Source organism: Cyrtonyx montezumae, unplaced genomic scaffold, assembly GCF_038088225.1.
Source record: "Cyrtonyx montezumae isolate F1298 unplaced genomic scaffold, pur_monq_1.0 scaffold_79, whole genome shotgun sequence".
NCBI lineage: Eukaryota > Metazoa > Chordata > Aves > Galliformes > Odontophoridae > Cyrtonyx > Cyrtonyx montezumae.
The window spans coordinates 2,510-125,997 of NW_027072088.1; the positions used below are offsets into that span (position 1 = coordinate 2,510).

At 44.9% G+C, this 123,488-nt stretch overlaps 1 protein-coding gene across 4 annotated transcripts; it reads right to left on the bottom strand.

Moving 5' to 3' along the window:
• Positions 1–13,111: 13,111 nt before the first annotated feature.
• Positions 13,112–112,689, bottom strand: SMARCD3 (SWI/SNF related, matrix associated, actin dependent regulator of chromatin, subfamily d, member 3). 4 transcript variants are annotated; one of them, XM_065751657.1, is made up of 13 exons: positions 112,500–112,689; positions 76,364–76,581; positions 73,273–73,315; positions 60,802–60,924; positions 48,289–48,411; positions 46,377–46,472; positions 43,911–44,012; positions 42,214–42,375; positions 36,647–36,744; positions 26,857–26,992; positions 16,282–16,404; positions 15,155–15,256; positions 13,112–15,056 (listed from the first exon to the last, which is right to left on the bottom strand). In XM_065751657.1, the coding sequence occupies exons 2-13, from the start codon at positions 76,570–76,572 to the stop codon at positions 15,003–15,005; spliced, it is 1,371 nt and encodes a 456-aa protein (XP_065607729.1). In that variant the 5' UTR covers positions 76,573–76,581; positions 112,500–112,689; the 3' UTR covers positions 13,112–15,002. The 4 variants fall into 4 exon arrangements, with proteins under 4 accessions (XP_065607729.1, XP_065607727.1, XP_065607728.1 ...); XM_065751655.1 differs by lacking the exon at positions 112,500–112,689 and adding an exon at positions 88,686–89,140; XM_065751656.1 differs by lacking the exon at positions 112,500–112,689 and adding an exon at positions 76,694–77,371.
• Between the last annotated feature and the right edge of the window lie 10,799 nt (positions 112,690–123,488).

The window sequence follows — 123,488 nt, forward strand, 5'->3', positions numbered from 1 at the left end:
GGATTAGGACTAAAGTCTGGGGGGAAGTGGCAAGGATTTGGTGCTTGAATTAACTGTGAAAGTGTGAGGACATGGGACTTGAGATCAGCGTGAGGCAGCGAGGGCTCAGGGCTGGGTTTTTATGGTTTTTTTTCTGGGGGATTCGGGGGGGAGTTAAATAGCAAGACTTTGTGACTAACTAACGGAATGAAATAGCAGGGAATCTGGGACTGGAGCTTGGGCTGAAACAGTGAGGACTTGGGGCTGGAGATTGTGGTGAAAGAGGAAGGATTTTGGCCCTGAGTTTGAGGGTGATAGTGAGGGTAAGGGACTGCTGTGTAAGAGGCAAAGAGTGAGGGTTTGGGGCAGGAATCTGGGATGGAATAGGAAGGACAGGGGCTAGACTTTGGGGTGAAAGAGCGACTACTTAGGGCTGGAGTTTCAGGTGAAATGCAGAGGGGTTGGGCTTGGAGTCTGATGTGTAATACCGGTAATTTGGGGCTGAAATTAATTGTGAAAGTGTGAGGATTTGGAGCTGGAGATTGGGTTGAGGCAGCGAGGATATGGGAGCTGTTTTTTGAGACAAGACACTGAGGGTTTCGGTCAGCAGTTTGGAATGAAATAGCGAGGTGTAGAGGCTGGAGTTTGGGGTGAAATAGCCAGGATTCAGGACTGGAACCTGGGGCCAAATAGCCAGGATTCCATTCTGTTGCTCGGGGTGACATAGCATGGATTTGGCACTTGAGTCTGGGGTGAAATTGCAGGATTTAGGGCCCGAGTTTGGGGGTAATAGTGAGAATTTGGGACTTCAGTATGGGAGAAAATAGCGAGGGCTTAGGGGAGGAAGCAGGGTGCAATAGCAAGAACTATGGGCTAGACTTTGGGGGGAAATAGCAAGGATTTAGAGCTGGCATTTGGGGCTCGAGTCTAGTGTGACATAGCGAGCATTTGGGGCTGGAGTTTGGGGGTGAACTACTAAGAGTTAGGGACGGAGGACCGAAGTGAAGCGCTGTAGGCATGAGACTGGAGTTGGAGGTGAAAGCATTAGGGTTAGGGGCCAGACTGGGGAATGAAATGGCGAGGGTTGTGAGCCGGAGCTGGGGTGGTGACAGAAGATTCAGGGGGGAAGTAGAGACTGGGGGCAAAGGAGAGGAGCGGGACGTGCTGGGGAGGGGGCAGCGCCCATTTCAGGGGCAGAAAGGTGCAGATGTGGGGCCGTACCTACAGCAGCGGAGTGTGGCTGACAGCGCGGGAGAAGCAGGCGGTCCATGGGTGCAGTGCCTCGGGCCACTCTCGGGCTTCGCCTTCTGTTGCGGTGCGGCACAGGGATCATGGGACACTGGCTGAATGCGTGCCTCCTGCAGGCAGGGGCTGCGGGGAATAGTGTGAACGGGGGTGGAGTTGCGGGGTTTGGGGGCAGCAGCAGGGAGCAGGGAGGCGTGGGGGGCGCAGGGAGGGATTTGGGGGTTCGGGTGGGGAAAGGGTCGGCTGTGGGGCTGCGAGGCGGTGGGTGTTCCAGGGCTGGGAGGGCAGATGGTGGGCACTCACTCGCTCTTTCTTCATCCTCGTCGCCACCGTCCCGCACCTCGTAGCTCGGCGGAGGAGCGTCAGCACGGCTGTGAGCCTGTTCGGTGCGATCCCGGGATGCGAACACAAACGGAGCTGGAACGGGACAAGGGGGAATGTCGCTGAGCCGGCGGCCCGAGACTTGCCCGCTCGGCCGCACCTCATCCTTGCGCATAGCGCGCAACGGTTCTGAGGCCCGGCTACAATCGAGACGCCCGGGATCGCTGGAGAGAGCGGCTGCAATTCGCGTATGCCGGTTCCGCGCCCATGCGCAAATTTTTTTTTGAGCACTACCTGCAGTACCGAGTTCTCCCCACACGGCGGCAGCACTGAGCAGGGTCGCTCTACTGCGCGTGCGCGCGGCCGGGGAGGGCTCCTGGAGATCATGTGCGGAGCCCATCCAATCGGGTGTCGGCGGCGTGCATAGGGGTGGAACCGGATGAAAATGTCTGTTTCCCGGATCGGAATCGCGATCAGCACATAAGCGGCGAAAAAAAGCGGTGGAATCCTAAACGGGGAGGCGGGAAATATTGTTGTGTTGACGGTCCGAAAACGGGCTTCTCGGCAGCACCTCGGGACCGCAGCAGTGGGAGTATTTTATAGGAGCTTGTGCGCATACGCAGTATCGCCGTTTCGGCGCGCATGCGCGATGCTTTTTTTCCTGTTTTTTTTCTGGGCAGTCTGCAGTAACACTGAGCACCGCCGCTTTCCTGCGCATGCGCAGTGTCGCCGTGTCCGCACTCTTTTTTTTGTACGCAGTACCGGTAGTATTGAGTTCTCCCCGCACAGCGGCAGAACTGAGCAGCATCGCGTTGTTACGCATGCGCAGAGTATCCGTTTACGCGCGCATGCGCAGTACTATTCTTTTTTTTTTCTGGGCAGTGCCTGCAGTACTGACATCTCACCACACGGCGGTAGCACTGAGCACCACCGCGGTGTTGCACATGCGCACTCTCGCCGTTTCTGCACGCATGCGTAGTGCTTTGTTTTTTTGGTTTTTTTTTTTTCTGGGCATTGCCTGCAATACCATGTTCTCCCCACGCGGCGGCAGCACTGAGCACTGCCGCGGTGTTGCGCATGCGCCGTGTCGCCCTATCCGCGCGCATGTGCGTTTCTTTTTTTTGTACGCTGTTCCTGTAGTACCGAGTATTCCCCACTCGACGGCAGCACTGAGCAGGGCCGCCCTGTTACGCATGCGCAGTGTAGCCGTTTTCGCGCGCATGTGCGTTGTTTCTCTTTTTTTTTCCTGGGCAGTGCCTGCAGTATCAAGTTCTCCCCACACGGCGGCAGCACTGAGCAAGCCGCGGTACTGCGCTTGCGCAGTATCGCCGCTTTCGCGCGCATGCTCTGTGGTGCACGGCTCACCAAACCCCCGCTGCTGCAGTTCCAAGCGTCGGCCGCGCGGGGGCAGCGCACACCGCGGAATCCGCTTCTCCCTCTGTGTTCACGAGCGCCCGCACCCCACTCCCTCGTGGTCCATCCTCTCTTCCTTCCCGTGGCAGTGGAACAACACCGAGTCACAAGCACGAGAGGAGGGGAAAACAAACTAACATTCATTTGTTAATTAAACTGAGGAAAACTACGTACAGAGACTCAGCATTCACTCCATTACGGGGACTGGAGTTTGCGGTGAAAGAGTGTAGGTTTGGGACTCAAATTTGGGCTGAAAGAGTGAAGAAGTGGGCCAGTATTTTAGGGTGAAATAAGGAAAATTTAAGGCTGTATCCTGGTATCCAATAATGAGAAGCTGGGATGAGTTTGGAATGAATTAGCTAGATCTGGCATTTGAGCCTGGGCTGGAAATGCAAGGAATTAGGTCTTGAGTGTGAGGGCAGTAAGGAAGACTTTGGACTCCTGTTTGGGAGGAAATAGTGAGAGTTTGCAGCTGCAGTTTGGGGTGAAATAGGGAGGATTTAGGGCACCAGTTTAAGGGGAGAGAGTGAGGGTTTGGGACTGAATTCATAGGTGAAGAGCAAGAATTCAGGACTAAAGAATGGGATGAAACAGCCAAAATTCGGGACTGGTGAAATAGCCAGGATTTGGCCCTTCAGAATGGGGTGAAATTCCAAGGATTTAGGGACAGAGTTTGAGGGTAATTGCGAGGATTAGGAACTACTGCATGGGAGGAAAATAGCGAGGGTTTGGGGCAGGATTTTGGGGTGGAATAGCAAGGATTGGGAATAGAGTCTGGGGGAGAAACAGCAAGGATTTGGTGCTTGAATTAACCGTGAAAGTGTGAGGACATGGGGCTTGAGATCAGCGTGAGGCAGCAAGTGTTCGGGTCTGGGCTTTTGTGTTTTGTTGTTGTTGTTGTTTTTTTTTTTTGTGAGGGGGTGAGGAGTTAAATAGCAAGAATTTGTGACTAACTAATGGACTGAAATAGCAGGGATTCTGGGACTGGAGCTTGGGCTGAAACAGTGAGGAGATTGTGGTGAAAGCACAAGGATTTCAGGCCTGAGTCTGAGGGTGATAGTGAGGATAATGTACTGATGTGTGGAAGAAGAAGCTTAACCAGAAGGAAGTGAGCTTGAAAAAAATAGTGCAACAGGATGTCAAGAACACAGAATCCCTTTATGGAAATAGGCATTATCTCTAGGCATTCCCAGAGCTGCAGTACTCAGTCAGCTGACCAGCATTATCTTGGGACCCATTGAAGCACTCTAGAAACAAGGCAGTAGTGAGAGAAAGGAAATGCATCAGCCCCTCCATCACCAGTTCAGAGAAAGGGAGATAACCCCTTTATCTCCCTTAGAGAGGAACTGAAGGGCATTGAGAAAATGCACATAGCAAATATAGCTACTTCAAACCAGTTCAGGATCCCCCTCAAAAAGCAGAGACCACAGCCCTGAAATGAAAAAGGAATCACTGACCCCTTCCCAGGGACCAAGGCTCACCCAGCACTCCACAGAAGGCAGTCTTCACATAGAGATGCTATCCCTGTGCCTGCCAGTATTCAAATGAGGCTAGGGAAGGGTGGAGGCAGACTCAGCCCCATCTGGTGACCTGCTTCCATGTGTGTTCACAGGGCTGGCTACACCCTTCACCAGGTGCTCAATCACCAGTTCAGGTTGTGACCTAACAGTTCCCATACAGGCATGAAGCAAAATAAATAAATAAATAAATAAAAATAAAAAAGAAAGAAAGAAAGAAACTAATGACCAGCAGGCAACTGGGTCTGCCTGCCTGGCAAGGGGTTGGGGGTGAGTCAATAGATGAGCTACAGTGGTTTGCACATTTTGATTCCAGTCTGTCCTCAAAGACAATAAATGACATTTCTAATAGATACAGGACCACAGATTTCAATATTAACACAGCAAGATGCTGAGATCTGGCTGTGCAGCCTGAACAGCAAATGGTTGAGATTACCGTTGTGAATGGAGTGAGTGCTGTTTGACAAACTGCCAAGGCCAGCTTATGGCTCTCCAGTGAGAAATGTGTGTCACCTGCTCCCTTTGCAATTAAAGACCATCATGAAAATATTTTAGGATTTTATGTCTTCAATGGGTGAACCTGGCACCTGTCTGTATGGCAGCATGTGATCTTTTGGCTCAAATATCAATCCCAAATCCCAGAGAAATAGGGAGGCTGCAGCACATGTACCCTCACGCAGCCCCTGCGCTCCTTGAATCAAAGATGGCTGATGTACTGCAGCATCCAATTTCTGCTGCGGCACAACACGAGATTCCTGAAGTCACAGCAGATCTGTGGAAAAGACCAATCATCTCCAGAATGCAATCCCCATATAACTCACCTGTCTGGCCAGCTTGGAAAACAGATGGGAGGTGGCAATTGATTATCAGTACCTGAACGCTAATATAGAGCCCTGGTAGCAGCTGCTGTCCTAGACACTGCAGACTTAACAGCTACTTGGCAAGCAGTCACATGTCAGTTCACTCCTGTGGAACCCAATGCCCCCTGTGTGCCCCAGAAGTCTTGTAGGGCCCTACAATGAGCTCTAGAGACAGCTGGATGCATCCCAGAGCTATGGAGTGTGCCGTGGCCAGCCCCAGAGCCATCCCCAAGCCCTCTCCCAGCTCCTCAGTGTGCTTTAGGTTCTTCACTGCTTTCCCTATGTACCCTACCAGACTTTGAGGACCTCCCCCCTTTATATTCCACTACACTTGACTAGACTCCAGAGCCTCGTGGGGTTTTGTAGTGCACCACAGAGGCATCCCTGGGTCATCCCATGTACTCAAGGGCACATGAGTGAACTCCCAGAGCCTGTCTGTGATACCGTCAGATGATCTATCAGGATGCATTCTATAAGACACAAGTGGGAGTGTTAGGGAGACCCTCAAGGGTAACTGTGCATGCTGTAAGGGGAAGGGTCCTTTGTTAATCAGTTCTAAGTAAACACCAATGAGTTCAAGAAAATATTTAGCATATATGCATGAAATTCCTGGGAAAGATATGAGTAGGTATGAGCACAACCGATACATGTAATCTGCTGAGGTACCTATGAGCAGAGCTATCCCCTATGTGCCCAGCACTGCAATAAGGGAATACCTCCTTGACACAACTCATTAGTGTGTGAGGTTAATCTACTGACATTATCAGCATCAAGGGAAATGGGACAGAGAACAGAGAGCTACCATCAGAGACAGGTTAGCAGACCATACAAAGAGAAAGGGATACACATGCAGCAAAATGGCAAAAACAGCAGCTAGCAGTTTGTGCAGCAAGAGACACAAACATGCAGAAGCTGAAAAATAAAGAAAAAAAAAATGAAGGCAGACAGGAAACACTAGAAATAGGCAGGAAAAAAAAAAAGATAGAACCAAGAGAGAATAGGACAGGTTGTGGGATAAACGAGCAAATAGAAAAAGCATGCCAAGGAGCTGACAAAGGAATCCATGGGGCAGCATGGAAGAGAGATGTGCAGCTCAGGGCAAAGAGAAGGGAGAATGGAAAAAGCAGAGATGTGATGCAGGACTGACACAGAGGAAGAAAAGAATAAAATGGGACAGGGAGCAGGTTCCACCAGCAACACAGGCCCCCATCAGGGGCAAACCCATTACCCAGAAGGGTATTCCATCCCCATCAGCACCCTCACTGCTGCAGTAGGGGCTCCTTCAACCCCAGCCCACAGTTTCATTCCTTCAGGAACACAGGGCCACCACTTCACAGTACTGTCCCCTCCGCACACACAGACCCCAGCATGGAGCCTGTGGCCCTGGACAGAGTGTGTAGTGGTCTCACACTGATGGGTATGCTAAACACTACCATAGTGCTCTCTTTTTCTCTTCTCAAGAAGACAGGGAGAGAAAATATGATGAAAAACGTCTCAAAGGTTGAGATTAGGACAGGGCAATCACTTGACAATTACAGAGTCAAAATAGAGTCAGTATAGTATAATATATTGCCTACTAATAACAGATTAGAGTAGTAAGATCCAAAAGGAAACTAAAAACAGTACCCACTTTGCCTTTTTCTACTTCTTCCCTCCATGCTGCACAGAGAAATGGGGAACAGATGTTGCAGTCAGTCCATAATGCTTGGTCTTTGCTATTCCTTCCTCTTCACTCTCTTTATCTACTCCTATGTGGGGTCCCTCCCATGGGTTTCCATACTTCCCACAGATGGCAGTTTTTCATGAACTGCTTCAGTATGGGACTGTATCATGGAACTCCAGCATGGATTTCCCCACAGGGGGAAGCTCCCACCAAACCTCCTGCTCCAAGGGTTCCTCTCCAAAGTGCTGATGTTCTAGCCCAGAGTCTGTTCCTGTGGAGGCTGCACCATGGTCCTCTCCACAGGCTTGCAGCATGGAAATCTGCTTTGCTCTGCAGAGGGATGGCCTGGTCTACCATGCACCTCTCCACACACTGCAGGGGACCTTCTTCTCTGGTGCGTGGTGCACCTCTTCTTCTTCATCATTGTTTCTCCCAACATTTCTCACTCCTCTTTCCCAGCTGCTGCTGTGCAGTACTTCTTTCCTTTCTTCAGTGTGCTCTCCCAGAGGTGTGACCAGCATCATTCATTCTTTCAGTCCTGGCCAGCAGCAGATCCCCTTCAGAGCTGCCTGCAACCGGCTCTTACCTAACATGAGGCAGCTTCTGAATTCCCTATAAGGGACACTCCTGCAGCACCCCCTACCAAACTTGGCTGTATAAACTCAATAGAAATGATAGCTGCTCACCCAGCGCGAAAGAAACAGGAGTGTTAGCAAAAGTGCAACTCTATTAACTCCTGCATATCCCAGGAGGGACACTGCCTCTGGGGCACTACAGCACTCAGTCCTGGAGCAGCCTTCTTTTGTCCATCTCCTAGAAGCAGTTGAGAAGTTGCCTCCTGCAGCTACACACTGCAGAGCAGGGAAACTAAGCAAAAGGGTGTGGTTCAGAAGCAGGGAGAAAATAAAAGGATAGCCATTGTGTCAGAGGTAGAAAGCAAGAATCCATGGTGCAGTGAGCAGGGCTGAAATTATTAAAGGGCAGGACAGGAACAGGGATAAGAACAGAGAGACAGGAAGGAGGCCAGCACTGAAGAAAAATCTGTGACAGGGAGCAGGACTGTAAGAGGGAGAAAGTTAAAAAAAGTAACACTGAAGAAGAAAGAGGAGGAGAAAAATACAGGGTTACAGGGTTAGACCAATTTTCCCTCTGGGACTGGTAGAATACCAACCATTCCCATTAGCCATCTTGTGCCGCCTCTGGACAGTCCACTGATGGCAAGCCTTTGTTCTTGCTGGCGATCCACATGGGTCTTAGACTATTATTTGGCAGCACATCCTCTCTTGGGCCAGAAGATGTCTGGCATCCCCTCATATGCAGACTGGACAGAAGGCAGAATTTTCCAATGGTCCTTTAGGAGCAGACTTTACCAATACTGGGTTTTTCCACTTTTGATTTTACTGTGACTTTGGGGAGAAGAAATTGGATAGAAGGAGGTGTGAAGAGGAATAAAACCACAAAAACTCCTGGGGCACTGCTTACTATACCCAGTTGTAGTAACCCTGTACAGGAAGGTTAAGGAGCATGTAACAAGGCACAGCCCTGACTGACAACAAGGATAAGAGGTCTAAACCCTCACAATCATCCATCTTTGCCCATTACCCACCCTGCAATGAAAGTCTTTGTCAGGGCCACAGGGCTGCACTCTCTACTGAGTGTCCATGGACAGGATCACAGAAACACAGAATCACAGAATTGTAGGGGTTGGAAGGGACCTCTAGAGATCACCGAGTCCATCCCCCTCCCAAAGCAGCTCCCTAGACCAGGTTGCACAGGTGGGTCTTGGACATCTCCAGAGGAGACTCCACCACCTCTCTGGGCAGCTCCAGTGCTCCGCCACTGCACTGGGAAGAAGTTCCCATGTACATTTGTGCAGAACTTCCTATGCTTCAGTTTGTGGCCATTTCCCCTCGTCCTATCACCGCACACTGCTGAGAAGAGTCCGGCCTCATCCCTTTGCCACTTGCTCCTTACATATTTATAGACGTGACTCAGATCCCCTCTGAGTCTTCTCAAAGACGAAAAGACCCAGGTCTCACGCCCTTTATCACCTTAGCAGCCCTCTGCTGGACTCTTTTCAGGAGATCCCTGTCCTTTTGTACTGGGGAGCCCAGAACTGGACACAGTACACCAGGTGAAGCCTCATCAGGACAGAGTAGAGAGGTAGGATCCCCTCCCTCGACCTGCTGGCCATGCTCTTTTTAATGCACCCCAGGATCCCATTGGCCTTCTTAGCCACCAGGGCACACTGCTGGCTCACGGTCAACCTGTCATCCACCAGGACACCCAGGTCTCTCTCCTCAGAGCTCCTCTTCAGCAGCTCATCCTCCAACCTGTACTGGTTATTCCTCCCTAGGTGCAAGACTCTACACTTGCTCTGTTAAACCACATCTGGTTCCTTTCTGCCCAGCTCTCAGCCTGTCCAGGTCTCACTGAATGGCAGCACAGCCTTCCAGCATGTCAGCCATTCCTCCCAGCTTTGTATCATCAGCTTTGTATCCACCCTTGCTGAGGGTGGACTCTATCCCCTCATTATGGTAATTGATGAAGATGTTAAATTGGACCCAGCACCAACCCCTGGGGAACACTGCTAAGTGCAGTTCTCCAACTGGACACCCAGCCACCGATCAAAACCCTTTGAGCTTTGCCAGTCAGGCAGTTCAACCCACCTCACCATTCACTCATCTATTTCACACTTGCTCAACTTTGTTATAAGGATGCTGTGGGAGACAGTGTCAAATGCCTTGCAGAAATCAAGGTAGACTACATCCACTGCTCTCCCCTCATCCGCCCAGCCAGTAATGACATCGTAGAAGGCCACCAGATTTGTCAAACACGACCTCCCCCTGGTGAACCCATGCTGACTACTCCTGATATCTCTCCTCTCTTCCAACTGATTGGAGACAGCATCCAGAACAAGCTGTTCCATCACCTTTCCAGGGACAGAGGTGAGGCTGACTGGCTGGTAGTTCCCCAGATCCTCCTTCTTGCCCTTTCTGAAGACCAAAGTGACACTGGCTATCCTCCAGTCTGCAGGCACCTCTCCCATTCTCCAAGACCTCTCAAAGATGATAGAGAGCAGCTCAGCAATCACCTCCACCAACTCCCTCAGCACACATAGATGCACCACATCGGGATGCTCAGGAACTGCTCCAGCATCAGCAATAATTTGGTATGACTTGGCAGTGTCTGCAGACAGCCATATATATATACATATATATACACACATATATATATACAGGCTGTTTTCTTCTCAAATTAAGGTTACTACTTCTACTTCCAATTGCACTAAGTTGCTGAAATAATTCTAGGCCTTACTTTCCTCTTTTACCTTTTCTCTTCTTTCTGCTCTCCACACACTCCATTTCTATATGTTGTTCTATCTTGACAGTCTGTTAGACTACAACACTTTAAACCCAAAACAAAACCTTCATTGACCTGATGAACTGCAGCTTGTTCATCCTGTCAGGTATTTCTAATGTTTGTATGGAGGACATCTGCTGTCTGCTGGCACAGCTTATTCCAGTCTCCTCTCAGCTTCCAAGCTCTAGATCCAGATGCAAATTCTTGTTCACTGATTGCAACTAATAACAGTGGCAAAGTATACATCAAAGGACCAAGCCAGATCACTCCAATATTAAGGATTCCTCATTGACACTTTGACATTTTGCAACTGTCAGCAGATCATCAAACTCATACAGAAGAAAGACCTCAAGGGTAACAATTCTTGCTGTTGACAAGTCCATTTAAAAGCCTGTTTTTGTACATCCTCTTTATGTGAATGTGTACATTCAAGTAAGCAAAACTCCGGAAACTTGAGAACATTAGAGTCTTTATCAGGAGCAGAAAGAAACCAATCATACCAAGCTAACCCTTTTAGCAGAGTCTGAGGTCATCATCTCATGCATCATTTCTTCACCATGGACCGGTGCAAATGGCCCCACACTGCTCAGTAATCTCCAGGTCTCTGAGCAGTTTCTCACTGAAAGTGATCTCTTAGTAGACCTTAGGTACAATTTTCTGTAAAGGAAATGTATGAAAAAACTCCTACAACATTACTTTTACACAAAAAAGGAGTTTTCTTTGTTAAGAGGCTTATGGTAAGTGCAAGAGTTACAAAGAAACAAAGTATTTATTGTTAAAAGCTTTTTCTACCACTCACTCATCATCATACAGCGAAGATACGCTGGCTACAGAGTAGGAGTCTGTCTTCCATCTCCCCTTACACATGTATTTGCTCACTCACAGACTCACAACTGTATTATTTTAATGCAGTACTTTTCTTCATTGAGATTGGAAAAGGAGTTAATCATACAGGATCTGGTAGAACAGATACATCCTATTAAACAACAGAGCAGTTACAGAAAGGAGACCTCTTTTTTCAGGAAAAAAAAAAAAAACCACTGCCATTAAAAGGGTTCTTAACACAAATGGGAAAAAAAGAAAAGAAAAGAAAACATCTCACTAATGTTTTAGAAAAATGTGGAGTCATAGCACTTAATATCAGTATCTTCACCAGCTTCAGCAGAATAAATTCTATACAGTGTGATATAAAAAGCCATCAACTGAAGCCATGCATGCACCAGAACAACCAGTGCTGGTGAGTGGAACAGCAAAATTCCTTTTGATAATAGTGGGAAAAGTTTTGACAATGTATCTCGCAGGTTATATGCAGAACACATGGCTGTGCCCCGCATGCCCACTTCCCAAACTATATACCAGTTAAGAATGACACTCACACCTGATCTCTACATGTATACATATTCACATGCACACAAAACATACAAAACCACATCAGCTGTGCTATTTCCAGCAGTACTCTGCACATTATCCTGTGCTACGTTTTAATGGCACTTCAGTGGCACTCTGCTCCCATTTCTTCCTTTCTTTTACAATTGTGGTATTCTCCTCTCTATCCTGGCATTTTTCTTCCACAATCAAACACTTACTTTTCCATTATCTGTTACGCCAACATTTCAGCTTCAAGATATATTTCCCTTTTATTGTATTACAGAAATTGTTTTAACTCTATCCTAACTTTGTGCTCTATTTTCTAACAATTTACATTATCACCTATAAATTAAATACTTTTGTGCACAGATTTTATTTATTTGTTCTATTTATTTTTGCAGTATGCATATATTTGTATTGTACCATGGTAGAAAACAAAGACACCCAAAAATTGTCTTGCCTTTTTTTTTCCAGCCAAAAAATAGCATCATCTTGAAACTAAGATGAATTTATTATTAAAAATCTGCTGCAATTACATGCCTGCTCAGTACCATTGACTTTCATTTTCACATGCCCAAGGTGCATTTAGTCCAGTTTCTGACAGAATTGTTCCATTGCTTCTCCTCAAATATAATGTCTCATTTTTCCAAAAAATGAAGCCCCAGGCTACACCCCTGGGAAGGATGACAAAGACCCAAACTGCTGAGCCCAGGATAAAAATATCAATATCAAAATGCGTTGTAACCAAAAGGAAGACACCTCACAGCTATTCCTAAGATTCATCATTAGTGAACAGACTTTTTATGTGCAGCAGGAATACGGACAGTAGGACATAAGAATTTAGATTCTGGATTGCCATGTACAGTGGATGACTCATGCACGAGCATGCACATGCACGCTCACACACACACTTCAGTGTAGTACTGGTATTTAACATAGGTTCAACTTCCAGTGGTGCTGTTCTGGCTCTGCTGGGCAGCATCAACACATTGCTTACATTAATTTGTTCTGAAAAACCCATCTAATTAATTAATTCCAAAGAGAGATTCTAAAAGTAGATTGGACTCAGTTATTTTGCCATCTGTGGCCATTCAAATGGCAATTTTCTCAAAACCAAAAGCCCCTGTCAGATGGCATCTATCCCAGCTTCACACCCTTCTCACATCCCCACTTCTCTGAATTTATTATTCCTGGAGTTCGAATGCGTCCCCTGAATGTAGCTGCTCTGTTTACCACATACAGAAAAGATTTTATACACTGGACAGCATGCACACAACTGACACAGCAGTGTCACAAATACGGAAGCACAGTAGCAGATGATCCCCCACTGTTTCCCTTCATATTATTTGCACGTAGTGCAATTAGCAGAGCCTTACAACTGTCTGGCAACCTCTCAGGCCCTAGCCAGACTCAGTTTAAGACTGAAGGATTTCAGGTTTTAGTGTAAAAATGGATTTTTAACTAAACTAAAATATATCCAAACCAAGCCATTCTCAGGAAACTGCCTTGGTCAAGGAGGTACAGCTGTGCTTCTTCTCACACCAATGTTTTTACATGGTGGTACTGCCAACATATGACTGCAATCAAGTGTAAATTTTCTGAGACACCTCTGAACACAATGAACAGAGTGAAAGCTATGGCACTGGTAACATGTAAGCAGACGAACTCAATTAAGCAGTGGGAGGGAAGACTTGTGTCTTCTGTGCCTGGACAGAAGAAACTTTTATGTTCAAATATGAAATAAACTGGCAAAGACAGCAAAAGAAGACATGACTATAGCAAAATTAAATACCCTGAAGAGCCGCCTCCATTCCTTACCACATGTGAACTTTCATTCCAAGAAAGTGAAAGAAAGGAGATGAAGAGGAGCAGCCTAGAAGAGGATTTTGGGTGCTACATCATCAGGACACAGTTATACTTTGGCAGCTGCTTTTTGGACTAGAAATTACGTTGATTCATAAATGACAAGCTAAACTATGCACTACAAAAAGCAGGACAGGGGGAAGGATTTAATGAAGATGTCTCTGCTTCCAAGTCAACATGGTGTAATTCTAATTGTCTGAAATTGTCATGTATTTGCAAAGAAGGTGGTTTCCAAGGGATATTTAAGGCTGATAGTGTTTCATAACAGCATCCTATGTAACCAGCACATAGAGTGAACGGGGGAACTGAATGATCCATAGGAAAAGGCAGTTTACCTATGATTGAAGAAGACCAATCCAGGGACTCTGTTAAGACTGTGAAGTAAAAAAAAAACCAAACTGCCATGTTACATGAAGTTAAGCCTCTTGGATTCTGAACCAACTTAACAATTAGAGAACCTCTTTACAGTCTTCATCTCTAGTGGCACACAAATAAACGTTTAAGCAATCTCCTATTTTACCTATAGGCTTATTGTTAATATCTGCTGTGTTCAAGGCGGGTATCAGCAAAGCACCAGTAAGTTATCTGCATTTTCTCAGACTGCCTCATTTTTTTTGCTTCAACTTCTGCTTTACTAACCCACTGATACTTGAGAATGCTTACGATGATTTCATTCTGGAAAGAATTTTCTTTCCCTCAGTATCGCACACTGATGATAGTTAAGCGATATATAAATCAGTTTCCCTTTCAGTGCAGAGGCAGGGGAAAGAGGGAGTGTTACAGTTTGCAGAATATTTGTCCTGAATACACTTTTTTCTTCCAGAGGAGCTTTTCATTCCAGGAATGAAATTTCTCCTAGTTTGTTATTTTTACATGGCACAATGGCTCCGTGCACTGGAATGAAAATTCTACTCAGGAATATAAAGCATTCCACAGTTATCAATACTATCTTGTCTAATTCTAGAGAAGTTACTATTTGAGACTCTTAGGTAACACAGGATGAGAATTACTTTTATTTCTCTAAATTTGTAGTCTTTTATAACACTCACTCCCCCATCAATACCACCCAAGGCTCTATGCATTACCCATAAGGATTTGCTGCGTAGTGTCTGAACTTTCCATTAGAACTCAATGATGCAAATTGCTGAATGAATCTTTAATCTTCTTTAGCACTGACACCTCTATACAGAGCACAGCAATCTTCTGCTATCTATGGCCTGGAATGGTTTGAGACACCTCCCATGGGTGGTTTTTTCAAGGGTCACTCTAAAGCTGGTGTTCTGACTGGTTTGTTGATGGTACACTCCCATCCAGTCAGGAAGCAGGTCCATGTGTAACAGTGAGCTAAGTAACACCGAAGAGTCCACTTGTTCTGTGGTCATGATGTCAATGTGAAGTTTTGAGCAATACTTATGTGTTGCGCACTCCCAGAGACTGTTCCAGTTCCTGTCGGCGCTGCTGAATCTGAAAGAAAAAGAGAAACTGTACAGTTCGGCAGATTCAATTGTTCAGTGACAGGAAGATTCGTTTATGAGCCATTAGTGTGGCTCACTCCTTCATACCTTGCAGTAGAAATATCTGCTAACAGCCTCTTGAGACCATGGCTCATGATAAAATTCAGCTCTGCGCTCTTCTTCTGGATTTCCAACTACATCAGTCATCACCTGTGACAAAAATAAAAATACTTTTCACTATAGGCTACTCTACCATACAGAGAAATATTTAGATTTACCTGGAGTCAAAATTTATCTACACTGCTACATTAAAAATATTCAAGACTGACCTCTAAGCCCAAGGCAAATGGAAAATGAATGGCATAAGCAGTTACAGCCGATACATGATGATAACATGCAAATTGAGAACAGCTCCTAACCTCTACTCCAGAGCTATGCTAATGAGTAATTCAGCTGCACAAGCTAAGTGCTAGAGATCTCTAACATTTTAACAGCAGGGAGAACACTGAACAACTGTTCTATGTATGCAGCTACAGAAGCTCCACAACACCTTAGTTTGTAAGCTCTTCAAGCTGAAGGTATATTTGAACATCCCTTCATATGCCTATCCCCCTTCTAAATATAAATAATAATCAGAATCTTAACAATAGATCTTTGGAAAAATATTGATTAACAAAGTAAATATTTATATTTGAAAGAATTCATTAAAATAATTTCATGGCTTAATTGATATAACTGGTTTTAAGGTGTCTGATTTAAAGATACAAAGTGTGAAGCTTTGTGAAAAACAAATTCTCACTTTGCTGGCAAACAACTGAATTTCTTTACATTCTGTTTCTAGGAAATTTAAATGCTTAACTCAAAGGCAGCTGATATTTAATCTGCTATTTCTTAAATAAGATTTAATTATGAAAAATAACAAGCACTCAAACTGTGTTATTGCGCTACAGAATCCTCCTAGTAAGTTTCATATACCTTTAATTTTACTGAGTACATCATCATGCCCCTGCACCCCCATCTTACTGTCTAATCACAAAATGCACCTAACTTCTATTCTGGAACTGTAGTACAGCCTAACTGGTCTTTCTCACATACTGTCTGCTCTGGGGTAGCAGCGTTACACTCACTGTTTTCTCTTCAACCAATTTTCTATCCTGAATGTTTTAGCCATACATGCTATACATATTTAACTATAGTTCTTACATTCTTGTTCCACTCTTCAAACCTTAGCTCACCTTAAGATCCCTACTTTGGGACCGGAGAAGGTCTTGGATGTATCCTTTGGGATCTTTGGAGAAACTCAGCATGAAATCACGTTGTATTTTCAGCTGATTTATGGATTCAATTGTCTCATGAATCTAACAGAAAAAAAATAAGCCAGATGTTACTTAATTCCTTGCATGCTTCCACAACCCCGAGGCCAGCCCCATTAGTGTCACTATGGTTCTTGTAATGTGCAAAGGTGATAATTCTACATCAAAGACCCAAGAAGGATCCCACTGCATTTTCCCTTCAAAGTAGGAATTCATCCTCATCTTGAAATTACACCCTAGTTTCACATGTATGTCTGCAATACAAGCATATTCTTCACTTCCTGCATTAAACTGCTGGATAGCACATATATACAATACTGAAGAGCCAAGTCTTGTCGTACTGTGACGGTTTCCTGTGTATAAACAGTCTTTTTGCTGAGTCAGGGATTTTTTTGGATAAGGAACTGTATAAGTATCTTTTTAAACACTTTCCAATTCAAGAAAGCAGTTATTTATCTGATCAATCATTATTACACCTTCAATAATCTGTTGTGACGCTCAAATTTTGTTCTAGTAATTGTCTAATCAAGTCCATGTTAAATAAACCTATATAACAGCCATGACTTCTACTTTTTTTTCTTGCAAGAAAGCCTACTGATCTAGTTTGAATTTGTAAATTTGTCTCTTTAAATTTCCTGTATAAAACTATTTTACCAAAACAGCTAATGTGGCCAGGCTCAGAGGAAGGACCATATTCCTCCACTAATATGGCTATACCACCAAGTCCACTAGTGTAGGCACAACTGCATAGTATGTTAACAGAAGAGAGCTTTGAACTTAAAATATTCCTCATTTGGGAAAATGATGTAGCTCCCATTGGCATGCAACAAGTTTCCTCTAGATGACTCTGTGGCAGCACAGCAACAAATGGTACAAACAGAAATACAGCAGTCAAGGCCTGCTTACCCAGAAGTGAATTCAGTCGCTATACTAATCACAACTTCTGTTCTGCCATAGCAAATGCTCAATAAAAGATAGTAAAGATGTCAAAAATGGGGAATTGCACTGGAAACAATAATCCTCCAGGCTGGAAACTAACTATCTGAGCAGCTGTCCTGATGAAAAGGATCTTTCACCAGAATCCATACGACTGCTGGTGTTGAAACCATCTTTAAAACAGTACATAGGCAACAGCTGCACATAGAGATCAACAGAAACTGGGCATGAATATGTGACACAAATAATCTCTGTTCCACTATATCATACCTTCTCTTCCCTTACTCTGAGAAGCCATTTTTATTTATCCCTTACAAGCCAAATCAGCCATTTACACATGCACCTGTTAGCCAGCTTTTGCTGACCAACAGTCCTCTTGACATGAATCCCTAAGAGCCTGTAGAGCTCACAACTGCTCTAAGTGTGTATAATTCTCATTTAATAAACCAGGATACAATCCTGCCATTCATTTTCTACTGTTGATAATAGTGCAGCAAGCTGCTCTGCAGTAGTGTATATACAGAACCCGTGAAATATGTGATTGTCTTAGCTTTTCCACGTAGAAATTAAGCAATACTTCATGACATCTCTATAAAAATGTATACTCAAACAGCTTATAGGATTCTTGAATACACTAAAAAAGAGCAATGGTGAGCAGGAATTCTGAGTTTATTTATCTCTGTAAATGGTATAGGAAACACTGGACTTCTAAATATTTCTGCATTTTTAAGTTCTCTCAACAGCCAAAAGAGATCATGATAATACAATCAGAGTAGAGATCACAGAATAATTCATCCCATCCTAAAGCAGACATTTGCTATCTGATCAGTTACACCACAGTGACATAGCATAAAAGAGATGTAAAACTGTTCAAGGACTAAATGTAATGCAGAGTATCTATTTGCCCCGATAGTCCCAATACTTTAGCTTCTTTTTCTTCTCCCTCCACAGTAAAGATGCAAGCACCCTGGTCAGCTCAGCTGAAAGTTGTGTCAGTTACCAGTCCAGATGTTCCCAAAGTCCTCAATTCACTCATCTCTGTTCATACTCTGCAGGACTGCTTCCTTCAACCTACACAAGTGTTAACTCTGCCTCCTTCTCTTTCTCAGTGTAAATCAAAAGCAAATTTTTTTCCTTCCCAATTTATTAACACCACTGTTAAAACTTCAGTTTACACCTACCTTTGAGTCTCCTGTACCTCAAAACACGCCATCCTTCATTTAAACTAGCGTATTAATCATTATTTGCTCACTATACATGCTGTATTTCCCTACTTTCCTTGTATCTTACTCCATCTCCTCATATCTCCTGCCTATTAAGGCTCATGTTTCTTACTCCACTAACTTCTCAAGCTATCTTGTATCATCACCACAGTCCTGCATTCATCTTCTTTGCCTAATATTCACACACAGGTAACAAGTTAGATTTTCATATAATCACAGAATCACCAAGGTTGGAAAAGACCTAAAAGATCATCCAGTCCAGCTACCCATCTATCACCAACAGTTCTCACTAAATCATGTTCATCAACAGAATGTCTAAGTGTTCCTTGAACACCTCCAGGGCCAATGACTCCACCACCTCCCTGGGCAGCCCATTCCAGCACCTGACTAATCTTTTGGAGAAGTATTTCCTAGCATCCAGTCTGAATTTCCACTGATGCAACTTAAAGCCATTCCCTCTCATCCTATCACCAGTTATATGAGAGAAGAGGCTGACTCCCAACTCAATACAACCTCCCTTCAGGTAGTTATAGAGAGTGATAAAGTCTCCCTTAAGCTTCCTCTTCTCCAGACTGAGCAATCCCAGCTCCCTCAGCCATTCCTTGTAAGGCCTGTGATTGAGACTCCTCACCAGCTCTGCTGCCCTTCTCTGGACACGCTCCAGGACCACAATGTCCTTCTTGCAGTGAGGCGTTCAAAATTAAACACAGTACTCAAGGTGCAGCCTCACCAGTGCTGAGTACAGGCAGATAATTCCTTCCCTGCTCCTGCTGGCTGCACTATTTCTGACACAAGCTAGGATTGTTGGCCTTGGCCACCTGGGCACACTGCTGGCTCAAGTTCAGCCAAGCATTGACCAATACTCCCCCAGGTCCGTTTCCTCTGCAGTCATCCAGCCACTCTGCCCCAATCCTGTAGTGTTGCCTGGGGTTGTTGTGGCCAAAGGGAAGGATCTGGCATTTGGTCTTGTTGAACCTCATTCCGCTAGCTTCAGTCCAGCAAACCAGCCTGTCCAGATCCCTCTGTCAGGCCTCTCTACCCCCAGGCAGACTGACACTTCCAGCCAACTTGGCATCACCTGCAAACCGACTGAGAGTGCCTTCAATGCCTTTATCCAGGTCATTAACAAAGATACTGAAGAGGACAGGCCTGATTACTGACCTCTGGAGAACACCACTTGTGACTGGTTGCCAGTTGGATTTAACTCCATTTCACCACCACTCCCTGGGCCCTGCCCTCCAGCAGTTCCTTACCCATCAGAGTGTACCTGTCCAAACCACAGGCTGCTAGCTTCTGCAGGAGAATGCTGTGGGAGACAGTGTCAAAGGCTTTGCTGAAATCTAGATAGAGTACATCAACAGCCTTTCTCTCATACATCAGGCAGGTCACTCGACTGTAGAAGGAGAAGAGGGTCAGGCAGGACCTGCTTTTCATGAACCCATGCTGGCTAGATTTGATATTCCAGCTGTTCTGTGTGATCTTCCTCAAGACAATCTGCTCCATAATCTTCCCTGGCACTGAGGTCAGGCTGACAGGCCTGTAGTTCCCCAGATCCTCCTTCAGGCCCTTCTTATAGATGGGAGTCACAATGGCAAGTCTCCAGTCTTCTGGGACCTCACCAGTCAACCAGGAGCACTGATAGAGGATGGAGAGCAGCTTGGCTATCACCTCTGCCAGTTCCCTCAGCACTCTTTGGTGAATCTCATCCAGCCCTATGAACCTCTGCCTAATGTATACAGAATACCCATCTAGATGAGAGAAAAGATTCCTTCTGCCTCTACTCAGCTAGGAGTATTGCACTTAATGGAGCAACCCTACAATAATAAACACAAATCCTGAACACCAGAGCATGGGGACTGAGACTAGTTGCTCTCTATGGGTTATGGGACATATTATGATATGTAGGGAAAGAACATCTTATAATTGCAGAGAACTTGGTATGGCATGTTCAGGGAACAAATCAAAAGTGGGCAAAGAGATGATCCATGACATTTAGGGAAGAACAACTGTAGAAAAACAGATAAAGGGAATCCTCTATAAATGATTTGCTCATTGCTAAGCTTAACCAGCTGACTCCTATGCCTGATCAGAGCTATTTGTCCTACCATGTTATCAGATTCCATTTTTAACCCTTCTCCTGAGTGAGGAAGTCTTCGTTGTGTTTGCATAGGTGGGGAACATATATGCCAGCCACTGCAGCAAAAACACAATCATGGAATGACATATGTTGGATAGGTCCTTGAAGATCATCCAGTTACAACCCCGTTAACACGGATAGGGCTGTAAACCACCAGCTCAGGCTGCCCAGGGCCCCATCCAACTTGGCCTCGAATGCCTCCAGAGATGGAGCATCCAGAACCTCTCAGGGCAACCTGTTCTAGCACCTCACCATCCTCTGAGTAAAATATGATTTGTTAGGCCTGGGTGCCAGTACCTGACACACTGAAGGTGTGCAACTGTATGAGAACTGGCAAAGATTGCCAGTAGGTAAAGTGATCTGGGAGCTACAGGGAAGCTCTAAGGCTGAGGGACCAGGAGTCCCAGCAAGCTGCAGGAGGGACTAGGGGGAGGTTTTGGAGATGTTGTGATGGGTGAGACCCACTTGTGTGTGAGCATGCACCTCTAAGGGTCAGACCACCGCAAAGGAGCAACTGAGGAAGCAAGGGAGTCCCAGCCAACTGCGTATGTGTTGCGCACACACATATACCCAGTTGGCTGGGACTCCCTTGCTTCCTCAGTGCATGCACTGGTTCTTCTGTACATCTGTGCCTCTGTGTGGATGTGTACACTTGTGCGTGTCAGGCTAACTGTACCATCATCTGGAGTGGGGATGCAGCCTTAGGAGCTCATACTGCTAGGTGTCAGCAAATGGGGAGACCTGGATCAAGAGACGGATAGCAGGAAGACACTGTCCAAGGCCAGTTGTACATAGAACTTATCTGAAAATTCACACTAGCTGACTTCCATTCTGCTCAGCTAGAGAGTGACTGTGATGAGAACATTCATGTTCTTTGTGTTCATAAAAGAACTCTTTGTAACTGCCTCCATGATCTGTGTTATCGGTCACGTATATAGCATAGAATTACAGAATCATTAGTGTTGGAAGAGATCTCTGAGATCCCCAAGTCCAAGCCCAATCCATCCCCACTAACCATGTCCCCAAGTGCCACATCTCCATGGTTCTTGAACACCATCAAGACAGTGACTCCACCACTTCCCCAGGCAGCTGTTCCAATGCCTGACCACTCTTTCAGAGAAGAATTTTTTCCAAATATCCAACCAGAACCTCCTCTGGCACACCCTGAGGCCATCACCTCTTGTCCTTACGCTATTACCTGGGAGCAGAGGTCTATCCCTACCTCACTCCAACCTCATTTCAGGAGTTGGAGAGAGATGAGCCTGACTTGAGCCACTCTCCATAAGATCTGTATTCCAGACCCTTCACCAGCATTGCTGCTCTTCTCTGAATGTGCCCCAAGGCCACTGTGTCTTTCTTGAAGTGAGAGACTTGAAACTAAACAGAACTGATTGCTGAAATGCTCTCTGTCATCTTTGAAAGGTCTTGGCAAATGGAAGGGGTGCCTGAAGACTGGAGGACAGCCAATGTCACTCCAGTCTTCAAAGAGGGCAAGAAGGAGGATCCATGAAACTACAGGCCAGTCAGCCTCACCTCTGTCCCTAGAAAGGTTACAGAACAACCTGTTCTGGATGCCATCTCAAAGCAATTGGAAGAGAATAAAGTTATCAGGAGTGGTCAACATGGATTCACCAAGGAGAAATCATTCTTGACCAACCTGTAGCCTTCTATGATCTCATCACTGGCTGGGTAGATGGGGGAGAGCAGTAGATTTTGTGTACTTTAACTTCAGCAAGGCATTTGACAGCATCTCCCACAACAACCTTGTTACGAAACTTAGAACACAAGGGATAGATGAGTGGAGAGTGAGATGGATCAAGAACTGGCTGTCTGGCAGAGCTCAGAAGATTGTCATCAGCAGCGCAGTCTGGTTGTAGGCCTGTAACTAGCAATGTTCCCCAGGGGGAAGTGTTGGGCCAGCCTTATTCAACATCTTCATCAGTGATCAAGATGAAGAGATAGAATGCACCCTCAGGAAGTCTGCTGATGATACAAAGCTGAGAGAATTGGCTGACACATCTCAAGGCTGTGCTACCATTCAACAAGACCTGGAAAGACTAGAGAGTTGGGCAGGGAGGAACCTCACAAGGTTTAACAAGAGCAAGTGCAGAGTCTGGCACCTAGGGAAGAATAACTGCATGTATAAGTACATATTAAGGGATGACATGCTGGAGAGGAGCTCTATAGAGAAGGATCTGGGGATCCTGGTGTACAATACATTGGCCACGAACCAGCAGTGTGCTCTTGTGACCAAGAAGGCTAATGGGATACCAGAGTGCACTAAAAAAGGCATAACCAGCAGGGTGAGGGAGGTAATCCCTCCCCTCTACTCTGCCCTGGTGAGGCCACTTTTAGACTACTGTGTCCAGTTCTGGGCTTCCCAGTTCAAAAAGACAGGGATCTCCAAGAAGGAGTTCAGCAGAGGGTCACAAAGATGGTTAACAGCTTGGAGTATCTCCCAAAGGAGGAGAGGCTGAGAAGGAATCTGATAAATGTTTATAAATATCTAAAAGGAAGAAGGAGTCAAATGGATGAGGCCAGGCTCTTCTCAGTGACATATAGCAATAAAACAAGGAGTAACAGCCTAAAACTTGAACATAGGAAGTTCAGTACTAACATGCGGAATAATTTTTGTAAGGTAAGGGTGACAGAGCACTGGAACAGATTATCCAGAGGTGCTGTGGAGTCTCCTCCTATGCAGATATTCAAGACCTGTCTGGAGTCCTACCTGTGAGACCCATTGTAGGGTACCTGCTTTAGCAGGGGGTTGGACTTGATTTTTTCCTGAGGTCCCTTCCAACCCCTGCAATTCTGTGATTCTTTGTAATCATAGTATCAAGCTAAGGCCTCACCAGTGCCAAGAACAGAGGGATGATCACCTCCCTGCTCCTCCTGACTGCACTGTTTCTGACACAATCCAAGATCCCATTGGCCCTCTTGGCTACCTGGGCATAGTGCTGGCTCATGATCAGCTGGCTGTTAACCAGCACTCCATATCACTTTCCTTTGTGCAGCTTACCAGCCACTCTGCCCCAAAATGTGCAGCAATGCACGAGGTTGTGAACAAAGCACAGAGCCCAATACTGGGTTGAACTTCACCCCATTGGCCTCAGTCCATTGATCCAGCCCATCCTGATCACTTTGTAGGGCCTTCTGAGACTCAGGCAAATTGACAGTTCCTTTGAACTTGGTGTCTGCAGACTTACTGTATGGGAACTGTTGAATCACAGCTTGAACCACTGATTGATCACCTGAGGTGAGCACTGAGTCAGCCATGGGAGCACAGGTGAAAGCAATGCACCTGTGTGACCAGAAGGGGTGGACTCTGGCTCCACCTCTCCCAGACCCCATTTAAGGTCTGACCACCACTGGAGAAGGATCTCTTGTTGGAGATCCCTCCCATGTGGAGTTCCATCAGCAAACCTCGATCTCTGGAGACAAGTGAGGACTTCTTGCATTATTGGGTGTTGCTTTACCATCTAGATAATTCATCTGAAAATATACCATCTATCCTTACCAATAGTTTGGTACTATTCATTTGGGTCATCACCCTACACTTACTGAGGGCGCACTCAATGCTCTTGTGAGATATGACAGATGATTTGTGCCAACCGGGTGAGGAAGGGGGACAGACTCAAGGATGATGCTGTACTAGAGATAACACAGGCATTAATCACAAACGTCCAAACACTCTGTTACAGGATAGAAAGAGAGACAAACAGAACGAAATGTATGTGTGGCCCCCCGATAAGCCAGAGAAAATGTTATATCAGCATACTTTAGCTAGGCCTAATCTTTGAGCAATTAACCTTGCATAACTAACCCAATGTCCGCATGCCTGGAACCAGGGATTAATAAAAGGACATTGAGGAAGACAACTTATCTCCCTCCTCACAAGTCCCAGAGGAAAGAATACGACCCCTAGCAATAGCCCACGCAAGTGCAGAAGGACAAAGAGACGTGGAATGAAGGAAGGAGGAGACTTTGGGGGAATTGAGTGGAACTATGCATAAAAGAAGGGGGGGTCGCTCTTTTTGGTGTGCACCGTTGGTGGAGGGGAGACCCCCCGGCGCACCCAGTGCTGTTTGCTTATTGCTTTTTGCCTTTTGATTGTAATAAAATACTGCAAAATCTCCGATTGGGGATTTATGACACTCTCATCCAGACCATCAGTAAGTACATTTGAGAGGACAGATGCCAACACTGATGCCTGCGGAGCACTGTTCATTACCAGTTGCCAGCTGGATTTAACTCCATTTGCCACTACTCCCAGGGCCTGGCAATCCAGTCAGTTCTTTATCCAGCAAAGAGTGCATCTGTTGAAGCCATGGGCTGCCAGCTTATCCAGCAGAATACTGTGGGAGCTATCCTAGTTTCAGCTGGTAAAGAGTTGATTTTCTTTATAGTGGCTGGTATGATGCTGTGTTTCAGCTTCAGGAGAAAAGCAATGTTGGTAATACACTGCCGTTTCCAGTTGTTGCTAAGCAATGCTGTACAGAGCCAAGCACATTTCAGTTTTTCAGCTTCTTTTACTGCTCTGCCAGCAAGGAGGCTGGGGGACACAAGTAGCTGGGAGAGAACAAAACCAGGATAGCCAATCTAAACTGTTCAAAGAGAAATTGAATACCATGTGACAATGTGAGAAAAAGATAAAGCTTAGGAGAGTTGGCCAGGGGAGACTGGCTAGGCATTCGTTGGCAGGTGGTGAGCTATTGCTTTGTCCATATATGAAATTATTCAATTATTGTCATTACTGGTATTTCTCTTTCCTTTCTGCCATAGTATCTCAACCTGTGAGTTTTGTTTATTTGCTTTTTTTCCCAAGTCTCCCTCCCCATCTCACTGAGTGAGAAAGGAAGATGAGCAAAAGGTGATGTTTATCTGTTTGCCAAGTTAAACCACAACAGAGACAAAGACTTTACTAAAACCTAGGTAGACTACAACAGTTTTTTTCCTCATCCATCAAGGGGATCAGCTGGTCACAGAAAGAGATGAAGCTGCTCAAGCAGGACCTGCCTTTCATGAACCCATGCTGCTAGACCTGATTCCCTGCTTCTCCCACACACACCATGTGAGCTCCCTGAAGATCATCTGCTCCATTACCTTCCCCAGTACCAGGTCAGGCTGACAGGCCTGTAGTTCCCAGATCCTCCTTATGACCCTTCTTGGAGATGGGCATCACATTAGCAAGACCTCTCTGGTTGACCAAGACTGCTGATAAGTGACAGAAAGCAGCCTAGCAATCACCTCTGCCAGCTCCTTCAGCACCCTTGGGTGGGCTCTATCAACTTTCAACAGTTCAGGTGGAGCAGCAGGTCACTAGCTGAATTGTGGGGAATTTATTCAGCTCCTTATCCCTGTATTCCAGCTCAGGGAGGATGAGTACCTTGAGGATAAATGGTCTGATATTAAAAATCTAAGTAAAAAAGGCACTGAGAATCTCAACCAGTCCCTCATCCTAAGTGATAATGTTCCCTGTCACATCCAATTAAGGATGTAGATCCTTTTTGGTCCTCTTCTTGCTGCTGATACATTTGTAAAAACACTCTTATTTTTAACAATAGTGGCCAGATTAAGTCCTTGCTGGCTTTTCACCTAATTTTCTCTCTGCAAATATGTGTATTTGTAGTGTACATGGACACACATGCGTCTGTGTGCACACTTACTGGGAATACTTGCCCAGCTTTGTTGCTGGTTGGATCTGCAGTAACGAAGCTGTGGCAGCCTTGCCTCTCTCAAGCCTTCAGATTCAGCCAAATTCCCTTAACACACACCTTAGAAGACCGTAATTGTCTCATTAGAACATCTCATTTGCTCTGAAGTGTTTTTAGTTATAAACAAGCCATGTTAGTTTCCCACAGAACACAAAAGATCTACTAAGTAGTTCAGAGGGTTCTGAAATCCTATAGACCATAGAGTGGCACACGCTTTATGTCACCTGCCAGGGGATTCATTATACCGACTGTGAAATTCTGCTTCAAACATGCAGACAATATTATCAGGCCCTGATTCAAACCCTAAAATCAAATTCCACTCACTTCACTGTATTTCCATTGTGTGTGACTTATTCAACCCTTGAAAGCATATTCAGAAGAGAAAGCCCTTTCTCATATTACTGTCTTTGATGCATGGCAAAAAGACACATGAAGATAAACTATATGTATATATATGCCAAGTGATACTTTACTCCTGGATCAATACCTTGTTGTCCAATGCTGTAATCTCCTGTTGGTTAGCTGTTGAGAGAAGAAAACTACTCATCTGTCCCTTTAATGGGTCTTCAACTTCTACGTCTATGTCATAACAAGCCGTCTTCTTCTGATCATTGGGGTCAACACTACAGAGAGGATAACAGAATATCATGAGAACTGCAGTAATGAATCAGAGTAAATACCCACCCAACCCAGAATACACTTTTTGTAAAGAACTGCTGCAGATGCTGTGAGAAAAGTTTAAGAACTGGTTACCTTTATATATATGTGTATCCTAGCATATCATTTTATCTTTCATCAGTTAGAATTCAGACTTCTGAGTCAGAGGTTTTGTCCAAACTATCAACTTTAATAGTTACTAACACTCACAGACTCCATTATATTATCTAACATTTTCTGAGAACAGTTATAACTCTGGCCTAGCTAATAATTTCCGGTTGTAAACATTTCAGTATGGTTTCTGTTCCACTGCATCTGTTTGGGGGTAAGCAGAACCATACACTACCATTCTAGATGTGAGCAGGTAACGACACTGGTTATCAGTTCCAATGCTAATAACTGAGTTGGAGGATCATGAGTGGGGGAGCAGTGACTTTCTACTTAAAGTCACTGAAATTGTACAAGATCAGTTAACAGTTCAGTGTTCTTAAGTGCAGGGGGCCTGATGGGATTCATCTCAGAGCACAGAAAGAGTTAGCAGATGTTATAGCTGGACCTCTATCAACAATTTACTAAAGGTCTTAAGATGCTGTGGAGATTCCTGCTAGCTGAAATATAATGTTATAATGATCTACAAGAATGTCAAGAGAGAAGACCTAGAAAACTACAGAATACTGCAATCTAATCTCAGTACACAAAAAAAATATAGAGATTTTTCTGGGTACTATCAAAGGGTACTCAAAGAACAAAGATGTTATTAGACATCGTCAACATGCATTCACACTGGGGAAGGCCTGTCTCAGTAATCTGATCTTATTATCACGGAATCACTAAGGTTGGAAAAGACCTAAAAGATCATCCAGTCCAGCTACCCATCTATCACCAACAGTTCTCACTAAATCATGTTCATCAACAGAATGTCTAAGTGTTCCTTGAACACCTCCAGGGCCAATGACTCCACCACCTCCCTGGGCAGCCCATTCCAGCACCTGACTAATCTTTTGGAGAAGTATTTCCTAGCATCCAGTCTGAATTTCCACTGATGCAACTTAAAGCCATTCCCTCTCATCCTATCACCAGTTATATGAGAGAAGAGGCTGACTCCCAACTCAATACAACCTCCCTTCAGGTAGTTATAGAGAGTGATAAAGTCTCCCTTAAGCTTCCTCTTCTCCAGACTGAGCAATCCCAGCTCCCTCAGCCATTCCTTGTAAGGCCTGTGATTGAGACTCCTCACCAGCTCTGCTGCCCTTCTCTGGACACGCTCCAGGACCACAATGTCCTTCTTGCAGTGAGGCGTTCAAAATTAAACACAGTACTCAAGGTGCAGCCTCACCAGTGCTGAGTACAGGCAGATAATTCCTTCCCTGCTCCTGCTGGCTGCACTATTTCTGACACAAGCTAGGATTGTTGGCCTTCTTGGCCACCTGGGCACACTGCTGGCTAACATTCAGCCTTCTACAATGAGATCACCTGCTTAGTGGGTCAAGGGAAGGTAGGAGATAAAATCTTACTGGATTATAGTAAGGCCTTTGATATGGTCCCTCACAGCATCCTCCTGGACAAACTGTCTAACCATGACCTGAATAAAAACACATTACACTGGCTGGTGAAGTGGCTGAATGGTAGTGCTCAAAAATTTGTCACGATGTGTGGCTACATCTGGCTGGCAGTCAGTCACTAGCAGTGTTCCCCAGGTTGGTCTTGTTCAACACATTTATCAGTGATCTAGATCAGGAGTTGAACACATCCTCAGCAAGTTTGGTGTCAATACTGAACTGTGAAATGCTGTTGACTCTCTTGAAGGACAAGAAGCCTTGTAGAGGGATCTAAGCAGATAGGATAACTGGGCAATTCAGTAAGAATAAATGCCGGTTTCTGCCTCTGGGATGGAGGAATACCAAACAAATGCAGATTTGAAGGCAAGTTCCAGCTCTCTCAGTGTTCCCTCCTAGCACAGCTGTTCTAGACCCTTCATCATCTATATGGATCTTCACTAGATTCTCATGTACTAGAGAGCTGGGAACAAGCCAAAGTACTCCAGATGAGGCATCACCAGGTCTGTGGGAGGGGCGGGGGGGGAGGATTACCTCCCTTGTCCTGCTGGCTACGCTCTTCTTAAGGTACTCTAAGACATCAATGGTCTTCTTGGCTACAAGAGCATATTGAAGTTTCACAGTCAACTTGCTGTTCTCCAGGGCTCCCAGGTCCTTCTCTGCAAAGCTGCTTTCCAGCAAGTCAACCCCCAACCTGTACTGATGCATGTGGTTATTCTTCCCTAAGTGCAGAATCTTGCATACTCTTTTGTTGAACTTCATGAAGTCCTGCAGGGAAAGGCTGAGGATATCTGGCTTGCTTAGTTTGGAAAAGACAGGACGCAGAGGTAATCTCACCGATATCAACAACTTCCTGAGGAGAGGAACCACAGAGGAAGATGCAGATCTCTTGTCCCTGGTAACCAGTGACAGGATTCACAAGAACGATGCAAAGCTGCACCAGGGAGGTTCAGACTAGATGACTGGAAAAATGTCTTCACTGTCAAGCTGGTTAAGGACTGGAATGGGCTTCCCAGTGAGATGACTGATGTCCCATGTCAGTCGTTTGAATAATGCCCTCACTAGTACACTTTAATTTTTGATTAGCTGTAAAGGGGTCAGGCAGTTGGATTCAGTTATTTTTCTGGGTCTCTCCAATTGATCTACTCTAATTTCTTAATTCTAATATAAAGCAGATCACACCTATTTGGATGCCCAATAGATTCCTCAAAAAATATAGCCAGTTATGCCTCCCTGTTACAGAAACATTACTGATGTTTTTTCTCCCCACGTATATTACATTTATCACACATCTATTAACTCCATTCTCTATTACAGTTAAAACCAATTGGCTTCCAGTATTCATGATAGATCTTAGTTGGGTTTTTTTTTGGCACTACATTAGCTACTCACTACACCCTAGCACTGAAGGAGATTTCATTAATAAATGACACACTGGAGATGATAGTTAAACAATCTCATGTGACTTCTGCATGAAAAACTATTTGCATCTCCTCATCTATTTTGTGTTATATTTCTATTTGATACTTCTGTGTGATAAAGTTTTCCAGATATACTCTTTCCACCTGCTCTCCACAATGCACACTGGTAAGGGACGTTCCCTAACCTCTGAAGTTAAAACTGATCAAAACAATGAATTTAATTTAATGATCTAACTTTAAGTGCAAGTCTTTGAAGAAAGGTTTCTTAAGCCTTCCTAATAATTTCTTGGTTTAAATTATTCTCGGACAGGCCTACTTCTGATACATCTGAATGAATATTATTTTTTCATCTTTAACTTGCTAAATGTCAGTGTAATTCTCTGGTTTGCCTTATCCTAACTTCAGGCCTAATTTGTTGAGGCCTGAAGTTTCTTAATTAGAAAACTATTTTTCAACCAAGTAGCTGACAAATCAAACTTCAATCGTTGTCATTTGTAATATAAAAATGCTGGCTTTTGAACACTTTCTGAAGTATCTAGGTTGTGGTGCACCCGCTGCAGGTACTAAAAATAAGTGCAAAAACAAAACAACTAGCTCAGATCTAACTGAATGTTTTAGACTTGTGAGAGCAGAAGTTCTTGCATGGACAGATTTGCATTAGAAATGACACCAGCAGGTAGAGAGAGGTGACAGAAGTCTTGGTGCAAGAAAGACATGTACATCCTGGAGAGAGTCCAGTGACATGCCACGAAGATGAAGTGACTGGAGCACCTACCCTACAAGTAGAAGCTGAGAGAGCTGGGACGATTCAGCCTGGAGAAGATCAAGGGGAACGCATCATATTGGTCCTTTACAGGATCTCAAACATCTGTAGATATCTGAAGAGAGGATGCAAAGAGGATGGAGCCATGCTCTTCTCAGCATGGTGCTCAGTATCAGGACTGAGACAAAAAGCACAAACAGGAACAGAAAAGCTTCTCCCTGAACATCAGGAAACACTTCTTCATTGTGAGGGTAACCAAACGCTGGCACAGATTTCTCACAGAGGTTTTGGACTTTCTCACTTCAGAAGTCCTCAAAAGCCATCTGGACACAGAAGCTATCTGGAAAACCCACATTCAGGGCTCCCTCTGCTTGAGCTGGGAGGGGGTTAGAAGATGACATCCAGGGGTCTCTCTCCCCTAATCTCAACCATCCTGTAATGCTATGGCATTCTACAAGTGAATCAGCAGCAGACGGAAGACTAAGGAAAACTCAAACTAAGGTCTGCTGCTAAGTAGGTCAGGGGATCCAGTGGTAGAAGATGTGAAAAAGGACAAGATGTTCACTATTTGGTTTTGCCTTCATTTCTCCTGTTAAGACGCATCCTCAGGCTTCTCAGACCCCTGAGCCTAGGTTAGAGCTGTGGGAAAAGGGCTACTGAGAAGGATCTTGACAGGCTGCACAAAGACGATGGCAGTTTAACATCAGGCATGTAAAAGGTTCTGCTCATGGGATAGAATAATCTTATGTACTGGTACAGGTGGATATAAACAGAGTAGAAAGCAGCTCCAGAAAGGAAGGAAGCTATTCCCTGTCATGCCACACTTCTGCATCTGGATTTCTGGGCTGTATGGGAACTGCTGAATCACGGCCTGAACCACTGATTGGTCACCTGGGGTGAGCACCGAGTCAGCCATGGGGGCACAGGTGAAGGTGATATACCTGTGTGGTCAGAAGGGGTGGAGCCTGGCTCCACCTCTCCCAAACCCCATTTAAGGGCTGACCACCACCAGGGAAGGATCTCTTGGAGATCCCTCCTACGTGGAGTCCCCTGCAAGCCTTGACATCTTGAAGGTGAGCCATCTTCTCTTTTGTATTATTTGTATCCCATCTATATAGAACTACCCAAAATATACTATCATCTATACTATTTTGTTGTGAAGTACCATCCTTGGGAGTTATTTACCTCACATGGGCACAGGACCAAAAAGACGTGACATTCTGGAATTAAGGCTCACAGTGAGTCACAAGGATGACTGGGAGCTGTAGAACATGCCTACCCAAAGAAGCCACCAGAGTTAAGTTTGTCCAGCCCTGAAGAAGAGTCTTGGGAAACTGACTCCATGGATTACAATTCTTATATAACTCATGATTGTAATTAAAGGGGTGAATAAAAATCTGACAGGTTTGCAATACAAGAATATTGGAGAATGGCACATCGTAGTACACTGAACCCCTACACCTGTACACCAACAGTACATTGCACAGATGTAAGATGGCTTGCTTCTTTGCAGAAATGGAAAATGCTACCTCTAATTTCAGATGACAGAAGCAAAGACTACTGCAACTCAAGAACAGCTTCAGTTCCAGCTTTGGCTCATGTAAGATTTTACTTGTGAGTTTTAAATCTGACGCACTCAGTTCTGCAGAGTTTATAAACCAGCATCTGCTCTATATTTTTAATGGCATCCTCTTTCAGGCTACATACCATTTAAAAGTACTTATTCGGATTAAAAGCTTCCTGTTCATTTCTATTTGATTTCCATTTCATTCTCACTTTTTTTTTATTGCTTTCTTTCTCAAAAAGTGGGGATGATTTGTGTTTGAACAGTAGTTCTAAAATGCTATAATGAGAGTAGAACAGCTCCTGTTCATTCCTGTGTGCATGCTAAATAAAATGAATACTTAATCTAGGTGACCCTCTTGTTCAAGATAGACCTAGAGATTTATCTGAAGAGCACGTATTTAAGACCACTAGCAATTAAAGATTCCAGGTAGTGGCTGACAAATAGTTTCAGTTGTTGACTACATCCACTGATAACAATTTAATGCAGTGGAGCAGGCGAAAGGGTCTGCGAGAGTCTGTTCGAAGCTAAACTGGACAAGGCCATGAGCAATCTGATATAGAAACACAGAAAGACTAGGTTGGAAAGGACCTACAAGATTATCTAGCCCAACCATCCTCCTATCACTATCCTGACCCACTAAGCTACTATATTAAATCCCTTAGCACCTCATCAAAACGCTTCTTGAACAGCACTAGAGACAGTAACTCCACCACTTCCCTAGGCAGGCCATTCCAACATCTGAACACTCTTTCAGAGAAAAAGTTTTTCCTCATATCAATCTAAATCTCCCCGGCACAACTTGCAGCCATTCCCTCTCGTCCTGTCACTAGTTATCTGGGAGAAGAGGCCAACCCCTCCCTCACTCTTGAGGAAGTTGTAGACTGTGATGAGGTCTCCCCTAAGGCTCCTCTTCTCCAGACTAAACAATCCCAGCTCCCTCAGCCGCTCCTCATAAGACTTGCGCTCCAGACCCCTCACCAGTTTTGTTGCCCTTCTCTGAACACGCTCCAGGGCCTCAATGTCCTTCTTGTAGTGAGGGGCCCAAAACTGAACACAGTACTCGAGGTGCGGCCATACCAGAGCTGAGTACAGGGGGATGATCACCTCCCTGCTCCTGCTGGCTACACTATTTCTAATACAGGCCAGGATGCTGTTGGCCTTCTTGGCCACCTGGGCACACTGCCGGCTCACGTTCAGCTGAGCATCAACCAACACCCCCAGGTCCTTTTCCTCTCTACATTCTTCAAGCCATTCTGCCCCAAGCCTATAGCATTGCATGGGGTTATTGTGACCAAAAGGCAGGACCTGGCACTTGGCCTTATTGAACCTCATCCCATTGACCTCAGCCCAGCTGTTCAGCCTATCCAGATCCCTCTGAAGGGCCTCCTACCCTCAGGTAGATCAACAGATCCTCCCAAAACTTGGTGTCATCTTAAAAAAAAAATATTTAGAAATACTTACTGAGGGTTACTGAGGGTACACTCAATCCCCTCATCTAGCTTATTAATAAAGATATTGGGGCCCATCTTGTTTAATACCAACCCCTGGGCTATGACTTGAACCTGCTTGGAGCTGATAGTGGGGAAGTTTCAGATGACCAGTGATCACTTCTACCCTATGCTATTCTGTGATTCCAGTCATCTAAACATTACTTTCTCCCATTAAATTCAGTGCCAAACTTTCAGATTTATATTGTGTTTTTGGTCTTAGGCAAATCAAATATTACAAAAGTATCACCCCTTCTCAGGGAATTAATGCTTCTACTGACAGATTAAGGCTACTACCGACAGCCTTATCTCACTATAGCATAACAGTGTCAAGTTCTAAGTGGTGCACACATTATGTTATGGAATACAACTACACACAGGGTCCTCCTCTTCAGCTTCTAGCTGAAAGAAATTCCCTTGCCCCCAGTATTTCTTTGCTATTGTAGGGTGATGGAGGGTGAATACCCTGAACAAATAGTACCCAAACAACATAATGAAGACAGGCAGCATATTTTTGGATAGATTATCCAGATGGTATAAAGACACCCAATAAAATAGGAAGGGCTTACCTGTCACCAAAGATCGAGGTTTGCCTGGAACTCCACACGGGAGAGATCTCCAACAAGAGATCCCTCCTCAGTGGTGGTCAGACCTTAAATGGGGTCTGGGAGAGGTGGAGCCAGAGTCCACCCCTTCTGACCACACAGGTGCATTGCCTTCACCTGTGCTCCCATGGCTGACTCAGTGCTCACCTCAGGTGATCAATCAGTGGTTCAAGCTGTGATTCAACAGTTCCCATACAGCTATATCTCCAAAAAAAATAACTATCAGTTAGTTCCTTGTCATTTTTTTCCTTGATAATGACTACATGCCACTGAGGACAACAGCTTTTTCTTTTTGCTCCATCAAACAGGTCACTAAGTCATCTTCAGTGACAGTATATACACAGTTATCAACTCATATAGTAGTCAAGCCACTTTTAGACTACTCTGTTTTATACAATCAAATGAACTGACGAACAAGTTTCATTTTTGCAGTCTTCATAACTTTAAAGTTTCTTATCACAGATATTACATAGTTGAAACAAACAAACAAAAAATCAACTTTAAGCATATTCAAGAATATTTGTTGTCATTATTCTGTAAGAAATTAAATTCCAAAGCTCAGTTAATGGTAAAATTTAAATATTCAGAGTTTTGATCAAATCCACAAAGGAACTCAGAGAAGATTGAAATATCCAACATAAAGTTTGCAATCCTCAAGAAATTACTCCCTCCTCCCATGCTGTCACTTAAATATGGAATGTGCTAGATGTACCCTACAAATATTTAAAGCTGTATGTTAACGATGCCAAAAATACGCCTGTTTTGGCAAAGATTCCCGGAAGTTCACTGCCTCTGCTGTAATAACCTTCTCTGAATTTTGGTATTCTTTAGATTAACTCTTCAGAGGATCTCTGAATAACTTGCATTCTTAGAGTAGGACTAGCACACAAACCAGGTGACGCAGTACTAACCAAGCGTGCACAAGTTGGCAACTGTATCTGAAACCATTACACTGTTGCATATTTCACATAATAAACATAGAATCACACAATCTTAAGGGTTGGAATGGACCTCAAGTGATCAAGTCCAACCCCCCTGCCAAAGCAGTTACCTACACCAGGTCGCACAGGTAGGTCTCCAGGCGGGTCTTGAGTATCTCCAGAGAAGGAGACCCCACGACACCCCTGGGCAGCCTGTGCCAGTGCTCCGTCACCCTCACCGTAAAGAAGTTCTTGTGCACATTCGTGCAGAACCTCCTGTGCTGCAGTTTCTGTCCGTTCCCCCTTGTCCTGTCTCCACGCACTGCTGAAAAGAGTCTGGCCTCACCACTTTGTCCCCCACACTTCAGATATTTATAAACCTGGATCAGGACCCCTCTCAGTTTTCTTTTCTCAAGGCTAAACAGACCCAGTTCACTCTGCCTTTCTTCATAGGGGAGATCCTCCAGGCCCTTCCCCATCTTTGTGGCCCTGCACTGGGCTCCTTCCAAGAGATCCCTGTCTATTTTATACTGGGGAGCCCTGAACTGGACAAAGTACTCCAGATGAGGCCTCACCAGGGCAGAGTAGAGGGGGAGGATCACCTCCCTTGACCTGCTGGCCACGCTCTTTTTAATGCACCCCAGGATCCCATTGGCCTTCTCGGCCATGAGGGCACACTGCTGGCTCACGGTCAACCTGTTGTCCACCAGGACACCCAGGTCCCTCTCTACAGAGCTCCTCTTCAGCAGCTCATCCAACAGCCTGTACTGGTGCATGCAATTATTCCTCCCTAGGTGCAAGACTCTACAATGGCTTTTGTTAAACCTCATCTGGTTTCTTACTACCCAGCTCTCCATCCTGACCAGGTCTTGCTGAATGGCAGCACAGCCTTCAGGCATATCAGCCAATCCTCCCAACTTCGTATCATCAGCAAACTTGCTGAGGGTGGTTAGAATGAACGTTGCATGGTTAGAATGAACACCCACAATATTTCAATCCTTTTTTCCTCCTCCCAGTGGATTCAAACTCGTTCCTCTCCCATTAGGAAAGAAATCTGGTCAACTCTTCCATTATTATTTTAGTATTATTTCTGTAGGAGAATGCAGATATAGAAAAGGTGCCACTCCATTGAAGATAACTCAGAATTATATAGACCAAAATGACAAAGAGAATAAACACATCAAGTCCAAGGCAGTCACTAGGGTGTTAGAAAACCTGGTTTCTGGTCCTTGCTACAGTAGCTGTTTCTGTATTTAGGCATATTTTGCACATGACAGTGCTGAGCTGACTGACCAGCTTACCTGATAATGTGGTTTATCACGATAGGGTCTGGTGGCAGCAGCAGGTTAGTTAGTCTCTGAGGAATTTCAGAAAACTTTAGCCGTGGACAGTCAAAAATCTGGAATACAATAAAGTATGTTATCCTTGTCCAAATTCAAATTTGCAGTTAAGAAAGGAAGTAAACCATCAGATCAAAAGTAAGAGGATTCTGCAAGCTATAATTCTGTCTCCTTGAACAGCGTCAGGTTTTGGACACTGTCCCTGTAAACTACTACTGCATTTACAATCTCTTGACACTTTCATTTGTCCCACTGTCAGTTCACATGGATCAGGAAAACAGAATCAACTGTATTAATAATGGGAGAGAAGTGATCACCTCCTCTCTCACTGAGGATCTGTGGAAGCTTATTGTAAAGAAAAATTTTACATGGAAATAAAATGTTAAAAGTAGTATGCTTTTTACCCCAAGGTATGTTTCCTACAACATTTTGCACTAAGGAAAAATACAATAAAAACAGTGCAGAATTTTAAAACTATTAGGTTTGGCTTTCATTTTTTCTTAAGAAAAAAAATGAACTTCTTTCCTATAAAAAAAAAAAAAAGCCACCAAAATTCAGAAATGGTTTTAATTTATTTTAAACAAAAATCTAACCTAGGTTGGAAGGGACTTCAAGGATCATCAAGCTCCAACTCCCATGCCACAGGCAGGGCCACCAGCCTCCAGATCCAGTACCAGACCAAGCTGCCCGAGGCCCCATTCAACCTGGTCTTAAATATCTCCCGGGACGGCACACCCACAGCCTCTCTGGGCAGCCCATCCCACCACCTCAAAGCTCCCTAAAGAACTTCCCCTGCCATCCAATCTCAACCTTCCCCCTTGAGCTTAAAACCATTCCCCTTTGTCCTATCACTGCCTTCCTTTGTAAAGAGGTAATTACCTTCCTATTTATAATTCCCTTATAAACACTGGAAGGCTACAACGAGGTTGCCAGCAGGAGCAGGGAGGTGATCATCCCCCTGTACTCAGCTCTGGTACGGCCGCACCTCGAGTACTGTGTTCAGTTTTGGGCCCCTCACTACAAGAAGGACATTGAGGCCCTGGAGCGTGTTCAGAGAAGGGCAACAAAACTGGTGAGGGGTCTGGAGCGCAAGTCTTATGAGGAGCGGCTGAGGGAGCTGGGATTGTTTAGTCTGGAGAAGAGGAGGCTCAGAGGAGACCTTATTGCACTCTACCACTTCCTGAAGGGGGGTTGTGGTGAGGAGGGGGTAGGCCTCTTCTCCCTGATAAGTAATGACAGGACGAGAGGGAATGGCCACAAGTTGCGCCAGGGAAGATTTAGATTAGACCTCAGGAAGCATTTCTTTTCTGAAAGAGTGGTCAGGCACTGGAATGGCCTGCCCAGGGAGGTGGTTGAGGCACCATCCCTAGCGCTGTTCAAGAAGCGTTTAGATGAGGTGCTAAAGGACTTAATTTAGTAGTTGGGTAGAGATAGTGATAGGAGGATGGTTGGACTAGATGATCTTATAGGTCCTTTCCAACCTTATGAACTTATGAACTTATGAGGTCTCCTGCAGCCCTTCTGTCAATGGTTTGCGGCTGGTTTGACCCGGTACCAATTGAGGCAGGGGATTCACGGGTCCACACCCCAGGGAAATGGAAGGGGGAAAGGGTAAAAGGGAGAAGGGAGATGAGCCTAGGAACAAAACAGCGGCAACGATCTGAGGAGGAAAGCTAATTTACTAAATAAGATATCAGAAAGCAAAGTAACACAATATAATAAAATATAATTGGAATTGAGGCTAATGAATCAAATAAAATGAGTAAGAGAGAGTGTCTGATAAACCGAAGGCCTTACGCTAACGCTGAAGGCGGACGGCTGCAACAAACACCCACTGCTGAGCTCCGTCCCAAAGGGAAGAGAGAGAGTCCTGTGACCACAGACAGTTTTTATCTTTCCCTCTGAGCTGAAACACGTAAAAATGCAAAGCATCACACAGTCCTCTGGGGAATGTAGTTCTTCTCTTCTGAGACAGGTACACCCAGAACTATCGATCATCCACGCAGCTAGAGCATTAACTCTTTAACTCCCAATAAACTACATGATGTTGTGATGTGGAATATCAATAATATAACAAAAATCATAAAACCATGACATCTTCTCTTCTGCAGGCTGAATAAGCCCAGCTCCCTCAGCCTGTCTTCATAGGTGTTTTATGATTTTTGTTATCAGTATTCTACATCATAACATTATGAAGTGCACTGGCAGTTAAAGAGAATTTTCCAGTTCCATGGATTACCAATATTTGCAGGTACCTGGCTCAGAAGAGAACTACACATCCCAGAAGACCTTCACTATTCTCTATTTCAAAGGAAAGATAAAACTGTTTGCAAGTCCCAATAAATCCCTTCTTTTATGCTTCCTTCTGCAGTACATGCTCTCTCGCCATCTTGCCTTCAGCATTAGAGTAAGGCCTTCAAGTTTGGATACATTCATTTTATTTATTAGCCTCAATTCCTATTGCATTATATTGTGTTTTCTTGCATTATGGTATCACTTTCCAGTACATTAACTTTCATTCTCAGATCATTGCTGCTGTTTTGTTTTTAGCCCCATCTCCCTACGCTTTCCCTGAGTGTGGGTCCTTGGGTCCCCCTGCCCCATTAATCACGGAACCAGGCCAAACAAGCCTTAAACCAATGACAACAGTAAAGGTGTTGCAGCCCTCTGAGCATCTGCATGGCCTCCTCTGGACCCTCTCTAACAGCTCTACAACTTCACTGTACAAGGGGGCCCAGACCTGGACACAGTACTCCAGATGGGGCCTCACAAGGGCAGAGCAGATATGGACAAAATAAGCTTAAGAAAGAAAGAAACTAAGTACGTGCTAAGTTCTGGGGGAAAAAATAAATTTGAGATGCATCAACATTTGTAGTTTATGAAAATTTTCTGTGAATAACTGCAGTTATCTTGCCATTACTCTAGAACCACTCCTTACACCCAGAGTTTTCAGAAACATAATTATTAGAGCCTCTATTCCTACTGAGAGTTCTGACACTCTGAACAGGTGAAAATAGTTTCCTCTAAAGTACTCCACTTAAATGGACATTTGTTGGTTTTTTTAAAAAAAGCTCTCTAGACATTAGTATTTGCCTTAAGGTATAAAATTAAATGGGGGCAGTTTGGAAAAATGTTGAGGCCGCCACAAAGGAAAATGGAAATGCCTCTTCTGGGAAAAATATTTCCTTCTGCTAGAAGAGAGATGTTACTTGTAGCACTGTATCCAGAGACAGAAACTGTCTCCATAGCTGCAAAGCCTAAGGATTCAGGCAAGCTTGAAAATAATTGATTATCACCTTGTAAAATCAACACAAGATGTCAATATGCCAGTGCCTCTGATACTGTAACTATAAATTCCTTCATTTTCTAGAGTGGGGGATCTAGGCAGTAGGAATACCTAGCAGTCACTTCTGGCTTCTGAAATACAACCAGAGTGTTTCCAAACATAAAAGGTACTTCAGCTCTAAAACCTGCATAATTTGCTGCATGTTCCTGCAACTAGGAATTCTGCACTTAGTTTCTAAGGAGTGGTGACGTAACCAAAACTGTTGTCTACAACTCTTCATTTCAAATTTGAATTCTGACACTCACAGAGATAACAGCAGAACTCCCACTGGAAATCATCACATACTAAGCTCTAATCTGCTCCTGCCACTAGCGTAACACTCACATCAAACTCTTAACAGGATGCCTAAGGGAAGAGAACCTTAAGACAGAAAAAAGGAGCAGGGACACAAAGAGAGAAAGAAAGGGTGGTGAGACTGGAAATTACGGCTACTTTTCTCAAATATTAACCCTTTTGTCACACTCCTGCACTCCTGCCTCTTCTGACTTACTGGCATTTGTTGTCTCAACTTATATCCACTGTCTCTCAAAGCCTATATGGCTATAGGAATTCTGACCTCCGAAGTTACTGAGTAAGTGGTAATTTTTTACAGTGCACACTATACTGTGTCATTAGATATAACTCCAGACATACAATTATAGGATATAGAAAAGCTGGAAAACCAAATGAGAAGTCAGGTACCTAAATGGAAGTATTAGAGGCACTGCCGCGTTATCTACTGCTCTTCTAATGGATCTGTGCACTTAAAGATACTGCCACCATTTTTTTTCTTCCAGGAGTTACGTGCCTAAGACGATACAGTCTTCAGAAATACCATCAGACTAATTGCCGCTAAAAACAAAAATCTCACCTTGAACTCTTTCATTAGATTTAATAAGATTCACTTTTCCCAAGTACTAATGTAAGTTTTTAAAGTAAGATTAGCTACTTTTTGACAATCTTGCCAGAGACCTAAGGAGAACAGTAACAGTAGAATAGAGAGGGAGGCAAGGAATAAAAAAGTCGGGGGGCAAGGAAATTGGCTGGCCATGAGTGGTAGGAGGAGAGTAAACAGCATCAAGTTGTATCAAGGGAGGCTTAGGGTATTAGAAAAATATATATTGATTGATTGTGAGGATTACGCAGTGCTAGAATGGGCTGCTCAGGGAAGCAGCTGAGTCACCATCCCTGTAGGTATTGAAAAGGCCTACGGATGTGGAGCTTAGGAATATGGTCCAGAAGTAGACTTGGCAGTACTAGGTAAACAGACTTCTTAGGAGCCTTTCCAAACTTAAATGGTTGGACAGGTATACAGTTCAGTGGGTGAGACTAGCCATACTATCAGTTCTTCAAAGAATTAGAGTGATTGGAGTTCAATCCAGATAGTGGACCGTCAACAGAGGCATTGCGCAGGGCTCAGTAATGGGCTAGTTACGCCTAACATTTGCAGAGCAATCTGGACAGACTAGATTGATGGGCCAAGCTCAATCACATGATATTCAACAAGGCCAAATGCCAGCTGTTACACTTTGCTCACAAGCCCCAACTTTACGAACTTTCAAAAATTAATACAAAGCCAGTTAAGGTAACGTTAGCTCAGATAATACCGCTCTTACTAAATAAATGTAATCTGATTTACAGAAAGGGTGGAGATCCCTCCAAGCATCCCTCTTGGTTAATACTAGAGGCTGTTGTGAAAGACAAAAAAAACCAAAACAACTTAGTGTGCAACTTTGAAAACATCATGCAGATCATTGAGAGTATCTTATAATTTGAAGCAGATTTATGAAAAGATAGCTTTTCTAATAGTATCTTTCATGTGTTCTTCCTTTCATAGATGGAGAAAAAGAAGGTACAGAAAAGGCTCTACATACGATCTGGTATTCAGAAGCAGCAGACTTTAGCGCATTACTGAGACATCATCTTACACAAAGGAAAAAAACAACTATAATACAGTGACAAAAATTTTTCTTGATGGAAAGGCTACAACTTTTACACAAGTTGTAAACTACCAGATTCTTGACAATACTGGCAAATGAGAGAGGTGCTTACTTTTATTATTTTATGAGTTGTAAGGACTGTTGAAAACCATTCAGTATTGAAGAGACTGCAAATTATTAAGAGAAAATTCAGAAATTTCATTCCTTCCAAAATTTCTAAGTGGATATTATAGTACTCCTTATTGTGTCAAAAAAGAAGTTACCTGTTGGAAATACTTGTCACAGTTAATGTATTCCTTATCATGGGAATCTTGCAGTTTATTTGTTTTGATGTACTGCCAGAGAGCCTGGATGATGGCCGATCGGGTCTGTGTGTGTATCCCCAGCAAACGGGCTAATCGTGGGTCCAGTTTAAACTGTGGAGGCTGCAACAGAATGAAAAGAGATGGCAATGGAGAGAAAAGTAGACACTTGCACAGACAGCATTTCAGCTTTAATTTTCTGGGAACTCTGTTCCACAGGTAAAGTGCTCTCAATGGTGAAGGTTACATAAATGCAGACTGCTCAGATGTGCACCACCACCACAGAATAACTACTTCTAGTGCTTGATAAGAAAGGGGGACACTGTACATATGCTATCTGTATCATGTGCTTTAGATAATGAGTTGTACGCAGAGTCAGAAAAGAGTTTATTTACTTTTTATGCACAATTTGGCTTTAGGGGATGGAAGATGAAGAATGACCCTGCCTCTGAACTAGAGGAGGTTAGCCAGAAATAAGAGAGCACGATTTCAGGACGATACTTCTGCTATTTCTAATAACCAATCAGCTGCCTCCCACCAACAAAATCTCTTGAAACTGTTTTTTTTCAAGCATGTGCCCACAATTCTGCTGCATATCTGAAAACATACGTGATCACAACTTGTCAGGAGAAGAAATGAATTCCATTGACTTCTGTGGTACACCTCTTCAATTGCCCTGCTTTACATTTTTAATTACATACATTCTTTAGGTACCCTAGATTCTGGTGCCTCTTCAAGTGTACTCATATTAATGTTTAACACTTGTCACATTCTTCTTCTCAGATTACCTTGTTGAGTTTCAGGTCACCCAAAGTCAGACTTATAACAAGTCAAAACTTCAGGGTAAGAAAATATATTCAAAAGCATAAATTTGTAAGAATGGTGATCATAAACTCTAATCACATTTCCTTAACAATAAGGATTGCCACTATATCAGCATATCAGTTAGGTTGTACACTCTCTAAAATTAATAAAATTCTAGGAAGACTATCCTATTTTGTTTGTTTGTTTCTGCGACTGGAATCTGGAAACTGATTTGGAAGTAAGCTTTGCTAGCTCTTAAGTAGATCTCTTTTTTTGTGTGTGTGTGTTCAGTCCAGATGCTTCTTATACAATAGAACATGATAAATGAGAGGAAGCAGGAATGCTTAAACAGCCTTGAGAATAATGGCAAGTCTATCCCACGCAGGGCAATGTTTTATGCCAAATTAGAGCAACAGCGTAACCAAAATTTATCAACCTCAGAAAGCCGTGTGCTCTGCTCTGACAATGCACTGCCACAACTGCACAGCTGGACCAGGTACCACCAGCAGCAGCAATTCCATTGAAAGGTAGCATACAGGAAACTTCCACTTCATGTGCACCTTACTTGATAATTCAGCAAGAAGTCTGAGGAGGCAATGTATATTCCTTCTGCAGGTGATACTCATCATCATCATATCAAGAACACTATTTTGACAGACTATAACAGAAACTCATTTGGTGCAGCTTCTTAATATTTTAAATAATCTGTCAGTTTGGTATAATTATAATTTCTTCAGACAACATGACATTCTGGGTGCACATTTATTACTTCCTGATGAGCATGACAGGATGAATTTGCTCTATTGCAGTATGCCCTAAACGGTATATTTTCCACAGCAAAAGCATACACTGACCTGGTAATCCAACATCAGGAGTAATGTGCACCGCACACTGACATCACCAGGTCTTTTCACCTGGAAGCCATCAGTCTCCTGAGTTGTGGGAGTTCTGTGCCACTGCCAAAAATAAATAAGTAAAGCTAGTTAACATGGTCAGTCTTTTATTCACTGATACAGAAAACTCTGTCCATCAGTGGCACATCTTGCACAGCACTTCAAGCAAAAATAAGATGAGCAGTAAGCCCTCAGAGATCTTGCAATTAAAAACAAAAACAAATAAAAAAAAAAACCTACACCATTTTTTAGAAATGATAAAGCCCAGCTTGAAATTAGACTGGCTACTGCTGTGAAGAAGAACAGGAAATCCTTTTACAAATATATTAACAGCAAGAGAAAAACTAAGGAGAATTTCTCTCCTTTACTTGATGAGGCAGGGGATGTAACCACAGATGATAAGGAAAAGGCTGAAGTTCTCAATGCCTTCTTCACATCTGTTATTAATAGACAGAGCAGTTGTCCACAGGGTACTTGCCCTGACCTGGAAGTCCGGGACGGAGCGCATAATGCACCCCCTGTGATCCAAGCAGAGACGGTCAGAGACATGCTCCTCCATCTGAACTGCCACAAGTCCATGGGACCCGATGGGATCCATCCAAGGGTGCTGAGGGAGCTGGCAGAGGTGACTGCCAAGCCGCTTTCTGCCATCTATCAGCATTCCTGGTTATCTGGAGAGGTCCCACAAGATTGGAGGCTTGCCGATGTGACTCCCGTCTACAAGAAAGGCCGTAAGGAAGACCTGGGGAACTACAGGCCTGTCAGCCTGACCTCGGTATCAGGGAAAGTTATGGAGCAGATGATCTTGAGGGAGATCACACGACACGTGCGTGGCAACCAGGGGATCAGACCCAGCCAGCACGGGTTCATAAAGGGCAGGTTGTGCTTGTCTAACCTCATCTCCTTCTATGACTGGGTGACCAGACTGGTAGATGAGGGAAAGGCTGTTGATGTAATCTACCTGGACTTCAGCAAGGCCTTTGACACGGTCTCCCACAGTATTCTCCTGGGGAAACTGGCAGCCCGTGGTGTGGACAGGTACACTCTTCTCTGGGTGGAGAATTGGCTAGAGGGCCGTGCCCAGCGGGCAGTGGTTAATGGAGTTAAGTTCAGCTGGCATCCTGTTACGAGTGGTGTCCCCCAAGAGTCAGTACTCGGGCCCATCTTGTTTAATATCTTTATTGATGACCTAGATGAGGGGATTGAGTGTACCCTCAGTAAGTTTGCAGATGACACCAAGTTGGGAGGATGTGTCAACCTGCCTGAGGGTAGGGAGGCCCTTCAGAGGGATCTGGATAGGCTGAATTAGCTGGGCTGAGCTCAATGGGATGAGGTTCAATAAGACCAAGTGCCGGGTCCTGCACTTTGGCCACAATAACCCCATGCAATGCTATAGGCTTGGGGCAGAATGGCTTGAAGAATGTAGAGAGGAAAAGGACCTGGGGGTGTTGGTTGATGCTCGGCTTAACATGAGCCGGCAGTGTGCCCAGGTGGCCAAGAAGGCCAACAGCATCCTGGCCTGTATTAGAAATAGTGTAGCCAGCAGGAGCAGGGAGGTGATCATCCCCCTGTACTCAGCTCTGGTGCAGCCGCACCTCGAGTACTGTGTTCAGTTTTGGGCCCCTCACTACAAGAAGGACATTGAGGCCCTGGAGAGTGTTCAGAGAAGGGCAACAAAACTGGTGAGGGGTCTGGAGCGCAAGTCTTATGAGGAGCGGCTGAGGGAGATGGGATTGTTTAGTCTGGAGAAAAGGAGGCTCAGAGGAGACCTTATTGCACTCTACCACTTCCTGAAGGGAGGTTGTGGTGAGGAGGGGGTGGGCCTCTTCTCCCTGATAAATATTGACAGGACGAGAGGGAATGGCCACAAGTTGCGCCAGGGAAGATTTAGATTAGACCTGAGGAAACACTTTTTCTCTGAAAGAGTGGTCAGACACTGGAATGGCCTGCCTAGGAAAGTGGTTGAGGCACCATCCCTAACGCTGTTCAAGAAGCATTTTGATGAGGTGCTAAGGGATTTGATTTAGTAGTTCAGTGGGTAGGGATAGTGATAGGAGGATGGTTGGACTAGATGATCTTGTAGGTCCTTTCCAACCTAATGAATCTATTTCTTGCTCTGCCCTTACATGGCTGTTTCAGCATAGAACCTGTTTGGATGCTAGTATGCTTTACCTGTCAGGAAAAGCGTGCACACTTTTTTTTTCCATTACATGCACTCCAAGAGGCACACTACATCACTACTACACCTATGCTTTCATATTATATAGATTCTGTTAGTAAACATTCCAAAAAATAATGACATTTTGAAACTTCTGATAACATCTTAATTGAGATAATAAATCCAATGTAATTAAAACAAGGTAGGTAACAGGCACATTGCTGTTTATCTGTGCCTGTACATGTATGCAAATTGCACGGATCTCCTACCTCCACAAGATGGTTGTCAGGTCCATAAAGATCTTTGTCCAATTCAATGACTAAACTCTTAAAAAAAGATGAAAACTTCCGCTTCTGTTTGCTGAGCTGTATAATCAGAAGAAACATAAATGTTTTAGAACGCATACAATAGCCTGCACTCTGTGCTTCCTTCTCAGGCTCTTTTTTCTCACACAGTCTGCAAGTGTGATCAATCTAACTGAGCTTTCCTCTGACAAATGTGGGGAAATACACAAAAACCTAACAGTGGCAGAACAGTACACAGTGAAGGAAAAAATTTCCTTGACTCTCTTGATCTTATGTTAATGAACTGTCAAGCAAAGAGTAAAAAAGGACACTATATGGCTTTTAAGTTTGTATTTTTTCATAAAGGCCAAATTCTTGGTCTAAATTATCACACAGCAGCAAGTCTTACAGATTAGTCATACTAAGCATTTCCTTTCACATTTTGCCTTTCCATCTAATTAGCAGTATTTGCTGTTTACGGTTCATATTGTTCAATTAAAAGCTGGGAGGTCTATGGTTACAATCTTACCTTCTGGACAACAGACTCCACAGTGTTTCTTTTAATCACAGAATCAACTGAGTTGGAAGGGACCTCTAAAGGCCATCAGGTCCAACTCCCCCGCTGTTAACAGAGACACCTACCGCTCAGTCAGGTGCTCAGAGACCCATCTAGCCTTACCTTGAACATCTACAGAGCCAGGACATCCACTTCCTCTCTGGGCAACCTGTGCCAATGCCTCACTACCCTTATTGTGAACAACTTCTTTCTTTTACCCAGTCTAAATCTTCCCTCCTTTAGTTTGACACCATTTCCCCTTGCCCTACCACAGTAGACCCCACTAAAGAGTTCATCTCCTTCCTTCTTACAATCCCCTTTAGATACTGCAGGGCCACTCTCCAGGCTTCACAGAGCCTTCTCTTCTCCATGTTGTGGAGCCACAGCTCTCTCAGCCTGTCCTCATAGGAGAAATGTTCCATCCCTTGGATTATTTTTATGGCCCTCCTCTGGATGCACTCCAACAGGTCCACATCTTCCCTATACTGAGGGCTCCACATCTGGATACAGTGCTCCAGGTAAGTTTTCAGTAACTTTATTCTTATTTACTGGAAGTTTCTGGGAAGTACATCCTCCAATTTAAAACTTGCCAGTAACTGAGATGCCACAATAGAAATTGGCAAGTTTTTCCAATAACGAAGCCCTCTTTTTTTATTAAAACACACATTAATTTCTAATTTTAATTTGTCTAACTTCAGTTTCCAGATGCTGCAGTTTGTTTATCCTTCATTTTCTAGCAAGATTCTGATTCACACTCTGTTATCTCCAGATAGACACACGCTGAATGGTTTGCTTTCTCCTAATTGTTTATCTAATGAAATACTCAGCTTGAAGTCTATGTAAATAGCTGACACCCTTATTAGAAAAGCCCAGTCTTCACAAATGAAAGTGAGAACTATCACAGATGTTTCTGATTGGTCCAGTTAATAAAAATTTTCTTCCATCCTTGCTCTGACCATCCATACATCCTCTTGCGCTCCATAAGAAAATGAACAACACTCTTCCCTTGCTGTCCTACTCCTCAGCAGATGCAATGGCCTGCTGTAGGCCTTATTTGTCACCCTCTCATGGCCTGGATCCTGTCATATCTTTGAAGCAGCACTCTTCTTATATCATCCCACATGTTCTGTCCATAAATCTGCTCTGTTTCCTGCTGCCCTCCCCAGCATTACCATTATGACTGTATCCCTCATTCCTGCTGGGCATGCTGCCTTTCTAGCAGCAACAAGCCAATGCTGCCATTTAGAGATGTCCTGACTGAGTGAATGTTCCCAGCAAAGCCCATCACCGAACAGGATAATCTCTCTTTGCCGGCCCCACTGAATCACAGGTAAGTCATACATCATCCAGGAGCTTCCCCTCCACTCGAAGCTCCCATGAAGCGATGCTGCCATCAGAGTCATCAGCGTCAGATTTTGCAGGATTAAATGTGTTGGAGATATAAAGTCTCAGCTTGCGCTTTTGCTGTCACACAAAAAGAGAAAATCATATCTAGGTTAAGTCCAGGATTCAAGGCAGCCACAGGAAAGACCTTCAGCAGAAAACTTGTATGTATATAAATATGTTGTAAGCAGAGAAAGACAAGAAGCTCCAGGGCCAAACCAACAAGGGCTATAGATTCTGTATTTCTGGTTTAGATATTTGAGGTGCCACTGTAAGAAAAGCACCACATAAGATGTCCTTCCTTTCTAGATGCTAGTTAGATTGCTAAAATTCAGTTGCACACCTATTGCTCCATGAACACCTTTCATAGTTGAATCAGTTCAGATTTTAAATAGCATTAAAGAATCCACCTAATGCTGCAGATCACATACCCTGTGCCCCCTCTTAACTCCACCATTATGCAGAGCCTAGTATAATCCTCAACCCCTCCTACCCCAACATCCACACTGCCACATCCCTGCTTCCTAGCCTTCTTTTTTTATTCAATTTCACACTAGTCAAACATATTGTAATTCCAGTTCTATCTATGTAAATAAGCAGTCTTTTTTTTTCATAGTTCCTTCTGGATGCTCTAGTGATATTTCAGTTTTCTCTCTCCTCTGATTCCCAGTGGCATTATCTCCATTCTTCTTTTTACCCCAGCAACTCCTCCTATTTGCCCATATCCAAGTAGGAATTCTGTCTGTTTTCTCCAAAACCTGACACATCATCACTAAGATGATCTTCTGTAATAGAAGGTGATCTTGTTCACATCTGAATATTTTAGATGTCTTCCTTTCTCTTAACTTTCAGTTTCTAGCCTCCTTGTACAGTCCGTCTAAAACTGAGTTAATAACAATGCCTAATTCCACTGTGAAATACAAAATATCTCTCCTTCATACTTTCCTTATTACCTTTGGTAACCCCTTAAGATTTTTTTTTCCCCTTTCACTTCACATACAAGCTGGATGCAGTTTACGTTTCAGAACTGGCCTCCTGCTGGTCTATATTTTCCCTGCCCAGACAAAGCCAGAGTCTGCATATCATTTGTTCCTCCTACACCTTTCTGATTTACATTCCTTAATACTATACAATGAGTTATCTTTCTCAAGTTCAGCAACACAATCTTTTCCTCACTGTAACCCCTACAAGTCAGTCCACTTCTACACTGACATGAGAAATGAACTTAAGAGTAATTACCAATAAAAGTTCTAAACAATTGCTGTCTTTAAAGCTGCAGGTATTACTGACATCTGTAAGTACGGCAGAAACCTGAGCCTTTAGTCTTTGCTAAACAAAGACACTCAAACTCATAAGCAAAACATATAACCAAAGATACTTTAAATCTAAAAAAATTATTAATTAGAAGCAGAATAAATGAGCACAAAGAAAGAAAAACACACATTTGGAGTTAAATAAAACTTTCAAAAAAATCTGAAGTGTTTCTAAAACTATGCTATTCTCTGCTAAAGTGTCATTGGTGATGATGCACTTCTTCAGGCTTACCCTTAGTCCAGCAACTCTCAGTAACTTGCTGTGCACAGAAAACTCTGTAGGGCAACTCCTCAGGAAGACGCAGAGAATTCTCTTTTTTATTCTCTAAGATCCAACTGCATTTGTGCTATTGCCTTCTCTCAGAAGTCACCAAATTTCTGGTTGTACTTCAGACTTCTTACTTGATGAGGTAAACTCCAACCCTTCCTGCCCCTCTGACTTGCATTCCAGATAGCACAATCTCCCCCACTCTCTGACAGATCTACTAGGCCAAGGGACCCTTAGGAAAATAACAAATACCAGACTCCCATTCTACAGCCGGGCCATCACCCTTAAAACAGCTTACATAGTAAACTGCAATCAGGTGTCAGCCATCACAATTGTCACAATCAGTAACTCTAGACCCAATTTGAAGAATACAGTCAGATCTGTCACAGACACTGTGGTAAGTGGTCTAAAAAAACTATGAAAAAAAACTTTGTCAATGAACATTACTTGAACAGACAAATGGGTCCTTCTCTATGCAGCACTCTAGTGACCAGGAAACATTTCAACCCCCACAACTACCTTTTTGAGGCTGCTGCCAAATATTGCCTCTTATTTGTTCCCTTATGAGCTGCTGCTTTATTTTTTCCTTCTTTCTATCTTTCTCAAGTATTCCCACTGCCACCCCTCCTTATTCATGTCTTGTGTTGCCAACATTACTGGCTCTTGATAAAAGCTACATGGGAATAGATGTGCTCAATAAATTCTGAGACTGACTATATTAGCACAATACCCTTCTATCTGAGGAACTAGAAGATGACACCTGCAGTGGAAATGCTAAGCCATAGCTTGAAACAGTGGTGGGGCACACGATGGGAAGACGGAGCCAACCCAGGGTAGCCCAGGTACACGCAATGCACATGGGTGACTGGAAGGGGTGGACCAGTCCTCATTTAAGGGTTAGCAGTGGTAGTAAGGGTATCCTTTTTGAGATCTCTGTGTACCTGAGGCCTTCTGAAGGCAAGCAGCTTTTTTTTTCTTTATTTCTGTGCTGACTGCTGTTGTGTTTGAGCAAGTCCTCACTCACTCCAGCCTGGGACCTTTCTGTTCTGCTGAGCTTTCCATTGCATTACAGCATCCAAACTTGCCCTGCATGTGCTTACTACTAACAGTGGTAATGTGTGCTTTGAGCAGTGGCACTTGTAATAAGTGCCTGAATCTCACTATCACAAAAAAACTGAAATGTAATAGACAGCATATTTATCAGAACTAGAATATACAGGCACTGCTCAAAAGCAGCAAACAGTTCTATCAAAAAAGTCAGGTAACTCACAATACTCAGAGGTGGATAAAAACTTAAAAAACGCCAACACAAATCAGTGAGTTAGTAGAACATGTATGTATTGTGAATACTAAAAAGAAAAAGCTGGCAGAGGCTCACTTTGTGTTTTTTGTTGTTGTTGTTTTGGTTTGGTTTTGTTTTTTTTTGTCACATCACTGTGAAGTTGTGGCTGTGTGGATCACAGGCACGTGACACTGAACCAGATCCCACTCCCTCTGTGTGATGGTTACAGCCTTTGCTCTGATCTGCTGCAGGTCTCTGCATTTATATATGCAGCATTTTTACCTTGGGATTGGTGGGTTTTTTTTGTTTTTTCTAACTTTTTTTTTTTTTTACTAAAAGGAGTTATACAATGTTTAGTGAGTTCAAAATTGAATCAATATATGAAAAACATCTGTAGAAAGTTCTATGAAGGCTTTTATAACAACAACAAAAAACCTCCAAGAAAGTCTGTATTCCCTCAGAAGGAGGAAGGAGATGTATCCTGACCAGTGACCAGAATAGTTATGTACACAGAAAAGCTCTTTCTGTAAAATGATTGTGAGGGCTTTAACTCCAATTTAAGAAAAGATAACATCAGAGAACATGAAACACATATTCCAAATATGGGCAGATAAATGTTTGTGGTTTCTTTATCCCACAACATAGAACAGCAGAACACCTAAATTACACCAAAAGACCAATGGAAGCACATCATGATTGCTATACAAAGCTTAATGAACCATAATTAATCTACAGAACTCATTGTCAAATTAACATAGATTTAAAACTTGCAGACTTTCAGTCTAGAAGGGACTTCCTAGACTGTCTCACTCAGTTTCCTAAGCAACATGGGCTCTAATTGTCCACCAGAGCAGCTCTCTTTAAAGGACATCAAGTGTTGACTTAAAGATTTGGTAAGTGGTCATAAATATATGTATTAATCAGTCTCAACCAGTGTTATTTTCAACCATCAGCTGTTGGATCAAAACAAAAAGCTTTCTGGGGAAAAAAAAAAAAGAAAGGGAGGGGGAAGGTGGGAAGGGGCTGGAACAGAAGTCACAGAATCACACAATCTTAAGGGTTGGAAGGGACCTCAAATAGATCATAAAGTCCAACCCCCCTGCCAACGCAGTTCCCTACACCAGGTCGCACAGGTAGGTGTCCAGGTGGGTCTTGAATATCTCCAGAGAAGGAGACCCCACAACCCCCCTGGGCAGCCTGTGCCAGTGCTCCGTCACCCTCACCGTAAAGAAGTTCTTGTGCACATTTGTGCAGAACCTCCTGTGCTGCAGTTTCTGTCCGTTCCCCCTTGTCCTGTCTCCACGCACTGCTGAAAAGAGTCTGGCCTCACCACTTTGTCCCCCACACTTCAGATATTTATAAACCTGGATCAGGACCCCTCTCAGTTTTCTTTTCTCAAGGCTAAACAGACCCAGTTCACTCTGCCTTTCTTCATAGGGGAGATCCTCCAGGCCCTTCCCCATCTTTGTGGCCCTGCACTGGGCTCCTTCCAAGAGATCCCTGTCTATTTTATACTGGGGAGCCCTGAACTGGACAAAGTACTCCAGATGAGGCCTCACCAGGGCAGAGTAGAGGGGGAGGATCACCTCCCTTGACCTGCTGGCCACGCTCTTTTTAATGCACCCCAGGATCCCATTGGCCTTCTCGGCCATGAGGGCACACTGCTGGCTCACGGTCAACCTGTCATCCACCAGGACACCCAGGTCTCTCTCCTCAGAGCTCCTCTTCAGCAGCTCATCCAACAGCCTGTACTGGTGCATGCAATCATTCCTCCCTAGGTGCAAGACTCTACAATGGCTTTTGTTAAACCTCATCTGGTTTCTTACTACCCAGCTCTCCATCCTGACCAGGTCTTGCTGAATGGCAGCACAGCCTTCAGGCATATCAGCCAATCTTCCCAACTTCATATCATCAGCAAACTTGCTGAGGGTGGCCACTATCCCCTCATCAAGGTCACTGATGAAGATGTTGAACAAGACCGGACCCAACACGGACCCCTGCAGGACACCACTGGTCACAGGACTCCAACCGGACTCTGCACCGCCATCGACAACCCTCTGTGCTCTGCCAGTCAGCCAGTTCTCAACCCACTTCACTGTCCACTCATCTATCCCACACTTCCTCAGCTTTGTTATAAGGATGTCATGGGAGACAGTATCAAATGCCTCGCTAAAATCAAGGTAGACTCATTCACCGCCCTCCCCTCATCTGCTCAGCCAGTAATGATATCGTAGAAGGCCACCAGATTTGTCAAGCACCACCTCCCCCTGGTGAACCCATGCTGACTACTCCTGATAACTCTCCTCTCTTCCAACTGACCTGAGACAGCATCCAGAACAAGCTGTTCCATCACCTTTCCAGGGACAGAGGTGAGGCTGACTGGCTGGTAGTTCCCCAGATCCTCCTTCTTGCCCTTTCTGAAGACCAAAGTGACGTTGGCTATCCTCCAGTCTTCAGGCACCTCTCCCATTCTCTAAGACCTCTCAAAGATGATAGAGAGTGGTTCAGCAATCACCTCTACCAGCTCCCTCAGCACCTGTGGATGCACTTCATCGAGCCCCATGGATTTATGAACATTAGCGTTGCCTAGGCTCTCACAGACCACCTCTTCTCTGACTAAGGGAAAGTCTCCCATTCCTCAGACCCTCTCACTAACCTCCAGGGTCTGGGATTCCTGAGGGAGAGCTTTTTCACTGAAGACAGAAGCAAAGAAGGCATTCAGTATCTCCGCTTTCTCAGCATCCCCTGTTACCAGAACACCCCCCTCACCTAGTAGGGGGGGGGGGCACATTCTCCCTATGTACATGCAGATCCCAGAAACAGCCAGTCATATCAACAGGAGAATTTTAAAAGAGACATCAAACCTCTATCAGTCTTAATAACTGATCTCAGATTACTGGAATTTAGGTGGAATGGTTACCCACAGTTGCAGGGTTTCTGGCACCTTTCTTTGAAAGGTTTAGCACTGGCACAGGATGGCCAGAAAGGCTCTGGAGTATCTCAACTTGGAGTCATTCAAATGCCATCTGGGCAGGCAACCTTCTCCAGGTGGTCCTGTTTGAGCATGGGACAGAGGTGGACAAGACCATAGAATCATAGAATCATCATAGAATGGCTTGGGTTGAAAAGGACCTCAAAAATCATCTAGTTCCAAACTCCCTTCCATGGGTAGGGCTGCCAACCACTAGACCAGGCTGCCCAGAGATGACCTTCAGAGGTCCCTTCCATACAGAGGTCACTTTGTGTGATGCTGTGATTCTGTGACTTGTCACTATTGTGATGGTGCACTCTGTGCCCCCCCCCATACCCAGTCAGTTCATTATGCCCAAAGCCCAGTGCAGGCAATGAGATGTAGAAGTCCTTGGGACTTGAGACAATTAACCACTACCATACTGCCTCAGATAGGTGCTCAGACATCTGGTAACAGACACCTCAACCAATAGATCCAATTCTAACTATATGAATCAGTCATCTTACCCCATAAATAGCGAGCAGGCTAAGAGACTTCTTTAAGACCTCTTACACAACACAATTTCCCCTTGAGTAGGGACACTGTTCGAGGGTTTTTAATGTGTGCACAGGGATTCACCCAGTATGTGGTGACACCTTGCAGACAGACCCTTGGTTAATGATTTATTGTTTTCAAGCTATACTAGCTTTGCTAAGACATGAGTTCAGATTCATTATCCACCTCCCACCCTCATTTCAAATACTGTTAAGTTGTTGTCATTGTTGTTCAAATTACCACCTTATATCTATTTTATAGCAATAAATCTTTCTGCCTTCCTCTTACAAGTGAAGTGTGCAGTGCTTTAGACTCCTTCTGCGACAACTATTAGTAAGAAACTTGGATTCCCACCAGCTTTGCAATTCCCATTGTCACTGCAGTTGAGAGAAGAGGGGTGATTAAGCAAGCTCTAAGCATGTTCCCATCAAATACTTAAGCTAGCATGCGATGTGTTAAGAAGGAAAGAAGTGTGACTGTTGTAGGTAATTCCCTTCTGAGAGGAACAGAGGGACTTATATGTCAGCCAGACCCTACCCATAGGTAAGTGTGCTGCTTCTCCTAGGTCCAGGTCAGGGTTATTTCTAGGAAACTTCCTAGTTTGATTGGCCCCTTTGATTATTATCTTCTATTTGATGGTCCAGACCAGCAGTGATGAAGTCTTGAGAGAAGCCTGATGATTATTAAAAAGGACTTCAGGGGACAGAGGTGGTTAGTGGACAAAGTGGCATATAGGGCATATTTTCCTGTATCCCCTAAGAAGCAGGGAAGGATACCAAAAGGAGCAAGAAAACTCCTAAATACGTGGCTGAGAGGCTGGTGCAGACGCAGGAATTTTCTTTCTTTTGACCACGGGGCAATTTACTCTGTGCCTGACCTGATGGCTGCTGATGGGTCTCGCCTGTCTTAAAGGGGGAAACAGATCCTAGCCCAGCAGCTGGCAGGGCTCCTTGAGAGGGCTTTAAACTAGATATGAAGGGGGAAGGAGATAAAATGAGGCTTGCTAGAGATAAGCCTAAAGGGAATGATGACAGGATTTGGGGTGAGACAAGATACCCAGCTGAAGTGTGTCTACACCAATACATGCAGCATGGTCAACAAATAGGAGGAGTTCAAAGCTACTGTGTGGAAGACAAACTATGATTCAGTTGCCATTATGGAAACATGGTGAGATCGCTCCCATGACTGAAGTCTGACCTCAGTGCAAGGTAAGGTTATGGAGCAGATCATCTTGAGGGAGATCACATGGCATGTGTGGGAAAACCAGGGGGTCAGGTCTAGCCAGCATGGGCTCATGAAAAGCAGGTCCTGCCTGAACAACCTCATCTCCTTTATGATCGAGTGACCTGCTTGGTATATGACGGAAAAGCTGTTGATGTAATCTATCTAGACTTCAGCAAAGCCTCTGACACTGTCTCCCACAGTGTTCTCCTGTGGAAGCTGGCATCCCATGGCTGCTGGGTAAAGAACTGGCTGGAGGGCTGGGCCCAGAGAACGGTGGTGAAATGAGTTAAATCAAACTGGTGATCAGTCAGGAGAGGTGTTCTCCAGGGTTGGTACTGAGGCCTGTCCTGTTCAATAACATCCTGGCCTGTATCAGAAACAGTGCTGCCATCAGGAGCAGGGAAGTGATCACTCCTTCTTACTCAGCTCTGATGAGACCACATTTTGAGTACTGTGTTCACTTCTGGGCCCTTCTCTACAAGGGAGGCATTGAGGCCCCGGAGGGTGTCCAGGGAAGGGCAACAAAGCAGGTGAGGGGTCTGGAGCACAGGGCTATGAGGGGTGGCTGTGGGAGCTGGGATTGTTCAGACTGGAAAAGAGGAGGCTCAAGGATTACCTCAATCCTCTCTACAACTGCCTGAAGGGAGATTACGGCAAGGTGGGGGGTCAGCTTCTTCTCCCACGTAACTACCAATAGAACTAGATGGAAAGGGTTGAAGTTGTGCCAGGGGAGATTCAAATTAGATGTTAGGAAATACTTCTCTGAGACAGTGGTCAGGCACTGGAACAGGCTGCCCAGGGAGGTGGTAGAGTCACCACTCTCTGAGGTGTTCAAGAAACATTTAGATGTTATACTGAGGGACATGGTTGAATGGGGAATATTGGTGGTAAGGTGGATGGTTGTACTAGGTGATCTTGGAAGTCTTTTCTAACCTTGGTGATTCTATGATTGAAAGAATGAATGCACATGTTGCCTGTTTGTGTTGGAAATTACAAACCTTTTAACTCAGTGGCTTGATCCAGCCCTAACTAATTACAAGCAATGTAGTATGGAAATGGAAAGGCTACAGGCACAATTTCTGATAGCATGTAACTCTCCAGTCAAAGCCAATCAGGAATACCATAACACCATGACACAGGGTGTGGCACCACTGCTAATTCAGTCCTCTCAATAACAATGTGCAAGAGTTCCCAGAAAGGCAGACAACTGAAACTCTTCCAATCAAATTCATGGACACTCCAAAGGACCTAGTTCCACCCACTGCTGACTCTAAGGTGACTCAAAGATCGAGTGATTGCAAGATCAATATACATGTTAAGGCTATGGACAGTAAGACAAATGTAAGCTATAAGCCAATACTCTCAATCTGTGACCACCTACTGATCCGAGGATATATCTCTTTCCAGACTAGGGCAACTGAAAGCTATCTGGCTTTTTATTTTAATTGAAAACGTTATGTTTGACAACTAAAGATGAGAAGATTCCTAATAAAATTCTCTCAGTACGCTGTTTGTTTAAATTAAAACTGTCACAGATTCTGTTTCACCTACATTTCTATAAATGGCTTGCACTGACATTTCCCATAAAGAATATTAAGATATCTTTTCAAAAACCTAAGTAGTACTTAATAGAGTACAACACTGAGCCATAGGGTCACTAAGCTGGCAGCAACATTTGTCTGTATTATGTTGTGCCATACAGAAACTCAAGAAGACACAATTTAATAAACAAGGTCTTCGTTACTCCTCCTTGACTTAGAGAAACTTTGCTTCTCTACAACCTCTTTCCAATTGCAAACCTAACCATTAGTTGGTCACCTTTTCACAGAATCACAAAAGAACTTGGATTGGAAAGTACCTTAAAGATCATTTAGTTCCAAACCCCCCTGCCATGGGCAGGATGCACTCACCAGGTCAGGCTGCCCAGGGTCCATCCATGGCCTTGGACACCTCCAGGGATAGGGCACCCACAGCTCTGGGCAGCAGTGCCAAAGCCTCATCATGTTTAGCTGTGCTTCTCCATTTGTTCTTGCGTCAGCACTGTTCTTCAGCCTCAACACTAACACTTTTCCACGCCTTCAACAAAAAGGCAGCTGGATCCAATCCCTCCCAATCTGCTTTGTGACACTCTAGTAGGTGTCATAGGGTAAGTCTTCCCTAAGTGACTCCAGAAGCCTTTTTCTTCATTATCATTCTAGTTTGAACTGTTCATTTTGAACACTGATAACAACGTATTCCAGATTCAACAATAAGCTGGGATGTCACTACGGTCTTCTTGCAGTAGCACTAGAACTTTTCTGCTGATACAGGAAATTGAGTTATAAGTTCCAATTACATTTTTTTCCACTTAATCACATCACATTAAGTATAAGATTTTTATTATCAAAATAATAAACCTTGCTTTCAATGATGTTGGAAATCAATCAGCAACTACTTTACAGCAGAATCCCTTCATGCACAACACGCCTTCCAAAACCTTTTATTTAGCATTGACGATGTCTCCCAATTTACATTAGTGAATTTCACCATCAAATTTCAGAACTAGCCTCCTAAATTCAATGGGATCAGTGACAGTTGGCAGAGTATGATACAGAAATCTTGATGAAGTATTTGTTGTTCTTCTCCTAAGAGTATCCCTTGGATGCTCTAGTTTTAGAACCAAGCAAAAGGAACAATGGAATTTTCTCAGAATGATTGAATGACAAAGCTCAGATATTAGGTGCTGTGGACACAAGTCATTCTGGTCAAAAACAACAACAAAACAAACAGAAAATTGTGCTAGAGAGAACACTGAACTGTACAGAAACCTCAGCATTTCATAAAATCTGCAAATTCCTTTCTGCCAACAATCTAATAGCAATTCCTCAATTCTCTCAAAATTTGCAAGCAGGGAAAGAATCTAAATCTACAAAACCAGAGAGAGACACTTAGCCACTGTGACTGTATTCACATAATTAAGTTCTTTTTGGAACTAAAAATGGAGGCTCTGGGAGTGAATTGCTTAATCTGAGGTACTGCAGCTGCACTCAAGTGCGGTATACTCTAACTCTCCACCTGTTCACCAGAAAGAGTAATAGGTCCTGTATAAATTCCCAGTTTGCATGACAAATGAAACTATTATCTGTGGCCTGGAATGGAGTGGGAGTATTGCTTGTCAGCAGATACACTTCTTTCAGCCAGGTGACCTCCAGAGTCGAGCCTTGGGTGAAAATGATCCCAGTCCTAAAATAATGTTTATTTCCACGACTGACTAGTAAGAAAAGTCAGAGAAATTGACACTTTTTATGGGATGATTAATCTATCTTATTTTAAATACCTACTTTCATTTGAAAGATACTGTGCCTGCACAGACTAAATCTCTGAACTCTAAAGGAAGTCCAAAGCAACTAATTTGCAAACAAATACAGTACAGACAACTGTATTAGCCCACTAAATTCCACTCTGAATGTCCGCCATGGCCTGCACTGTCCAGATTTTCACTAACTCAGTCTTTGTTAATGATATCCACTGGTTCTAAGCTGAACAATATTATTTCTGTTTTCTTCAGGCCATGGAGGCCTGTACATCCAGTCACATCCCAGTCCATACCTCAAAAAACCCTACCTGTCCAACTCCCTCCAAGATTCTTTCCAGAATTCTGAGCATACGAACCGGTGGCTATTTCATCAAGTCAGCACAGGGGTGCACACCACAAGTGGCATGCAGCAAATGCTGGTCTGTGGATGAGAAACTCTTGAAACTCTTCTGAGAGGTGTAGTCCAACAACATGGGACAAAGGGAAAGAATGCTATTACCATGGAGGCAGATAAAAGGAAACACGGGATTAGGACTTTAGGAAAAAATTGGCTGCTGGGAGGGGGTGCTGACAGTGGTAAAGTGAGCCAGCAGGCGGCTAATGCTAATTCACCTTGCACCTTCAACCAACCTCAGAGAAAATCCAGGCCTCCTTGGTTCTGAGCAATACCACAGATGTCACCCATTTTAAAAGTGCAGCTGTTCACATAGTATCAAAGAAACAGAGACAGCCTAAGTGTATTTTATGCACTGTCTTCAATCAAAAATGTTTGAACCACCTCCCTCAAAACTCTCTCCGGAATAACTGATCTTCGAACATGAAAAGAAAAAAGAAAGACCAAAGCCTAAACAATATTAGACTCTAAGTCTGTGCTTCTAAACAGGCTGTGAAACTTCCATCCTTAGAGATTTTCAAAACTCAATGAGGCCCTGAACAATCCTACTTTGAGCAGGAAGTTGAACGAGATGCATTCCACAGTTCCTCCTTAACCCAATCTTTTCTGTGATTCAGTAAAACAGCATTGGAAAAAAACTGATGAAAGTATCATTTCAGTAGGATAAAGTAATAGGGAAGTGCTGAACTTGATCTAGTCAAAAATTGTAAAAAATTTCACTCACCCTTTTCTTACATGAATCATACTTCATAGGCTATTTACATGCACATATTTTTGCATGACCTTTAACATTTTTCTGTAATTTTTTTCCTATTATATGTTTTGTCATTCCATGATTTTAGACTTTGAAAACTAATATGAAATGTAATATATTTCTTCATTACACCACTCAAAACTCTTACTTCCTTCTTTCTAGTCGATCTAATACAAAGTTCTTCAAACAGTATTTCTTTTCCATAAGCTACACTCTGTTTATTGAAGACTTTCAGAAGTTATAGCTGGTAATATCCACATAATTTCCTCCACCACTTTACCATACACATTGCTCCCTAGCTGCTTATTCTTAGGAGCTTTGTGTGATTCATTTTAAAATAACTGTTAACAGGGCCTTTACTGGAAAGATCATTCCATCACCTAAGACAAGGACATTTTTTCCCCTTACATCAAGCTAGGAATTTTTCTTGACATACCTTCATCGGCCTCTTCAGCGCTTCCTGAATATCCACACGCTTCCGCATAATGGTCTGGTCTAGTTTGCGTTCAAAAGCCAACAGATCCATGTAGGCCTGGGACTCAGGAACGAGCTCCCGGATCTGAGAAGGAAGGAAGGAATATCCAAGCATTGGAAGCAAGAACACGCTATGTTCCAGAGCAGTAATACTCTTTCCCAGCCACTAGACAGATGTGCTCAGAAGCTGTTATGCCTAAGATGATAAGTTTCTAGTGGGGCAGGTTTCAGTGGCATAGTACAAGCATGACTGAAAAGCTGGAACATGGAATTAGAGCTAAGGAACTTTGGACCCACTAGGCTGAGTCCACTGATTATTATTTCAAGTGAGCCTTAGCTACAAGTAGCCTGTGAGCCACTGTTCGCGGAAACTCAAAGTACTTAAAATTTGTCCTTTTTAAGCTAAAAAGAAAGCTCTCTCTAGACTGAAAATAAAAGGTTAGGTATTCATGTTGTTTTTTAATAAAAGCAAGTGATATTCAAGTGTTGCTCCAGTAGAGCATGGAGCATGTCCTTTATGAGGACAGCAACCTAGAAACGCTCATCCAGAGAGGAGAAGACTGACGGGGGAGGGGGGAGAGTGCATTCTTATAAATATTTAATGGTCAGGAGTTAGGTTGATGAAGCCAGGCTGTTTTCAGTGGTGCCCAGCAACAGGACAAGGGGCAATGGATAAAAACTGGAACACAGGAAGTTCCACATGAATATGAGGAAAAGCTTCTTTACTTTAAGTGTTACACAGCACTGGAACAAGCTGCCCAGAGAAGTGGGGGAGCATCCTTCTCTGAAGATATTCAAAATCCACCTGGATGCTTCCCTGCACAGTCTGCTGTAGGGAGCTTGCTTTAGTAGGTAAGCTGGACTGGCAGATCCCTTCCAAACCATACAGTTCTGGGACCCTATGATCCTGTGATAAGTCAAAACTCCAATTTAGGAAGGCAGTCATTGCTACCATATCTTCTTGTGAAATTGACCTAAAAATTTAAGTTTCTATATGACCAGAGATGCAGAGTCATCTTATGTTCTCCCTTAATTTTATTTATTTATTGGTATTTAAGGTATTAGCTAGGTCATATTAGCTGTAAGAAAAAATTCCCTTTTTATTCACCTTATTCCACAAAGGTTAGCAGAGGATGTGATAGAAGTAGGTTAGGAGGAAGAGACAGAAGATTCCAAGTCAGTACAAGAGAGACATGGACATCCACCAGAGAGTCCAATGAAGAGCCATGATGGTGATGAAGTGACTGGAGCACCTATCCTACAAGGAGAGGCTGAGAGAACTGGGATTATTCAGTTTGAAGAAAGGAAAGATCAGGGGGATCTCATCAGTGTCTGTAAACACCTGAAGGGAGGGTGCAAAACGGATGAAGCCAGGCTCTTCTCAGTAGGGTAACCAGGACAAGAGGCAGTCAGCACAAACTGTAACAAGGATCTCATTGAACACCAGCAAACACTTCTTTATTGTAAGAGTGACCAAGCACTGGCCACAGGTTTCTCATAGATACTGTGGGATACTCCTCCTTCTTGGAAATGCACAAAAGCTATGCTGACATGGCTCTGAGCAACCTGTTCTGAGTGTTCCTGCTTGAACAGGAGAAGGAGCTGGACCAGATGACCTCCAAAGGTCCCTTCTAACCCGAACCATTTGGTGATTCCATGTAAAGAGAAAATACTTCAGATCTGAATCTAGAAATAGACAAGTATACCCTAGCAAGAAAAAGTTAGCTCTTAATTGGGAATAACTAAGTGTGCAAAACAAAAAAAAAAAAAAAAAGGAAACTCAGAGTATAAAAAGTATAAAAATACTCTACTGGACTTCTTTGCCAATTATATAGCTTTCGCCTATATAATTAAAATATCCAACTGTTATAATATCTCCTCTGTAAGAATTAAAAGCAAATTGGTATTCCTGTTTTGCTTTAAGATGAGAAGTCTGCAGTCTGAATTTGGTTTAAGACACAAGCAAGTATATGAGAAATACCTGGCAAAGATGAACAGGTTGAGGCAAGAGAGCTTCCCAAGTGCAGGTACTTCAGCACTTTGTGCATATTGTGTACAAAACCATTTCACTTCACAGGAGAAAACTCCAGGCCTCTTCTGGATCAAGATAAGTCATTTTTCTTTCACATTAAGAGCTATTAATGATGATCCATGGTGTTGACACAGGGCCACTTGACATCAAACCTTGAAGTAGTGGGGAGGCTACTCACAGTGCTGACCATAACTGGCATCTGTTCACCTAGCCTGTTGGTATTAGGGAGCCTAGCAGGTTCCTACTAAAATCACCCTGTTTTGTGATCATATTTTGTCCACACACCTGTTCACTACATGTTGCAAGGACACAAGGACTACTGCACTGAGTCGTCCCAGGCATCAGTCTCTCCACGTATTGAACCTCTCGCAGCATTTGAAAGTTGATGTCCTTTATCACCTACAATAGCCTAAGGTAAGGCATTTCAGAACCTCTAGAGACAGTATGCAAACTAATACATTTTGTTCACTTTGAATCTGTCATCTGTTTGTTTCATTTGATGTCATCTTCTTGTAGGATTGGAGCAGCAACAGGCAGGGTCTCCCTAAGTACTTCCTCCATACTGCTCATACATTTTTCAAAGGCTGATAGTTTTCTGTCATCCCTTTATTTTCCAAAATGAACAATCACTCCCTATAGTATTTACACTGATCAAAACTATCAAATAAATGTCTCTTTCAATAGTATTTATTTGTTTGTTTCATTTGAGATGCTAGAACACCTGTATTTATTTGCAGTAAGACTGACACTTCTGAAAAGCAGAAACCATGGAGCCAAGAAACATTTTACTTTTATTCCATGAAATTCTGTTCAGCTTTAGCTGAACCACTGTATTATTAACTGCTTGTATTCTACTCAGCCTTACTATCAACTAAATAATGAAAGTACGTGAATATTTTTAGGAGCAAAGCACAAAGAGCAACATTGCTCTGAAAGCATCGAAGAGTTGCCAGACAGCTTGCAGAATAAGGACAGCTAGGCAATACTTCCTCCCCACAGTGAATATAAAACTTGTCATGTGAGAAAATATCCCCACGCCACTATTTTGTCCCACAGAGAACAAAGGATTCCTCAGCTCCTTCAAAACAAAGTAAATGAATCATGTTGTACCATGTTGTTTAAAAAATTCTGGTCACAGTTTCAGACTTTTACCTCTGAGTCACGGCACGGTCAGTTCGTGAACTCCCAGGCACACAGTGAAGCAGGGAGCTCGCCTACACAGCCCTCCAGTTCAAGCACTTACTACAGCTGCGGTACAGCTTCTCCTGCTGGTTCTCAAAGTACTAGAGTTAGGACATAATGAAATTTCTAGTAAGTTCGTAGAAACAGTAATCATCAATAAATATTTCTAGTCCGTATTTCTACATCTCCTACCATGTGAAAGTGAAAAGGTATTTCCTATTCTGTTTATAACCAAACTGGACATTAAAACATCATTTAACAAAGCATACACTCCAAAATTAGCCAACCAAGATAATACTGCATATAGTTTCTTGAATCCAAGTGGCTGCAGGTTGAGAAAGAGTTTGGGAGAAGAATTATATGTACTTTCCTGTGTTCATACTCTCTTGTAGGTATATGCTACAGCTGCAGGGAAGACAGGATACTGAGCTAGAACAAAGGTCCACTCTGCTCAGTTTTGACTGCTCTTATGGTCTCTTGCTTTCTCCATCTAGTACTGGAATATTTTGGGGGAAGAACAATAACGATCCAATCCCATACTCCCTCCCAATTCTGCCTCAAGAATGAGAGAATAATCCAAGGTAAGCTTCAGGAATAGCACATCATGAAGAACAACGATTTGTTTCTCTAACATCATAACACAAAAAAAAAGAAAGATACTTTTGAACTGCACCCAATACTACATAATTCATTTTTCCGATTTATTCATAGGTAACTGAGTCTTAGTTATCTTGGTGTTTATGTGATAAGGATCTGCACAACCTACAAATTTTCTTCCTGCACTTTTTCCTACCTGAAATAAAGCTTGTAGCCTTTCATGCGAGCTTACTCCCTTCCACAAAAGTTTTAAGTATAAACATGTGAAGAATACTTCAAGATCTGAATTATCTAGTCTGGCCTTTTTCGATTTCAAGAAGCTACAAAAATTACCTAGCACAGCAACTCATCATCTGATATTTTGAAACATGTATGCTAAATCCTCTCTTATAATTATATGGAACAAATGAGTATTAACATTAGTAAGTTAAGGTTTTCCTAGGGCCCGGGGCTCTTCTTTCTATTGTGAAAATTCAAATATTTCAAAAATTTTTAAATAATAAGAACATAGTTATCAACTTCTGTGCTTTTTATCCCCTATTACCATGGACTTATTTTATACTGATGGGAGCCAAAGAATGCAAAAAGTAGAACTACAGCAATGAGGACAGTGACCAGGAACAGCATAAAGGAGCACAATATGCATGTGCTTATAAACAAATACACACAGCTTGTGAAACAAACAAACAGATGGAATCCAAAGTCAGTGAACAGTTGCAGCACTACCATTTCTTGGATTACCAGAACATCATGGGATAACGTCTATGACTGGCAGAGTGTGATTTCTTGGAAGGCAACGACAACCAGCTGCACACTACACAAAGGCCTCATCTAAGAGGTGAGTGTTGTGCTGGAACAGCTGAGACTGGGATAAATCTACAAGCCACCTGATCATGGATGAGACAGAGCATTTCAGACATCCTAAAAACGCTCTATTGTTGTAGACCTTCACACTTACAGAGGAATTTAACCACCTTGACATCCACCTAGGGAGAGCACCAGGCATAAGCATTAAGGAGATTTCTGGATTGGATTGATGACAATTCTTTAACACAGGCGTACAACAAAATAACAAGATGTGCTTTGCTGAACAAACAAGGAAGGAAAAACTGGTTGTGGATACTAAGATTAAAGATAGCCCTGGCTGCAGAAAAAGAATCAGATAGTGGAGTTTGCAACGCTCTGTGAAGGGAGCAAGAACAGGATGTCAGAAGAGCAGGTTTTGGCATATTTGGGTACCCACCCAGAAGGATTCCATGGGATGATGGGGATCCCTAAAGGACAAAGGAGCTCAGGGGAAGTGGGCTGACCTTCAAGGACAGTCTTTTCAAAGCACAGTGGAACAATCCAGACCAACGTGCAGAGTTGAGCAGGCCTGGCAGAAACAAGCAGAGTTAAGCAGTGAATTCCTGAATGGCTTCAAATGCAAAAAAAAAGAGTGCACGGAGGTGGGAGCCAGCTCTTGACACTTCTCTTGGTAGACATGTGCTCCATCCTCGTGGCCCACTGTGGGCTTCACTCCAGTACATCATATGTCTTATGTCCATAAGTCCAGGTACAGTTTCACAAGTATGGCATAGCAGGGAATAGCCTCTTTCCTTGACTTGATGGATTCACTCAGGCTAATACTGCCCACTTCACAGTCAACCGTTATCTTTGCTGAACTACCTCATGGACTTACTCTCCACTTGTAGTCCATGAGGGCCAACAGGTCCTGTGATGCAAAGTTACTTTCTACTCAGTTAATGCCCACCTGCACCAGTGCTGGGGGTTATTCTATTCCACGAGCAGAATTTCGTACTTGCCTGCATTGAGCTTGATGATGCTGAATTGCCATTTTCTTTGTGCAACCTGTCAAGGTCTCTTCTGATAGCCCTGCTCCCCCAACTCTGACTCAATCTCAGGGTCAGAGGACATGACTTACCAGGAGAAATGGAGGCAAAAACAGCACTGAGCACCTTAGCTTTTTCCACAGAATTTGACTTAAGCAGCAGATGCAGGTTTCTTCTGAAGTCTTCCTTTTCCTGCTGACTCATTTGCAGACTCCTGCTCCTGCTCATACAGCCTGGTATGTTGTTAGCTGCCTTTGTGGCCAGAACACATTGCTTGCTCATGTTCAGCACACTGATCAAGTTGATCTTCAAAGCCTTTCCAGCAGAGGTGCTCCCAGTATCAGCGGTCCCAGTAAGAGCATATTCTTCTTCCAGGGCAGAACTCTGTATTTGACTTTGCTGAATTCCATGAGGCTCCTGTCAGCCCATTCCTCCAGCTTTTTGAGCTTCTCCTAGATGGCAGCCTTCCCTCAAGCATACGTCTTCACCCTCCCAATTTCATGTCACCTGCAAATTTTATGAGCAAGTATATCAACTGCCTCCTCCAGGTCAGTGATAAAGGTGCTAAATAGAACAGCTGCCAAGACAGATCCCTGTGATACTCAGCTTGTTCCTGTCTTCTACAATGGGTTGTGTGACCCATTGGCTACTATTCTGTAAGCACAATCATCCAACTATATTTTAACTTGTATGGTTGTCCACCCAACTTGATCAGAAGGTACCATCTTGAATACAAGAATGTAATGGGAGTAAGTGCTGAAAACTTTGCAATAGCCAACATAAATGAAATCCAGCCACAGCTATCTCTTGGTCACAGATCCAGGCATCAGAGAAGTGCCTTGCTTTCTACTGCAACACTTCAAAGGTGACAGAGATTGGCCTTGCACTGACCTTGGCCAGTACCATCAACAATGTGGATGCAGCCTGGTGAGTTTCGTGGGCTTGTATGGGCCAAGTTCCCTCAAGCAATCCCTGGCTTAATCCCTGTCTATTCTTGGCTGCTCCTCTTGACCGTGTTCTCTAATAATAGTGGTATGGCAGACATTGTTAGTGCAGGCTGAGACAAAGTAGGCTCTGACTACCTCAATATTATCTGTCCCCATTATCCCTGTATAACCTAGTTCACTCAGCATCAGGCCCACATTTTCTTTGTCCAGCCTTCTGTCAACAATATCCCAGTAAAAACTCATCTTGTTGCCCCAGTGATCCCTGTGAGTATCAACTACAGCTGAACTTTAACTTCCACAGAATTGTAGGGGTTGGAAGGGACCTCTGGAGATTCTCCAATCTAACCCAACAAACCAGGCTCCTGTCATGGTTTTATGATTTTTGTTATCGGTATTCAGTATCATAACATCATGTGAGGCACTGGCAATTGAAGAGTTAATGCTCCAAGTCCGTGGACTGCCAATTTTTCAGGTACCTGGCTCTCAGAAGAGAAGAACTATGTACCCCAGAGGACTTTGCTTTCCCGATTTCCACCCAGAGGGAAAGATAAAACTGCATGCAAGTCCCGAGATTTACTCTGTTTGCTGTTCATCTCAGCAATGGGAGCTTCCTAGTTGTCTTGCCTTCAGTTTTAGAGTAAGGCCTTCGGTTTTGGACACTTTCTCTTTATTTGATTTCTTAGCTGCAATTCCAATTATATTGCATTATTTTGCACTCTGATATCTTATTTAGTAAATTAATTTCCTCCTCAGATCACTGCTGCTGTTTTGTTTTTAGGCCCATCTCCCTACCCTTTTCCTTTTTCCCATTCCCCTTTCCTGGGGCTTGGGCCCATGGATCCCCTGCACCATTCATCACGGGACTGGGCCAAACCGGTCCATAAACCGTTGACAATTTCCTAGAGAAGGTTGCACAGCATCCAGAAGGGTTTGGAATATCTCCAGAGAAGGAGACTTCCCCACCTCCTTGGGCTTTGTTCCAGGGCTCTGCTACCCACACAGAACACAGATTCCTCCTCATGTTCAGATGGAACTCCCTGGGCTCCAGTCTGTGCCCATTGCCCCTTGTCCTGGTGCTGGGCACCACTGAACAGAAACAGGCCCCATTCTCCTGATCCCCAATCTTCAGATATTTATCAGCACCGATCAGATTCCACTCAGCCTTCTCTTCTCCAAGTGAACAGCCCAAGGGCTATCAGCCCTTCCCCATCAGATGCTCCAGGCCCCCACCATTTCTGCAGCCCTTCACTAGATTCTCTCCAGCAGTTCCCAGTCTGCCTGGAACTGGAGAACCCCGCACTGGGTGCAATGCTCCTGATGTGGCCACCCCAGGGCAAAGCAGAGTGGAAGACCTCCTCCCTCACCCTGCTGGCTATGCTCTGTGCAGCATACCCCAGGGTACCAATGGCCTTCTTGGTTCCTAGGGAACAATGCTGGCTCATTATCAACCTGTTGTCCACCACGATACTCAGGTCCTTTTCTGCAGAGCTTCCAGAAGGTCAGCCTCTAACCTGATGCACGTGGCTATTCCATCTCATGTGTAGGACTCTACACTTGCATTTGCAGAACCTCATAATGGGTCATCATTTCCTGGTACTACTCCATATATGCCCAGGCAATAGATCTGATTTCTTCCTTTGTAGCCTCTCTCTGCTTCCATCTCCTGTATGCTACCTTTTGATGCTGCAGTTCCACTCTGAGTTTCCCACTTAGTCACGCTGGGCTCCTCATAAATCTTAGCATTTTTCTGGGTATCTGGATGGACTCCTCCTGCACATGAAAGAGGCTGTCTTTAAATATCTATAAGCCTCACTGTGACACTATTCCCTTCAGAGTTGCCTCCCAATGGGATTGCACATACCTGTTCCCTGAAAAATACAAATTCTGCTTGTTTAAAGTCCATGGTCTATACCTCTCCCCTTATTCCCATCAAGATCTGGAACTTCATTATTTCATCTTTGCTACTGCTAAGATTGCCATTTCTTCCTTATGAACAAATAGCAGATCCAGATTATGTCTCACTTCATCTTGGCACAGCTGGAGAAAAAGGTGGACAACAACCATGCAGTAACTAAAAAACAACAGGACAGCTATCACAGTATGAGAGTAGAGCAGAGGAATCTTTTGTAATGGACAGTGAACAGCAGCAGGAGTTGATTGATTATAAAGGAGAATGAAGAAGAGAGGATTAAAAAGAAGGGACAGCTGCATGAAAACCCATCAATACAGCTAGACAAGAAGTCCTCTGAAGAATGTGTGACGCACTGAGAAAGACAGTAACTAACAGTAAGAAGCAAGCCTGCCTCCAGAGGAGGCATAGTTTCAAGTTCTAAAGTTGTACTCCACTCAGCAAGCTAAATGGGGAAAAAAAAGTGATGCACAGCTGTGGAGTCAGAAGAATTTTCAGTAGAGCTTCTTGCATTAGAATGAGTAGGCATAAAAATTGAAGAAACAAAACAGTGAATCACAGTCACAGAAACTGGAAAAATATGTTATGTCTCAGATCTAAGAAAAAGGCAGATACTGACCAGAAATAATAAGAAGACATGGCCTGAAGAAAGAAGAAGAGCAGTCTGATGTGCAGTCATGTTTCTCTGAGGGCAGTTTGAGGACTGAGGTCAAAACTGAAGCACATTTTATAGACTCAGGTCACAAAAGCCACGTCAGCTGATGACATCTGCACACCCAACTATGAATGAATATGCCTATGAACTTTTCTGAAATTTAATGAGGGTATTAATTACCTGAGAAGAAAGAAAGGATCCAGAGGTAAAGAAAACGGGGCACGGCATATCCTGCATCACAGAACTGTAATTAATGTTGAACACACAACAAAAACCTTTAAACCTTGTTATGTTACAGTATGTCAGCCTGGAATTAATGAAGTCTCTTTCTGTTCATTAAAATTGCATTTTAGACAAAAGATATTCAGCAAATCCAGTCTACTTCATTTAAGTAACGTATTTAATATACAGTCATAAAGGGAAGAGCTACCTAAGAATAAAAAAGTGGGAATTAGAACAAAAACAATGTGGTAAAGAACTGGCATAGAAAAAAAAATAAAAAGCAGAAAATACCTCATGGACTCATCTTTAAAACAATTTTATTTAGATAATTATATTAACAGCTCTAGCATAAAAAAAAGAAGTATGCTAACAAAACTTAATAATGATAAATTTGGGTTGTACTGTGAATAGTGAATACATGGCAGAGGACAGTACAAAGAATATAAGAGAGCTGAGAAATGTATACTAGAAATGGGATAACAATTTGTAATGTTATGCTTTGTAGCACAGGATCATGCTCCTCAAAGGCTATACCAATAATTCCTGCTCTAACTTAAGAATTCATTGCTTGCAAAAAATAGAAATACTTGTGAGTATTAGTCAATCATACGATGACTGTATGCTGTATCAATGTGGTAAGGCTGTAAATAAAAATCTAATTCTAATGGGCTTCACTTGCTCTTTCCAGTAGATACAGTTAATCTGGAATGCCATGTATAGTTCTGGTTTCCTGAGAATTAAATTTAAAGAGGTTCAAATGATGTGAATTTAGCCTAGAATAAACATAATGAAGGACTGTGAGAATTTGAATCATATGGAGCCATTCATATGTGGAAAACTAAAAGCATTTGCCTTGCTGAGACTAACAACTATAAACAAGCATGGAGAGGAAGCTGCCAAATCTTAAATATCTCAGAAGTAAAGAAACTAATTAGTCTCAAGGCAGTCATTGCATGAGATGGCTTCTGTGACAGAGTGAACAGGACTGGATGTGACAGGAAGCCCCCTACGGTTCCATAATATCTTCCTGTGTGCAACCGTTTGGTTGGCTGGACTGTTCTTATACAATTATACCTATGTAAAATTAAGTCCATGTCAAGTAGCTGAACTGCAGCAGGTAAGCAACTCCACCCAACCAGCAACATGCTCCAAAGCACAGTCTTGGTAAAGGAGCTGGTTAGCCATGCAGCTCACCTGGCTATCACAGTAACTAACCCTGAGAACTCATCTCCTTTTCTACTATTACACAGAACAGTTCTCAGGAGTAAAATGTGTTTAATATGACACCTCTCCTCTTCACAGTTTCCAGAAAACACCAGAAAGAGCCTGCAGGATGCCTGTAGCAACAAATGCTGACTAGCTGGAAAACACTCAAGAAGTAGCTTTGTGGAGTTGGAACTTTTACTCCACAACGTAAATCTTCCACTTGACAGGACACTGATTTGCACAGCACTTTGCTATCTACAAACTGTGAGAATTAGGAGATACACTTGACTGTGCCTAATGAAGTACTTTAATCCAGACACAAAATCATACCATTGATATAATCACTTCAACGGCACTGATAAAAACTCCATTACAGACAGGACTCTAGCCATTTGTGTTGTCTTATTATTGCATCAGTTAAAATTACTGGCTGACAGTAACAAAGGCAATGAAAGACAGGAAGACTTGGTGACCGCATGGTTCTGACTGGAGCAAGCACTTGTACAGCTTTCTGACTTATGTGAACGTGGGCACCACCTATTAAAAACTATCATGGATTTGATAAAGAGGCATTAAGTCTTCTATTGCCAGAGAAGTTTGTTTACCTCTGTTTTGAAGCCCCCGCATTTTGTAAAGGCACCAGATAAAGGGGAAAAAAAAAAAGCTTTTAGACAGACAAACAGACATGTTTAAAGCATCATCTGTGAAGGATGATTGTCTCTGAAAAACAATTTGTGAGACAGACAAGAAATGTAGCTTTCATTCTAAGAAAGTACAGACTCTAAGAAGGAATGAGGCTTTAACACACTATGGAGACTGCAAGCAGTTCAAAGCTCTGGATTTCCTGGGAGCCTACTCCTCTCAAGACAGCAGTAAGAGAAAATGAGTGGCTAACCCATGAGACACTGTATTATCAGAGAGTGGCAGAGTGACAGGAAGTAAAAATTTGCTATCAGGTGTACCAAAAAAGGGCTCATTTCTTCAATTGGTTGTAACTAGGTACCTTTGGAATGTCAGAGAAGAGACTCTGGAGGTTGCTGTAGAGTTTGGGCTTACACCAGTAGTTGAAAGGTAGACTTAAGAGAGCTACACGCCTATGAAAAGAATTCTGAGCCCAAAAAGCAACAGAAACCAAAGAAACAGAGACTACCTTACAATGAGTATGTGCTTTGAAGACTCAAGGATCTTGTCCTTTGGGACCATACAGGTTTTAAGGGAACTACACTAAGGAGGGGACAGAAACACAGAAGCCTGGGAATAATGAAAGAGAACACAAGAGAAATCCTTGTGTTTAAAAAGGAAGTGGGAAATTAAAGCATTGAGGAGCAAGCATAGTGAGCCACTGAAAGACAGACATATCTGCAGAGATAAGAGAATTAATAACTGCCTGAATAACACAGGTCCATTGAACTCTGCTGTTTATGTAGATTCTAAGACACACTGCAAAAATTAGAAACTGGCAGGTATACTGGGCCAGGGAGAACTAAGAACAAGTCCACCTTCTACAAACACAGCTGTACTCTGAATCAGCCTCAAAAATTGATCAGAAACATCTTTAAGCATCAAAGGGCCCCAGCATTAAGTAATATACTTCACAGTCCAGCACCACTGTCCATCCAGCAAGTGGCAGTGCTGGCACAGCTTACCCAGCACAGGAGGCTGACACAGGCCAGGCTGCACCCCAGGCTCCCAGCCCCCAGCCCCAGCCTGGCTCTCCAGACTTTCACCCACTACCTACTTACTTTTTAATTAGATTTTTAAACAAAAAGTGAAAGTATTTTCTAAAATCCCTCTAATTACGCTAAGATGCTGAACTGATTGTGAAGGGAATAGGAAATGAAAGCGACTCACCCTCTGAGGGAGAATTTTGTCAGCCATCTTCCTCCTCTTGGCACTGTACATTTTTTAAAGAAAAAAACACGTTACCATGGTGACAGATCTAGGAGTAACGAGGCCACCTGCTAAATTATCCTGACATCTCCACATGCTGGTGCACAGCTGTGCATGCATCAGCAAAAGGGTCTCACCCATGCCCAGGACCTAGGACCCCTTCTCTCAGCAGCCTGGGGAGGTAGTTAGCTAAGAACAAATCAGGGCTGTCTGTTATGCATCTTGGAAAGAAGTACGCAAGTTCTTTGATCGCAGCATCTTCTACGGTGCAGAGCAGCAATGTATGCAAGTACATGTGCACATGCCGTCCACGGATACAGAAAGAGCATGACAAAGGACAGCACATGTGTGGAAGTGTGCACAGACATAGCTACGTACGTGCAAGGAAGAGGTGAGTGCCTGTAAGCTGAATGTGAACTTGTTCAAATGGATCCGAGTATGCATTCATTTATGCCCAAAACTGAGTGGTAATGTTCATTTGTGTATGAAAACACACATAGATATGCACCCTTACATATACACACTTGTTTTACTGAAATGAGTGACTTACAAAGCTGTAAGTCTATGTCTCCATGCTTGTTCATCATTCACGTCATGAATGTCAATGCGAGAAGATAAACGTGTACCCATAGTGCATATGCATAATGTGTCCATGCCCATACACAAGCACATTTATAGATGTACATTTTTAAATACACCCCTGTGTTTGTATGTGTACAGCCAAATTTATATATGCCTCAGAAACGATACTGCTAGGAAGACTGCCAACTACATTGTATTTTTAAGTCTTCAGATTCTGAAAAGCATTTGCTCTCATCAAACTGTCACTTCGTTTTCTCTAGCAAAACCAAGAGGAAATTCAAGCCTTACTCTTCAACTCCAGAAGTTGTGAGGCCTTTATGTTAAGCAGAAGATTAATCGCTCCATCTGTGACACAGACAAATGAGGTAAAGGGAACTGCCTGCTGCTGATCTGCTACGTCACAGGAGTGCCCTTCCTCATGGCTTTCATCTAGAAAATCTGTCATCAGCCATGTCCACATCAAAGCTGTGTGGCAAACTCTGTTCTTACATTTGCTAATAACAACCCTGGCCTTAAATACCACATTCTTCCCCCATCTGCACAGAAGCCTAACCCTGAGGAACTCTTTGTGCTTGGAGCTGAAAACCTCATCCTTCCTTGGGCAGAAAAGTTATGCACACAGTCACACTGATGAACAATGTCTCTTTTTGAAAAGTGCAGAAATAGAAACTAATGAGAAAATAACATTACATGGTTTACATTTCCAACACCTTCTGCAACTGACAAAAATTAAAACTGCACTGAAGCTCTTCACAGATTCTGGAGCAAACTCCATCCTCACAAAAAGAAGTGGAATACGCACTTGCAGCAACCCTGAAGGCTTTCAGCTAAACAGTGGAAATAAACAAGGTGACAGAATCCCAACAAACTGGCTCTAAAAAGTTTTCCATGGGTCTGTTACAAAAAGAGATTTACCTGCTTTTTGTCCTGCAAACCTGCCAAGAAAAAAAAATAATACTTCCTTGGCCCTTTTGTGCCACAAAACATGGGGCTCAATCCCAGAATGGGACCCAATGTTCCAAAAAAGTCTGCCTGAAAAACTAAGCAATTCTCAATGGGAAATTACAGGGAGCTGGGAATGAACCAGGGGAGAACACTGAAAACATTACCAGGGGTGACACAATGGCAGAAGAAACAGAAACTTTCCTGAGTACCTAACACACATTGGTGTAAACTGGACTCACAACAGTAGTGATTATTGCTAGAAGTGTTGAAATTAAGAAATGGGAGGGAGGAACTGCTTCCTTCTCTGATTTACGTCACTGACTTTTAGGAAGCAAACTATTCTTCTTCAGTTATCTCTGGAAACTGGTTAATGACTGAAGTTTAACTTGGTCACCCAGCTGTGGCAATTTTTCAGGTTGTATCTATCCCATTTACTTGAGGGCTAAGCATTCTTGTGTGCAGTTTCCTGGAGGATCTCCTGGGAGGTGCTGTGGAATGCACATTTTTCCTAGTGCATGGGCAAGGCCTCCATGACGCACATGCATCTCATGCTGCACCCACACACATTCCTTCTATATTTAATCTGGTTGAACCTTAATATATTAATACTCTCAGGACTTGTGTCCTTTCCAGATGCATCCAAGATATAAACATTCTCAAGTCTGGCTTGCTGACCCAAAGCATATACACTAGACAGAGTCGGGCTCCTGAAGCACTCATCTTAGGAAATCATGTTTTACCTAAAACTGGATATGATGACACCACTACAACACTCTGTGATCCTATATATACCCATAAGAGCCTTGCAAAAGGCAGTCAGACCTAGATGACATCACCCTATCCATTTATCAGGAACTGGCTCACACCTCAGAACACAAGTATGATAAGGTTTAATAAGCTACAGAAAGAAATTAGAGAAATATTATTTAAGACAGAATGCAATCAGCACCATAGAAAGTGAAGATATATTTGAAAGAAAGCTCCTTAAAAAAAATTCCTCAGATTCTAGGAAAATTCCCATGAGTATCTTTCTCCTTAAATGCAGCAACGCCCACAAAAATTTCAAGTTTTATGACCGCTCATCTGAGTGACCACAGCACAAGTATTCACATTACCAACATCAAAATCTTTTCCACTTGTCTCTTGTTTACAGACTAATTTGTTAGCTAGTCAGAAATCAGAGAAACTATAGAGAACAGATAACAAATTATACAATAACTGCATTATATTAGAAAAGAACTGATGATTAACTTTATGGGCTAAATGTGATGGACAGCTCTATAGACTGATAACCTGCAAGGTGAAAGCATCTGATCTGAAGAAACAGACATGAGTAAAGGTCATCATCTTTAGAGACCATCCCTAAACAAAGCACGGAGTAAAATTTACCTTTTTTTTCCTGCTTTAAGAAACTGGCACTATATAAATCTTCTGGTTTGTCTCATTCAATTTTAAAGGTCTTACTGCTAAATAAAGATTTTCTCCCTCAAGTTTTTCTCCCACACTTCCTTTCTGGAATACTCACCTTCTAGTTCGGTTCTGAGTAGCTTGCTGCTGCTGCTGCACTTGCTGCTGCACCTGCTGCTGTTGGACCTGCTGTGGTGCAGTACGTTTTCTTGTTGTTTCCATCACAGTCTGAGGCATTCCAGGTCTCACTGAGGTACTTCCAACATATGGAGGGCCTGGGGGACCCATGGGAGCCCCCTGATGGGGCATTCGAGCTCCTGATGGCATCCCAGGTCGCTACAGAAGAAGCAAAACACAAAAGAGCCAGTTTGGTCCCTGCTTCTCCAGCTGCAATAATATTTGTACACAGTCAGACTCTGGCTCCCGCAAGTTCCCCATTTTTACCAACCTTACATAAAAGCAGCAACACAGAGCACAAGAGATCTGAATTGGAACTCCCTGGACATCATAAAATGGAACACAGTGATAATGGAGATGGGAAACAGAGATGAAAAATACTGGACATGGGAAAGCACTCAGTGGTCAGTAACACTTAGGCCAGCTTACAGCTCTACCTTCTCACAGAAGTTGACATGGCATGCAACACACAGTTCAAATAGGTGCAGTCCACATGCTAACCAAAGCAAAAGAAAAGTCACATCTACAGTACTCCAGATTTGAATGGACCAAAAGGATGCTCTGATCACCAGGGACACTGTAACAAGCAGAGCTGAACTACGGAAGCACTGCAGTAATGCATTTTCCATTGAAAGCCCTTGCCTCCACCTACACTGGAGAGCACCAAAAGTTCATCATATAAGCAGAACCCATTAAGAAAAGGTCATGTCTCAAAGTCAGTGCTGAAGTTTATATTCCTCAAGAAAAAATTTCGTTAAAATAATTGCCACCTGAAAAACGTAATTCAAAACAGAGCAAAGAGCTTAGTTTCCCTCTAAGAAAAGTCAAAATACTTGTTACAGACCTTTATGTATCTGTGAAAATTCAGACACGCACACACACATTATATACATTTGAACCAACGTACAAATAAAAATTATCATTAAAGTCTTTTGAAATTCTAAACAAGGGCAAGTGTAGAGTCCTACATGTGACAAGGAATAACAGCAGTACCATTACAGGTTAGGAACTGAGCTGCTGGGGAGGAGCTCTGCAGGGGAGGACTGGGGGTCGTGGTGGCCAATGGTTGAGCAGTGGTTGAGCACAGGATGACTATGAGCCAGCAGCGTGTGCTGGTGGCCGAGAAGGCCAACGGGATCCTGGAGTGCACTGCAGAGAGCATGGCCAGCACGGTGAGGGAGGGGATCCTCCCCTCTCCCTCTGCCGGGGGCACATCAGGAGCACTGCGCCCAGGGCTGGGCTGCCCAGCTCCATGCAGACTGGGAACTGCTGGAGAGAGCCCTGCGGAGGGGGGCAGAGGCGGTGGGGGCCTGGAGCAGCTCCCGACGGGAGCAGGCTGAGAGCCCCGGGGCGGTGGAGGAGAGGAAGCTGAGGGGATGTGAGCAGTGCTGATGGAGATGTGAAGGGCGGGGGCAGGGGGAGGGGGCCGGGCTCTGTTCGGTGCTGCCCAACGCCAGGACGAGGCGCAGTGGGCACAGACTGCAGCCCAGGGAGCTCCGTCTGAACGTGAGGAGGGATCTGTGTGCTGTGAGGGTGGCAGAGCCCTGCAACGGAGCCCACAGAGCTGGGGGAGTCTCCTCTGGAGATATTCCAAACCCTTCTGGACACTGCAGCTAACTGCTATGGATAACTGCTATGGGGGGGGTTGGAGTAAAGGAGCTCCAGAGGTCCTTCCCAACCTCTACAGGTCTGGAATTATTTGAGTCTGTAAACCCTCTCTGGAGCATAGGAAATTCTGCACAAATGTGCATAAGAATTTCTTCATGGTAAGGGTGTCAGAGCACTGGAACACGCTGCACAGTGAGGTTGGAGTCTCCTCTGTAGGTATCCAAGACCCCCTGGATGCCTACTTGTGCAGCCTGCTCTACGGAGCTGCTTTGGCAGGGGGCTGGTCTCGATGACCTCTAGAGGTCCCTTCCAGCCCCAGTCCCAGAATCAATTCTGTGATTCTGTGTGATTCTCTCTAAAAATTCTTTTAATGAAACTATGAGACCATAGCATCCCTTATGGATAAATAATTGGTTATAGAATACAAACGATGTAGATGTAAATTATGATGATAATCATAAGAGGGCACTTCCAATAGCTCTGCAAAATCGTAAGCAGCCTGGAGAGGGCAGATGGAGACTGACAGGTCACTGTTCCACCTGGTACATAAAAATCATGGCGAGCGGAGGAACCCACAAGGAGTCAGGTTCATAGACAAAATGGCGTAGTTGTCCACACAGTGCATAGTGAGCCCATGAAACTACTTTTCAAAGAGATGTTAAAGACAGAAAATATTTTTTACTTAGAAACTTCTCTGAGATACCAGCAGTTGAGGACTGAAAGAATGTGTGGGAGAGGTACTCTAGTGGCCACTAAAGTGAGATGGTGCACCTCAAGGGGTACACAGATGCAGGAAGAAGAGATTTTTTTGTACCATTAAAAATATATTTTTTAATTGAGATTTTATCTTTGTCTCATCTCTTTTTTAATCTCTGTTCATATGGGCACATTAGTAATTATAGGAATGCAAGACCAAAAGAGTTTGGAGACTGCTGCTTAGTACAGCTGTCCTGTCCTTGTCTACTGCAGCCATCTGCTACAGTTGCAGTTATGTGTAGCATTGCAGGCCCAGGGGAACCTTTCCTATGTTACGCTCCAACTTAAATTTTACAGTAAAAAAGCACCTACTCTGGCTGCAAGCCCTAAGCAACAGTGCTCAGCTGCATCTCCAAGTTAGCAGCACACAACCTCCATAGTTCCCAAAGCCCCAGCTCAGCACCCTCCCAGGTCATTGCAAGTCTTAGCTATTCCTTGTGCCTAGATGCCTGAAGGAAAAGGAAGAAATAAAGAAGATGATCACTGAAGAACCAATGGTTATAACTGGTTTGGACAGAGAGGAAAGGTTGAGAGTAGAGAGAGCAGCACAGACAGCCAAGCAGGCTTCAACAAGTATTCACGTCGGGGATTGATTATGGGTACAGCTGCTGAGAACAGAAGCAGCAGAAGGCAGAAAAAAGGCAAAATGGAGGTTCTGAAAACATTTTCCCTCATAAACATTGAACTACGAAGACTGCTGGAACACAGCAGCTCCCTCCTTTCCCGCTTTCTGATCCAGGCAGTAGAAACAAATGGCCCAGAACAGGCTTCACACTTGAGCTTGCATTTAAGATCTTTCTGTTGTCTGTCAATCTACTAATTGTGGCCTTCTTCCAAAGAGCTGCGCCTGCTGTTGCCTTTTGATCATCCTGGGACATTTGACAGTCATTCAGAAGAGACAAGATCCTGGGCACAGCCATCTCATGTTTCATTCCCCATGGAGACTGTATGGCCATAGAGATCACGTTGCAGGCCCACTCTTCTCATTCCACAAAGAACAACTTAAAGACTGCAGAAAGAGGTCAGCAAGCCAGGCCTACTCTTGATCTAAGACTGACATCTTCGAATTTCTTTCAGTTCCCTTTGTTAAATATTAAAACATTGAAAGGACAAAACAGGAGCAAGTGCTGCAACACTGTGGACAGCCCGTTTAATCACACCCCTTCACCTGCCTCACTCCTTCCCTAAGCTTCTTATACTCTTGTATCTTACATCATATGTCGATAAAATATTACTCACTGTTCAACTGTCATCTCCCTGCTGAAAACCCATCAGGCACCCAACAGTTATAGAAATGCTTTCTCTATTTCAACTCTTGTAAGAAGGAGTACTTCATCTTACCTAAAGGTTTGTTTTACTCTCAAACGTGTGCAAGAGAAGGCAGTGGCAGACAACACACTGCCCAGGGCCTGATCCAGCCTCACCTTGAAAGTCTCCAGGGATGGGACACAGTGCCTCTCTACCCTCACTGTAAAAGACCTTTCCAAACTACATCTGTCCTCTTTAAGCTTGAAGCCATTCCCCTTGTTCTGTTACTACAGACCCTGCTGAACAGTCTGTCCCCTTCTCTCCATAGATCCCCTTTAGATATTGAAAGGCCGCTACCAAGTCACTTTGAGGCCTTCTCTTCTGAATGCTGCACAGCCCCGGCTCTCTCAGCCTGCCCTCATAGGAGAGGTGTTCCATCCCTTGGATCATTTTTGTAGCCCCCTCTGGACGCACTGCAACAGGTTCACATTCTCTCCCATACTGAGGACTCCACATGTGGACGCAGTGCTCCAGGTGAGGTCTCACCTGCACAGAGCAGAGGGGCAGGATCCCCTCCCTCGCCCTGCTGGTCATGATTCTTTTGACGTGGTCCAGGATATGGTTGGCTTTTGGGGCTGCAAGGACACACTGCTGGCTCATGTCCAGCTTCCCATCCACCAGTACGCACCAGGACTTTTGGGGCAAGACCAAGATTTTGCATTTGGATTTGTTGAAGCTCAGGAGGTTCACCTGGGCCCACTGATCAAGTTCATCTAGGTCCCACTGGATGGTATCCCGTCCCTCTGGTGCACTGACTGCAACCCCACATACTGATGTCAAAAGCAAGCTTGCTGAGGGTGCACTTGACCCCAACTGTTAAGGGCACTGATGAAGATATTTAAGTGTTAGTCCCAGCACTAACCCCTGGGGGAGACCTCTTACCTTCTTCAATATCCTTATGAATGACAGAGATGCTGGGATTGAGTGCACCCTCAGCAAGTTTGCAGATGACACTAAGCTGAGTGGTGCAGTTGATACAACAGAAGGAAGAGATGCCACCAAAGAGACCTGGACAAGGGTGAACCTATTCACTTTTCAAACATGTTCTAACTAACTAGTTCTAACTTCACCTAGCAAGTTTCAATAAGGTGCTGCACTTGAGTCAAGGCGACCCCAGACATGTACAGACTGGGGGAAAAGCTCATTGAGAGCAGCCCTGCTGAGAATGACTTGGGGCTCCTGAGGGACAAAAAGTTGGACACGAGCCAGCAGTGCGCACGTGCAGCCCAGAAGGCCAACTGCATCCTGAGCTGCATCAACTGAGGAATGGCACCAGGACAGGGAGTAGATCATCCCGCTCTGCTCTGCCCTTGTGAGGCTCCACCTGGAGCACTGCATCTGGGCCAGAGGCCTCCAGTACACAGAAAGGTGGGGCTGTGGGAGCAGATCCAGAAGAGGGCACAAAGATGTTCAGAGGGCTGGAGCACCTCTCCTGCTTAGAAAGGCTGAGAGAGCAGAGCTTTGTTCAGCCTGGAGAAGAGAAGGCTCTGAGGAGACCTCATTAATTGCAGCCTTTCAGTACTTAAAGGGAGAGTATAAACAGGAGGGAGAGCAACTTCGTACATGGTCCAATAGTGATAGGACAGGAGGAATGGCTCTGAACCAAAAGAGGACAGATTTAGGTCAGACGTGAGGAAAAATTTCTATACTCAGAGATAGCGAGTCCCTGGCACAGGATTCCCAGAGAGCTGTGGATGCCCCATATCTGGAGGCATTCAAGGCCAGACTGGATGGAGCTCAGGCTTACAATCCTTCCCACATCAGGGGTTTGGAAGCACATGATCTTCCAACCTAGGCCATTCTTGATGTGAAATTCTCTCTGATGGAAGAAACGAGACAACAGTGGAGTGGTGCTTTGCTGTGAATTTCTACATCAAAAGCTTTTCTCAAGCAACACCAACACCACATTAGCCAAAATGCTGGGGTACATAAAAATAGGGCTGCTGTCTGAACAAAGCAGAAAGAGGACAAAAACATGAAGAACGGATAGGTACAAGGAAAAGAAAGTGTCAGGAAACGCAAAGGCACCTACAGAAGATTTGGAAAGGGTCTGAACAGAGAACTGGGAGTCACTGCAATGCAGTATAGCACCAAGCTGCACATACAGCAACTTACAGTTCTGAAAAGCAAAGATTCCATCCACCATGGTTCCCCATAAGAGGATTCTGATGGCAAGCAGTGAACAACTACAGGCTTCCTGCTAACAAATAAACTGATAAACTTTCACAAGAACAACAAAAATTGCAGAGTAGCTTGGTGCATGGCAGCTGCTGAGTCATGGCCTGAACCTCTGATTGAGCACCTGAAGAAAAGACCCAGTCAGCCCTGAAGCACAAGTGAAGGCAACTCACCTGTGTGATGGGAAGGGGTGGAGCCTGGCTGCACCCCTCTTAAACCTTATTTAAGAGCTGACTGCCACAGAGGAAGGATCCCCTGTTGGGAGATCTCTCCTTTGTGGAGTTTTTCCCTGCAAACCTTGATTCTTGGAGATGAGCGAGCCTTCATTTTCTCCTTTCTTTGTAACATCTTCTCATTGTGCTGCTGCTGTTATACCACCACTTGTGAAAACTAAAAACGGGATCTACCCTGGCTAGGCAGCCTTTCTTTACAGCATAACGTTGCAGTAGCTGCTAATTTATTTAAGGTATGAACAAGAAATAATGTCTTGAGTTAAGATCAGGTCACTAGAAGTACATGCAACAGCTAAGAAATTTAGCTAAGGCCATACTGTCTCATGGCAAACAGAACTGTGACTGCACAAATGCGTTCCCAACAGAGAATGTACTACTGAATGCATCATTTCCAAATGGGCTCATACCATAAAAGCAGTTGTACACAGTTTCTCCCTCACCCTATGGTCGTTACAGACATGGCTTCATATGGGCTCCTGCTTTCAATATCTATGAATATTTTACAAATTTAGTAAGCAGAGTCATCACTGTTTTCATTCTTAATGCTCACCTACCATGTTCACCTTTCATTTCCCCAGAGCACTCAGATCCTAGAAACAAGGTCCAAGTGTTCCACTGCTGTGACTTCCAAGTTTCACCCATTTTGAAAGATGTGCACAATCGACCAAAAATCTTTAACTTGAAAAATACTACATTTACAGAACTGTGAATTTTAACTTGAGACAAGGGTCACCGAACATCTACTTCATGTATGCCCATTCAGAACTTAGAACAACTAGATATCAAACCTCAAACAAAGCACTTTGATGGAAACAGCTTAAAAACAAAAAAAAAAAATCAGCCTTTGGAATTGGAAGTAGCAAATCCATTGTGCCATCTTTGAGTTCAATCAGTTTGCTACTTTTAATAAATCCAATAATATCCACTGCAGTGATCTAATGTGCTATGGAATGGATTTTGTGTGAGGAACAACAGCCAGAATACGCCTTTTCACTCTGTAAAAGGAGCAGTTTGGGCAGGGGACAGAGTGCAGAGCTCTGCAACATCACCGCTGTCATGGAGAAGGAGGAGACTGATGAAGTCCTCACTGTCTCTCTCTCCCCTTAAAAGAACCAGACAGCAGACAACAGCTGGTAGCATCAGGCTTACCTTCACGTAGAGAAACTGCATAAATTTCTTGACAAAGAACACTGCCTGCTAAAAGTTTGTGTGTTCAAGAAAATATCAGCAAACTAATTTCCATAAAGAAAATTCACAGAGGTACTAAATATGCAGTACCCCTCTGGGTCAGAAAACTCCACAGCTACCAAGTGCAGAGTGTTGCTGTTTTTTTGCCTTGCTCCTACACTGCCATGCAGTCTTCTGCTACTCCCCGCGGGCCTGGAGGCTCAGGGCTAAATGATCCGCTCAAATGGGATTCACATTTCTACAGCGTGTCTTTAAAAAAAAACAAAAACAGAAGAGCAACTCAAACTTCTCATACCCCAGTTACATCTGTGCACCTCTATTTATCAGCATATTGAACTTTTGTCAATGGACAACACAAATATTTTTAACAAACTCATTTTGCAAAGTATCATTAACTATTTATTAAAAATGTATCAAGAATTGGGATGATTTGATTTTCTTAATTATGTGTGAACTTTTCTTCAGCTAGCTCAGAGCTATGAAGAGACCACCCCTCAGTTCCTGCAGGCAGCTTGCTTGTGCTTTTGAACGCCGGTTCTTACTCCACCAGTCTTCTGAAAGTACCTTCCAAACAAATGCTAAATTCCCCAGGCTGCCTTAAGCTCAGCCCAAACATCTCCTTGTTTAATGAAACAGGAAATGCATATGCAGTAAACCAGTAACTGTGTTCCAGAAACTGTGCTCTGACAATGTCCTAGCACAGAGCACTGTGTATGAGGCAAATGGAACAAACTGTTCAAAAATGTCTGTTCGTGAAGCTCTTTTCTACCCCTCCTAGAGTTTAGGCACTGACAAGATAGTATTTATACCCACAATAATATAAAAATTGATCAGACAGTTTTCAGTAGCAAAGTTGTTCTTTGGGTTTTTTTTTCCAAACCTAATATTCTCCTCACCTCACTACTTCTGTAGTGATCTCTATACCTGAAAGAAAACATTACTTTTATCGACTTAAAATACATCATCATTCAATTTGGGGAAAACACCTCCAGTTCTTCCCATTGTAACAGAATAAACACCATTTTTATGCCACACTGAAACATGAATCCTTGAGGTCATCCAGTCCTTCCTTTTCTCAATAAAGCATCACCAGTGTCTCCACCATCTCTGATAGACATGCACTTCTTTAACAAGTTTCCAAGAGCCTCCAGCAGTGGAGATTTTACAGCTTTCCCAATCTCCATCCTTAGGTATTATGGAAAAAACCACATACATACTTCCTACAAAGCCTAATCACCTCCAGTTTCCCAATCTCTTATTGATGAAGTCTTCACAGCCCTCCCACTGTCACTGCCATCTGGGTTGCCCCTCCTTTCGCTTTTCTCTCACGCAGACAGTCAACATGAAATTATATATCTTTTAAGTACGTTCCAACTGATTTACAAGATCTGCATTATCCTCTGTCCCACTTCTTAATGAAGCTAACATTTAATTTGCTTTCTTAGTAGCAGTAGCTGCTGCTACATAGTAGGCAGACCACAATGACATCTGAGTTTTCTTCCTGGATGGTCACAGCTCATTTAAACCCTGCAGTGTATGAAGAGATGCAAAATTTGTTTATGAAATTCAATGCTAATCCCTTTCTCCATAACACTACTAAATCTATAAAACATGCCACATACATCCTTGGAATATCAGGCCTTTCTTTTAACCTATTTTTACTTAATTAATTCCTGTGTTAAATATTTGTTTACATCATGGCTTGCTTTGAGACCCTTCTTTCACTGTACTAAACGCTGTTTCATGTAAGACAGCTCCTCAGCTTGCTGTCAAACTCTATGACAGTAGAGGTGGACAATCACACAATAAGAAGAATGGGGATCAAAAAAGGAGTCACATAAGTGATGTACAGGTTTGCATACATTAACAGTAGTGATGTACAACAACTTGTGTTGTGTAGAGATCAGCAGGAACTATAGGAAAAACACTTACTAGCAGAAAATAAATATGTATAAGGACTTAAGAGGAAGAGTCACTTGAGCATAGCACAGAGGGCAAAGAACTAGATCTCTATAGAAGGGGATTTAGGAAGAAAAAGTAGGAACAAAAAAAGGATGGAGAAACAGATTAAAAAGGGTCAGAACAATCACACAAGAAGATGAACCCTCAGCTCCCTGCTGTGCGAAGATGACGCTGCGAGGTCCACAGTACAAGTACCAAAGAGGAGATTTCTGCAACTGAGTCACAGAAGGACGTGTGTCTGGACAAGAGCTTTCACAAGTTACGTACTACAGATCTTCTCAAGGCTACACGTGAAAATACTTCCTTGAGAAAGAAAAAGAAAAAAAAGACTAAGATAACATCCAGACAACAAAGTGGCTGATGCTAGGTTCTAGGGGACAGAAGAAACTGAGGAGCACCCTGCAGGGAGACTAATAATTCACTTTGGGTCAAAAGAGCTGAAAACAACAACTAGACACCCAGAGGGAGACATCATAAAGGCAGCTACTCTGGACAGAAGAAAATATATCAATAAAAACATATGAGCATAAAGGTGGTCATTAAAGCTGTATCTTTCCAGAAAAGTTCTGGAAATAGAGCGAAGGGGGGAAAAACAGCAGTGAAAGATGAAGCCTGTGAAAAAAAATCTCTCTTCCCACAGATAAACTGCGTAAGGCTCTGATGCAACAGCCCAGGAGTTAGAGAAATCTAACGAGTAAGTGAAAGAAATGCGGCCTTTTCAAAAGAACTGCTCACGAGAGGCGTAACAAACTACTCAAGAAGGACGAACATCACACTTGAGGTTTCTGACCACTAAAAAGATCTGACATTGTAGAGGGATCCTATCTGAATGACATAAAAGGAAGAAGAAGATACCTTCTAAGCCGGCAACATGGAAAAGAACAAAGGCAAGATGAAACACACAAGAGCAAAGGGCGAAGTGACCTTAGCAAAGGAACATATGTTTTCAGAAAGATCAAATGAACCCAAAATGTAACAGCTCTTAGAAAATACTGCAAAATTCTCCTTTCTATTTAACTGTTCAAACAGTAAAAAATTTTCACACAACATTCTATCCCTGTTTATAAACCCCTCTTTTTGATAAATGAAACAATAATAATACCTGTAATACTCAAAACTAATAATTTTGTCAAAGATAGAATAACAAAATGAATAGTGTGAAAAGGAGACTTTCCCCGAAGTGGAGGCATAACCTGATTCCAAGACACGCTGGAGAAGTCTGGTCATCAACATTTTCAAGGAATTCGCTCAGATGCAGACACCCCGTGTGTGGCAATAAGGCTCTGCAACGCGTGAACTCAGGGTAATGGCTCATTCTTTTCTTTGTTAGGATACATAAACAGATAAACGAAGTTTTAACTTTGGGTCTTTTGTAAGCAATTGAAGACTGACTACCTCAACCTGTTTTGATCAAAATGAACCTAAGATTAGAAAGAAACCAGAAGAGAAGAGCAAACACAGATGCAAAAGCACAACCACAGGAAACCATCATGGAAGGGTGTAGAGGAGCTCGGGCAAGAGAATGCCAGATGAGAAGCTCTGGTCTCACTGACAGGCAAAAGATGACAAACAGAAGCAGGTACTCAGGCAACACTGACACCAAGCGAGACGACACTGGTGGTGAAATAGTCAGCGCAGACAAGTCAGACTTTTCTAGCATCCAAACAAGTAATGGAAACAAGTTCTGCTGCATTAATTCTGGTATGAATTAACATTTCTCATGCTTAAGAGGCTAGCAGGCTCCTTACACATCTACATGGCAAAGCAGCAGATTCACTCAACCATCTTATCGACTCTTTCCTATACTGAAGGAAGAGCGATGTTGTGCCAACAGAAACCTTGGAAAAAGAACCAGCTTCCCACATGCACAACACTCCCAGGTTGCCTACGGCTCTGCCCAGCTACAGCTATCCTGAGCCAGACCATCTTAATGAACTCCTATATCCACAGCACAACTACTGTCATAGATCTGCACACCTGCTTCTGTTTGTATCTGCCCATCTAGCAACAGACGGCTGATGTACATCAGCACCACAGCGCCTGCTCACCGCTCTCAAAAAACAGAATGCCATCTAAAAGTCCTTCACCCAGCGAGCTCATCATGCCCAGGCTCTGTAGGACACAAGCTAGATCCAATAAATCTGGAGCAAGCCTGAATTATGGAGACAACCCAGAGGCCTGCAGTGAGCTCCCGAGATTCCTTTGTACAGGAACGCCCAGTGGATGTCTTCAAAAAGGTGTCACAGAAGGTGCCAGAATGCTCAAGAAAGAAAACACACAGGGACTATCTCTATATGAACAATATCTGCATTTCCTGGGTCTTATTTTGTTCGAAGTGTATCAACACAAGAAATCCAAACGCTATAAATGGTGATCGCTGTCAACCATTAGAATCATTTAAAGAACATTGTTTCCACTGGCAGCAAAACAAGGTTAGCATATCCCCTTAAATGGAGATCAAAGACCGGATTCCTTAAACAAAAGCTGGTAATATTTTAAAGACCTGAGTGATTCCTTTAATTAAGCGCGGCAACCTGACGTTCCCTCGTGGGTGAGCGCCCATCGACTGGCAGAGATCTGCACAGCTAATCTCTTCAAGCCCCTGAAAGTCACCTGTTAAGTAGCCAGAGGATACATCAGAGCCAGGGCTGGAGACAAGAACCAGAGGCAGCGGCACACGGCTGCATCGGACTAGTATCAGAATTGCTTTTCAAAACACAAGTTTGCTTACAGAACAAAGTGTCCTACAAGCCCATTTGGGTCAGACCCTGTGCAGATCCCGCACCGTGACGAGGCTCAGAAGCATGCTATTCACCAAGCATGGAGAATCAAAGCAGCAATCACAGCACACAACCCCCCAGACAAAGCCTTATAGCAACGGATCGGTCACATCGTGTGCGCGGCAGCCCCCGCGGCTGCGGGGCGAGGCGGGGAGCAGCGCTGCAGGGGCCGCTCCAGCCCGGCGCAGCCTCCGCTTTCCACTCATCCCTCGATTCGGAGCCAGCCAGCTCGCTAACTTTCCCGACTCACCACCCCATGGACCAGAAACTCAAAAAGTTTGCTTTTCGTAGCTTTGCGAGCCCCTCCTGTAACTTCGTCTGTAGCCATCGGGGTCTGCTCAGCCTCTCTCACTCTCTCTCTTCCTCTTTCTTTCCCTTTTCTGCCTTTTTCTCCAACTCTCCCCTCTGAGTCCTGCTGGGCTCTCACACTTCTAATAGCGCGGAGTGGGGAGGGGGCCCCTTCAGGGCCTTCCTGACGGCCCACTCGCGCTCGGCCTCAGCTGCTGCATTCCTCCACTGATAAGCCAGAAATAGTTTGCGCTGCCGGGCTCTGCGTGTTTACCCTGCGGGGACAGAAAATCCCGCTTTTTAAACCTCTCTGTCCAAACACCCGAGATAAGCGGGAGGCAAATTGAAAACACGTCCCGGCCTTTCGCGGCAGAGCCGCAGCCGCTCCTCCTCGGCGCTGGGGATGGTAAATTCTGGGGCAAGGGGGAGGGGGCGGCCTCGGCAGCGGCATCGTCAGCCCGGCTCCTCGGGAGTTTTCCCATTAGAATATGCAGCGGGAGAGCGGTGAGAAACAATGGCTCCCCCCGTCCGCAGCGCTCCGCCCGCGCGGCGCTCCAGGCCCCGTCCCCTGGGACCGCCGGCAGCGCTCGAGCATTCGCTGGCGGCGATTCCAGCGCGAGGCTGAGAGCGGTCCCTTCGCGAGCAGAGGCAGCGGGAGCCGAAGAGCCAGAAGCGGGCAGGGAGAGCGCGGGGGCGAGGGGAGAGCGGGCAGGCGAGGAGCGGGCGCGGTGGGCAGCGTGCAGCATGGCGGCGGCCCCGCCCGCGGCCATCGCTCCGCTGTGACGGTTCCGCGGACGTAACGCTGCAGCTGCCGCTCCTCGCGCAGAGCCCCGCGCGGCACACCGAGACCCCGCGGGCCCCGGGGCCCATCTGGGGCGAAGGGGCCTCTCCGGCGCTCCAGATCTCGGCGGCCGCTCTGCACGCAGCAGTGGCGGCCCCTCCGTGATGGAGGGCGGCGATGACCTCTCCTTGATGCAGAGCAGCAGTGCCCCCTCCATGATGGAGCGTGGCGGTGGCCCTCCATGATGGCACAGCGTCGACACCCTCGTGATGGCAGCGCACTGCCCCCTCCACGATGGAGAGCAGCAGTGCCGCTCACTGCTCAGCACAGCGCCGTGTGCGCGGTGCGGGGCGTAGCGTCTCCCGTCTGTGCGATACAGCCATAGAGATGTTGCCAAGCTACGCGAGGGGTTTGTTCTATTCCTCTGCTCGAGGTTCTTGTCTAGGGACTCTGAATTTTCTGGCGAGATTGCAAATAGAGGGGAATCAGACCTCAAATGAATAAAATCGCTTCCATCACCTAGTGGTTAAAAACAAGCACAGGAAAGACACTGACTCGGCCAGCAGTGAAGAGCAGACCATGGACATCACACGGCATTTTTCACGCAGGGACTAAGGAGCAACCTCTGCCGATGTTCAAGGTGACCCCAACCCGAGCAGCACTGCGTGGGATAGCGTAGGAATTACAGCGTTTGGGCGCGTGGGCGCTGTTATCAGCGCCCTCCCCCTTCCGCTCCCTCAGACACACCCAGCGCAGCAGCGCGGCTTCGTTCTGGGCACGAACCGAACCGACTGCGCGTGGGAGCTGGAGCCGAGCTGCTGTGTGAGCATGGCGGCACCGCTCTGCGGCTGCGAGGCTCAGGTCCCAGCAGCACGCGGTGACGTTGGCTCCCATCTTGTGAGCCCTCTCCTGCTCCCAGCAGACGACATGCGTTCTCTTTGCGCAGGGACGCGCCGCTTCCCCGCAGCACCGCTGCTGACTCAAAGCCGTACCCGTCGCTATTCCCACTCCTGACGGGAGCCGCGTCCCCATCCTCATTCCACGAAACGGCACCGAACGCGGTGCTCGAACGCAGCGCGGGTCCCTCTGGGGAAGGCTGTGTGCAAACGGCCGATAGAAGCAGTGACGGCTTCGGAGCCGCGGCACCGCCCGCAGAGGGCACGGACGGGGTCCGCCGCCGACCCTCGGCCCCGGAGCCGGCGGCCTCCCCACGTCGGGCCCGGCACTCCTAGGGCGCGGCTCTGGCGCGGTGCGGCGCGGCGCGCGGTCCCCCCTCGAGTACCCCCGCGCTCCTCCGCCAGCACCGTCGGCACCGAGTGGCCACGGCGCGCCCGGCACGGGCAGGGCGTGCGCCGGCCGCGAGCCCTGGTGGGCGGCGGGCCGGGTTCGGGCCGTGCCTCCTCCAGATCCGCGCCGAACCCGAGCGGGCCACGGCCGGACCGACTGCGGCTCCCGCGGGCCCCGGGCGGCGGCGCGCATGCCCGACGCGGCTCCGTGAAGGTCAGCCGTGGCCTGGCGGGGGCGGCGGGGATGCGGCAGGGAGCGGCCTTAACCCTTTCCACGCCGCGCCCGCTGTGCGCAGGGCTGAGCTACGGGGCGGCGTGGAAGGGACACGCGGCCGTCGGAACCGTCGCGCTGACGGCCGCAGGCTCCCCGCGGTCCGTTTCCATCGTTGCCAACGCTGTATGACGGGCTGGGGGAGAGGAGGAGGGGCTGCTGCACCGCGGCAGCGTTCAGAGTGGGGTTTTGTTCGTCTTTCTGATCCGCTACAGAGAGACGCGATGCAGCCGCTCCGAGCTCCGTCGGCAGCCGGCTGCATCCTGAAGCACCAAGATGGGATACGAAGTGTTACGGGATTGCGAGCGAATACAGCAGGACAGGTATTGTCCCGTCTGGATGTTCTTAGCAGGAACTGTATGAAGGTTACAAAGAGAACATCGGATACACAGGTCGCCCTCCTGAGAATTAGGGAGCTGCAGACATGCTGTAGCCACCTGAACGAAAGCAATTACGTACCATTAACACTCACTTCTAACTTAGTACAAATGTAGCTCACAAAGTACTTTATGAAACGGTATAACTTGTTTTTTTTATTTCTTTTTCCTAGTGGAAGCCGCGGTTCAGATGGATGGAACAGACTTGCCCAGCATCACCTAGCTGAGAATTACATTTATTTCCTGCAATTCTTCTGCTCACCACAATCGTGTGAAGGAAGACTGGTGTAAAATGCACTTACACAAGTGGATGAAGGTTACAGTGCAAGCATGTCTTCTCCCACCAGAAAAAACATTCAATTTTATTTGAAATTCATTCTTTTTTTTTCCTATTCTCCCTACGAATTTTCTTTCAAAAGTGTAGAAAAATAAATGTTATTTACTGTTGTTTTGAAAAGCTGCCTGGCTCAGCCCAAGTTATCTCTCTTCCACAGCTGCCCTGCAGCTCCCTGCCATGTCTGCCCCAATGGCAGTGGCACAAACGCCCTGCAGTGTGTGTTCCTCCATGTTCTTGGACGCTCAGCACACAGTGCGACCTCTTTCCATCCCTCCATTGCTCTCTTCGGGCTCACTTTGTGCTATGTCCTTAACTCACCGTATTTCAAGGAAAGCTGACATTCATCCTCCTTATCTGGGCTGTAGGAAGCCACCTTTTCTCACACAAATTTGCATAGTTTCTTTTTACTTTCCTATTTTAAATTATGCTGCTTGGGCTAAAAAGGCTGAAACACAAGTTGTGGGAGGGAAGGAATATATTTGCAGCTGCATTCAACTTTTTAATTAATAGTGGTTAAAGAAATATATTAAGGTTGCTCTAGAAGGGCCTGGTTGCTCTAGAAGGGCCTGGTTTCTCTGTCCAGTTTTCACTTAGATCAACAGGGCTCAGAAACATAAAGCACAGACTCCTACAACATCCAGAATTGGAAGGGACCCACAGGAGGCACTGAGTCCAACCCCTAGCTCAACACAGAACCACACACAAGTCAGACCCTATGTCTGAGAGCACTGTCCGGAGGCTTCTTGAGCTCCGGGGCTGTGCCCACCGCCCTCTGGGTCGGAGCCTTTCCCTCACCCCCACCTAACCCTCCCTTGGTGCAGTTCCATGCGGTTCCCTCAGGCACTGTCAGGGGAACAGCAGAGAGCAGAGCATTGCCCTCAGCATTGCCCTCCACTCCCTGTGAAGAGCTTCAGAGACATGAGACGCTGTAGGACTGCCATGAAGAGCTGCAGGCCACTATGAAGGAGCTGGGAACCATCAGGAGGAGCTGCAAGACACCATGAGGCCTATCCTCACAGAATCACAGAACTGTAGGGGTTGGAAGGGACCTCAAGAGATCATCGAGTCCAACCCCCCTGCCAAAGCAGTTCCCTACACCAGGTCGCACAGGTAGGTGTCCAAATGGGTCTTGAACATCTCCAGGGAAGTAGACTCCACCACATCTCTGTACAGCCTGTTCCAGCGCTCCATCACCTGCACCGTGAAGAAGTTCCCATGCATATCTGTGCGAAGCTTCAGTTTGTGGCCATTTCCCCTCGTCCTAACACCACACACTGCTGAGAAGAGTCCGGCCTCGTCCCTTTGCCTCCCATGGATCAGATCCCCTCTGAGTCTTCCTTTTTCAGGGTTGTACAGCCCCAGGTCTCTCAGCCTTTCCTCTTAAGGGAGGTGTTTCACGCCCTTTATCATCTTTGTAGCCCTCTGCTGGACTCTTTCAAGGAGATCCCGGTCTTTTGTACCAGGGAGCCCAGAACTGGACACAGTACTACAGTTGAGACCTCACCAGGGCAGAGTAGAGGGGGAGGATCCCCTCCCTCGACCTGCTGGCCATGCTCTTTTTAATGCACCCCAGAATCCCATTGTCCTTCTTGGCCACCAGAGCGCAGTGCTCATGGCCAGCCTGTCATCCACCAGGACACCCAAGTCCCTCTCCTCAGAGCTCCTCTGCAGCAGGTCATTGCCCCAACCTGTACCAGTGCATGTGGTTATTCCTCCCTAGGTGCAAACTCTACACTTGCTCTTGTTAAACCTTATCTGGTTAAACGTCTCCTCGTCTTTGGCCTGAACAAACCAAAGGACTTCAGCTGCTCTTCTCATGTCTTTCTCTCAAGACCCTTTCCCATTTTTGTAGCCCTCCTTTGGACACTCTCCAACAGTTCTATGTCTTTTTTGTACTGTGATGCTCAAAACCACACACAGTACACAATGTGAGGCTGCACCAGTGCAGTGTACAGGACAGTCATTTCCCACGACTGGCCCAAAGCAATGTGCTTGATGCACCCAGGGTATGGCTGGTCTTCCTGGCTACCTGGGCACACTGTTGGCTCATGCTCAGTTTGCTGTCGATCAGAACCCCCATATCTCTTTCAGTGGGGTTGCTCTCCAGCATCTCATCTCTGGTATTCTCAGCAGTTTGGGAATTTATGCAGTACTGCATTAAAAAAAAAAAAAAAAAAGACAGAAAATATCCTTAGATGAAGGGTCTGCTCATTCTGAAGAAATGGTGACATGTTCCTGAATTCAGAATTATTCAACATTCTCATTAACAATATAGACAATGAATATATAATATATAGATAACTTTGCCCTTGTGGCCAAGAGGGCCAGTGGCATTCTGGGATGCATTAAAAAGAGTGTGGCCAGCAGGTCAAGGGAGGTGATCCTCCCCCTCTACTCTGCCCTGGTGAGGCCTCATCTGGAGTACTGTGTCCAGTTCTGGGCTCCCCAGTACAAAAAAGACAGGGATCTCTTGGAAGGAGCCCAGCACAGGGCTACAAAGATGGTGAAGGGCCTGGAGGATCTCCCCTATGAAGAAAGGCAGAGTGAACTGGGTCTGTTTAGCCTTGAGAAAAGAAAACTGAGAGGGGACCTGATCCAGGTTTATAAATATCTGAGGTGTGGGGGACAAAGTGGCGAGGCCAGACTCTTTTCAGCAGTGCGTGGAGACAGGACAAGGGGGAACGGACAGAAACTGCAGCACAGGAGGTTCTGCACGAATGTGCACAAGAACTTCTTTACGGTGAGGGTGACGGAGCACTGGCACAGGCTGCCCAGGGGGGTTGTGGGGTCTCCTTCTCTGGAGATATTCAAGACCCGCCTGGACACCTACCTGTGCGACCTGGTGTAGGGAACTGCTTTGGCAGGGGGGTTGGACTCGATGATCTCTTGAGGTCCCTTCCAATCCCTACGATTCTGTGATTCTATAATTCTATGATAATGAACATGATAATTAAATTTCCTAGCAAGACATGGTTTGCAGTAGTCACAGGTGGTCCTATGAGAGAAAATCAGAACTAAAATCCCAAAAAGCAGGAGATGTAGTTTGAAAGAGCAGGACATAATGCAATTAGAAAGAGCACAGGCTTTCAGACCAAGACATGAATCAACAACTGCATAAAAATGGAAGGAGAAAACTGATGGTATTATTTTGGTTAAGTTTGTTTTTTTCTTCTTTTTTTAGAAAAAAAAATATATTTGGTGATACAACATCAAAAGCTGCATGTGAATTAACAGTACTTTGCTTACACATAAACAGACACACACAAAACCAAGCAAGAATTAACAATGAATACTGCCCAACTGCTCTCATCCCCTTGGTGGCAACAAAAGCAGTGACAATGCACTACAGATTCTTATTTTTCTCCTCCACTTTTGTGTATGCTTTTCTTGCATCCTTTCTCTCCAAAGCACAAACAGTCCCAGCTCAAGACTTTCCTCAGGCTGCGAAATTAAGTTTTGCAAATATTGGGAGGAACCCTCCTGAAGTAATCCTTCTGTGTGCTATGTGCTGTTACCATGTCAGCCAAACTATTCTTTGCACTTTGGGGCTCTGCGTGTGAAAGAAAATATGTGTGGGAGAAATCAAGATGGTTCAAGGAAAACATAATTGTGATAAAAACTAAATCCTAAAGTGGGAAAGAGAAGATAACAGGCACAGGGCTGCTGCAAATATGGAAAAGAGCTGCTCTGTATATTCATAGTGCAAGAACTAACACACTGAAATTTCTCCCAGGAAGATTCATATATTAAAGAGTACAGCCATAAAAGTAGAAATGTTCTGGAATACTCTTTCCATCGGGATGGATTCAAACTCAAAGAGGGCAGATTTAGTTTGGATACGAGGAAAAAAACTTCTACAGTGATGGTGGAGAGGCACTGGCACAGGTTGTCCAGAGGTGGTTGATGCCCTGTCCCTGAAGACTTTCAAGGTGAGGCTAGATCAGGCCCTGGGCAACCTGATGGAGCTGTGGTATCCCTGTGCATTGCAGGGGAGTTGGACTAGATGACCTTTAAAGGTCTTTTCCAACTCCAAGGATGCTCTGATTCTGTGATAAGGATGGGAACCTCCATAACTCAGGGTCTTAGGAAGATGTCAGACAAGCATCTGCTTTGAGTGATACAGCTGGTGTTGATTCCCATGTGGGCAGGATAGGAGATGAGCTGATTCCCAGCGGTTTGTTTTGCCCTGTTTGCCCCCAAAAACTGCATGGAATTTTGTGAGACAAAGATAAGGCTTTTCTCTTCCCAGAGTAGATCCCCTTGAGTTCACAAGGCTATCAACAAGTCTAAGGTGATCAAAAGGGTCCCTTAACGTTTTGAATTTGGAAAGATACATATCTGATTGCAAGCTGTTCTTGACATGTACCATACAGCTTTATATTGTGGCCTTTCTAATTTTCCTTGACCTCCAACTACCATCCTACATAAGCGGCTATAGACATGTCACTTCATGCTAGACCTTTCCACTGGGTTCAAATCTATTTGCAATGAAGAAATCCTGTAAGCAATTGGTAGCATGCATAAAGAAAAAAGGTTTGAAATAGAGGCAATAAAGAACAAATAAAGACAAAGAAAAATGTTTTTCTCCAGAGTTTCCCAACGTAACTCTGCAGAGGTAAGGAGATAATTAAAAACATATGTCCTGATTATTTTAAGAGCAATCACAGACAACAGCAGGGATGCCAAAAGGTGGATAAAAAGGTCCATAATACTTTAAGATCTACATCTACTGCCCTCTAGACCAAAAAAGGCAGGTATTTTATGGTACTCAATTAGAATGATGGGTTGGGCTGTGTTTGGTAGCAGCACCATGAAGGGTTCACACACAATCACAAATGGACTGAACACAGAGGAGGGAATTGCTGAGCCAGCAAGGCTGGTGCTGTATAAACAACAGCAGCCATGTCATACAGAATCTTTTCAGACATACATTTATTGTATTGCACTTTAAGCCTCGGTCTTCTTGGATAGCTGCTTTAAAAAAAAATGATCTGAATGACTTCTTTTAAGTATATCTGGGCGTTTGTCATATGTTCTTTCATCAACTTTGCCCTTCTTTAAGCCTAATGTTTCTGTTTTGGGGCACTTACAGACAGCAGTCATAACCCACACTAAATCACCCTTCGCCAAGCTAAACAAGTGAGACCCATACTTGGTCCCTTCCAACAGAAATGCCCATTTCTATCATTTCATCCAGTTTTCTTAAATAAGTCCTGGTTAATCCATCTAGAACATGGGTAAACAGAACCGTACCTTATTCTCAAAGGCCAAGTAACAACAGTATGGCATTGATACCTCTCTTACCAGCACAGCCCTCTATCACATTTCACTAGATTGACAACTGTTTTCCACAATATTATGACAGTGACAACTCCAAATTTTGCTGCATGTGTCTCATACACCAGGTTATTCGTTTCAGTGCCATTAGGTAAGCCTTCAGCTTCCAGTGCTGACTCATGTTAGCAGCCCTGGAGAGCACAGCTGTGAGCTGCACTGTCATCAGAGACCGATTTCTGTTTGTTGGTCTCCAGAATCATTCCGTGCAGTATAACTTACTCTCTTGCTTCAACAATCCCTGTCTAATTTGCATCGTCAACACTTTTCATTACTGTGCTTCCTATTATTTGTGCCACGGTCTTCAGTGAAAAATATTAAATGGCATTAATCCCAAGGGAATTCCTGAAAAAATTGCAATGTCTTTTGCTTCATTTTCCTTACCTGCCTTGCCATTCTTCTATTACCTGTCTTCTGAATCTCAACTACATTTTCAGATGGCACTGTATCCAAGGCTTCACTGAAGTCCAGCTAAGTAAGACATACACTTACTGCGTTTTGTTGAAAATTAGCCATAAATCTATTAGATTTGTAAACACAACACTACTCCTTTATCCCATTTACTATTTATGCCCTCCTCATGCTCTTCAGCCTCAGAGTCTTGGGATTACACCAGTGCGACTGCCTGGGGTATTTTTGTCCATCTGTAATACAGGACAACGAACTGGATTTCCTGTTTCTTTATTAGGAAAAAAATATATTTTTTAAGCCCCTTTTGATTAATAATGCTATGTTTATATCCTGGTCTCACTGAAAATCCTTTGAAAAGGATCTATAGTCTGAGTAAATCAATAATGAGTAAATACTTACTGAAGGATGCATTCATATACAAAAATATGTGGGACGTGACAATCTTGGAAAGCACAGGGAACTGCAGAACGCACATAACCAAATAAGGAGAACAGAGCGATCCTGGCATACAGTAATAAATTCACCTCTCATTTCAGCCACACCAGCAGAACAATTATTAGTTGAATAAAATCACAACGGCCTGGGAGCACAATGGAACTGAGAGAGGTAAGAAATATTGGTAATTATTAAAAAAACAAAACCAACCAAACAAACAAACAAACAAAAAAGAACCAGCATTGCTAGACAAGCCCAAGTGACCTTTCAAATTATTTTATTTGGAAAAAATAATAACACAACCATGAATAGATGACCCCTGAGAAACATGAATTTCAATCTCAAAGTGTATTATTACAGCAAACATCAGTGACTTTGAAAAATGGCAGCCAGTGATAAAATGGCAAAAGCAACTTCATTGTAGCGTAGGGAAACGTGTCTGAAATTCTGACCATGAACAGATGATACTGTGCACGGAATTTCCGAGCAAAGGAACAATGAGGTGAACAGTTATAAACACAGCGTCACAAATACGCTAAGAACAGGTGCGAGACAAAGGCGCTGCCAGGAGGTCTGGGGATGGCTGCTATCTGCGGGTTTTTGTCTATCTGTTGTTTGGTTTTTCTTTCATTCCTTTTCTTACCATCTTCAGAAATCTACATGAGAAAATGTGGGGAAAGTTTCACAGCCTTTTGGGTCAAAAGAAAAAAAAATCAATTGGGCCTTAAAATATAAGATTTTGGCTGGAAAAACACAAGAAAGCATAAATCCTGAAGGAGCTGTGATATGTCTATAGCAGCAGGTAGGACATTTTGTAAACCTTCCAGCTTTCCATTCTCTTAGTGTATAAATACATGTGTGAAATCAGGAATACGGAAATGCCAGGCAGAGCCACAGGCACAGTGACATGATTACAGTGCTCAGGCTGTAGCTGGACAACGTGCTTTCAGCTGAGCCTCCTTTTGAGCAACCAAATGTTGCAGACGTAGAAAACCACTGGCTCCAGCGCTGGGCAGTGGTTTCCCTCCCCGTCTCTCCCACCATAAAATGGGCACGGCGGGTTGGCAGGCTACAGCTCAGAGCAACAACCTCCATTTGGCAGTGAGGTCATTAAGCCATAAAGTAATGCACTGCCTGTGCTCCCAAGGGGACAGGCACATAAACGATGGTGCAAGTTATTTGTCAGCCAGACCTCAAAAGTGCTGAGGTTAGAAGCAGCGTTAAGATAATCCTTACGGTGTGGAGTGCTTTGAAAAAGAAATAATTTACAATTGCTTACACTAACAATTAGCTGGTAAGGCTCAGATAGCAGTGTTTCTGTGTAAGCTGTGACAAGAAGAGCTACCCACTGTAGGTTATATCATGTTGTTTGTCACGATTTTCTCATTCATGGTAATCAGCTGTGTCTTGGGCGCAAGAATTCTTGGTGGTACAGATAAAACATCATGGACTCCAGCCTTCACAGTTTACAAATGAAGTTACCAAATGGAAATAGCAAGTGTGCAAAGGAACAGCGAGAGCAGCAGTCACTGTGATGGGCAGCAGACCCAGCACAGCAGCTGCCTTGCTGTGCTTGTTTTGAATGGCTACCAAGTTCCTACGCTGCACACCCCATCATCAGCACCTGTTTCCTGACCAATTTATACTCAGCCTGCAACTTGAAACCATAGAAACAACGTGCTTGTGGGGAATTTTGACTGCCCTGCTCTCTCTTGGGATGCAAACAAGCTTCATTCCTCACAGAGATGCCTCAGTGCTCGGCTACTTCAGACCAGACAGTATGTGGACATACTGCACGGCAAGGTTGGTTATAAAAGCAATAGCAAATACTGAGGAGTAAATCTCTGCTCAGGTTGCACAGAGGAAGGCTTCTAACATTTTAGGTTGTAAGCCCAAAGATACAAAAAACAGAAAATTCTGTCTTCCAATTTCTGTTGCTAAAATCCCAGATATTAATCTGGAGTATGATACCTAATCTAAACAAAAATAAAACAAAGTTAAAAACATAGAATAAACTTTATGTAATGGAAAGTTGATCACAAATATTTCATAAGAAAAAGGGGATGCAGAGTATCGGAGGAAAAAAATACCAACATAAAAACAACCTGTCCTACTTCTGCCCTTTAGAAAAGCTTTCTTTTATAACGTAACTGATTCCCTAGCTGCTTCATCTGGTTTGTAACAACTCCTCCACTTATCCAATAGTTTTAATGCTAACATTTTTTTTTCCTTCAGTTTCTCCACCTCCTACAGCCATTTAAGTCAATTCCTCCTTTCCCCAGTCCAATTCCTGCCATTGCATAGCTCACCACTACAATTCTCTCAAAATCCACTTTTTCTGCACCCCTCTGTCTTATATATTTGATGACTTTACCCCACCCCATGACAGGCTTCATTCTTTGCTATTCCCCACTTTATATGTTAACTTGATTTATCTGTTCATCAGTTCTGTGGCCCTTCTTGCATGGTTGCGAGACACAACTCTCTGACACTTCAAACCAAAGCCTGGAATGCCTTCAGAGAATGACTCCATTCTGTCTGGCAGCTACTGAAGAATGGACCACAAGTTAACAGTTTTTCTAATCCTGTAGCAAACTCCCAGCGTAAAAATGATGAGGATTCTGACTGCAGCGGGGACCCAAAGCATGGAAGAGATAAGGTATGAACAAAGTACTCTTTTGGACATACTTGAGCAGAAGGCCTCCAGAGGTCCCTTCCAACCTCAGCCATTCTGCGACTCTGTGAATGGTGCATCAACTGAGAGTGTATGGGTCAGAATTAGCAGGCTGAGAAGTATGGGTAGTGTTGTAGTGGTGTCTGCCAAAGAGGCAGACAATTTGAAAAATCTCCTATTTAAAGGCCCTTATCCTCATAGGACACATTTACCACCCCAGTATCTGAAGAAGGGACAGCACAGAAAGGCACATAAAGTCAGGGAGGTTTCTGGAAAACACTAATGATGAATTCATAGCATGGATAACTGAGGAGCAGACAAGCAGAGGTGCTCTGCTTTGCTCTACCTGATCCTTAGGTGAAAGAACTGCTCAGGAGCATGAAGGTCAGGGGCAACCTCAGCTGTGACCATGAGATGGAGGTGATCAGAACATGAGGGAGTGGAGCAGAGCAGAAAACAGGATCACAGTCCTGCAATGCAGGAGAGCAGACTTTGGCCTGTTTGAGGATCTGCTTAGAAGAGCCCAGCAGAGGGCCCTGGAGTATCTAATGATGGGGAAAGGCTGAGAGCCCTGGGGTTGTTCATCTAAAGAAGAAGGATCTGATGAGTGCAGATCTGAAGGGAGGCCGTCAGGAGGATGGGGCCTGGCTCTGTTTGGTAGTGCCCAGCGACAGGACAAGGAGCACGGGACACAAACTGGAGCCCAGGATGTTCCATCTGAACATGAGAAATTCTGCGCCGTGACAGTGCCAAGGCCCTGGAACAGAGACCAGAGAGGTGGGGAAGTCTCCTCCTCTGGAGATATTCCAGTCCTGGCTGGATGCGCTCCTGCTATAGAGAACTTCTTTGTGGGGGCTGAAGTGGGGAGCTCCGAACATTCCTTCCAACCACTGCAGTTCTGGGATTCTGTGAAAACACTAGCATTTTTTACCTTAGAAGATGGGGACTAGAGGACAAATCAGGATAAAAGAGGTAAATAATGCACTGCTATTTACCACCTCTTGCTGTTGGTTCCTACTTCTGATCCCTGCTAAATCTATGTTTGCTCCCTTCAAAGACCATCACAATAGCTTCTGAAGAAGTGGTGCCTTCTGCATACAGTTTGTAAAATCAGTTTCTTACGCGGTGGATGTACTGCAAGCAGACTCACCACTGTTTTCATACAGCCCTCCTTTCCTACCTTCAGGTATCAGGAAGGGCTGCTGAGATATAGGCTCCCAGCATACACTTTGTTTCCTGATTTTTTGTTTTGTCCGCCTGCTCCTTTGAAAGAATATCGGAAACTCTCTGAAGCTTCTTTGGCTGCTCTCCTTAAGAAAAGTCGCAGACACCTCTTCAACGGTGGCAATCTGTGAGTGAGGAAGGAACTCTTTTGATGAGAACAACAGTGCACAATTAATCTGTTTTATGCAGGGACCCAGGAACAGCACCCCGCTATTCACAGCTGACTCTCTGGAGGCCACAGGATCAAAGCACCTGATGCGTGGGCTGCCTTTGCTCCAGGTACAATCAAAGAGGAGCCCAGAGCCTGCACTGCTGAGCTCTGAAAAGAACATTCCCTGCAAAGCCTTCCGCATATTTCCATGGGAACAGACACATGCCTTTCCTGTTGCCGAGGAGACACACCACAGCCTTCTGAGCCTGGTGAACAGCGTCCCCGAAGCACTGCAGCATCCTTAAGACCATGAGCAGTTTTACGCAAGCACTTCCCTTCCCGTTGACCACGTCCATCCTTCTCCCCATTCCCATTTTTCATCTGCTTTAAGCACTCAGATACAATGCGCCAGTTTTTCACAAATAAAGGCTTTGATATCAGCATTTAAAATGACAATCAACCCGAACACCTCCACATGCCCCGAGTCTGTCCTCCTGAGCAGTACAAGCAACTCCTTTCCCTGCAGCACCTCCTTTGCACTCGGAGAGAAGCTGGGTGGGAAAACCACTGCGTCGCTCCTCCACCTTCCTACACTTCGGCTCTTTTTAAATGGAAAACCAAAAGAAAAAAAAACCAACACGAGGGGCTCTGCGCGCACTCGAGGCCCCGGGCTGGCAGCGCGCACAAAGGAGGCAGGCCGTTCCCGCAGTGTCCTCCAGCTCCGCCCCGGGCTGCGGTCACACCCGCGGTGCCCGCGCGGTCCCCTGCTGCCCCTGTGCGGCCGCCGCCAGCACTGAGCGGCGGGGACGGGCAGGAGCGGCCCGGCTCGGGATGCGCGGAGGAGCAAAGGGTGTTCCCCGAGCCACGGCAACAGCGCCCGCGTGGCTGACGTGGGTTCTCCTCCCACATCCCTTCCTCCCCCGCACAACTTTTTATCCCTTCGTTCAGCTGCAAAAATAAAAAGGAAGGAAAAAAAAAAATCCCCAGGAGCCTGGAAGTTGGGAATCAGCAGCCTGGGGAGAGACAACCGATGTGGAAGCAGTGGAGCCTTGTTCTTCTGATGGAGGAAGAACAGCTGGAGCCTGCTCAGAGAGGCAATGGATGGAGTCCATAGTGGGGGAGCCCTGAAACATGGGATTTTGGGCAGAAGGGCTTTTTCTCCCTTATATCTGAACTTACAGAACCAGTGCTAACCTTCACAGTCGAGTGGAACAAGCTCCAGGCTCCAAGGAAGACAGCCCCATGGGCTGGATCATGCGTTAACACCCTGACAGAAAGGCATGTGGGACATTCATCTGCAGTTATCGAGGCAAGATCTGCTCGTGGGATGTGCTGTCACCAGCGGTTTGTTGTTAACAGACCCAGAACATTGCAGGGAGAGCACTAAGGCTTATCCAGGCCTTGAACCAACCCTGCCCTCATCCATACACACTTCTCAGGAGCCAAACAAATCAGTGTAATTCTGGGGGCTGGGGAAAAGGATGTGGGACCCCATGTCATCTTCCTGACCTTACAGATATAGAGGAAGGGTTGGGTAGGAACAGATTTATCCTACATGCTAACTGCTATATGCTACACATATCAGATCAAGAGTCCATGCCTTCAGATAAAACAACACAGCTATCTTCCTCACTGAGTTTCTTCAAGATGAGGAAAAAAACCCTCTGTCTCTCTTGGGTAAACTAAATATAGTAAGTCCTGGTGGCCACCCACTATAAAACAGTTTTAACTACACCTTTAATCTCTTTACGTGTCTCTTCTGAACACTGTTTCATACTCCAGCAGCCTTTCTGAAGCTCAGCTATTTGAAATGGAACCTGTATTACAGTAAAATGTAGTCATGTCCCAAGAATAGCATCCTTCTTGGACCCTGTTTTCATTTCCATTGCCACAATCCCAAAGACCATCTGCACCCATACAAATTCGTCTTCATTTTTCTCTCACTATATGATCCTTGCATGTTACTCTGCTAAAAATGATGAGCATTAAAATGAACCCAATGTATAAATCAACTATATAGAGTCCAGATTGGCTGGTAAAATGTAACCCTACCCAGTATTCATCACTGTACTAATTCTATCATCTTACATGTCCTTCCATGTATTTCCACCTGCATCCAAGGACTCAGATTACTCTGTAACCTCAGTGCAGCACAGCCCTGCTTCTGATCAACTGATGCAGTCTGTAAGCAAGTGTGTGAAGCAGCCAAGAAACAGATACCATCCACCTGTGCACTGCACAGCCCCAGGTCTTCAGTGAGTGCAAAGAAGCTTTCCCCAAAGGGAGCTCTGAGTCCCAGAAGAAGTACCTGAGCCTACGATACCTAAAAAAATCTTATCACTGTCACTGGCTTTACACAGAAAAATAAAAAACAGATGTGGGTGGTAAAGTACGTGAAAGCTGTAACAAAAATCTGTAGTGTGTTGTCAAAGGATGGTACTTTGAGGTAATACTGGAATGAAATGTGACGTGTTGGGCACAACTATCTGAACCTCATCTGATTTGGATTGAAAACAAAACCAACTGACTAACCAAACAAAAAACAACCCACAAAAAAAAAAAAAAAAAAAAAAAAAAGCCACAAACAGCTCGCTAGGAAGAGCTAGTGCCAAACTGACAGTGCCTCTCATTTACGTCTTCACAGTAACAAGCCCTGGATTTTCAACTACCTTTAACTGTCACTTCATTGCTGGGCACTCAAGTGTCTCTGCTTTCAAAATGAATACAGTATTATCGACCTTCCCTACAAAGGAGAAAAGAAAACCTGAGGGAATGGACATCTGTATTTCTGGCCAACAGAACTGTGTTTATCAAAATGAATACGCAGCATTATAGGAGCCTTAACTCATACCAAGTCTGTGCGGCACGATAACAAGTGTCTAGTTAATCATCTGGCCTTCCTATGAAGTTCAAAGTGAAAGAACTCTTTGTGGGGCAGCAGATATCAAGAGATGATGGTAGGGAAATGCCTTTTAAGGAAAAGGATGCACCACCCCAGGAGAATTCAACAGTTCTTTTGGAAGTGACCTACAGAGAACATCCACTTAGTTAGCACTTCAAGGCTAACCAAAAGCTACAGCACATCCCTGAAGGCATTATCCATCTGCCTCCTGAACACTGACAGGCACGGGGCATTGACCATCTCACCAGGAAGCCTACTCCAGTGCTCGACCACAGCACAGAGATTTTCCTAAATTCCTGTCTGGCACAGCTCTGAACCATTCCTGCACATCCTGCCAGTGCTACCAGGAGCAGAGCCCAAAGCTGCACATAATACTCCAAGTGTGGTTGCACCTGCACCAAACCCAGCAGGACAATCACCTCTTTTGACAGAAGGCTGTGTTGAGTTCATTGCAACCCAAAATGCAGTCAGCCCTCCTGGCAGCCAGGGCACGCTGCTGGCTCACAGCGAGGCTGAGGGCAGCACAGCCTTCTGAGCACTGCCTGCTCCTCCCAGCTTGGGACATACATAGATATAAATAGCAAATGGTAGTACACCCGCATATGCTCTTTCACTGACCTGAAGTAACGTGTCTTCCATACACACATATATCCTAAAAATATGAGCAATCACCATGGAAAATATGCACAGTATTTTTCTTCAAAGAGCAAAGTGCTCCAAACAGAAAATACGAAGTAGTATCAATAACACTTCCAAGTCACTTACGTTTAAGAAGAAGAATGATAGTGGTGCAGCTCTTAGTTAGGAGCACTTAACAGAAGTTAAAACAAACAAACAAAAAAAAGAAATAACACAAAACTGCAACAAACAATAACAACAAAATTAAAAAAAAGATTCTTCTTTTAGTGATAAGTAACAATATAATAAAAAATACAGGTGAGGAAATAAATTACACAAATGACATTGACAGAGTTCACATTGCAATCTCTGCCATAACTAGCTTCCAGTTAAAGAACTTAATGTAACTGACTCAAGACCAATGATGATGCAACGTTGAAAGCGTACAAGAGTTTTACATAATGTTTCAGTAACAAAAGTGTCCTGGAAATTATTATGATTAATGTCTCATTCAACAGATATGAAAATGTAGATAGTTGTTGACACTAAGCATTTCTGTTAAGTATTTAGGAATAAGTCACAGGAGATGCTCGCACTTTATAGTGATGACAAAATAAAGAAATATTTATTACTACAACTGCTCCTACATAGAAGTGCTAATGTCAAAACTCTTCAGACCGGTGGTGAGACCCTGGGACTGCCCAGAGCTGTGGGTGCCCCATCCCTGGAGGTGCCCACGCCCATGGATGGGGCCCTGGGCAACCTGAGCAGGTGGGGGACAGCCAGCCCGAAGCAGGGCTTGGAATAAATGATTTTTAAGATCCCATGCAACCCAACCCCTCCACAATTCTGTGATTACTGTACGATCTATTCTGTTCTTTGTATTACAGAGTGGTGAGTCAAGCTCTCTTCTCACTATAAAAGGAACCCATGAGGAGCAGTTCAGATGCAGACATCTACAGTTAATCAGACAAACCAAATCTTCTTCATACACTGGCAATGCAGAGTGTCAGAATTGAAACTGCAAAAGCATTTTGTGTAACAACTATATAACAAGTACTGAAATGTACAGCTGCAAAGTGAATAGTGTTTGTAAGCTGCTCTCTTCAACTGATTGCTGTGATAAAAAAAAAACTGCTGAGCAAATCCAGGAACAATGATGGTGTCAAGAGATGCACACGCTGAAGAATACTGCCTCATTGTCTTAAATACAGGCCATATGGCCCAGCTAAACTCAGATTTCAAGAATTTCTTCCCAAGATGGATATGACAGAGGAATTCTGTGACAGAAGAATGCTGTTCAGGCTGAGGACCAGTCTTAGCTTCACGTACAAGTCCCACAGGTGCCTACAGCAAAGCAGTGCAGGGAAGAGAAACCACCTCAAAAACAGGAACAAGCAACCTGGAAAGAGTAGAACTTGTAAAACCATGACTTCAATGTTGTCAAAAGCGGGAAGGAAAGAAGCAGAACAGTTGTAATTGTTTACAAACAAGAAACATGAAGGATATTCACAATTAAATTTCCTTGTAACTGCTCGCATTTGTAGACATCTGAAATAAACTAATTTTGATTAATCAGGAAAAGAATAACAGCAAGATTGACAAATGTTGCTTGCTCAGCATTGGCCCTTCAGTAAGAGTGAATTTTGGAAAAAGAAAAAAAAAAAAGATAAAGAAAGCCCAGGGGACCTTCTCGGAATGTCAGCAGTTCAAATGCCATCCATGTTAGGACACCCAAAGCTCTGACTCAAGGCCAGGTTGGATGGGGCCCTGGGCAACCTGATCTGCTGGGTGGCAACCAGCCCATGGCAGCAGATTGGAACTGGATGATTTTTAAGGCCCCTTCCAGCCTCAATCATGCTGTGAACCTAGATGAGAACTGCTCCAAAGCTAATGTCTCCTACTTTGTTACGTTGGGCCACGGCATCAGAGGTGGATACTGATGGGATGGCAATAGGTTGAACCTTCCTGCTAATATCCTGTGACATTCTGTTGCTGTGTGATGGACGGCAGCAGAGGGGCAGTCTGATAAGATGGCATCTGACATGGAAGCCCACATGAAGCAAAGGTGTCATGCAGAAACAATGGCACCCATGAACATTCATTAACGCTTGTGAAAATTTATGGAGACCACAGTGGATGTGAGCACAGTGAAGGGTGGGTGGTGTACTTCAGCAGTGGAGATGGTGGCAGTGAGTCACTTCCACTGTTATATATTGTTACGAGAGCAGCACACCTGTCCTCATTCATTGCTGGCAAAAATGTATAGCTAACTGTAGCGTTTGCACTGGAAAGCACTAATTTGTAGCTGGGAATGTGGTCTGTCAAACAGTCATTGTGCTCTTTGTATGTGTTGTAGTTTTCATGGAAATAAATAGGAGGCATTACTTTTGGAACAACTACACCCACTGTTGAGGTATTGTGCTGCACTCTGTATTTTATTTATTTTTTTAATAAAATACTCAACCTTTTGCAAAAACAATAGAGAACAAACCCTGAACGATAACAGCTAAATGAAGAACCAACCTCAGATAGGAACTGTTGTAGGCGTAAGTGAAAACATTTAAAATACATCTATGATTCAGGAGAAAGCACAAAATGGAAATGAACGTTAATTCAGATTTCTTAAGTCACAGGTGGACAGTGACAGACAGACACATAAATGAGTGATAGATTCATTTATACTGTTACCTGATCCATCTGGTGAACGGGGAACAAAAAACTGTATATAAACAAATGTGCATTCAGAGAACCTAGAAGAGGACACCAGGTACACACTGCATGGAAGGTACACTCTTGGGAAGCAAGAAATTGAGATGGGTGTTCAGAGACCGGAAAGAAACAATGCCTGTAAACTGTCCCCTCAAAGTAAAAGCTGAGTAGTCTGCACAGTCCCAGGGGCACGAGCCACATACAAGCTGGTGGCAGAGCTAACACCCTCACCCTGGTGTCCTGAAACAGACACAGCCAAAACACAGGTGTAAGGGAGGGAAAAACCCACAGTAACTTTAGAAATGATGCAGCCTGCCCAAAACAGGTGGATTGGGAAAGGAGTGACAGGACCAGGTAAGGAAAAGAAATCAGGAAAGGGTTTAAGGATGAAACTAAAGGATTAACTAGAAAGGGAATTAGAAAACTTGCAAAGAGGGTATAAAGAAGTTACTGGGACACGGGCAGAAAGATGAGAGACAAGTTGATTCAGATAGCTCCAGTGCTATGTGATGGCACCAGAGATGCAGTCTGAATCTTTGACAGCCTCTGCAATACACCATGCAAGAGCTGGTGTATTAGTGTACTGGTGTCTTAGTGCTTAGAGCAAGCACTAAGCTGTGTGGGGCAGTCACATACTGGAAGGAAGCGGTGCCATCCCAGGGGATCTGGGCAGTCCTGAGAGCTGGGCCCTTGAGTGTAACCTGTGGTTCAACGAGGCCAGGTGTCCTGGGTTTGCCTGGGTTCATTAGTTTTCTTCACAGTGGCTCATGCAATGCTGTGTTCTGGGTTTGGGCCGGAGCTGGTGGTGACAGTGCACCAATGTTTTGGTATCTGCTGAGCAGTGCTGCACAGAGCCAAGGACGGTCCTGCCCTTGTGCGGCAGCAAGGGGCTGGGGGAGCACAGCTGGGAGGGCTGACCCAGCCTGGTCAAAGGGATGTTCCTTTCTACATGGAGCTGTTCATCATGATAAAAGCTGGGGAAAAGAAGATGGAAGTTGAGGGAAGCATTTGCTGTGATTGTATTTGTCCTTCCAATAATCCCCTACGAACAACAAGCCCTGCTTTCCTGGAAATGGCTGAGCACTTGCCTGCCAATTGGAAGTAGTAACTGGACTCCTTGTTCTGCTTTGCTTCCATGCAGTTTTTGCCCTACCAGTTAAGAGTGTGTGTAACCCAACCCTAGAGTTCCCATGCTTTTCCCTTTCCAGTTCTCATCACACTGAAGGGAAGCGAGAGTGGAACTGCATGGGCCTGAGCTGCTGGCTGGGTTTAAAATGCAACCACAGGCAAGGAAGGCTTCTGATCAGGGAATTTCACTTGATTTATTGGCACTAAGAAACCTTTAATTACTGATTCTGGTATTGATAAATAAGGACAACAAACATGCAGGGAAAACATCTCGGCTTCACTTTTGACACATCCTCCTCCTTCAGCTTCCAGTTCCCTGCCCACACACTGCATTCAGTTCCCCTGGTGGGGTGACAGGCAATACAGGAGGCTGCAGGTGGTGCATGCTAGATCCTTTTCTTTTTATAGCTCTTTGGTTTCTTATCCAACTGCTCCAGCATCAGTTGTTCCACAGCCACTCAGAAGCACACCTTCTTTCTATCCTACTTCTGTCACCTCCCCTTGTGCATCTCTCTCCAGCTTTTAAAAATGATTCTTTGCTGCCCAAGCAGATACAAGCACAGCTCTTTGCTCTTCCCCTGGACATCGCCTTGTAACAGCAAATTCTTTAGTTTCCATAAACTGTATGTGTTTTACCAGGAGAAAATGTTTCCAAATATTTAAAAATCACAAATTCATGCACTGTGAATATTAGGCCCTGTACTTTCTACACATCACTTCCAATTTCTTTCATATAACTGAAAGCACCTTTGTAAATCAAAGACTATGTGAACATTAAATCTCAAGGTGATATACGATAGGTACGTGATTGGTAAGCTATACCTTCTTCGCTGTAGTTTAGGATCTTAGTAGGAGCTGAATCACCTTTAAATGAATTTTTTCTAAAATGCATTGACAGGCAGAGAACAAGCGTGCTAAACTTTAGGGTAAAAATAAATAAAAAGATACAAGCAAAGAATGGCTTGGGTTGGAAGGGACCCCAAGGATCACCAAGTTCCAACCCCCTGCCACAGGCAGGGCCACCAACCTCTATCTGGCACTACACCAGGTTGCCCAGGGCCCCATCCAACGTGGTCCTGAACACCTCCAGCCTGTGCCAGCACCTCATCACTCTCTCTGTAAAGAGCTCCCGCGACATTCAATCTAAGCCTTCCTTTCTTGACCTTAAAACTATTCCCCCTTGTTCTGTTACCATCTACCCAAGTAAAAAGTTGATTACCCTCCTGTTCATATTCCTCTTTTAAATGCTGGAAGGCTGCAATGAGGTCTCCTCACAGCCTTCTCTTCTCTAGGCTGCACAAGCCCAGCTCCCTCAGTCTGTCTTTGTAAGGGAGATACTCCAGCTCCCTAGGCATTTCCATGGCCCTAGAAGAATCTCTCTGCAGGAAGTCAGACCTGTATTAGCAGCCATACACTGCATCACCATTACTATCAGTGGGTTCTAACACATTAACCAGCAGAGAGAATATGGCACTGACAGCTGCAGGAAGAGAAACAGATTGAATGCCGTGTCAGAACTGGAAAGGAAATTAACTTCCCTAGATGTTAGCTTGAAGAAGAATTTACCACATTTACTGCCTTGCATTCAATGGACACCTTGATCCCAACCATGCATGATTAAGAAAATCACAGATGAGCTTCCAGTGATTAGCAGGTTATTATTCTCATTGTCTTTACAAACAATTTCTTTTGGGATGGACCTGCAGCTCTCCTCCTTTCTGTCTGGTCTCTGCCTCTGTGAAGTAGTCCCAATCTTCTATTATTGAAGCCTGAATAACAAGAACTACCAAACTGTCCTTCCCATGGACATACCCTTAATCAGCAGCAACTGAGAGCTCGATTCAGGTGCTCAGTGCCTTTAGGGTTTGGAAAAACAAATTGACCTGTAGTCCTCCTTGGACTCAGAATCCCAGAGAAGGTTCAGTTAAACAGAAAGGGACAAATCAGCAACAGAAAATAATAATCACAGAAAAGTAAACCAATTGAAAATATGGCTAGACTAGTGCAGACCACTAATGTGGAATGACTCCTTCCAGTGAAGGTAACACTGAAACAGCAGATCTAAGAATTTGGATGACTTTCTAAGATTATTTAGCCCAAAGTGCTGATTCCAACATTAGTTCAATGGAAAGGTATGTGGAAAGCATTCTGGATTTGCTTTATTTTCCTCTTCTTTTTTCTTATTTCCATTACAGGTCTGATGCAGTGCAACACAGCTCTTTGGTTCATATAAACCCCACTCAGTAAACCATTACAAGTACCTCTCTGTTCCACACTTCCCCAGCTTAACCAGCAGCAAAGAGTCATACATTGCAGGCACCAGGCAAAGTCCATAACCACGCTGCAGCAGCTGAGCAACATGGTTGTTAACAGGCCAAACCAGACAGTGACAACAAGCCCAATGTCTCTTACAACCAAAAAGTCATAAGCCAGGCTATTTAATTCCAGCACAAAACAGTGCATTTTCCCACTTTTCCAGTGGTAGCTTTTCTAGTGAAATGACCCGTACAGGTTGTGAGAGACAAGAGGCACTGATCCTTACAGACATCCTGCATCACTGACTGAGAATGGATACAGGCGGGCACTTGCAAGTGGAAACAACAAGAGCAGAGGAACTATTGTTAGAAACTAGAGACCTAAGAGGGGGATTTGAGTACCTCATCATGGAGATGACCAACACCTTCCAACAATAGCACTGGGGAAGCCTAATAGCTAAGAGTTAAACATGCTAATTCAAACCTACTGTGAAAAGCAGCACAGCCCTACAAATCAGTAACTATCACATAAACTAATCACATTTACTTGCAACAGGTAAAGTAATAAACTACTCCCTAGCTCTTCTTCATTCTCCCCTCTATAGGCCTGCTTATAGCACTGCATTCTCTCTCACCCACCTCTTGTTCTAAGCCAGTTCACTCCTTCCCTGACAGCACCAGCAGAAACTCCCAGAGAAAGAGCTGACCCATAAGAGCAATGGCCGAGGGGCACAGAAGCAAGCAAGAAGTTCAGGGCTTACTTCACAAAATACTAATATTTCCCAGATATCCAAAGCAATATATCTTCCAGCCCCAATGCATGTCACAGTCACATTCTTAACAGATGGAACAGGTCACTTGTTAAAGGACTAAGACCTACCTGTGCCAGTCTAGGCAGATGGTGAACACCTAGAGTCACATGCGTGCAGACCAGGAGGGAACAACAAACTTATCCACAGCAGAATGGGGCAGGAAACCAGATATTGTATCATGATGAATGAGCAGCAGACATTCTAATTGACCTGAAGGAGCAGCTCTAAGACAGCAGGCAGACACATTTGGATCCAGCTCTGAAAAGGGAAAATACATACTGAGTGAGAGAAAAGAAATATACAATATAAATAAAAGCTTCCTAGAACAGACCAATCAGTGTGACACTTCATAAGCAACACAACCTGAAAGGAAGTATGCAACTGACAGTGACTAAAGCTACCCCTGCACATCCACACTGCCTGTAAAATACTTCTGCCCAGGCATTACACCACACTTGAATAGCTTATGAGCTATTCAACTTTCAGTCTGGAGCCAGTTTGTGTTTGAGGAGGTTGGAGAGAAGTATGTAAAACTGTTGAGGCTTACTCTGTTAAGAATCACAACATGGCTAAGTTTGGAAGACATCCCTGGAATTGGCCCGATCTAATCAAGAAGATGGGTATTTTCTCACATGGATGCTCCAGGTTATATTTCTGCCATAGGACATCTCTGGTAACCCTGGGGAAAGCAGGCCAGTTCAGGAATTTGAACCAACCAGCCTGCTTTCACGCTTCAAGTAAGGTATCTGTAAAGGCTCTCAGCCTTCATGGCATTTCCATAGGAAACGCTGGCTGTCCTGGTAGGTTGGTCAGACAGGAGAACGAATGACCCCACAGACTCCAGGAACAGTCAGGCAGCTTCAGTGACTGCATATTCACAGTAAAGACCAAAGCAGATGGGCCTGGGTAAGGAGGAAAAGGCTGGTCCTTAGAAAGGAACACAGAAGAGCACAACTTTGTTTCACTGCAGGTAATGAAAGGCAGAAGCATTACAGCAAAACAAATGTGCACCCACAGCACTCACAGGTGTAAGCTCACACCCAGCCGTGCACTTAGAAGCAGCTGTCCAGAGAACAGGCAGACAAGAAAGGAAACACGAGCATCAGGATGCCAGGCTGAGTAGTCCTGGGCAGCAGAAGAGCAGATGGCCCCCCCAGGGCAATAAGAGGGCTCTCAGCTCATCAGGGTCAAATCAAGACAAGAACAAATGGCAGAATGACTGGTGAATTGTGCCAAAACAGAGCCGAAGTCAAGGAAGAGTAAGGTCTGGGACAGAAGCGGCTGCTCAGCTTAAGCAGTATAAGCAACAAAGGCAGTGTAGATCAGAAGGATTGAGCCAAGGGAGCAAAGGGACAGAGCACGAGGTACAGAAACAGCACTGCCATGCTGCAGAACAGGAGGAATCAGAGGCTGACAGTATGGGAGTCACACTCTCACCACACCCGAGGAGTGGGGCCAAGCTGGGAATTCCTTCCCTAGTGCCGAAGGGCAGGGATCCTGCTCAGAAAGAAGGTCTGGTTCCTTGTGGCAGTGTCCCTGTGGTGAACAGCTAGGAGTTGATTGCTACCGAGGCACTACCAAGAAGCTGGTTCTTTTCAGAAGGTGCACAACTCCTACAGGCACTGCTGACAGCCCCAAACCACAATCTGAGATAGGGCTGGTCACTGGACATGTCCTGGTCTCACTGCCAAGCAGACAGCACAGAGCAGCAGCTTCCCTGGAAAATTGGGCAAGTCTGTCCCACAGGACCTTGCCAAGAGGATGTCAACCCCTCCGGAGTACTGTCCTGAGGTGGGTGTGTCCTTCCCAAAGGGGAGGAAAGGAGAATCAAGGCAGCTCCCACTCCTCACCATCCTGAAGAAGGGCCAGCAATGCAGATGCTTTCTTGCAGGTTGGTTGGTGGGGTCTTCCAGAAAAAAGCTCAAGGAGCACATGGTGCCTCGTGGGGTGTCCATCTGCATGAGGCAGGAGATGGTCAAAATCACCGCTCACCCCAAGACACGGTGCTGGAAGGGTCCAGCTCCGATGAGGAATCTGGGCTTCCTGGCAGTGCAGAGGGGTTGGTTCCAATCACGAAAGGACCTGGAAGCATCAGTGGGAGACCAGCTTCAGGGGCAGATGTAACTACCAACAGAAAATAAACAGTCCCCAGACCACGACAACTGGTGAACCACCTCACACCTTCCCATCGCTCTTGTGTTTAACTCCTACTGGTCTTTCCCAGCAACTTGACCCCAGGGTCCCTGCACAGGTGTTGCTGAGAGAGGAACTGGAGAAAACTGAGGATGCAGAGAACGGGAGGGAGAGAAGAACCATTTTCCACAGCACGGCCTGCCCGTGGGAGGCAGGGGGCCTTGCTGGCAAGAAACGGAGAGCAGTGGTCAGACGTGGAGCACACTGCACTCCGTGAGCACCCGGGGTGATGCGTCTCCCTGAGAACACAGCCGGGTGCGCCCAAAGGCAGCGCCGGAGACGCCCCGCAGACGGCTCAGGGCGGCACCGGGTGCCTCGGGGCGAGGTCCGTTCCCTCCGGGCAAGCCGGGTGCTTTCAGACGAGCGCTCCACGGCTTGGGAAGCTCAGCCCACGCAAAAGGAATTACTCCCGACAGCTGCTACAGCTCACACGTGTGGCGATATCCCAGGACGACGCTCCCTGCTGTGCCCGCGCGCATCAGCGCGACGCTCCGAGCAGCGAAACAGCCGCGGTCCGTCCCGAGGACGCGGGGGCGAGCGCCGAGAAAGCGGCGGAGGCCGAGAGGGCGGCTGCAGCGGGGCAGCACCGCGCCGCAGGGCACGATTGGAGCGAGGCGCGTGGTCAGCCCCGGCCGCGGGGCACCGCTGCCGGAGGGCAGTGCCCGGGCGGAGGCGGTCCCGCGGGGCGGGGGGGTGGGGGACAGGCGGGACGCGGGGCGCGGCGCTCACCGTCCCGGCCACGCTCCTCCCGCCGCGCCCGCGCCGCTCTCCCGCTCGCACCGGGGCCGCCGTCCCAGCGCTGAGCGCCTGCGCGACGCTGCGGAAAGCGGCGCAGGGTCCGTCTGCAAAGCGCGCACCGCGCGCGCCCTGCGGAGGGGCGGCGGCGGCGCGGAGCAGCCTTCCCCGCAGCGCCCGACCGCCGTGAGGAGGCACCGTGCGGGATTGGCCGCTCCCGCCGCCGCCGCCGCTCGTGGTTTAGCGCCGCTTCGGCCGCGGGAAGGCGGGAGCTCCGCGGACCCTGAGAGAGCCTCGCGGGGGCGGCGCGGGCCGCCTCCTGGAGGCGGGGGCAGGGGATGTGCGTTCCTGGTCCCCGAGGCGCTCCTGCGGACGGCTCCCGCCCGCCGCGGGGGTTTGAGGCGGCCTCCGGGAAGGGATAGGCGGGCCGCCGGCCGCCGCCGAACCCCGGCGCCCCGCGCTCGCCGCCGCGGCATCTCCTCCCGAGCCGCCGCCGCAGCCCCCGCGTCGCTCCTCACCGCGCTCCCGTCGCCGTCTCCGCCCCGCACCGCCGTTGCGCCCCTCGTACCTGAGCGCCGCCGCAGCGCGGCACGCAGCTCCCGCCGCCGCCCCGCCCGGCACGGCCCTGCCCCGCCCGCCCGCGGACCCACCTGGCAGCGGGGCCCGTGGCGCGGGGAGCCGCGTGCCGGGTGCTTCCCGGGTGCGGTGCGGTGCTCCCAGCGCCTGCAGCACCCGAGGGAGCGCTCAGAGCACATCTCTGCCCGGTGGCAGTCGCTGCCGCGGGCACTGCGACGACCATCACTTACCGCGGCTCAGCGAGGCATCCGGTGCTGGTGTGGCACCAACTACGGTCGTACACTTTATCAGTGAACATGGGAAGAAAATGGCTTCGAGTCACGTCTAATAGTTCACATTCAGAATGGGTCTCCGTCAAGAGTTGTTATCCTAAATTTGCTGCTTCCCTTTGTACTGTCCCTTAAGCAGCTATGGGCTGGGGGGGGGAAGAGGGGGAGGATGCTGTGCTTGGGGCTGTGGGTCTGATATTGCTGTGTCAGTCACGTTGGAAAAGGCAAGGGACATTGTTCAGTGAGAATCCAGTAGGAGATATTTATGCAGCATACTTTCAAAGAATAATTTGAGTAAGCACTGAAAGAGTCTGGTGCAGGTTAAAGAAGCACCAGGAACAGTGAGGGATGGGCAGGGGTATCGCTGTGAAAGGTGTACTGAAGGTGGGAGCTGAGCGATGCGCTGAGGGGGGTGAAGGGAAACAGCTCAGGTTCAGAGGAGCAACAGATGAGCAGAGTTCTTTCATCTCCAGATGTTCAAATATGGCATAAGCTTAAAAACTAAATCTTTTGAAGGTTATGAAATTGATTTATATATCATTTAAAGGGGATATACATTATGCCTTAACTGTGCATTTTTCCTGTGTGTTGTATCTTTAAACTTTTTCATAGAGCCTGAACCACAGAATGGCTGAGGCTGGGGGCACACAGCGGTTCCTCTGGTCCCACCCTGCCCCAGCAGGGCCACTCAGAGCAGGATGCTCAGCCCCATGGTGGGGCTGGAGATCTCTAAGAAGGAAACCCCACAGTCTGTATGAGAGCACTGTGCCAATGCTCCAGCATCTGTACAACAGCGCTTCCTGACGAGCAGGGGAGTTCGTGTGCCCCAGTTTGTGCCCAGTGCCTCTTGTCCTGGCACCGGAACCTGCACCACTAGCAGGAGCCCAACTCTGTCTTCTCTGCGCCTCCCTGCAGGGATTTATGGCCACACCACAGGGGAAGACCCTCCTGAGCCTCCCCTGCCCCAGGCTGAGCAGCCCCAGCTCTCAGCCTCTCACAGCAGAGTTGGTACACCAGGTCCTTCAGCATCTCTTTGGCTCTACATTGGACTCCTTTGTCTGTCTGGGTCTCTTGTACAGGGGAACGGCGATCTCTTGGTGATGCTTTGCCTAAAGTAGCCACAAATAGTGTTGTTAGCCTTCCTTTTGCCACTGCTATTTGCTCTGGTACACAATTGCAAACAGAAAAAGTTTTCATGTTACCCATAATCCAAAACTCACCTTTGGGCATCTTGGAAGAAAAAGTTTAGCATGCACACTGTAAAGATACATAAGTGCTATACATATCCTGGAAAGAGAATTTGTAATAGGAGTGCAAGAGATGGTACCTACCTTGCCAGAGGGATACAACTCACGAGGGCTGAGCCCCCAGGTGTCAAGGCAAGAAAGTACTGTGTGTTGGTTTAGGCTCAGACTGCTCAAATGAACAAGCCTGGATGTGCTATGAAGTACTGAGAAGCGTGTTTCATCACAGCTATGTGGCTGAGTAATGCTCAGGGTCAAATAGCAGGGAGCAAGCTCCCCAGAAAATAAATTGTCCATCTAGAGTCAGGAATGGAAGAGCATGCCGAGAAAGAATACTTCAGTTTCAACAGGGAAATATACACCTGTTAATGAGACTGTCTTCTGTATCTGATAATCTGTTTTTGACCAACAGTAACTCCATACCTTCTCTTTGGAACATCCTGGACAGTCTGCAAGTAATTTCATTGCACCCCCTGACCACAATTGGCTGTGAATGAGTTTGGAGTGAGATAATTCAGCACCCTGACAGCTGTGACTGATACCTGCAGTCATCCTGAGGATCACACAAGCACAGCTGAGCCGCTCAGCTGTTAAGGGAGAGGCAAACCATGCTGGATGAGACAGGCTGCACATGAAAAGTTCACATTATTTATATTCCAGTCTTGGAGAGGACTGATGGGCACCTTGATCACATACATTGTTTTTCACAACATTCACATCTTAAAAAAAAAAAGTACGCTTAATTAGGAGCAGAATGGCAGCTCCTTCACAGGTGATAAGGACTATTTTCCTCTGTACCTTGAAGCTGATAGCACAGCTGGGACGAAAGCTTCCCACGTTTGTAACATATTTTGTACTTTCGTTCTCTGTGATCAGAAATACACTGTTTCACCAGGATAAGGGTTAAGCAAGCAGGCCCAGTGGATCCAGAAGGGAGAGTTACCCATGCTACAATAAAAGACAAGAAGGATTATTCAAGTACATGGAGCCAGCAGGAATCAGACTGTCTTAGGTTGGAAGGGACATTAAAGATCATCTAGTTCCAACTGTAAGAGGAAGGAAGTGCACACAAATGTGCATGCACCTCATGGCATGGATCATGGCAGACTAAGCAGACTTGGAGGCACAACAGACACCCAGCGAGGGTATTCATTTCATGTTTTATCTCACAGTGATTTGTCTTTGTAGTTGGACTGTGACTCCCAGTGCAGTTCAAAAAATGTGCGTCACGATCCTCACACAGCTTATCATCTCTGGCTGAACTAAAGAGTATCCTTGAAGATCAGTCTTTCTTTGCAGACAATAGCATAAAAATAGTGATATAGGGTTAAATCGTAAGTACGCCTGACTCATTCATCCATTATCAATGGCCAGCAATGAACACATACAGAAGATCCTAAGAACAAGGCAGACACACAATGATTCCTCCTGGAACCCTTTCCTAGCTCCAGCACTTTGATGAAGACTACTGTGACAGAGGTATTGGCTCAGTACTTCACAGCTTTGCTGAGTTGCTCTTTTGCAACTTCCTTCAACTATGAATTCAGTCATGAAATTTAAGGCTGCTGTCTCAGTTTCAGTTGTGTTGGGACTGTTTTCTATAGAGCATCCAGTACAATGAGAAGTTTTGATTCTATGACAAAAACAATTTTGATGACACACCAATGTTTATAGTTGCTGCTAAGCAGTGTTGCACAGAGGAAAGGCCATTGCAGTGAAGGGCCCAAGGAGCTGGGAGGGAAACGAACTGGGACAGCTGACTTAAACTGGCCAAAGAAATATTCCATACCATATGACATCATGTGGAAGGAGTTCTGAAGGAGATGGAAGTTGATCTTTCTTTCTCTTCTGGTGCTTAGGGGCTAGCTGGGCGTGCATCAGTTATTAAACATATTCATATATATAGTCATAACTATTCCCTTTTCATTTTCTCTATATTAGTAAATAGTTTTATCTCCACCTGTGAATTCTACTCTTTTATTCTGTCCCCTATCCCACTGGGAACGGGGGAAGTGACGACTGTGCAATGCTGAGCCACCTGCCAGGTTAAGACACAACAGTCAATTTAGTGCCCAGTGTGGGGTTTGTCAGAGCGACTGGTGTGACCACAGGGCTCGTTGCGAGGGTTGTGGCACCTGCAGGGCCCATCAGAAGGGCCAAGTAACCACAGAGTCAGTCAAAAATATCAGAGCAACTGCAGGTCCTGTCACAGGATTTGGAGCAGCCACAACACAGCTTGTCACAGGAGCTGGGGCAACAGCAGAGCTCACAGCAGGAGCTGGAACAACCACAGTGCCCATTGCAGGAGCCACAAAGGACCACTGAGATTCTGTCTGCTCCTGTATGGTCACTTCACATGTGCCTCCAAACCCTAATTCAATGGAAAAGCACCTGCTCTGTAATTCACCAGCTAATCACTGCCATCACTAAAAGCATATGCCTATTTTCATCTGAAATTGCCTTTCAGTTTAAAGTTGTCAGTTCTGGTGCACTTGTTATCCTTTACCCCCATGTGATCAAAAACCCCTTTAGTATCCAGCATTTTCACTCAGTTAATGTACTTACTCTAACTAGACCACCTCACAACCTTCTATGTAAGGAAAGTTCTACATCTCTTATTGTAAAATACTTCTTCCACAATCTTCAGAATTTTGTAATCCTCTTCTAAATTCTGCTTTTCTTCTCTGTTCCTTTCAAGCCCTCACAAAAGGCTGTGTCACCAGGGACCATGTTGTTGTCTCTCAGCATTTGTTTCCTCAGGATTGCCTACCTGTATAGATCTATTATATTATGTCTTAATCTTAAATTGTAACATTTTCAGGGCTTGGAAAACTGTATTTTAGTGCCTAAAATAATGGATCTTGATCAAATTAACCAGACTGCCAGTTAATAAAAACATTTCAGATTTCCTTTTCTTTTTAATACAGTCCCTTCTGGGGGAGTGGCCTGCTTTTATTTCAGCACACAATGCTGTATTTGTCTGTTTGAATAAACTCACCCCGCTACACATTACTCACCACTGCTATTATAATAACTTTTTCCATTGTATTCATTTTTTACTCTATATGTAGACTTAGTAGAGATCTTACGTTTGCTTGCAAATCACCACTTAAAAGTGTCAAAAGACACTGGTTACAAAGCTGACCTAATCAGAAGTGCCCAAATCCAACAGCTTTTATCTGATATGCCACTCAGTTCTTAACTCACCAGATTCATTTGCTGTTATATAACTTCACAGAATAGTTGGGATTGGTATAACGACCTCTGGGTCCATCTGGTCCAACCCTGCTCCAACACCCAGAGCAGCCCCAAACTCCAGGCAGCATCTGAAGATTTCCAAAGGGGCATCTCCACAGCATGTACCTGTACAAGAAACCTGCGCCAGTGCTCCATCACCAGTGTTGCACAGAAGCACTTCCTGATGTTCAAGGGAACTCTAACCTTATTGCTGAATAGTTAAAGCAGTGCATTAAATCAAATGACTGTTAAGTCTGCAATGGCCATCTGATCATCCTCAGCTTCACTTGTAAATGCAAAGGCCAAAGCTATGCCATTGACAAGCCTCAGTTAATACACAACAACCCTGACTAATATCATGTAGTAATACCAGCTACACTAAGCTTATCAACCAACATTTCTGATTACAATTACTGAGTCTTATGTCAGGTATCAGTAAAGACTAATAAACCTTCTTGATGGTTTTTGTGACACAGGATCAATTCCTTAAACATTTTTTCCTTTCTTCACTACAGCATTTGCCTTATTGCATTTTCAGTTTACCATTCCTGATCTGCTACAGTTAGAGCTCAATTGTGAAGGCAAACCTGCCTGCCTTTAAGATGCAATAGCTGCTTTCATTTAGCCTTATCTCACCTTGATCAACAAGCCAGGATTTGCAGGTTATGGACTCGGGAGTCCGCTGTCAGACCTCCCTCCTCCCCTAAATGCAGCTCCCAGCTTCCTTCAATTTTCTAAGACAGGAGGTGCTCTTAAAAGTTTCTAGTCCTATGTATTTGTTCAGCATGTTTTTCAAAACACAGTGACACGGGCAGTGATGTGTCAGATAATGATTCAGTTTTCTGGTTTAGGTCTTTGTTTTGCTTACTTGGCAGTGCACAAGATCTCACTGTCCAGCAGCCCTGATTCTTTTTCTCCTCCAGTGAGGGTTCACTAGTAACTCTTGCCTGCCCTATGTTATTTAAAAGCTTTTTTCAGTAGCAGCTCGTTTTACATCACAGCTATACCCAACTACTACATTCCCTGCAGATTCTGTTTCTTTACCAGGTTTCCTGACAACTAACTCACTACATTTTTTTCCATGTTTAGTATTTCAGCTTGACTGTACGACACCCGTTTTCCTCTCATTCATTGTATCAGATTGCCTGCTTTGCATACACTTTTATACAGCATCCAATTCCCACTGTCAGTTTGTTGAAATGTGTGATCCAGAACAACGGTGCAGAGAATCCTCCTCCTGTACTGTATCATATTGAAACTTGTGTTTACAAACTATGCATCCTGTAGAGCCATTAGCTCATAGCTTATGGATCAGAATCTCTTATCTTCAAGAAACAAAATAACACACAGCCACCCAGGCAGTAGCAGCAGGTGTACATACTGACATTGTTCTTTGCTACTGTAGAGATCCTGACTGGAAGACCATAGTACACTGAGGAGGCACTGATTTGGGTAACTGTTAACGAGAGCAGGAGCAGACCTGTGATGTGCTTGCTTATCCAGCAAGGCCCTCAGGCCAGTGTTGTGCTGCACAAAATCCTTGCCTGTGGCTCAAACACAGCAGCAAACTGTGATAGAGGCTGCTGCAGGCAGCTCCCACTCAGACTGATTTATACCACATGTGCAGCCTTGGCTTTGACTAAAAGAAATCCCCATTAACACATCCTCTCTGTCTGACAGTAGGAATGGATGAACAGAGGTGCAGTGATTTTTTGTTGTTGTTCATCTGCTTTTCACGTGAGCATGAGTGAGAGAGAATACTCTAATGGCTGTAGCTGCACAGTGGAAGAATCTATTCTACAGAGATCTACTTTGTTGCCCTGCAGGTGGATTGGAGGTTCATTCAGTGCTATACCACTCACTGCAGTATCAAAAGGAACGTAAGAGGATAGCTATACTATTCTCTTAGCTGTAATACAGTGCTTTAAATATTACTTCACACTGTCTGAGTACGTCTCCTACTAGGATCATAATGCACCAGCAGAACAGTGACTACTATGAAACAATCACAGCACTGAAGTTTCCATCAGCTTCTTTTGATCTGACTCTTCAAGGGTTCATTTAGCGACAAAGACACATCCCAATAAGAGTTAGAAGAGATTACTTCTTCCCACGTGTAGGGCAAATAACCCTCAAGAATGGTACTCAATGAGAATAGTATGGAAGATGGTATATTATCAGTAGGCTTATGTAGCTGGTATACAACTAGAAAAAGAGGGTGACTCACCTTTATGATGATAGAGGCTCGCCATTGACTCCACACAGGAGGGATCTCTGAGAAGAGATCCTTCCCTGGTGGTGGTCAGCCCTTAAATGGGGTTTGGGAGAGCTGGAGCCAGGCTCCACCCCTTCCAATCACACAGGTATATCACCTTCAGCTGTGCCCCATGGCTGACTCGGTGCTCACCTCAGGTGACCAATCAGTGGTTCAGGCCGTGATTCAGCAGTTCCCATACACCATGTAAATGTCAAGCTCTCTCTTACTTTTCAAATAAATAAATTTGACTTTTTTTTAATCCCTTTTGAGATTGTTGCAGACTATTTTCTTTGAAGCTTTTAAGATCTTTCATCATTTCTTTTGAAATTGATACCAGACCTCCACCTCATAAATATAGCAAATACAGTTGCATTCCTTAAATATCACTTATGTAGCCATGAATAAGGGTAATCATCCTCACTGCCTCAACACGTTGAAATTGAGATTGCTCCCAATTAATCCCTAGGGCACTGAGGAACCCAGTACAATACTGTGGTTCTTTACAAGCTTGGTGTTCGACAAGGGAATTTTCAGTTCCTTTACCTT

Coding starts and splice junctions, on each gene's coding strand:
- SMARCD3 (XM_065751655.1), bottom strand. CDS start 88,763: ATGGCTACAGACGAAGTTACAGGAGGGGCTCGCAAAGCTACGAAAAGC. Junction 46,473..48,288: donor AGGGGAAGCTCCTGGATGAT/GTATGACTTACC, acceptor CTGATTATACAG/CTCAGCAAACAGAAGCGGAA. Junction 42,376..43,910: donor TCCTGATGTTGGATTACCAG/GTCAGTGTATGC, acceptor ATTCTGTTGCAG/CCTCCACAGTTTAAACTGGA.